Source organism: Cibotium barometz, chromosome 28 (genome assembly GCF_041138505.1).
Source record: "Cibotium barometz isolate CiBa-2024 chromosome 28, ASM4113850v1, whole genome shotgun sequence".
Lineage (NCBI taxonomy): Eukaryota > Viridiplantae > Streptophyta > Polypodiopsida > Cyatheales > Cibotiaceae > Cibotium > Cibotium barometz.
Genome location: NC_141073.1, coordinates 41,036,020 through 41,164,591, shown reverse-complemented (window position 1 = coordinate 41,164,591; position 128,572 = coordinate 41,036,020). Strand labels below are relative to the sequence as shown.

The window sequence follows — 128,572 nt, the reverse complement described above, 5'->3', positions numbered from 1 at the left end:
GAAGAAGGTGAGAAGCAAAAAGGCATCAAGAAGGAATAAAGAGCTTCATCAAGAGGAGATTACATCATCACATCACAATAAGTTCTTAAAGCTTTGAACCTGTGAAGAAGAGGTATGAGAGTCTTTTAAAGTTGCTAAGATATTGTTTCCTCAGCTACACAAACAAGAAGGTTAAAGACAAAGGAAAGAGGAGAGAAAAAAAATGCAACACGTCCATTTTTGCATTTTTTGTGTGTCATCGTCCAACATTTCTATCGTGTTGAAGTTCCGTCCAGTGTGGATGTCACTGTGTATGGTGGTTGTTGTTGCCTAAGCAACAGCTTTGTGAGCTACAACACAACCACCGTAACGGAAATAGCGCAACAGATCTACTGGTTCCATCGGTCGTCGTCGTCACCGTCCGTGCACTATAGTCCATTCTGTTGGTTCTCTCCGTCAACGTCCGTCGGCTGCCGCTTTGTGCACAGTAACAATAGTCGGTATAAGCAACAGCCGTGTTACTATGGTGAACAACACTGTGAGAAGTACCAACCTTGGCAAGCCTCAACAACAAGCCTTAACGTAGCACACTAAGCCAATAAACGCAGAGCCGGTGCATCACGAAAACAAACGCACGGTGCATTTTTCAAAGAAGGAAAAAAACACATTCTAAAGGTTAAAAACCTTTGCTTATTTTTATCCATCCATTAAAAAAACAAACAAACAAACCCAACTCTCTACTAAGCATCTTTGAAACGTTTCAAAGATCTCTTTCTTTAAACCTTTTACTTTAAGGTTTTTGAGCACTCAAAGGTTTTCGCCTTCATTTCTTTCAAGCTCGAGACAAGCGGAGGAAGAAATTATTTGTGCCATTCTTGCTTGGGAAGTGCAAGGTATGCACAATTTCTGAAACCAAGAAAATTCAATGCATCAAGCATGAAATCCGATCCTAAATTTTTTTGATGAACTTATAGCATGGAAGTCATCTATCGTATTGTAATGGAGTTAGACACTGCCCTTGTGTTGATAAACAAGTGGTAAGACCTCTCCTAAATTAGTGTTCACATTGGTGTATGCATTTATGCATCATGATGAAGTGGAGGGTGGAAGCAAGAAGCATATTGAAAACACATGCATAAGCTATTAAAACATGGGTGGCATCCTTATGTTAGTTTATGTGGTAGTTGGACTAAGGAAGCTAGCATGATTGGAAGGAGACATGTACACATGAAGCGTGTCTACCACGAGAAAGGATTGGAAAAGCACGAAGATGCAACCAATGAAGCCAATGTAATGAAGAATGGTACATCCAGATCTCACTTGAAGATTGTCTTTTGCAAGAAGATGGTTTCATCAAAGTGAAGGAGCAACAAGGGTGGTGCACGAAACCACTATGAAGAGATGGTACCAAAGATGTTACTAAGGTTGAGAGGAATTATTTAAATTTCTCAAATGTTCTATATAAGAAACTCCTCTAATCGAGGAGTAGAAGCTAAATTGGGAGTGAACCACATTACTCTATAACTCATCACTTTTGTAAAAGCCTAATTTATAAAGGCTACTTACCTTGTCATCTATCCTATGGTTGAGAGGGGGTCATTTTGTTCTTCTATGTCCAATGCTCATGTTGCTCCATGTTTGGCATTGTCCCATGGTGGTGGCATTGAGAGGGGATGCTGAAATATATGATGTACAAGTGATAAAGGGTGAGAGAAAGACATCATGTAGGTGTGAACACACCCCACATAAAGTGGGCATGTGTGTGGAAAAGGGATCTAGGGTTAGCCCAACCGTAGCCCTTGGGTGAACCCTATATAAAGAGCCGGAGGCTTCACTGTTTGTAACACAACACAACCAACACATGAAGGTGAAGGTTAAGCCAACTTTGGAGTGGCTGAAATAGAAGGTAATATAGAAGCTTTCTATACATCTTGTGTTCTTGCTCTCTCTCATATATGTTGCTCTATCTTGCCATCAACTATTGCTTCCGTTGTGCATACTCCCCATAAGAGGTCATGTAGGTGTGAACACACCCCAAATAAAGTGGGCATGTGGGTGGAAAAGGGATCTAGGGTTAGCCCCAACCCTAGCCTTTGGTGAACCCTATATAAAGGACAGGAGGCTTCACTTTTTGTAACACAACACAACCAACACATGATGCAGGTGAAGCCTAAGCCAGCTTTAGAGTGACTGAAATAGAAGGTAATATAGAAGCTTTCTATACATCTTGTGTTCTTGCTGTCTCTCATATATGTTGCTCTATCTTGCCATCAACTATTGCTTCCATTGTGCATACTCCCCATAATTTTGACATGGCATCCCTCCCACTGAAGCACTTACAGTGGTAAAAGCTTGCATTTTATCCTTTAACTCTTGAAGAAAGAGGAGTCCCTATCGTGCTTGGCCTCAATGTCCAAAGTACGGGACTCTAGAGCCTTAAACTATTTAGTGTGCTGACCAAATTATCATCAAAGAAGATCATCATCAGTCATCATGACATCAAGATCGGCTACTACTGCCTTTTCAGTGTCCGACAAACGACTAGGATATTTCCACTTACAGACTCATATAGGATTATTAGATTCCATATGGACCCTCTAAAAGCGATGCAAGAGGATAGAAACAAGCACCAACCTCAAGTCCAAGCTCTTGGAAATTAATCGAATTGTTAGCTCGAAGCGAAATCGTTGGTGCGATATAAAATTCTGAGAGTTGAAAAGAGGCTTCGTAAGAAAGCTCAAAATTTCCACTTGAATAGTCCACCGTGGGAACAGCCTCTTAGGTAACAAAGGTATTCACCTTTGGCTATTTAATTTTGTTTTTCTTTCTTTAATATGAAAATTTCTGAACTTCACGCTGCAACGACGACCTGCGGCTCGACGGTGATGGGGCAGCAGTCTGTTGCTGTGATGGCCGTACGGACGCGAGCCCTGTACGAGCGGACGTCCGGCACGAAACACCACGTCTTTGCCGCACGCGGCCCTTGATGGCTCATGACGGCTCCACCGGCCCGTCGAGCGCGTTGCGCGCGTTTGCCTTGCGGGTCTCACCGATCACTTGCCCTTCATGCCCGGCTCGGCCAGGGGCCTCACTCGGGACTTGCCTTCCATCCATGCCCTGCCGGCCTAGGGTCCATCGCGGCCCCGTCGGCCCGGCCCGGCCCGCCGGCCACGTCGGCGGCCGTTTTTCCACCATCCACCACCACGGTCCCGTCGGCTCATTCGGTCCCGACTCCATCAAGGTTGGGAGGGCATCCCCCGGGCACACGGCTCCCTAGCAACCCCGCTCGCAACCGGGAGGCCTAACGTGCCTACCCGATGCGTGAGTGAGCCTAGGTGCCTACCATGGGTCCATGCTTTTCCCCTCCAAGCACTTCCTCCCCATATAGATGCATTATATTCGGGGCGGTCTAGCATACCCCTCGGGCACCATGTCCCTCCGGATAGAAATCCCGCGATGCGTCACGGTAAACGGCCGTTTTGGCCGTTTTTAGCCAAAAACGGCCGAAACTGACGGAACGCGTCACATACACCCCCCCTTTATAGAATTGACGCCCTCGTCAATTACTTTGAAACGAAAGGTGGGATGCATGACATGATTATAACGCATCTGTGCAAAGTGTTAATATATAATGAAGGACAGGAGGTCCTTGCTTTATAGCCATGAGCAGAGTAGGTGTCTAACCCGTTTACAAAAGAAAAACTGTGCATATTTTTGTATTTTTGCCATTTTACAATTTTTTTTTGGCTTTTTTCCAATAATAAGGTTGGAACTTCAAGCCCCCGCTTGAGAGTTCCCCCGCTCCCCACAAAATTGGTGAGGTTACTGCGTGGTCTCGCCGGAGCTCCTGTCTGAGCTGAGTAAGAGTGATTACCTTCAGCAATGCAGCTTTGCCGAGAAAGTAAGAGTCTTCATTGGAGTCGAGATTTGTTCGCCGAGTTGACGCCAACTTGGTTTGCAAGATCTTTACTTCAAATCTGACTTCACCTTCCTTGTCGTTGGAGCTTTGTTTTGAGCCTTGTTGCTCTCCGATGCCCCGTGCGCTCTTTGTGCCGAATCTTTAATGGACAAGAGTTGCCCACCTCACTGACGCCAGCTTGGTTTGCCCTTCTTGTACCACTTCAAAATCCTGCACTTTGTTGACCTTGGACCTTTATGCCCTGCTTCAACCTGTTCGGTACATAAGTGCATCCATTCTCTGTGACAAAGTGCCTTGGCCCCACCTGACACCAAGTGAAAACCACTGCGAACCTTTGGCATTCGAACTTCTGCACTTCTTCGGCTTCGGTTCACCTGACTTGAGTGCTCTAGCTTGCCTTAACACCAAGACCTGCTTTGCCATGCTCTAGTCAAACTGTCCCTCCGCCTGTACAGGCGAACCAGACCTTTAAGCCGTGATCTGCCTGTTCCTATTCATTAAGGCGCAAAGTCCGTCCACTTCGTCTTGCTCAAGCCCCCATGACACCATGACGACTTTCACATGGCTCGGTTTCCTGACTCTGCACCATCACCTTGAGCCTTTCTGCTCTGCATGTGTCTTTCCGCACTACGAAGCCCCAGTCTTCTTTGACGTCATTGCCACAAGCTCTACTTGGACGGCTAGGAGCCAAGCTTCACCTGCTTTAACTTCGCCTCGGGCCGGTTCTTCTTCTTTTGCACTCGCTTTGCCCTTATGGCTGGATTTGAGTGCTTCCCACATCCAAGCTGCCATTAAACTTCAGTGAGCCAGCTGCCACCTTGACCCACCCAACTGAATGCACATTGCCACCTGCACACCCAGTTGTTTCCATCCTTTGGTAACCTGGTCCAAGAACACACCTTCGAACTTCAGTGAGCCAGTTGCCACCTTGACCCACCCAACTGCATGCACATTGCCACCTGCACATCCAGCTGTTTCCATCTTCAGGAGTGACCTTGGAGAGCCGCACAACTCAAGTCCACGGGAGGGAGTGAGTCCAGCTATACCCGTTTGCTCCTTCACGCAGAGTGCTATGTGCCCGGCACTACGGTTCCATGTCCTGTGCTCCAGAGCTCCCAAGTAGTCCCCTTCTTCAAACCTGCTTTCCCAAGCCACACAGCTCTTGTGCCTCTGCAGCCCTTTGACGGCTTGATATGGCACGTTCCTTCAACTTGGCCCTCCCCGGATTGCTCCAGTTCGGGCCGGGGTGTGCCCTCGGCACGATGAATCCTTGGACTTTGACGGGAGGCCCAGGGCTCTTGGCGCCGCGCGCGGACTTACCCTCACCCAGGCGAGACGTCGGAGGTGAATGTGACGCGTGCACCACGGCGGGCTACACGGCCATAGAGGGAGCCACGGGGTCTTGGTGCCTCTCCTAGGGCTTACCCTCACCCGGCTCGGTACATCGGAGGAGAGGGTGACGCGTGCGCGCTGGCCTCGGCGGGCGGCACGGCCACAAGAAGGTGAATGGGTCATGGGTGTTTTGGTGCCATCAAAGGGACTTACCCTCAACCGCATGCCCGGAAGCCCAGGGCTCTTGGTGCCTCTTCTTAGGACTTACCCTCACCCAGGCAGAACGTCGGAGAAGAGGATGAGAAGAAACCCAGGGCTCTTGGTGCCTCTCCATAGGGCTTACCCTCACCCCAGGCGGATCGCGAAGGTTCAATGTATGGCCCTTCATGTCCTGAAAGGGGTATTGACGCCTTCTGGTCTCACCCTGCTTTTGCACTGCGGAAGGAGTGCGGGCTCGGCCTTGCTGCCTCACCCTTGAAGATCCTGGGACGATCAGAAGAGGCTTCGGCTCCTTCCGGCCTAGACCTCGTTGTTCTCTCAGCACATGGAGATGATGGGGCTTCAGCTTTGCTGCATCCACCCAAGGCGCAATCCTGTTTGATCTGGAAGGGCGTCGGCTTCTCCTGCCTAGCCCGTTGCTTCGTTGGTGAGGTTTGGGTGGCTCCTTTGCCACGAGGCTCGCCATGGCCTCAGCGGGCACCTTTGCCGCTTGTCTTCTTCATGAGTTGGCTCGGCGGCTTCATTTTGCTCTTCATGGGCACCACACCGAGACGACGTCCCATTCCGCCGCCTCAAGTTTCTTAGCATAAGCGGACCCGGTCCCATTCCCGGCGCTGCCTCCGCATGCGTGGCCCCTTTGTCTTTGTCTTTGACCTGAGTGACCTCCAACCCGCGGTCCTCATCTGAGGTGCTGCTGGTCCGCGTGTCACCGTTGTCTTGCCAGCCTCGCTGTTTTCTTTAAGCTTTTCTCTTTGGCGTTGGTGGTAGCTCTTGAAAGATCCCGAAGCCTGACGGCCCCCACGAGGATCAGCTAGATGCTTTCCTTCGTTCAGCCCTGTGAAGTGGTAACTCTTAGAGATCCCCAAGCCCGCTAATCTTCCATTGCTGAAAGTGCTGACGGCCCCCACAAGGATCCAGTTTGATTCTTCCTCCGTTCAGCTCTTTGCCAACGTCGAAAGTTGGGTCTTTGCACCTGTGACCTCACCTCGGCTTGAACCCAACTATCCACATACCCCAAAACATGTCGGCCCACTTAGGAATTTGCTCAAAAGGACCACGCGATTGCGATCCCCTCGAAAAACTGATCATTTTTCATATATAGAACACCCCCAAATTCCTTCGTCTTGACCCCCAACGGGAACTGAATGGCTCGCCCCCAGGCGCCGTCAGCTCGGGGACCCGATGGGTCCAGCCGACCATGCCATCTTGTAGCCTTCACCCTGCTCCACGAGATCGGTAAAGGTCACGAGACGGGCAAATTCCGCTGTCTTGAGGCCCGAATCTCAGTTGGCAGTTTTGTGCCGTTTTCGGCTCGTGGGCCGCCACTTTGGCTCGACTCGCCGTTTCGCCGTTTTTCGGCCGTTTTTGCCATTTTCGACGTTTCCGCCGTTTCAGACGGTCCCGCCGTTTTTCTCTTCTGAAGCCCATGTTGGCTCTGATACCAAGTGTGATGGCCGTACGGACGCGAGCCCTGTACGAGCGGACGTCCGGCACGAAACACCACGTCTTTGCCGCACGCGGCCCTTGATGGCTCATGACGGCTCCACCGGCCCGTCGAGCGCGTTGCGCGCGTTTGCCTTGCGGGTCTCACCGATCACTTGCCCTTCATGCCCGGCTCGGCTCCAGGGGCCTCACTCGGGACTTGCCTTCCATCCATGCCCTGCCGACCTAGGGTCCATCGCGGCCCCGTCGGCACGGCCCGGCCCGCCGGCCACGTCGGCGGCCGTTTTTTCACCGTCCACGGTCCCGTCGGCTCATTCGGTCCCGACTCCGTCAAGGTTGGGAGGGCATCCCCCGGGCACACGGCTCCCTAGCAACCCCGCTCGCAACCGAGAGGCCTAACGTGCCTACCCGATGCGTGAGTGAGCCTAGGTGCCTACCATGGGTCCATGCTTTGCCCCTCCAAGCACTTCCTCCCCATATAGATGCATTATATTCGGGGCGGTCTAGCATACCCCTCGGGCACCATGTCCCTCCGGATAGAAATCCCGCGACGCGTCACGGTAAACGGCCGTTTTGGCCGTTTTTAGCCAAAAACGTCCGAAACTGACGGAACGCGTCACAGTTGCTGTGCTTCTTAGATGCACAAGGGCATAGGCGATGTCGTGTGATGGCTGCTTCGTCTACTACTGTGCGGTACTACTAGGCAGCAATAGCACGGAGCAAATGAATAGAAAGAAAAGAGTGGACGTCGTATGTGTGGGTGTCCTCTACTAGACCCATGTATGATGCTGGTGTTGGGCATTATTGTTGGCACACTTGGTCGACGTGGGCGCTGTGCGTGGTGTTGCACTGCGCGTGGCTCTGCTGGTGTGTGTGTGTGTGTGTGTGTATATATATATATATATATATATATATATCTCGCGGTTGCAAGCTATACCAAGTCCAAGTCCCAAAGGTCTTCTTGTGAGCGCAAGCGAGTTAGACTTCTAATCCATAGTTGATAAAGATGCGGACGCTGGAACGTTTGTGCTCTGATACCAGTGTTAGGCAGCCAAGACTGCACGTTCTTCTACCCCAAAGCAAGGGATGCTAAGGGCTCTTGTTCTTCTCCACACCCAACCTCAGCCAAAAACACACGGCCCTCTAAGATTGGACCCCAACTCTTTTATTAGATAGTTGCTCTTCACATGTGCCCGGCCACTCTCATTAGTGTCCGGTTCGCATCTGGTCATTTTGGCTCCCCTAAACCTCGCCCGTGCCTTGGCCGGATGGTCGAGCTCTCTAGGCTCCCACTAATTCCGTTGTCATGACAAGGGGACTATAGGAAAAACCCAAATCTTTTTGTCATAAAGTGCACTTGGTCCTTTTCAGTTTATAGATAATACTTATTATTGATCCCAAAAAGAAAAAAGAAAAGAAAGGTTATGAAAATGAGAATGAAAGAAAGGAAGACAAAGAAAAAAATTCTTGAGCATAAAAGAAAGAAGCTAAGATGTAGGAGAGTACTTTACCATCTAAAAAGGCTTGTAGGTATTAATAATTAATTAATAAAGCATGAAGCTTGATTAATTAATTAATACCAATGGAGTGAATATGTTTAGTATCCAAAGGAATATGTTTGTAGATGAATATCAATCATTCATTAATTGACTCCACTGGTATTAATTACTTAATTGGCACTTGGTCACCGGGTGAGGAATCTTAATTGCTTGTGGTCGATGGTAGATCATGGTACAGAAACATATTTACAGGATGATTTAAAGGGGTTGCGAGATCATAACCTTTGTACTACGTAGACAATAGAATATGAGTTTGATATGTGGGACTTTATTAGAAGTGTCCTTTGAGATGAGGGTGAACACATGTGATGAGTACTCGCTGCGTTACGGGCGGAATCCAGGTAGGCGTCAAGTTGTGCGGTGGCGAATATTAGAGCCAAAAGTTAGAACAAGCTGGCGCCTGGCGGTTCAAAAGGAGGGGCTAACGCCCAGTATGGTCAAAAGTTCCGACAGAAGGGACCGGAATCAAAGCTCCGTTGATGGGCCGGGCGGGCCGGGCCGGGCCGGGCCGGGGCGGGCGCTGGGCACTGGGCAGGTCTCTGAAAGAGTAAAGTGGACTTGCGGACCGTGCGCCAGTCTCGTCAGTGGACCCCAATGAACGTGTTAGGCTCTGAGGAGAGCGGCGGTCGCCATCACATCATGATCGTGACGGACGGATCTCCGCTTGCGACCTGCCATCGCTTTCTGGAAAGTGACATTGGCGTGGGCAGTACCGGCTCCGCAGCGTATGTGTCCTCGACCTCCTAAAAATAGGAAATTTCTACAATTTTAGTAGCGTTCTTTTAACATTGGGCTCCTTATCCCTCGATGATGATCGAGTTCCCCCCTTGCCTTGTCAGCATTCATGCCTTTCTTGCACCAAGCACGTTTCCGTTTCCGGCACAATGAGTCACCCTCGCTTGCTCAACGCCTTTACACCGCCCTCAGCACTATATATCACATGGAGTCTTTAAGACCCCGTTCAAGTGGGATCAACGATTGGGAGAGAGTCGCATCTCGTCATCATTTTAAAGCCATCGGATCTAAAAGTAAACTAGGAAAAGTAAAATAAGAGTGGATAACAAAGTTTTCATAAACTAAGAAAAGTAAACTAGGCAGGGGAGGGTAAAGTAAAGAAAACTAAGAAAAGTAAACTAGGCAGGGTAAAGTAAAGAAAACTAGGAAAGTCCACTAGGGAGAGGATAAATTACAAAAAATCATGAAAATAAACTAGGAAAACCAGGGGCTTGGGATTTAAACTAGGATTTATTAGTTTAAAAAAAAAGGGTTGATCATGTGGTGGTAATAGTGAATTGGTTAGAGCTTAACTCTTTAAGCTATAGGTCTCATATTTGATTCCTAACTATGCCTACCAAAAGTAAACCTTTTGTACTTTTTCTAATTTAGTTTTAGATCCGATAGCTTCAAAACAGCAATGGGATGACACGACTCGCCGAATCATTGATCCCACTTGAAAGAGGTTTTAAAAACCCTGTGTGAATAGTGCCAAGGCTAGACCGTAGCCTAGTAACAACGCAACCGCCCGCCACCGCCACCACTACAGTGTGCAAGACAATTGCACTAAATGGCCAGTATGAAACTAGGACAATTGTCAACTCTATTCTGCTTTCAGTGTGAAAGTTTGGCCATTAATATTAAAGTAGGAAGGAGCCTAATGAATTTTTCAACGCTATTCTGTTAGCCCTCCTTGTATAGCTTCGCAAGATCGGCAAGAGGCCCTATTGCCGCCGCCTGCCGCCGCCATGGCTCCTCCCCGCCGGCAGCTGCTAGTTCATCCCGCTCTGGAAAACGGGCAGTCATCGGGGCCGGTGTGTCGCGGCAGCATTCCCATCCGTCGGATCGAGAACCCTGCCAGCCGCCAGGTTACCTTCTATAAGCGCCGGAACGTATTACTGAAGAAGGCTTACGAGCTCTCCGTCCTCTGCGACGCGGAGGTGGGCGTCGTGATCTTCTCCGCCACTGGAAAGCTCTCCGAGTTCGCGAGCTCCAGGTAGGTCCGAGCTCCACTTCTTAATACTTTCTTAACCCACTAAAAAGTACAGTTCACAATTGCCAGTTGTTCCAATAAGACAAAAATATCGTTTGGATGCTGGAGTATAGACCCATAACGTTTTTTTTTGGATTTATTAATTCATCATGCTTAGGTTTGATTAATGATGTTATTTAGATTTGCAAAAGTTTGGATTGAGGTTTTTTTTAGTAACACGTTTATATGATTTCCCGTTTTTAGTATTGTTGAAACGTGTCGCCTCTTTCTCCGTATCTGTCTCTCCACCGCCCCCTTCTTTTGCAGGTAGATTAGGGCACGACCTCTCTCTTTGCTATAGCCTTGCGATGCATGCTGTGTTTTCCAATTTCAACCTGTGAATGTACAGGCATGGAGGCTCTCTTTTCAGCATAGTTTTAACGTGCCCCCTTTTTTGTGTTTTTTTATTTGAACCTCCAAAAGCGGGAGGGAAGTTGGCGTCAGCGCTGAGGGAGGTGGGCGAGAGGACAGTGAGGGGTAAGGTTGGTAGGGGTGTTAACTAATGCCCTCACATAGCAGGCATTAATTAATACGCCATCAATAAAAGGGTGAATATCGTTTGGATGCTGGAGTATAGACCTACCTACCAACATGCAACAGAATCATTTTTATTTGTTTCATTTCCTATCTCCTTCATTTCTTTTTATTAACCTGTCTATTTGCTACCTCTAGGTGTACCCAAGGTAGGCTCATGCTTATGCTTACATCCATCTTAAACAAGGGGTTTATGGTGGCCGACGGCGCGGGCGTGTAGTTCAACTGGTAGAACAGTCAGGCTCCACGATGAGGACTCGGCTTCGATGCCTAGGGACTACACGACGGACTGCATGCACAAATCCACCTTCCAAAAAAAAAAAAACAAGAGGTGTATGCTAGTATTTTGGGGTGCACATTAAAGACTATGGCTTACAATGGGGCCACAGCATACGACACAAAATCATATCCTAAAAGGGTTCCTACTGATATACAAGATGCACTGACGATGAGCCAACTTGTGAAGTAATTCTATTGATTTTCAATATGAGTCCACATTTGGACTCACCTAAGTTTCCCTTTCATATCTTGAGAAGCAACTAGTTCTTGTTAAATCTAGATGTTAGGAGTTGACAAGGGTGACACATGAAAAGATGTCATCAAGATCTACAACTTCCCCTTTTAATTATCTATATCTAACGACAAATTTCTTTAATCACAACCATCCATGATGTGTCATTTGTGAAAGGATGCTACTTCACTTGGTAGAAGTGGGTTGTGGCTTATAGCAAAAAGAAGGTTGCATCATATGCTAGGTGAAAAGCTACACCACAACAAGCTGCAAGGTTGCATCACTTGATGATGTAGGGCGTTCGTATAAATTACATATATCTTTCTTTATTATTAAGGTTTTTATATCTTTTGAATTAGCATTGTTTTTTTGTTTTTTACACTATTAATCAACTACTCTATTGTGAGTATTTCAAAATCAAACATATATTCAAATGAATTAACTTTATTTAATAAATGTAAATTAGTAGATAACAAATTTTTTCAATTCATTAGTTAATAGTTTTTTAATAAAATTAATAGTGAGGTTGATTGTTAATCAAATAAAAATACAATTATTTACCATACTATGTCCATTAATCGCTATAAAATCTACTGATGATTATTTACTTGTTGGATCAATTAAAATGGAAATTTATAAATTTTGTATATATATTTAAAAATAGTCTTATGTACTAACTCAAAAATTAGGTAATTAGGTCTAATTAATAGTTTCTATTAATTAAAAATTTAAGAATAGCCTAGTCATTAGTTAAAGTTTTTTATTACTCAATAATTAAAACTTGTGATCAATTTATAAAAAGGGTGGAATAATTTTTTTGTAGTTTAATGACTCTTTCATTTTTCTACAAAACTATTTTTATTAAAAATATAAAAATTAAACATAGTAGCTTAGGAATTAGATAATTAAAATTATTAAGTAGTTTTATGAAAAATAATATTAACTAGTTAGTACTTCAAGTTTTTATTTCTCTTACCAAAATTTTAATTATTATTAAATAACTAATTAATCATGGGAGTTAATACTAATCTTGTGATTGAGCCCTTATTTAATGAATTTTAAGCATGGTAATGAATACTACTCTTATAGTTGAGCCACAACATACCTTTTTTTCTATTTCATGATGACTCAAATGAGAAAAGGTATGAGAAATTGATATACATAATTGATAAATTAAAGGTAATAAATGTTTTGTTTTGGCGTGTATTGATCTTTTAATTAACATTCATATGGTTGTCCAAGGTTGAACCACCAAGGTATTCTCTTAGTATCAATGTTTCATGTATTTCTTTTACTTTGAACATAAATGTGTTTACACATTATTTTACCTACATGGTAGCATTTCTAATATTATGAGTTGATGTTGAATTGAAATAATCATTTTTTAAAAGAAGTATTACTTCAATAAGTAATCCTATAAATAATATATTATTAGTAAAATGCTATTTCTTTTACTTTGAACATAAATGTGTTTACACATTATTTTACCTACATGGTAGCATTTCTAATATTATGAGTTGATGTTGAATTGAAATAATCATTTTTTAAAAGAAGTATTACTTCAATAAGTAATCCTATAAATAATATATTATTAGTAAAATGCTATTTCTCTTTTCAAAAACATAAAAGATTTAGTTTGATACTTTGTTTTCTAAGAAACAAACAATTATTAGATTTTTCATGTTCGTCTATTTCTACAAAAGTGGCATAACTATGTCATATTTTAACATGTATCATGTCTTTGAAACCACAGAATGTCAAACATTATGGAGAGATACCAAGAGCATGCAATGGGGATACCATCTAAAAAAATTCTACTTCAAGGCATTGAGGTAGGTAAAGCTAAGGTCATACTTAAATGTGTATTTTCTATTGTATTCATTGGTTACAAATGATATTTTGATTTTTCATCCTTGCATTCATTTCTTATCTTTTTTGAATTTTGAATTTGTATGTTCGTTAGAAAATAAGTAGGTAGATGTATTTGTTTATGTGGATATGTGTGCTTACATACATATCTAAGCCAAATGTTTTTGGAGATGGTTTTTTTTGTGTACATGTTTTATTGATACTTTTGAAATTGTGAATCATGTTAATAAATACATACATATCTAAGCCTAATATTTTTTGGGATGGCTTTTTGTGTACATGTTTTATTGATACTTTTGAAATTGTGAATCATGTTAATAAATACAATAAAGTTATAACCATATTGTTTGCATATCTAACAATATGATCAAGCTTCATTAGAACAATGTTTAGCTGATTTCTCCTTTCATTCTTACTTTTAATCTTTATGTTTTGATAACAATGACCACCTCCATTCACTTGTAATATTTGATCTCATAGAATTTAAAGATGGTCCTTATTGAATTGATTACTACAAAATCACTAACTTATCAATGATGTCAAGTTTATTATACTCATGTACGAAATATTATGTCTACGTGATACATTCTAGCTAAAAACGACTCAAAAACGATTATAAAGTCACAAACCTACCTATAAACTTGTCACGTGCATCCCGCACTTGGATGCCACGTAGACATTTCTGTACAGAAGGTGCAGGACCTGGGATGGTGAACTGGTCCCATGTGAGCCCAGTCCGGGACGAGTCAGCCAGGGATCCATCTCAGTCGTCCGAGGTCAGGTGTGCATTGTCCTGCACATGAGTCCAAGGTCAGGTGTGCACTGTCCTGCACATGAAACAGTGCCAGTCCGCGCTGTGAGTCTCACTCTAGAATGATGTCAGTGGTTCTGTGTATCTGGTATGGTACCGGATTCCAGATCACTGAGTAGATTATGTTTAGGACAAGGGGCCAGCCCATCGGGCTACCCCGGATCTGAGTGTGGGCATGGGAATGGTGTAGAACCACCCCCATGAGGGCCAGGAAGGCCCAGGCTGAACCCACCAGCCATGGAGGGGCTGTAGGACAGCCCTAGGGCACAGATAAGGCAATCTCCAGGAGATTACAGCCTTTATATGGTTGTAGGGCATGTATGGGGCAGCCCATACAGGCTACCCACCCTTGGGATTGTGGACAAAAGTGGTGTCCAGCCAATCAGAAGCAGGCGCATCACTTTCAACGTGTTAGGAAAAAAAGGTAGTATTTTTTGGGATTTAATTCAGCATTTATTGCTGAATTTCACCGGACATAGCTTGTTTTTTCAGCTGGCCGACTGCTCCTCAGGAGGAGTATAAATAGTGGAGGCCATAATCCCATCATTCATCTCAGTTTTCACCAAGTGCTCAAGCCAATCAAGGGCCAGCCAAGCCAAGGAGATTGCCAAGCAAAGGGGTGGACTTCTGAAGGTCAAGGGCAGGATTTTCCAGCCAAGAAAAGGTCAAGTTTTCTATATTTGTTTTCAGATTTACATCATTCTAATAAAACAAATACACCATCCGTGGTGGGGGCCCTACAGAGGGTAATTGGGACCCAATACTGTGTCCTCTCCATCTCCCCCTTCTCTCTCTATTTTCTGCACATCTCCTTTCAGTTTGTGCGTTAATTTCGTCGCGAAAAGAGTGCTGATTTCTGAGTTTTGAAGTACCGATCCTTCTCCGAAGCTTCCGCATATTACAGTGGTATCAGAGCCTACTTCAAGGACAAAGATTCAGCAAAGAAAACCAGATTTTTTTTTCGCTCGTGTGGTTGGTTTTTAGACGCCGGTGGACTACCCCTTTCGGAGTGACTCCTGTCCCTCGAAGGACGGTTGGTTTTTAGCCTCCGGAAGCCTCCGGAAGTCTCCCACAGAGATAGTGGATGGTCAGATTGCGTTTCGGAAAGGAATTGCATTTTCCCGCTATGGCGAGTTTCGGCGACGAGAGAGAACCAGAACCATGGGACCAGAGTGCACTAGGCAGCCCAGCTAGGGCACCCGGCTTGAGTGTCACAAACATGTTCCAGCAGATGATGCGAGCAATCGCAGACCAGACAGCCAAGTTGGATGAGCAGAAGGCGCGGATCTTGGCTCTGGAGGAGCGTTCTCGCTCTCCAGCGTCGCGTTTTCCATCTCCTCCTCCCTCTCCTTCCGTATCCCAGATACCAGATCCTCGTCATCACAGGGACCCTCTCGCTGGGTCACAGCCGCAGCCAAGCTCCTTGCTTGAGATGCACATGCGTGCATTGGAGATCCGACAACGAGAAGACGATGCCATGCGACGCGTGGAACACGAGCGTTACCTCAGAGCTTTGGACGCCAGATTGACACCGGCGGCGCCCTTGAATCATTTTCCCGAGAAAATGAATTTCAGTAAGTATAATGGTAAACTCGATCCCACAACTCTGTATTCATGGTTACATCAATTTGAAGCTTACTTTGCCGCAGTTAGGAAAATAGATACTGACAAAGTGATCTTAGCTAGTTGGTACTTGGAAGGTGAGGCCATTCCTTGGTGGACTCAGTGGACTCATGCCCACACCAGAGCAGGTATGGCAGCTTATGTGTGGGATGAGTTCGTCCGCGACCTTAAGCAGCGGTTTCTACCGCCCCACTACCTTGAGCGACTCGAAGACGAGTTCAGGGGAGCGCGTCAGAACGCGCAACCAGTCCTTCAGTTTGCCAATTAAATTTCGACCTTGTGTCTGCAATTAGGCTTATCTGATACGGACAAGAAAGGGCAGTTTTTGTATGGCCTGGACACGCAAATCCAATGGGAGGTACGTATGTTTAGGCCAGCCACCTTTGAGGACGCACTCTCGCTTGCGCAGAGTGCAGAAATGAAACACAATGGTGGCAAGCCCAAGACTTCCCAGTCGGCTTCTCCCAGGGCTAACACCTCGGGGGGCAAAAGCCAGAACCAGACGGGGTCTTCCCCAAGACAGAGCCCGGGAGCCTCTGGCTCCAAGAACTCGAATAATGCGTCTAAGCTTACTCCAGACCAGAAAGCGGAGGCAGGCAAGACAGGTGGCAAGTTGAGTGCTGAGGAGCTTTCTCAGTACAAGAAGGAGGGTCGATGTTTCTTTTGTCACACAAAAGGACACACTTCTCGGGATTGTCCGAAGAAGCCTCCAAAGGCCGCCGCCGCCGCCTCCACAGCTTCCGTGGTGAGCACAGCTCCCACACAGACCCCAGCGGCTACTCCTAGTTCTTCAACCCCCGGTGCTTCAATTGGAGCAATTATTAGCCGGGAGCTCGAAGATAAGCAGAAGGGCGCCCATGACCAGGAGTATGAGCGCAACGAATTGCTCAAGTTCTTTGGCTACATAGGTGGCCAGAGAGTCGTTGTCTTGTTTGACAGCGGTAGCACGGAGGATGTGGTCACGGAACAGGCCGCTAGGCGTGCCCGTTTCGAGCTGACTCCGGTGGACAAACAGGTTGAGGGTTTTAGCACAGGTATGACAACGAGCGTCAAGTATGAAGCTCTAGGTGCTAAGTTAGTGATTCAAGGCATAGAGTTTGTGCGTGACTTTATGGTTGCCCCTCTTGTAGAAGCAGACATAATTTTGGGTATCCAGTGGTTTCACAAGTTTCTTCCTGATGTCAAGTGGGACAAGCACACGTTCCAGATCGATCGGAATGTGTCAAACACCCCGGTGACCATTAAGTGTGAGCCAGGTATTCCAAACTTTCCGCTCATAAGCCACTTGCAGGCTAAGCGAGCAGTCAGGAAAGGCGCACAGTGTGCGATGATTTACATCCAGACAGCCCAGACGGTGACTAGTGCTTCCGAGAAGTACTCGGGTCTCCATGAAAAGTTCCAGAACATTTTTCTTCGGGACAGTCTCCCTCCCCAGCTCCCCCCGTCCAAACCGAAGGATCACAAGATTGACCTCCTCCCAGGCTCGGAACCCCTGAGCAAGTTTTCGTATCGCCTTTCTAAGGCAATGGAATCGGAGTTGGACCGCCAACTCCAAGAATTGTTGCAAGCTGGCTTCATCCGCCCCAGCGTGTCGCCATTTGCAGCACCGATCTTGTTTGTCAAGAAGAAAGATGGGTCTTCTCGGTTGTGTGTCGATTATCGTGCACTCAACAAGCTGACTATCAAGAGCAGATTCCCGATGCCTCGAATTGACTATATTCTCGAGAGGCTGAATGGAGCTAAGGTGTTCTCTAAATTGGATTTAAAGAGTGGGTACCACCAGGTACGGATTGTAGAGGGGGACATCCCCAAAACAGCCTTTCGTACAGAACGGGCCCACTATGAATTTGTGGTCATGCCATTTGGTTTGACGAACGCCCAGCTACATTTAACCGCATGATGATGCGTGTTTTCCGGGAGTTGATTGGAGAGTGTGTGTTCATATTTCTGGATGACATACTCATATTTTCAGCTACAGTTGAGCAGCATGACATTGATGTGGAGAAAGTCCTTAAGTTGCTGGAAAGCAACGAGCTCTATGTCAATGAAAAGAAGTCAGAATTTTATCTGTTCCAGGTACATTACTTGGGATATATAATTAGTGCCGAAGGCATTCGACTTGATCCGGCTAAAGTGGTCGAGATTGTTAACTGGGAAGTACCTCAGACCGCTTATGACATTAGATCATTTGTGGGTATATGCCAGGCATATTCCACCCACATTAACAAGTTTTCTGATCTCTCGGTAGATCTCACCGATCTGCTAAAGGGAGTGAAAACCAGAAGAAGGCAAAAGATTCGAATAACTCCACGAGCGTTGGAGGCATTCCAGAACCTCAAGGTGGCTTTGTCAGAAGCGCCTTGTTTAGCCCTTGCCTCGTGGGACGAACCATTTCAAGTGATCACCGATGCGAGTAACATTGCAATTGGAGGTGTATTGCAATAGAATGGTCATCCAGTAGCTTACATGTCTCGTAAGTTACTGCCCGTCGAAAAGAACTACTCAGTCTATGATCGTGAACTCCTAGCAGTTATATCAGGCATTGCGCTGGATTCAGACGATGCCAAGTGCACAGTGGAGTGATCGACAACACCGCTGGAGTCAGATATTCCAGCAGTTCGGTGGTATGATTGAGTACCTTCCAGGAAAGGCCAATCCAGTGGCCGATGCTTTGAGCAGGAAGGGACAAGTATCTACGATTCAGACCACTAGACTAGACCTTGTTGGTACAGGACTAGAAGACATGAAGCACACGTACGCAGATTCCGAGGAATTCGGTACTCAGTGGGAACAGGCATTGGATGCCACAGGACCATGCCATTTTCTGATACGCGATGGTTGGCTTTTCTACAAAGGCCGACTATGTGTCATGAAATCATTCCGGGCAGCTCTTCTCCATGATGCCCATGACGCCATTACAGGTGGTCATAGGGGCATGAATTCGACTCTGGAGAAATTAGAACGGCAATACTATTGGCCAAAGATGAGGCGTGATGTGTTTACATATGTACAACGCTGTGACATTTGTCAAAAGGTGAAAGCTCCTCGTGGAAAGAAGATAGGGTTGTTACAGCCTTTGCCAATTCCTGAGGGTCCTTTCGAGGACATTTCGATGGACTTTGTCACAAATCTGCCTCCCAGTCCGAGTAAGCGTAATACGCAGTGTTTAACTATTGTTGATAGGTTCAGCAAATTTGTTATGCTTATTCCTTGCAGGGCCAATGTGACCGCCGAGGATGTTGCCCAGCTATTCATTCGGCATTGGTACCCGATTGGCGGGATTCCTAGAACCATAGTGTCAGACCGAGATGCCAAGTTTACCAGTCATTTTTGGAGGGCATTGTTTGATAATTTTGGTACTAAGTTGAATTTTTCCAGTGCATTCCACCCACAGACAGATGGTCAGACAGAGATATACAACCAGTTGGCCTTTGATGTGCTAAAGTGTTATGTCCACGATCAGCAAGGTAAGTGGGAATCGTTTTTGCCTTTAGTTCAAGCTGTTTTGAATGACTCTTTTTCTTCAGCTATTGGCAGGACTCCATATGAGGCAGCGTTTGGAAGGCCTTTCCAGTCGTTGTTAACTAGGACTTCGTCTTCAGTACCGGAGGTGAACCGAGTGACGGAGTCTTACCAGGAGATCCTAGAGTCCGTTAAAGACAGATTGGCTAAAGCGCAAGAGGCCTACACTCGACAGGCCAATAAAGACCGAAGGGACATGAAGTTTTCGGAAGGGGATTGGGTGTATCTTCGGATTATGAAGCAAAGATTGAAGCAGGTGGGCAAGCGATGCCCAAAGTTGTCTTTCAGGAGCTTTGGACCATTTCCCATCCGGAAAAAGATTAATGAGGTGTCTATGCAGTTAAAGCTACCTCCGAGTTGGACTATGCACGATGTATTTCATGTCAGTTGGTTAAAGCCATATGCAGGTCCACCCCCTTCAGAGGTCAAAGACGAAGCGGAACCAGACATTGTTGATGAAGCAGAAGTAATGGTTCCAGAACAGATCCTTCTGCACCGTTTCAAGCATGGCTCAGGCCGAAGACTACGACAGTTCCTCACAAAGTTTCAGGACCGAGGAACTCATGAAGCGGTATGGCTCGACAAAGAATTTTTCGAAGACTATCCAGCATTATTGACGGATTATTTGGAGGCTATGTAGCTTCCGTCAAGTTAAGCAGAAGGGGATGTCACGTGCATCCCGCACTTGGATGCCACGTAGACATTTCTGTACAGAAGGTGCAAGACCTGGGATGGTGAACTCGTCCCATGTGAGCCCAGTCCGGGACGAGTCAGCCAGGGATCCATCTCAGTCGTCCGAGGTCAGGTGTGCATTGTCCTGCACATGAGTCCAAGGTCAGGTGTGCACTGTCCTGCACATGAAACAGTGCCAGTCCGCGCTGTGAGTCTCCCTCTAGAATGATGTCAGTGGTTCTGTGTATCTGGTATGGTACCGGATGCCAGATCACTGAGTAGATTATGTTTAGGACAAGGGGCCAGCCCATCGGGCTACCCCGGATCTGAGTGTGGGCATGGGAATGGTGTAGAACCACCCCCATGAGGGCCAGGAAGGCCCAGGCTGAACCCACCAGCCATGGGGGGCTGTAGGACAGCCCTAGAGCACAGATAAGGCAATCTCCAGGAGATTACAGCCTTTATATGGCTGTAGGGCATGTATGGGGCAGCCCATACAGGCTGCCCACCCTTGGGATTGTGGACAAAAGTGGTGTCCAGCCAATCAGAAGCAGGCGCATCACTTTCAGCCTGTTAGGGAAAAAAGGTAGTATTTTTTGGGATTTAATTCAGCATTTATTGCTGAATTTCACCAGTCGTGGGACATAGCTTGTTTTTTCAGCTGGCCGACTGCTCCTCAGGAGGAGTATAAATAGTGGAGGCCATAATCCCATCATTCACTCAGTTTTCACCAAGTGCTCAAGCCAATCAAGGGCCAGCCAAGCCAAGGAGATTGCCAAGCAAAGGGGTGGACTTCTGAAGGTCAAGGGCAGGATTTTCCAGCCAAGAAAAGGTCAAGTTTTCTATATTTGTTTTCAGATTTACATCATTCTAATAAAGCAAATACACCATCCGTGGTGGGGGCCCTACAGAGGGTAATTGGGACCCAATACTGTGTCCTCTCCATCTCCCCCTTCTCTCTCTATTTTCTGCACATCTCCTTTCAGTTTGTGCGTTAATTCCGTCGCGAAAAGAGTGCTGATTTCTGAGTTTTGAAGTACCGATCCTTCTCCGAAGCTTCCGCATATTACAAAACTGGTCTATGTACAAAAAATTATTGAAATTGATTTTTTCCTATATTGTTATTATTTTGTAAAGATCTTTTATTATTATATTTAAAAACTCCCAGAAGTAAGAAACTTTTAATGCTTGTTTTAACTACTTTCTTTAATAAAGTGAGAAAATATATTTAAAGAATATTAGAAAACGACTACCACATATTATTTTCTATTCCATTATAACTTTCAATATATTATGCTCCACTCTAAGAGAGTATTGGGTAGGGCATATAAAAGTGAGGAGAAAAAAGCTACCATATTGCATATATACTAAAGTATTGGTTTGTAGTATTTCAAATAATGCTTTTCTTGAGTGACACATATGTTAAATTGGAAAGACAAATGTCTAAATATGTGGGGTTATTGTGTAGGAAATATGAGAATTAGGCTACTATAAAAAAATGTCTAGTGGATTAGAAGGCTAGCCATGCTAGATTGTGCCATCCATCAGAGCAAAGTTAAGAGGTTGCAACTTAGATGAAAGTTTAAAATTGCAAGTGGGGTAGTTAGTGGTAAGGCAAAAATAAATTTTGACTTAATCTAAGTATTTCACATGCCTAAACTACCTAATCTTGAATACACACATAATCTTGACAGTTACACTTTGTGAATATTTTCTATGAGTTTAATTTTATGTCTGCTAAAACATATGAGTAATGTTGATTGATATAGTCAACGCTATGCTATGAGGGCCCTATTCTTTCCATGTTGCCTCAAACAACAAGTTGTCTACCCAAAGCTTCCCACCACTTTGCCTTGCATCACAAAAGAGCCATCAGGAAGGACCATTTCTTCTTACCTCCATCTAGTCATTTAGAGCTAGATACCTTCACCCCATTGGCAAAGGAGCATTTTGGTGTGGAGGCTGCTGACAACGGACGAGCTATCACACCCACAATGGGAAGTTACATTTGTAGCTTGAAGATAAAGGAGAATTTTGGTGTGGAGGATGCTACGAACGAGCTAGTGCACCCATAATAGGAAGTTGTATTTGTAGCTTGAAGGCAAGACCCAATGCCACATGCTTCAACAAGGTTAAGGTAAGCTCTTAACTTGAACACTGCTCAACATAGGAGCTCATAACCCTCAAGCTCCTACTACAACATTCGTGTAGAGATGTGTAGCAAGGGTGTTTGTAAACAAACCCTTATGCATCACAATACCAATGAGTCCCAGAGTCCTCACTTAAGTCTCTCAATCACAGTGATAACTTCTCTCATCCTGGAAAGTTTAAAGCTTTCACAAAAGCGACGCAACTAACATGGCATCTTCTTATGCACCATAAATGCCAGTGAGTCCCAAAATCCTTACTCAATTCTCCCATTGCAATGGTAGCTTCTCTCACTTTGTAAAGTGGAGCTTTCGCAAAAGCATGGAGTCTACCATAACGTTAGTGAGTCCCGCAGTCCTAACTTAGGTCTCATGCTGCAATGGTAATTTGTCTCACTCCACAGAGTTAACCTTTGGCAAAAGCATAAAGTCTACTATAGGAGAGAGCCTATCAATTGACGTTACAGAGTATTTAATAAAACACTTCCAGATAAGTTTAAGTGCTCTTTAGAGACATGACAACTAGCTACCATATAGTGAGGTCTATCTTAACTTTGTAGATGTTTAAGGTTATGGGTAAATTTCTTAAGACACTTCCAGATAGGTTTAAGTGCTCTTTAGAGACATGACAACTAGCTACCATATAGTGAGGTCTATCTTAACTTTGTAGATGTTTAAGGTTATGGATAAATTTCTTAAGACGTATGAAAACTTTCATGAAGTAATTATCAAAACCTTAGTGTGTTTTTAAATCAAACATCATGATGTCGAGATGATGTTCACAATATCTCTATTCAAGATGTGACTCAAGATGCCTAAATGATTTCCTCTTTCTACTTCAAACATGACGTGGTCAGTGGAAAATAATGAGAAAAAGGCCCTTCATCACAAGCTACCTAAGAGTCTAGACACTTTTATCATATGCAACCCACTTCTTATTTGGGGCCCAAAACCCTCATTTCATACCATTTTATAGAGATTTTCAACCGATAAATATTTTTTTAGAACTTCTAAAAATATTCTTTTAGTACTTTTAGAACTTAAAAAGATGCTTTACTTAAAACTATGCATGTAAATCCCTCAAACTACACATATGTATGGGTTTTAGATGTCATTTTTAAGGTGCTTCTTGGGTCAATTTTGAAATATAAAAGTTTGTATTTTTTTAAAAACATTTTAGAGCCCCAAAATATTCTCTTGATGAACCAAAAATGTCCCTAAAATAAATTCGACAAAAAGGTTTGTCAAAAACTAATCCTTATATAATTCATATAGGAAAAATCAATCTAATATGAGATCTATTTAAACAATTATGAAATTCATGATAGTATTGTCTTCCAAAGTTTGCACTGTAGTAAATCAATCATAACGTAAACTATGGAACTTAGATTGCAATGATCTTTAGCTCTTTAGCTTGTTGGAAATCTTAGAAGTAGAAGCACAATTTAGACATTTTAAGCTAGGCTTGAATTCTCTTGAAAGAGCACAATGTGTGTTGCAAGGCCCCAAAAATTATAATCTTTTCTCCTTCTCACATTTGTGAATATGGTTTTCAAGCCTTCCAACACTTGTCCTCATTTTAGTTGCATTGTACATCCAACTTTTTCTTGTTGGAAGGCTCAAAATAAGATGCACAAGTTCGGTTTTGAGGTTAGGTCAAATTTTTTGTGAATATGGTTTCTCTTCTACTTTCAAGCCTTCCAACACTTTCTATAGTTTTAGCTTCATTATATATCCAAGTGTAAGGTGTCTTTTGTGTTAATTTTAGCTACTTAACTAATCTCAAATTAATCGTGCTTATCTTCAACCAAGAGGGGATTTCCATGTCAATCTTCACTTGATCATAACTTTAAAGTGTAAAATTCAATTTGGAATCAATTTGGATGGTGGAGTCCTAGCAAACCATTTTCATGGGTAAAGCTCTATATATAAAACACTAAAAACTTGATAATTGTAATTTAATCAAAATTCCTCGTGAAGCTTTCATCATTTACTCAATTTTATTTGTTACTATATTATGTTAGTTTTCTTTGGGGCCTTACCATAAAGTGATAATATTTGGGTAACCAAGTGAGATTAGCCATTTAGTATACAAAGTTATAGAAGTTATTACTTGCAAAATTGGACAAGGAATTGAAAGTTAGCTTTCAACCATCCAAAGGGGTGTACAAGAAGAAAGGAGACAAGGGTGTCGCAAAGAAATTCTTTATAAATATAAAAAACTTTCATTTTTCAGTGAGAAAACACACTTCTATACGTAAGATGGATAGATAATGTCTATTAATACCTACATACATAGAAGCATAAATATTAACGATGATGTTTATTGACTATTAAAATGAAACTCATGTACATAGATGTGTCTTGAGTGACCTACTAACATCTATATAAGAGAGACGTTGTAATAATTTGAGTTTATTTAGTTTTGATTTATAAACATTTTGGCTCAAATAGACTGTTATATATGATCTTTAGTATTCTTAATTTCACTTTCTCTTGCTTGTGTTGACTTTTTAAGTGTGTTTACAAGATTTATACTCTATCTTTGATAGCTCTTATAAGATAGAGAAATTTCTACTTATGAAATATTTTAATCTAGTAACGTATTTGTTTTCATAACTTTATGGCTTTAAGGAAAAATTATGGACATCTTTAAAGTATATAAAAAAATATCATCTTGATTTTGACTATTCAAGGGATATGAATATATGTACATGGTTTGGACTATTCAAGGGATATATATGATTTGTAGATAAATGTATGTACATGGTTTGGATAATATTTTATTTTTATTTTGTAGAAAATAGATGAATAATTTTTTAAATTGGAAGGATCAATCATTCATTAATTGACTTTATTTTTTGAATAATAACAAAATAGTTCAAAGATATTAAAAAATAGATAAGTAAAGTTATTAAATTATTATCAATTATTTAAGTAAGTATTTAATTGGTACTATAATGTTTATAAAATAGTATTGATTAGAAAATTAGAATAATATTTATAGTGTAAAATTTAAACTATATCAATATCAATTTAAATAAAAATTATAGTTTATCAATTTTAATTATTTGATTAATTTAATCTTTATCATTAAATTTATTATTAGCTTATATATTTTTATTAATTAATTAATGTTATTTTGTAATTTTTTTTTAAAATATCTCAAATATTAATTTTTAATCATTTTAAAAGTATTAAAAGATAGATAAATAAATTATTAAATTATTATCAATTATGTAAGTAAGCATTCAATTAGTAATATAATGTGTATGAAATACTATTGATTAGAAAACTAGTATAATATTTACATTATAAAAATTAAACTATATCAATATGAGTTAAAAAAATTAATTGTTAGATTAATTTAATTTTCATCACTAAATTAATTATTATGTTATATAATTTTATTTTTCTAAATGCTTTAATTTTACTTTGTTATGTTTTACTTATTTTGTTCCTATATCGATATGAGTTAAAAAATTATAGTTCATCAATTTTTAATTGTTAGATTAATTTAATTTTTATCACTAAATTAATTATTATATTATATAATTTTATTTTTCTAAATGCTTTAATTTTACTTTATTATATTTTACTTATTTTTTTCCTATTGATTAAGTTATGTGAGACAATCTTCTTTTATTAGCAATAAAATTCTTTTAAAATTAAATTTTCTTTTACATGTGGTACTGCTAATAATATATCTTATAGATAAACCTTGAATGAAGATGCTAAAAATACTTTTATATAGCAAAGAAATGCTTCTATATGTTACCACATGTCTATGTTGATACCAATTAATCATAGCAAAGGAACTTGTAAAGTTCAATGTAAGTATCTAGATTTTTCAAAGAGAGTTACATTGCATACCTAAAGTTTTAAAAATGACCAAAATGTGTATGTTCAATACAATTTTTATGTGTCTCATATCTATATAATATGACTTACAACAACCAGAATGAGAAATGTTTATGTAGTTATAGTATCATGATAAAATAGATATTTTTTACATTTAGTTAGCTAAGGAGTTTCTCTTTTAAAAAATCTTGAAATTAAACGTCACATTCTTGGTTAGGCATTAAAATAATGTTTGATTGAAAATATAGTTATATATAATATATGAGATAGATAGATAATGTCTATTAATACTTAGACATATATGTAAGCATAAATATTAAACCATCATCTTGTAGATAATATATAAGATAGATAGATAATGTGTATTAATACTTAGACATGCATATATGTATAAATATTTAACCACCTTGTAGTTGTTTATATAGTATTGATGTGTGGACGTAGGCTAATAATGGATTGGGTACTTTTTTCTCTTTAGAGAATTTGTATCCTCGAGTGTATGTACATATTATTATGAGTGTGTAAGTTATCATGTCATTTCACTTGTACTTCACTCATTCTTATCAATTTAATTTGATTGTTGTACTTCTCCCTATCTCTCCTTGCTTTGCTGCATCTGTGTGTGTGTTACTTCCTTCCTTTTCACTCCAATAATTGGTATCAGAGCAAGTTCTCTTGGCTCTCATCCCTTTGTCATCGTCTCCTTGAGCTTCTCTTTCGATTATCTCAGAGTGAGCTATCCTCTTAGGTAGAGAATGTATACTATATAGTGTGTTGTTAACAAATTTGTCAGTGCGTTTCAGGGAGTTTTGGGGGCCATGCGAATAAGTTTTTTATAGATATCTATAGGGGGAGTGTCAGTTCGAATTGCACTTGTTCAACTTTTGGTTTTCTACACTACAACAACATTTGGTGTGTAGATAGGGTCGCTATTGTAATCGACATTGCATCTTCGAGTTTATCATCAACAACCTTCGATAGTATTAGCATCATTCTCATCGATTTTTGCATTCTTGCTAGTAATATTTATATACTCTCTATCATTGGTTATTTGCTAGTATTTTGGTTATTTGCAAGTTAAAATGGTAGGTAGTGATGTATTTGAGATGCTTTCCATTGAGAATAAGCTTGATAAGACCAACTAACCATTGTGGTTATATATGATGCATCATGTATAGGTTGTTTGAGGACAAAGGAATTTGCAATGTTATCATTGGCATTAAGAAATACCTTACTCACTAACAGATGATAGTATAGGTACTTTGAATGGTGACACTAGTTCAGATGTATTTGTGTCATCTTTCTCTGGATATTTCATAATGGAATAAGCTAGGTGGGATGGTAGGGATGCACAGACACATGCATTGGTGACACTTTTTGTGAAAAGGAGCATTATTCCTCATATTTTCTCATGTAAAATTACCAAATAGGCTTGTGATGTGCTTTATCAAGTGCGTTAACGAGTGGCTTACTTGCGCAAGCAGTTAGAGTCTGAGCATATGAATGATGGATAGATTTTCTTATTACAAGGATTAAAGATCTCAAGGAGTACATGTATTGATGAGGCCTATCTAAAGAGTTCATTAGTATCTACTATTCTCATAGATTTATTGGATTCATATGAGGGTTTTGTATCCACACTTTGGCTCACAGTGAAGGGTATTCTCTTACATTTGATGAGTTGGTTGTAGTGCTCTTACAAGAAGAGTAATCTTAGTAAAATTAAACTAGTGTGCATGTGGGAGATCAAGCATTTGCTACTAGTCCAAAAGGTAAAGGCCTTGAAGGCCTTTACTTAGGGGCTATAAGCCAAAGGAAGAATCACCTAGTCTTTTGGCACAAGGATGTTGAGAAGGGGAGTGATAAGCTTAAGAAGAAAGGAAAATGCAACTATTATTGAAAGCCAAACCATTATATTAATGAATATAGAAAAAAGACTAGAGAAGGAGAAGAAGAAAGAGTCAGGTGTGGTTGAGCATCAGCAAGAAGTGTCAACAAACTATGCATAGGATGATTGGATATTTATTTTACACCCTTCTATCCATGATGTATGCATGTCAGTGACATATCAACATTTGTGGTATTTTGATAGTAGTGGTGCTAGTAAAAGCACATTACTTCTCACCATGATTTCTTTTCTTTCCTTGAGTCTGCTCCCTCAAGGAGGCATAGTCACGTGTAAACAACTCCTTATGTCTAGTGAAAGGAGTTTGTAAAGTTATTCTCACTTCTCCAAATGGTGGGACAATTACTATCTCCAGAGTCTTGTTTATGCTAGGCATTAAAAAGAACTTGTTGTAAGTCTCTGCCATTTCCAGGGTAGACCTAGTGGTCAGATTTATTGATGATAGGTGTACAATTCATGACTAAAGTGATAGAAACATCACTATGGTATTTGATACTCTAAGCCATGGACTTTCAGGTTGGATATGTATGAGATATTGGCACATAATGCTTGTTCAATTACTACCACATATGTTCTAAGTGACATAGAGCTATGGCATGCCCACTTTGGTCACTTGAATTTTGACAATCTTTTGTGCCTTGAAAGGCAAGAGATGGTGTCAGACTTTCCAAAGCTTAGGGTTCCTATCAAACATGTATGTGAGGGGGGTGTTTTTTGGGAAAGATACAATGGGTATTATTCTTGAAAGATGAATGTCTAAAAATTATAGCAGCCTTATACATAGTGATGTATGTGGTCCTATGAGGATACCATCAATTGGGAGATATCTCTACCTTGTGACTTTTATTGATGACTACTTCATGCATACCTAGGTGTATTATTTGAAAGAAAATTTAGATATTTTTACATGCTCTAGGTACTTTGTTTCTATGGGAAAAAATGTGTCTACATGTGTAACATTAGCATCCTTTGTATAGATTGCGTGCGGGGTGGAGGGGTGGGGGAGAGGGGAGTATTGTCAATGGAGTTTCATGTATATATCGCTCAATGCATAGTGCCTTACATACCTCAAATAGTATGGTTGAGAGGAAGAAAAAACCTCTCAATGAAGATGGCATGGTTAAAGGCTAGGATCTACCTTTTTTTTATAGTTGGAGGTAGTTATGTGTGTTACTTGTGGGTTAAACAGATTCCCTACCAAGGCCTTGTGGACAATTATTCCTTGTGAAGCTTGGAATGGTAGGAACTTCATTTATGCGTTTTTAGTTGTCTTAGTTTTTTTTTCTGGAATCAAGATCCTTCTATTAGTTAACAAACAATAGCCTTAAAAGGCTAAGTACAAATGCGCCGCTGAGTATGGGGCGAGGATCAAAGAATGAAGAAAAAAGGGGGGGAAGGATGCACTTCTCCTTCGGCTAGCCACTCTATGAGGAGAAGGCTATCTCATACAATGGGTGGGGGGGAATAACCACACAGGTGGTTGATAGTGCTAAGTGGGCTCACCACCACACTGTCTGTGAGAAAAGGACTAGGTCACGCGAGTCTCAAGAAGGCTTCCCGATGCTTCCACGTATGGTCAACATCACCTTGAAGCTTATCCCACTAATCGTAGAGGGTATGAATGATATCGAGCGCCAGATGTTCCTGATGGACTTTGTCAGGCAGAGTGTGGGTGCCTTTAATGGCTTCACTGTATCGAGCTCTCCAGATGTGTCATGCAACTATGCTGCTACAAATCTCCTATCTCTAGCTTGAACCAAGAGTCAATGGGGATGGAACTGGCACTACCGAGATGCGAAGGTGAGAGACTTGAAGGGCTAGTCCCTCACCTTCCTCCTCGTAAGCCATGAAAACCTCGGCCTCAATGGCCCAAGAAGAAACAGTGCCCCATGTAATAGTACGAGAAGAGGCCCTGTCCATAGTGAAGATGTGAAGAATCTGTTGTCGCCTGCCAAACCTCATGAATCTCTGGGCAATCCTAAATACAATGTCGTTGAGACTCCTAGGGCTAGCCACATCTCGGGATATGATGTTGGTCTACCTCCAATGGCCAACCACGTGTCCATTAAATTCCTATGTGCAAGAAGCCACAAAAAGAGTGATCTTTCAAGGCTGAAAATTGTCCCATATACTCTTCTAGAAATTTGGGAGAAATTGCAATGAAAGGCCTTGGGACTACCACTGTCCTGCTCTACTACTGTAGTGGCCGCATGTGGATCCTATGGCCAAGCTGTGTGGTGTACGGCCAAGCTGTGCGGTGTATGCAAAAAGTGGGGTACCCAGAGTCTCCTCTCTATCTGTCAGATCACACCAAGTCCACTCCCTTGGGTCCCACTAGAGGCCCGTGATGGTGCCAGAGTCTCTCCCTCGCCACCTTAGCTGGTGGTGGGTCAATGTGCCATTCGTGTGCATTGAAACCGATCACCCTCACACTTGTTGTAACGTTCACCCCCTAAAGTTCTCCATGGGGGCTCTGCTCTCACTGATCTTCCACAAGGTCCAATTGAAAAGGTAAGCATGATCGAGCTCTCATCTGTGCCATGAACTGCTAAGGGAGTATCATGTGAATACAAGATAGGGTCGGGGATTAGGGTTAGCCACTTTGGAGGAATGACAAAGTCGATGTCGAGGTTGAGGTTGTCCCTTCCCCGACAGGCCCCTCTCCTAGGACACTAGGGGTAGCTGTTTGAATGTGAGCCAATCTCTAAGGGACCAAGGAGGGCATGTGCTCAAAGCTCCCTAGGATAAGTGTGGGCAAGCCCCTAACATGTAGCCACTAGGTAGACGGATTATGGGGTTCAAGATCAAGGGTTGCCGAAGATGCTCCTTGGAGGCTATTGGGACAGACTATTGATCCCAAGCTCGTAATAATCTAGCTGCAAATTGGTTTTTAAAAGCTGGGTTGAAGTTGCGAGCTTGCATCTCTGTGAAGATCTCATCTATTGCTTTAGAGCCAAGGGCCCTCCAGACTTAGTGTACGGGCTGAAATCCTAACCAAGAGGAAGTCTTTCCAAGCTCATCACCTAGACAGCCCCCCTATGTGGCACGACTGTATAATCACTCTTTAGGTCGCCTTGGCCTGAGTAGGCCTCCCGTCTCACTAGCACAAAGTTGTAGATCAATTGTTGATGAACCTAACCAATTCAAGCCCATGAGAAGGCCTAGAAAGAAGTGATGTACCACATGGTCATAAGAAGGAGAACTTGGTTGCCACCACTACCCAGCCGACTAAGGAAAGCCTCGTTGAACTCCAATATAGTAGCTTATTCCGAATGCTTAGAAGAAGAGGGGATAACTTCTTCCTCGGGAAGATAACGATGCCCACTTGGCATCCAAGATAACAGATTATAGTGCCCCTCAAGATACACTACTCGAAAGTATTAACTGGATGCCAAGTTGGGGTGGGGAAAGAGCCAACCCAAAATCCACACGACTTGTGTGTCAGTTGATCTACACTCTGGATGCACGACAAAAGATCTATGATCGCCTTTGCAAATCTTTGAAGATTCCCCTCATCACTTGATAAGTATACTATTATATCATCTGCAAACTTGGAGTCTAGCATCTCCTCCTATGTATGGATGGGGAGACGCAATCCTTGAAGCCTAGTCTCCTAAGAGATGAGAGAAAGTTGTTTATGACCTCGGCTATAAATAGAAAAAGGTATGGTACTATAGCAGCCCTGCCAGACTAAATGTAAGAGAGGATGAATCTGTCACCTTTAGTTGTGGGAGTCTGAGTAAAGTCCAAAAACACCATGGATCCACTCCGTCGAAAATCCCATCTAGCGCATTGTTCCCTCCCCAATCAACTTTGTCTCCTAGACTTTCTCAAAATCCAGTAGGAGCATAATGAGATCTTGTTGACGCATCCTGGCCAAAGAAATTGCCTCCTAGAAAGTGAAGATGTTGTCCAGAATAATGCGCCGATCCTGAACAAAACCTATATGAGTATCATGAATCAAGTTGGGGAGGAAAGGATGTAGTCTCCTGTTGATGGCCTTGGCCAAAATCCTGTACCAAGGAGGGTGATGGGTCTCCACTGCTGAATCTTTGTAGTGTATCACCACCCTCTTTGGGAATCAAGTGGATCAAGCCCTCTGAAAGCATCTCTCGCATGACACCCATAGTCATAATCTCGTTGAAGGCTGCTCTAAGGCCGCTTTTCATGAGATCCTAGCGACGAAGAAAAAAAAAGACTAGAAGCCCGTCCACTCCTGGGTATTTGTCCCTAGGAAGTGCCGTCAAGGCCTTTGCTAGCTTAGCTATGAAGGGAGTTAGTAGGAAGGTCCAGAGAGAAGGGGGAACCACCTCTCTCATATGCCGCCAAACCTGCTCTCATGCATCAACCACCTGTGAGGATATGGGGACACCAGTGAGAAGGAACTTGAAGAAGTCTATGGCTATGGTTCTCACATGTGGGGGTTCTGATAATATAGATCCATCCTAGTCGCAACTTGCAAATACCATCTCTCCGCCTATGGGGGTGTGCAATCTCAAAGAAATCTCTTATAACCTTATCTCCCACCTGCATCCAAAAGGAAGCTTTGGCATGATATCTATACTCCACCCTCCACTCCTCTATGGATTTGTCGGGTGGCAGCCAATTGACCCTCAATCCATAGGCTCTTTGGGGTGCTCTCTTGAAGTTGCTGAAGAGAAGCAAGGCCTCTCTCCTGCTCACGGAATTCATCCAATTTTCTCTGTGATATCTCGTGTACTAAACAGCTAATCTCACCTAGGCCTACATCCAATGTGCCTGCGGGGTGATCCTCAGAGAAAATCCAGCCTCTCCCAAAGCTGCTCTATTCTTCTACATATCTCGAGTCCTAAATGAGGTTGTTAGGGATCTGTACTCAAGTGTATGTTCTGCCTCTAGGGATCTTCTAGACACAGAATAACCGGTGCATGATCGGAGAAAGTGGTGCTTTTGCCACGACCACAAGCCCACTCATACACATAGAACCTATCAAGTCTAGATAGGTTGGAGCCGGTGCTCCTCCTATCAGACCTTGAGAAGCACAAACTCGTAGGGCTATGCCCAAACTCTGGTAAATGCCAAGTGTCCTGTCTCGTAAGAGACAAGATTAACTCCTCCCAAGAAGATTACTTTGAGCCAAAAACTGTAGCAATGTCTCCCCCATCTATCCTCTACTGACTCTATCATGTTAAAGTCCCACCCATACACCAAAATTCAGCCTGTGGAAGAGATTGACCAACTGTAATCTAGAAGGTGGCTTTGCCTGCTACAACGTTTGGTGATATACACTTAGAAAGCCCACACGGTCCTCTCTAATCCTGCTGGTCAATCATTGTGCTTCACCATAATCAATGATTCTTGAGCCTACTACCACAGCAATAGCTCACTGATAGAAATGCATACTTCCCTTGCATTGCAGAGGGGCCAAAAGAGGGGGGACCAGAAAGTGTGACTTTGGTTTGGTACTATCTTCCTGCATCGGGTGGGTATGCCCCGCTAAAAAGATGGTGCTCTTGAAGGAAGAGGATATCAATGAGTCTCCCAACTGTTGCTCTATGAAGCTCTCCTCTAAGGACGCCATCTCTCTAAAAGCACCGAGGCCCCCCCAAACCCTAAATGTTCCATAATACAATCTGCATATCTAATCTCTGTAGGAAGTGGAACTATCAGAACTTCCCTCCACTCGAAGAGTCAAAGGTGAGTAGTCAAAGTTGATCCTGGGGGGCGAAGACGTGCCAAGGGCATGGATCCTACCCTCCATGTAATGCCACTCTATTTGAGCTTTGGAATAAGCATAATTTGAGCTCCATCTGTTGTAATGTAGGTATCTGTAGGAAGGGGAAAAGGGGTACTGCTTATTGAGATATGAAGGAACACAAAAAGCAACACCTCCAAGTTGGAGGACACCACCTCCCCATCCCAATCTTTGTGGCATGAGCCTCCTAACTCCATTGGAGATAAGGGAAAAAGATGGGTAAGCACATTGGTGATGCACAGATTATGTAAGTGATGCACATATTATGTAAGTGATGAGAGAGCTTGACTGCCTACTCGTGGATGGCACTGACTTTGTATCCCATTCCATCCTCAATGCTACACTTGGGTGCTACACTCAAGGGGAAGGAGAAGATCATTGTGCCACTCTCTAGCATGGAGGGCCTAGAGTGATGCAACACCACACAAATCCAAATGGGAGCCACATTCTCCTTAAACATACCAATTCCTTTGATGGGGAGACATAGGAAGCAACTGTAATCCATCGGTTGCCCTAGAACCTTGGGCAACTCTGGAGGGAGATCCCTCACCAGAGAGGCAGCGATGGTTATCTCTACCGGCTCTAAGAAATGATGAATCAAGCAGGGACTGAGCTCACTGGCTGCCTCCCTAGCACGGTGGAAGGGTGGAGGAAATGCTCTAGAGAGGTGGAAGCGGGGGAGAGAGGGCTTTGAAGGAGTTGGACTAGAGGAAGCTGTTGAGGGGAGAGCTAAAGACAAAGGTGGGGGAGGAGGGGCATGGGGATGGGGCAGTTGAGGGGAGGGAGAAGGAAGAGGAGAGGAGGAATCTTCCTGGGAGGTAGGGGGAGGCTGGGGTTGCAAGGAAGGGCCCATCGATGGCTCGAATTGGGAAATTGGAGAGAGATCTCGGTGAGGTAATGGCCTCCAAAAGGCAGGGCTGGAGATGGGTTCCTCGAGGTAAACTAGGAAGGTCCATCACCATCGTTGATGAGCTGCTGAGATAAATGCTTAAAATGATTCTCTGATGAAACTGTATCCACCTGTGCCCTACTAGCCTGTCATGCCCGATGATGCCACTCTACTCTTGAAGTCAGCTTCTATTGCTGTGTTGTTGGCTCCGTCTTGGTCCAACAGTCTACCACTATCTCGGATCATGGTGTTCTCCTGACTGAACGAGGGTCATCTTCCTTTCCATCTCCTAAAGAGGATCTCGGCTGGGACCGAGGGGACCACTAGAGGGAGTCTCCTAGACTAACGTCTCCTAGACAAGCTTTAGTGAGATGTCCCATTTGCCTGCAAGGCTAGAGTACTCCACTCTCTGAAGAATAGGGGCTCCCTGGTGGATGCAAGGAACATATATGGTGTGAGGCGTAATCTTTGGAGAGGATAAGCAGATAGGAAGGAATGGAATCTCGGCCTCCCGAGCAAGAACCAAAGTCGGGGTGGAGGGTTCTCTGTAATGCTCCTTGCATTATAAGCTTGAGGACTTGTAAGACTAGTACTTTGATTCTCCACTCAACCATATCCCAAATAGACCCTAAACTCATGGTTATATAGGCCAAAGTGGTGCATGACCTTCCAACTTCAGCCCCTTGACCTTTCATTGGCTAAACATTGCCTTTTCAATCTCACTAATGCCTCTTCAACTACCCCTAGAAGGGGGAACCCTCCTTTGTGTCCCTTGGGCTTCCATTGTGTACCATTTACTTCCCTTGTTTACTTCAACTTTAAATCCTATAAACCATTTCTTAGCAACTTTAAAGCCTATAAACCATTGCTTAGGTATTTCATATCCGAAATCCCTTGAACCTTATTTATATGCAAACCTTTTACATATAAAAAATCTTTCCTAGTCTTACCTTTTAGTATTTCCTGTTAGTCTCATAACATTTTCTCCCCCTTGAATGAAAAGTTTTTGTCCTTGAAAACAAACTTAGGAAACCTTTTCTTTAGTGTAACCACTCTTTCCCAAGTTGATCCTTCTTTTGACCTATCTTTCCGCTTTACTAAACATTCTTTAAACACAGAATGTCTAGTTTTCTTTTCTCGGTATTTGAGAATCTTTTTGGGATCATGTGGAAGAATAGGTGGTTCTATAAAATCAACTATTTCTTCTTTTCCAATGATGTTGTCATTGTTTTCCATCTTGTGTTTTAGTCACTCACATATGGAACACAAGATGTACTTTGGATCCTTCAGGTAAAGCTACCTTGTAAGCTACAATTCCAATTTTTTAAAGTATTGTATAAGGACCACAATACCTTGGACTTAACTTTGAAACTTTTCCACTTTAAGTTTCTAACTTTTCACAAACTTTTACATAAACTAAATCACCTTCCTCAAAATTAATTGGTCTTCTTTTACCTTTCTCATAACTAACTAATAGGATGATTACGCTCTTTCAACGTTGCTTCTTGCAACATTTAACATGTCTTGTATGCCTTTGAGAAAGTCTTTTACACTCTACAATTTTTGTTTTTGTACCCAACTGCTATGGGTGCTCTAGGTTGAAATCCATACATTAGCATGAATGGACTAAAATCGGTAGCAGAATGTATAGCACGATTATATAATAATGGAAGATACTCATCCCAATTGTTTTGATTATGATTAATAAATGCTCGAAGCATATCTTCTAGGACTTGATTAACCCTTTCTGTATGTTCCTCACTTTGTGGATGTTCAGACGTACTCATACGAAGTTTGGTGTCCAAATTTTTGAACACTTCTTTCCAAAAATGGTTTGTGAACTTTGTATCTCGGTCCCTTACCATATATGCTGGCAATCCATACAATTTGTATAGATGATGGATAAACATTCTAGCTAAGTATGGTGTTTTACTTCTTTTTTAGTTGGTATAAATTGTACCAACTTGGTTAACCTATCCACTACTACCCACATTGAATCATGCCCTCTACTTGTTTGGGGTAGTCCTACTATGAATGCATTTCCCAACCATTTGCTGCAGCCATAGCAATGCCTGCTCTCACTGTTTCCATCTTTGCAACTGGACTAAATGTTTCATCATAGTCCAAGCCTTGGGTTTGTGCATAATCCTTAGCTACGAGCCATGCTTTATGGTGCTCAATGGAACCTTCTGATTTGCATTTCACCTTATAAACCCATTTGCAACCAATGACATTCTTACCTTGTGGTAAGGCAACCAAATCCCAAGTTTCATTATGGACTAATGCATCCATCTCAACATCCATTGCCTTCTCCCATACATGCTTCCCAATAGCTCCTACATAGCATGTAGGTTCCACATGCTTCACCAAAGAGGTCATATATGCGTAATGCAAAGTCATGATATGTCAACGTGTCAACTGGATACCTGATCCTTTGGGATCTCCACAATGCATTGCGGATCACTCTGAACACCTGTCACTCTAGCATGTGGAGGCACATATCTATCCTGCCTTGCACCTGGTGTGCGTAAAACTGGTATGCCAAGTTCCTCATCCAAACTTTCTGAACTTGACGACTCATAATCTGTAATGCCGATTCCTTCACCCTTCTTTTTCCCTTTATCCATAGCACTACGCCCAGTGCTCACACTATCATGTCTCAAGTGTCCATGGACGTGTAGTGCTACTCTCAAACTCTGCTGGCCTAGACATAGAAATAAAACTTGTTTGTGGCAAGTTCACATGCACATCAGCATCAATGGAATCAATTACACCCTTATCCTTTGCCTTGTACCAACTAGCAAGTTCATCAAACACCACATCTTGTGAAATAAGCGCTTGCCTAGTATATGGATTGTAACATTTATATGCCTTGCGATCCTGTGCATACCCAACAAAAATGCACTTTTCTGCCTTAGGATCTAGCTTCTTCCTTCTCTCATCTGGCGCATGCACATAAGCTATGCTACCAAACACTTTGAGGTGTCCAATGTCTGGCCTAAAACTTGTAAGACGCATCTCTAGCGTACTTCCATGTATGGCAGCTGTGGGTGTCTTATTAAGTACATACACCGCTGTGGCACACGCTTCTGTCCAATAATAGTCTGGCATGCTCTTTTCATCATTGAGCATTGCCCTAGCCACATCACCAACAATGACTCTATTTTTCCTCTCAGCAACACCATTTTGCTGAGGTGTGTACCTGCAAGTTAGCCACCTTCTTATGCCATTCTTTCTCAAGAAGTTCTCACAAGCATGTGAGGTGTATTCACCACCTCCAAACATTTTATCCAACAACCATATTGCTTCTCAATTTGAAGTCCATAAACTTTCCCAACACTTCACTCTTCTCTTTGAGAAAGTAAATCCAAGTCATTCTGCTGAAATCATCAATGAATGTCACATAATACATGCTGCCTTTAATGGATGGGTTTTGTGTAGGACCCCATACATCACTATGAACAATCTCAAGTGGCCTGCTACTCATGTTGCCTTCTTTAGAAAATGGCAACCTTGCTTGCTTTCCAAACTGGCAAGCATCACATACATGCATACTCCCATCATACTTGAATCTAGGCAGCCCACCAATAATGCCTCTTTCTTGCATGTTGTGTATATAGCCACAAACGCGCCATCTTTAGAAACGCATTGTTTTTCCACATTTTTAGTATGCATGGACTCTAAATGTGTAAAAGTACTCTAAATATGACCTCTTATCACCTAAATTCGAAATTCTATTTTTGGGGATACTTATCTCTTAATAGAACTATTCTTATGTTCTTATTTCTTTTAGGATTTTTGGAGCTAATATTTTTATTCTAACACTTTCCTAATGTTTCTAGCCTTGTTGTCTCACTCTTCTCTAATTACACTCTCTTTCCTTATTGAAATCTATATTAAAAGAGACACATACATACATGGCTTGGGAGGGACCTTACAAATTGTTTGAGTGGTGCTTTAGTGGATGACGGCATTGATTCACACTTGATCCTACACGATGCTGACTTCGAGCTATGTTCTTTTGGCTCCTAACTACGGGTGTCGACACGAGTCTATGTTCTTTGGGGTTGGGACATTTTCCTATGGGTGCATTGTATGTCACTTGGGGCACATGGTTACCGACTATCTGGTATATCATTTTGATGCACCTATAGCACATCTCAGTCGTGGCATACATGATGGTTCTTTTGTGCCGCGACCATTCCACATTTTTGCTGGGAGTGTTGATTCCACTTGGTGGATACCTTAGGTTTCAAATTCACACCGTGTTCATGTAGACGAGCTTACGAGTTTTTCCTTCGACCATAGTTCTACCACGACATTGATATCGATGATCCCTAATGTGTACCTTACTTATTCATTTGATCTTGGAGGGTACACAACCAGGTTTGCCATCGATGGTGGTTTCTTAGCCTCTCCTTTCGCACCAAATCATCACGGGACCACTGTGTTTGATTGAGAGTGTCTTGGATTTCCTTTTGATCTAGGTGGAAGCTTATCTCGCCTCATCATCAACGAGAGCCCACTGACCTTTCTATTTGATCCGAGAATTGTTGGGAGATCACTTTTTGACGATAGGGCGGCATTACTTCACATTTAATCCAAGTGGCGGCACACTTGTGGTGAGGGGAGATACGACCTATACCCATTCAATCCAGGTGGCACAAGATCTATGTACTTGATCGTGTGATTTTATAGGCTTCTGTATATAGCCTCTTGTATGTGTATTTTCATGCACGACCACCCTTAGATTTTGAGAAAGGAATCATGTTAGGAGGGGATGGTTTGTAACAAAGTGCTTTTAGGATGCACATGCACATGAGATGGGCTTAGGTACATGGTCTTAGGATCATTTACATATGGGGTTAGGGAACATGGGCCTTGGGGACTATAAAAGGCATGTGCTCTAGGACTATTGTACTTTGAATGCTTGACCTTTGGATACATACTTTTTTAGCCATTCCTTAGTATTAATCTCTCAAGCTTTCCCTAATCTAGGCTAATTAGGCTAATTCAAGACTAACCTAGACATTACTTTCTTTCATTGGTATTAGATCCCTAGGCTTAGATCTTAATGATTTTATTAGGAGATTAATCATTTTTAGATTATTGTTAACTCAGTTTTCAAAATATATATATTTTTGATTAGGATTAGTATTAATTATTTTTAAATTTTTTAAACAGTTTCAGATTTGCTATTTTCTTGTTTTGAGAAGATTAGCAATGAAACTTGTATTAATCATTTTTTAATTTGTATTAATCACTATTTTTAGAACTAATCTGATTTATTGTTTGATTTCTTGAAGTTCTTGATCTTCTTGATTTCTTGAAATTTTCTTGATTTTTGAAATTAGGGTTTGCAGAATTTTAGTAACCAATATTGAGTAATTTTCTTGCACATCTTACTTAGAGAGCCTACAGTTTCAAATATCAATCCATAAAGCCCTTACTTCTTCAAGATCAAACCCTAGATTAGTAAATCTTTGAGTTCTTAGAGAAGCATTGCAAGAAGAAGATTGATGTGCAGAAAATCAAGGTTGTTGTGCAGAGTTTTCAGATTACTATGTAGAATATTCAGATTGTTGTGCAGAGTTCTTAGATTGCTGCTGCAAAGTTGCAGAGAGTGTTGTGCTGAGTGAAGATTCATTGTAGTTTTGAATAGATTTCAGCGCAGATTTTGGTGCAGTTCAATATTAATGAAGTTTTCAATAAATCTTGGAGTAAGTGCACAAACTTTAATTTCATTTCTTCTTTCTTGAATATTGTGCAACTATGGCTTGCTCAATAAGCAACAAATTGAAAGACAGTGATGCTTGATGAAAGATTAAGTGAATCTTGACAACTTTAAATAAAGACTGTATAACAATTGCAAAAAAAATGTAAAAGCTTCAAGAACAATGAATCACAGAAAATATCAATGAAATGATGTAGTTCTTGAGAGCAAGAAAGTGTGTAGAAACTATTAAATCTTTTCAAATTTATGCAAAAGCAAGGTGTCATCATAGATTAGTCCTAATCTTTCAAAGAGTAATGCTAAACACACTTCTACAATAAAGATTGATCAAGCTATACTAATTTTGATGCAAAGAGGACAAGATTATCAAGCAAAACAATTTCATGGTTTGTTGGAATACAAGTAAGATTGATAGTTTGATGCAAAAGTGTACAAGCTTCATAATTTCAAGTGCAAAAATTCAAAAACTTAGTTGGTTAATATTGTGTTTGCAAGAATGGCCCTGTTGAGAATTGACTCCAGTCCAAAGGTGTTAGCCAGTGTGCCCCATACACCACAGGGTTCTACTGACTTGCATACAAGGTTTCTTGAGTGTGAAAATCTCAAAGAAATAGTGCAGAGTTTGGATGAGAAGGCAAACAATTGGCAGCTTGGATCTTCGCATCATAGAGTCTTAAGTGGCCGATTCTGCAGAACATCATCGTGCACAAGACAATGTAAGATTCGTGTGCTAGTCATTTCAACAAATATAGATAAAGTGCAGGATGCAAATGATGAGATATAGAACTAACACTCAAGTAGGTGTTGCTCTATAAGAAGAGTTCCTTTGGGACATAAGAGATAATCTATTCTCTACAGAGTGCACATGTGATTTGGACCTTCATTACAAAGAAGTTTGGAATAGGCCACTCACATCACCGGTGATATGACCATCTTTGTTACAATTTAGGTCTCATATTCATGCAGATCAAGATTGCGATGTGTACTAACACCTCTATGTATGTTGCTGGAGTGTTGGACATATGTGTTGGTTGTAGTTGTTCAACATAATGAGCCAATAGGCAATGCATCATAGATAGCTCAGCAACTCAAGCAAGAGACAATAAAAGAAATAGACTAAAGGATCTAGTCCCAATAGATTGTTGTTGCCATGGATGTTTGTCCATACTCTCAAGCACCAAGACTGGTGTGGCTATGGTGCTAAGCCTCAGCATGACTTCTACATGTGACTAGTGTGGCTATGGTGCTAAGCCTCAGCATGTGACTTCTACATACAAACCAAGAAGAACTTTGAAGGCCATCATCGAGCTTCAACACGGCATCATCATAAAGCTCGCAACCTTCTTATGTGAGTAGTTGATCCATTGTGGAAAGCAGGTGTTGCGCATACAACTTAGTGCAACTTTTATACTTAAAACTGACCTCTCATGCAGCTATGGTTGGGGTAAATGTTGTGTTTCTGGTTGTTCTGACATTCGTGTAAATGATCCTAATCCCATATGCCTAGGCCCATCCCATGTGCATGTTCTAACATTCGTGTAAATGATCCTAATCCCATGTGCCTAGGCCCATCCCATGTGCATGTGCATCCTAAGAACACTTTGTTACAAAGGGCATTGAACTTAATTGATTGACTTATCTGAGTGTTGAGAGTTAAAGGAGAGGAAAAAACTACATGTAGATCACACCACTCCTCTAAAAGTAAAAACTCCTCAGTCCCTCTAGAAACATACTATGAAATGATACTCACTTCCACACTCATACAAAACATTCATGTACTCGTCTTTCTTGCCTCTTTAAGCCAAGGCCTACGTGAACTGTTTTGTAAGAAAAGAATTCTCTTATATTAGCAAGAAAACTTCATCACATATATAGCTGTGAAGACCAACTGTCTAATTTTCAATCCTAGAAACCTTTATATATTTTTTATGTTTCACATCTTGAGTCTATGACCACACTATTCACAACAGCCTATATACATGCACACTAGCCTTTATGAAATAGAGTATCAAACTATATATCATTTTTTAGGAAAAACACCTTGCACCTAAATACATTGGGCATTACTTCATGTTGCTTATAGACCATAGTCACCTTGTTGAGATGATTGCCAAGACCCACCACCCTAAAATTTATTCTTTATGGTAGCATTTTTTACGTTCTTTGACCATACATCATTGGCTCAATCCTTTCATAGTTCTTCCAGATTTCCGTCTCATGTGCTTGAACCAGATATCCAAATGATTATGAGAATCTACATCTACTACATAGGCATTCATCTGCTTCGCTCCATACATAATTTTCTCCATGGTAGCACATGTAGTTTGTACAAGGGCTTACTTTAAAAGATGCACAAATGCACCATTTTGTATGCTTAATAACCTATTCTCCAATGTTTCCCTTCTTTTTACTGATTCTTGAGTTAAGTGATGCATAATCCTTTCAATATTGTATGATCACTTTATATGCAAGCCATGCAAAATCTATAAGAAATAATTGATGAAAATGGCTCTCTCTCGTTGGTTATGGAAGCTACCACCTTTATTAATACATAACCAACTATGTACCCTTCGATAGTCTCCTAGTTGTGTAACCTTCGATAGTATGCATGTACTATGCCCATGCTTCTCTCGAAGGCTCCTCTATCCTAATCGCATGCAGTTATTGACAGCCTTGTTTTACATGAAATTGTCATGGTTGTGGACATCCCTACAAAAGTTGGTGATTCCTTCCATTTCCATTTGTCAAAAGAGTGCTCACACTTAACTCTTTAAAAACTTGCCTCTAATAGTCACAAAGGATGTTCACATGCTACCAAATTAAGATTTCATCTAACAAGTATGAAGCATTACCTAATGGGTTCAGAATTTCTTATCAAGATTGATCAACAAAGCATTAGGCATTTGCTTTCGCAACCCCTTTTTTCAGATAGGCACATCAAATGGGCATCTTTCATACAAAGTTTCCAACCCATGATTCAATACCAACTTGGAAAGGAAAATGTTGTTGCCGATGCTTTAAGTAGAAGACCACATATCAACAACATTTCCGCTATTGAAAGTGAACCATTTGTACTTATGAAAGAAACTTATGAAGTAGATCCAGATTTTTCTGAGATATGGATAAAATTGCGTGAAAACAATTGGACACCTCAATGAAATTATTCTCATAATGATGGCTATCTTTTCTTTGAGAAAAGATTATGTGTTACTCAACCCTATAGACAACTTGTCTTGGAAGAGATGCACCAACCACCATTCATGGGATGAAGACCTACTTAATATCCAACCCATTGATTTTATTGGGCCATGTGTCTCTTGACATTTTTCCTCCCTAGTGACACCCTGTGATTCTCGTGCACTAACAATTCTTACAAGAACACTTATGTAGCTCTCAAAAAACCTTGTGGGTATAGAAAATAAACCCTAGTATTAACATAATACTATCCAATAGTACAAAGGTATTAGAGAAGGAGGAGTTAAAAGACAATATACCATTAAACTTTAGGAGAACTAGTATCAAGTGTAATCTCCATTAACTACATTGAGTGAAAGTATCTCTAATATATTATCTTTGGAGAGACCAAAATTGCTATTATGCTAAATGTAATGATACCTTGTAACACTAACAGATGTCCAATGATACATCAAAGCCATTGAGGTACATCACTATTATAGGCGGGTCTATTTGCGACACCTTTTGCAACGAAAATGAACTTATAAAAAAAACCCAAAAGCATTGGAATTCATGTCAATAGAAGCGTCGATATCAATTCATTGTAATGCCCGCCAAAATAACCGTACAAATGAGCATCTCGTCGAAATAAGCATTACAATAACAGTCAAAATTATTCCTTGTTTATGATGGATTTTTTGATGGCTTTATTGATGCAAATACTGACAATTATTTAGACCATTTTTTCGACGACTATATCGAGACGGAGATGTAGGTTTTATTTTTTTTTGGCATAATGGTACATCCAGGTGCAGTCCTGCCTGAATGCACCCACTATGCTAGCATTGAAGAGTACTTACAACAATTGTACTCAAATTTTACAAAACAAGGATTTTTATTACTTAGAGAAAGTTACATAGTGTCTTTTATTTATGTTCACAATATACACTCAAACACATGGAGCTGATAAAAAATTACTTAAAGACATTGCTCCTGTACATAGTGCCTTATGAGAAAGGCCTAACCTAGTCATCGGTGGGGATACAGAGTTTGGCACTGGTCCTTGCCAAAAATATTCATAATGCAAAAACTCAGAAATGGCAAGTGATGCAAAACTTTATCATGGGTGTAAAATGTAGAGTACATTGACCACACATCTGTCCAATTGACATCGATGCCCTCTCTCTCAAGTTGCTTGAGGAGGGCATACATGTCGTGCTTAAAGCGTACCGCTTCTCCGTATCCTTCACTGCACAACCGACCACTCTTTGTTGGAAACCAACCTTAAAAGTAAGTGAAATGCTTAAAGAAACCATAAATACTTAACATAAATAAAAATGCCAAAAAAGTGAGTGAGTGTGTACTAGTAATACTTACAAAGTACGTATGGAATGTGTCCCAACCACTACTCCCAAGATGGGAGCTCACTACGCTCTCCATCCGCTTGGGTGTGGCCTCCTGCTCTGCTGCTCATTCCTGTAGGGATTTGCATTGTGCTTCCTGTACTTCTCATCCCAAATCTCTTGTATACAATACCAGGGCTTTTGTCCCCCTATCTTTATCCTACGTGTAATGTCACTGCACCAATGCTTCAATACATTCACCATCATGTGATCTTTAATCCATCTAGGGTGGACCTCTTGACTACCTAGAAACGGTCTAAACTCACTTCCGTTGACCATGTGGTCCTTCTTTCCTTGATCGAGTTTATACCATGTATTCATAAAGTCGTGGGCAAAGACTATACGGCATAACTCACAAATTGGAACCTTCATCTCATTGCCGACATGATTGAGGAGGACCACATTTTCCTCCACTACTTCGTATTGGGAATAAGCCGGATTGGGGGTAAAGGGGTTTGTGTTGAAGCAGCAGGATGAGTGTGAGTGTGAGTGTGGTGTGGCATTGCATGGAGGCGTAGAAGTGTCTATGGAGGCACCACCATAGCAATAACCCGATGAGTGATCCCGTCTTCTATGACTTGAATTACTCGAGTGAGCTAGGGGCGGGGTTTGTGTGATTTGCCACCGTGGAGTGTTTGTCGATGTGGCTTGTGTGGTGGTGGGCTGTGATGGTTGTGCAGAAGTGCCATTCCTTCCCCCAAATTAGGCTTCAGTCACATAGCTCTTTGCTCGGGGCTCATTTGGGAGATGAATTTGTAAAACCGACTGGGGGACATTGTGTGTGGAGGCACAATGGAGATGTTGGGCCTGTATGCGGGTGTGTCAGTAGGGATGGTGTGTGATCCATGGTCTCTACACAAACAATTAAAGGTGGTTATGCACATGATTATGCAAGGGCACCAGTGTTTAGGGTTTAGGGTTTGCATGTATGGCATAAGCATGGGGCATCATCATGCCCATGCTCATGCCACGACTCTAATAAGGAGAGGAGCATGGACTTGAAGGATCTTCCTACCCAAAGTCCAGATGCATGGACAACATCAAAAGAATGGTCTTGCATTAAAGAAAAAACCAAAGACAATGAGATTAGGGTACTTATCGGAGAGATTGCAAGTTAATTGGAGTCTCGAGGGAGGGCTTGAACAGGAGAGACCAAGAGAGAGCTTGAGCCTTGAGAGAAAATGAATGAAAACCCTACAAAACAAACACAAAAAAGACATATTAGTGAAGCAGTGAAATCACACACGTATACACACCCCACACCACACACACACACACACAATCAAAAGCAAGGGCAAACAAGAAGGGCTACCTAGTCTCAAGGGAGGGCTTGCCTTGTGAGAGACCAAGGGGAACTTGTGAGCCTGCAAAACAAACAAAACACGACATGTTAGCAATTTTGAAAGACCACACACACACACACACACACACACCACAGGCACACAAATAAAAAATCAGAAACAGGAGTTGAGGGAAGGGCTTAGATTCACTCCCAAGGGATTGGGGGAGGTGCAGAGAGAGGAGAGAATACCGTTAAAATAAGACTATGTTTTGCAACCTGTAAAAATGTGAAAATGCGATAAGTTACTGGACATAGTTTTGTTAAAAATCCCCAGAGTCAAAATAAGTGTTGATAAAACTGTCAAAAAAAGCATCAAAAATATATTGTTAATTATGACGCTTATTTCAACGTCTATTTCAACTCCTGCTACCTATCACTTCAACATGCAAATTCTCATTCAAAATTTAAACTTTTTGGTAACCGGACACCTTCCATTTAAAATTAGAATATACCGACTAGGCCGTGCATGATATATAAAAGAGGATCCACCTTCCCCTCATTTAAACCCACATTCACATGTGTATTCAATATACATGGAGCCCGTGTGTTATGAACATTTCAAATTTGGTAAATTTAGAGGAGAAAAGGACGTGCCCGTGCAATGGTTTTTTTGCAAGTACCAAGTTGCCCGATGTCAAATAATTTGCAATGTGCATTCCAAAAAATGGGACATATTTCTAGTGGAGAAACATCTACTTAGTGGCCGCAATGTGCGCCTAGACAATAATGAACTGGTCGATCACGTGAATATTCAACCTGAGTGGAGCAAACGAGCAAGGGCAGAGACAAGCTCATGGGATTGGAACAACCCGAACAAGCTTTGACAGACTCGGACAAGTTCTAGAGCTCACCTTGATGGTAATATAGCAATGGGATGGCTTGTTCAAGAATCTCTTGTATACATAACATAATTTCTTAGTACGTTAGACCCACATATGCCACAACTATGGACATAAGAAGAGGATGATCAACTTGTTGGCGAAGAGCCTCAAGGACAAGGCCTTCCAGAGAGCAATGGATATGGCATTTCAAGAGAAGATTAATAAATTTTGCATCCTGAACTTACATGCTATGGAGAAATGGATTGAGAGGTATAACCTAGCAAAGAGCAAAAGAGATAGAGATCGTTTGAATTTTAGAAAGAGTTGAACAATTGAGCATTGCCATACCCACATTTGCTCACTCAACTTCCATAATTTCCTTCTAGGAGATGGCTTCAACAAACCGTACTACATACAAAACACATTGGCGAGGTTATAAGCGAGACGAGAAGGAGGACCTTGCATATGGTTGGGATTAGCATGTAAGTGAGTTTTTGTATGTACACAAGAAACCATAAGACATAGTCTTGTATAAGTTTTCATTTTTTATACAATTTCATGATCTGCTTTTGCTACTTGTAGTATCGCAAATTTGGTGCACTTTGGTCATGCAGTCGTCACTTTCGAGTCGAGAAAATAGATAAAAAGAGAACAAAATTTAATTGCGGTGTGCTAATTTCATGCAAGAAAGTCGTTCAAGTGAAAGTGCCCTAATAATGAATTTGGCATGCTTGATTACTATGGAATGATATAAGACATTGTTAAGGTTGGGTTCAAAAAAAATTCTATGTTCATTTTTTATGTGAAGTGGATCATGGTGTGATGACTCAAGGACCACAAGAAACCATGTGTAGAGAAAAGAGCGGAGCTGTTCAAGTAGACTTCACAAAGATATGGACATACCGAAGAGACATTTGTGCTACTGGAGCATTATGAGCAAGTCATCTTCAAGGTAAACCTAAGAGATCGTAGGTGGTTGTTTGTAATCTAAATTGATCCATGCGGTAAATAAATATTTGAAGATATGGAAATATTAGATGAAGTAGGGGTTGAGAAACCCACTCAAGAAGCACGAGAAGCAGATATTGATGCACTTGAACAACTAGAAGAAGGATCAAATGAAGGTATAGTAATTGAACAACTAGAACTTGAACCAGAAGTAACACAATAGCTAATCCAAAATTTGAAGAAGAAATAGAAGAATAACTTTCAACACAACCACCTCTACTGCCAAAAATAGAAGAGGACGATACGGATGAAATACCTTCCACTTCTACAACAAACAAGGCTCTATCCATTGATGAAGATGTAGATGGAGAGGTCTTTCTAGAAATAGATGTATTTGAAGCCATGGATCTAGATGAGGATAAAAGAGTCGATGATGAGCTATAACATCTTATTACTTTTTTATTTGACAAGCAATACTTGGTTTTTGTCAGAGTTTTCTTGTTTGGGACCGATTCCTAATCTACAATCTCCGAAGAATTTTGATTTGATTTGCAAAAATTTAGCCATCATCCCATTTTTCTAAAAAAAGTAGTCATGGCATTTCTTAGAGGTCACTTTTTTTTTGTCTAAATTTTGCTTAATGATAGAATAAAATATTGATCTACCTTTTTCTTCTCTTTACATGATACCGACACATGTAATACCACGAGATGATGCATCTACATTTCTTGCATTTGTCCTCAACCTAACCATGGACTAACATTGGATATAGTATTGGAGGACTCTCTAGGTCCTGTGATTGTTGCTTCTCTATATATGGGACATCATCATTACTTATATCTACATCTTCAATTGCCTTCACTGGTGTATACTAGCTACTCATCTTATTAAAGGTAACATCTCTGCTTCCTTGCATATCATGAGCGGAGGGGTAGGTATATAGCATCAAAGACAACATCTCTGCTTACTCACATCTCATGTATCTACAACATATCTACTTACTCACATATTACAAACGGTAGGGATATAGTATCTATAACCTTTCTACTCTAAGCATAAACAATAATGATACATTTCTCTCCCTTTGGATCCAACTTGATTCTCACTTTATCAGGAATATGCACATATGTAATACATCCAAAAACTTTCAAGTGAGACACATCTAGCTTTATGCATGAAAACTTTTATTTAGGTATCATACCATGAACTTCTTGTGCCATGGGGATGTCCTGTTCATTATGTAAATAATAGTTTTGATATTTCTCTTCAGTCTAAAAATAATCTAGCATTTTCTTTTTACACATGAAGTCATAAGCATCATCTGTGATGTGCATGTTTTTTCTTTTTGCAATACCATTTGTTTGCAGAGTGTACCTACATTTGCAATACCATTTGTTTGCAGAGTGTACCTACATTTGAATTGTCTCTTGATTCTCTACTTTTTTCTCAAGAAATCATTGAACTCATTGGAGAAATATTCTCTCCATATACATTTTTCTTTCTCAACCAAGGCTCTCTGAAAGTGAGTAAACACCTTACCTTTATCTTCATGATGTCAACCCACACTTTCCTAGTGTGATCATTAATAAATGCAATATGGTACTTGCAACCTACAATTGTTGTAGTCTTTAAAAATCTCCATATAACAGAATGTATAACATTCGATAGCCTTCCATTGACATGCTTTTCATTCAAGAAAGCATGTTTGGCTTGCTTCACATACTTTGTGCATACCATCAAACTTAAACTTTGGCAAGGTTGCAATAACAATTTGGGCCTCCATAGATTTTAGTCGTCGTATATTCACATGATGTTCTTTTCATGTGAGAAAGCATGCTTAGCGTGCTTACCAAGCTGGCATGCTTTACATCTATAATAATATTTTGGGCCTGCATAGACTTCAACCATTGTATATTCCCATAACCAATACGCTTATGCCACATGCCAATATAATAATGAGACACTTGTCTTATGCGAAACATGGTTACCAAAGTAAACATTTCTATTACCCTTATAACCAACAGAGCATTGATTTTTAAAGTCTTTCACAAAGCACCCCCTCTCATGAATCTTCCTCAAGATTCATCTCCTCATGGATGAGGAGAGTAATTAGTTTCTGAAAATTAGGTAAGTTTTCTTGAACTCCAATGGAGGTCTAAAACAGATAATATTCCTTACCAAGACCAACAGATAATATTTCTATTACCCTTTATAACCAACAGAGCATTGATTTTTAAAGTCTTTCACAAAGCACCCCCTCTCATGAATCTTCCTCAAGATTCATCTCCTCATGGATGAGGAGAGTAATTAGTTTTTGAAAATTAGGTAAGTTTTCTCGAACTCCAATGGAGGTCTAAAACAGATAATATTCCTTACCAAGACCATTCAAGATCATGGATACCATATTATTGTCATTTATTAGTGATACAATAGAAGCAATGGCATCTTCAAGTCCTTTAACATTCATTGAATAATCATTTATACTCAACTTTCCTCTAGTCATACATCTCTTGCTTTAGCTGCATCTTTCGAGCTTGAGTGTTTGTGCCGTTGAGCTCCTTGCAAGCATATTCTTTCCCATCTATCTGATTCGCATTACATCTCAACACATCTATTCACCTCACATTCTCGTCACTCCTATTCTCATCGCATCCATCCATCCATTCATTCATTCCCATCTATCTGATTCGCATCACATATCATCACATCTATTTACCTTTCATTCTCATCACATATCATCACATCTATCTGATTTGCATCACATATCATCACTTCTATTCTCATCACATCCATCCATCCATTCTTTCCCATCTATCTGATTCGCATTACATCTCATCACATCTATTCACCTCACATTCTCGTCACTCCTATTCTCATCGCATCCCTCCATCCATCCATCCCCATCTATCTGATTCGCATCACATATCATTACATCTATTTATCTCTCATTCTCATCACTTCTATTCTCATCACATCCATCCATCCTTTCATTCCCATCTATCTGATTCGCATCCCATCCATCACATCTATTTACCTCTCATTCTCATCACTTCTATTCTCATCACATCTATCCATCCATTCATTCCCATCTATCTAATTCGCATCCTATCTCATCACATCTATTTACCTCTCATTCTCATCACTTCTATTCTCATCACATCCATCCATCCTTTCATTCCCATCTATCTGATTCGCATCCCATCTCATCACATCTATTTACCTCTCATTCTCATCACTTCTATTCTCATCACATCCATCCATCCTTTCATTCCCATCTATCTGATTCGCATCCCATCTCATCACATCTATTTACCTCTCATTCTCATCACATCTATTCTCATCACATCCATCCATCCATTCATTCCCATCTATCTGATTCGCATCCTATCTCATCACATCTATTTACCTCTCATTCTCATCACTTCTATTCTCATCACTTCTATTCTCATCACATCCATCCATCCATTCATTTTCATCTATCTGATTCACATCCCATCTCATCACATCTATTTACCTCTCATTCTCATCACTTCTATTCTCATCACATCCATCCATCCATTCATTCCCATCTATCTGATTCGCATCATATCTCATCACATCTATTTACCTCTCATTCTCATCACTTCTATTCTCATCACATCCATCCTCTATTCATTCTCATCTATTTGATTCATATCACATCTTATCACATCTATTTATAGAATGTAAGAGAATTCTTATTTTTGATATAAAGATTCTTTACGCATCTATTTGTGCATAAGAATAACTTCAGTGGAAAATAACACTTTTATAAAAATTTGTTCATGCATCTATTTATGCATAAATTCAATTTTAAGGAGAATAACACTTTCGAATTAAAAATCTTTTATGCATCTTTCTATGCATAAATTCAATTTTAATGAGAATTACTCTTTTGAAATAAAAATAATTTTCTTTATGCATCTTTCTATGCATAAAATCAAAATTGATGAGAATAACTCTTTTGAAATAAAAATAATTTTTTTTATGCATCTTTCTATGCATAAAATCAAAATTGATGAGAATAACTCTTTTGAAATAAAAATAAATTTCTTTATGCATCTTTCTATGCATAAAATCAAAATTCGATGAAAGTAATGCTTTTATAAAAAATTCTTTTATGCATCTATTTATGCATAAATTTAATTTTAATGAAAGTAACACTTTTATAATAAAAAAATTCTTTTATGCATCTATTTATGCATAAAAAAATAATTTGGATGAAAGTAACACTTTTATAATTAAAAAAATCTTTTATGCATAAAAAATAATTTTGATGAAAGTAACACTTTTATAATCAAAATATTCCCAATATGCATCTTTCTATGCATAGAAATTAATTCTAATGAAAATAACACTTTTATTATAAAAATATTTCTAATATACATTTTTCTATGCATAGAATAAAAATAACACTTTTAGAATACACAAGCGGTGGGGATTACTCTTTTTGAATAATAAAAGATAAAACTTATTTCACAAAATTTAAGAAAATTTTACCATAACCTCCTTTGTATGGCTGACCATTTTTTAATTTTTTTCATTCTCAAGTTACTTAGAAATTATCCCAAATGGTTTAAAGCATTCTAAACTAATCAAATTTCACTTTTTATAAAGAGAAACAATATGAAAAGTTTAATTTTAACAAATTGATTACACATCTAGGATAAAGAAAGGCTGAATTCAAGAATGAAGAGAGGGGAAAAGCCTTTCCAACAAGGCATAGCATCATTTTTTATTTTAAAGAAAATAAAAATTAAAAAACCATTAAATGGAATAAAGAAAAAGTAGGATTTCTAGCTTACATGAATTTTTGTGAGCTTTCCTTTGGCTTGATGGTTTGAGGGATCTACTCTTGTTTGCAACAACAAGAGTGGCCACCAATTCTTTTGAAGAGGAAATGGTCAAAAACTAATGAATTATCAATAAATTCACTATTTTTGGCTCTGGGAGGAGTAGAGTAACAGTGCATAAAACACTATTAACCATTTACAAAGGGGGAGGCTTCATTTATAGGAAAAAGTGAGCCTTTAACCAAGCAAACTGATTCTATAATTTTTCAGACCAGTTTGGTCAATTTTGACCATTTTTAGGTCAGTTTAGCTTACTTTTTGGATCTAGTTCAAGCAGGAGAGAGGAGAGATGAAAATATCTCATTATTTGTGATTTTAAAACTCAACCACACATGTGAAATAGGCGCCTCCTTCATGAGAGGAATTTTCCCACACTGAGGTGTCAAAAATGCATCATTTCTTCTAAATATCTCTTCTTTTTTAACTAATAACCTTGTCCTTAGTCAACACTTCATCTTATGTGAGTATTTACTCATTTTTGGAAGGATTTTTTTTTATTCTTCAATTTATCTCCTCCCTACATTCGGATTAATCTAATTGGTCCATAGGAACCTTAATTCAAAAATTTCAGAAAATCTGGACCCTTAGGCTAAGGTCCTTTTTACATGATTTTCATTTTTTTTCAATTGCACATTGGAAATTTCTTTTTGAATATCTGTTTCAGGGGAAACCATTTTAGACACTAGGAGGATTTTTATATCCAAAAATATCTCAATTTTGAATTACCTCCCTCTAGACATTTTCTCTCTCTAGGCCAAAACAGGGTAAAACAGGATCTTTCTTTTATTTCAGAGAGGGGAATAATTATAAGATCAGAAGGGGAGGTTTTTACACCTGCACACCTCAAAAGCTGGAGGGAGGAATCTTACATTCACTCTAATGGACTAGTAGCCCTCCACTCATAAATACACATGTGACTAATGAGTAGTCGGCCCATCACCACTCAAAGTATTTTCACACACATATAAAAGATTATGTCCACATTCTCGAGTTTTACCAGTGCACACAAGAATAAAAGCCCCCTATCTAGAAAACACACTATACATAGATGATTAGATCATCTCTTACCTTCTCTTAAGGGAGCTAATAACATGGATATGCTTGTCAACATATATATGCACACTAAATCTAACACCCCCTCTCATCATCATGGTTGTGAATCTGTGTAGATATGTCAATGCAGATACTCCTTGTGTGGATCTCTGTAGTATCTCTAGAGGATATCTTCATGTACGCATCAAAATCCATAACTTGCTTCAAACCTTTCCATGATGTCCTACAACCTTCTGGTACCATGTATATATCTTGGAATTTGTAGAGGAAGGAACAAAACCATGTGAGAAAAAACATGCTCTAGGAGTGTCACTAATCATGTGCTAACTCAAACTTTGAGCTTTCGACATACGACTAATCTAAATACCATTGCCATGTGGACTTCCACCAAGGACAAACATGTTTTGCTTAGTATAGTAAGCTAAACCATGATCGATCAATGCACAACCACATAGCAAACTGGGTTCATATCCGTGTAGGTGCTTCAGTAATAGAGATGTCACCATCTTTCATCTCTTCCAAACTCTAGGTTGTAGCTCTATCTTGCCCAGAGAAGAAAATGTAAAAGGACCTCATGAAAAATTATGTCTAGATCTATACCAAGGACTCACATTGGTGCTCTCAATCTTAGCATTGTGTTTGGACTACCATAAAGCCACAACCGCCTCTGTTTGAGAAAAATTGAGCAATCCCAATCCATTTTCATTAATCTTGCATTGTCTTGTCTTGTCACCTTTGGCTAGTTCCCCATACACAACATTCAACATTCCTAAGATACTTCTTGCATCATGAACACCCTCTAAGCATAAAGATCCTAATGCCCAAAATGGTCTCTCAACTTCTCCTAAAAGTGAAGAAGTGCCAACAAGTGTGAATCATCCACATATTACCCCATTCTCACCTCCAAGCAAGTGTGAATCATCCACATCTTACTCCACCCTCACCTCCAAGCCACGGACAGTCATCGTCCTAGTGGTGTGAAAAGCCACCAGTGTGTGAAAGATAAGCCACCATGAATAGCAAGAAATCAACCTAGCCAATGGTCATGGAATAGCCCAGAAACAAGCCAATGTTAGCCCTACCATGCTCTCTGTGTAGTTTGGCTACCTTGCCTTTGTTGCCATCGATGTGCTGCCATGGCCTACAACCACACCCCCATGTATAGCTCTTGCTGCCGGGTTCCACCCACCAAAAAGAAACGCAAGAGTCAAGCTCATCAAAGCTTAGGCTATGATACCATGTATGAATATATGACAATGGATTATGCAACAACATCAAGACCAAAAATACAAACTAGCGCTTACAAAGATCTAGATCCTACTCTCACATGACTCTCATGGGTGATATGTGAATACAAAATCTAAGGGTCCTATTTATAGTGGTTTGGGATGGCCAACCTTAGTCAACTTGACCACTGAACCAAACTAGAACCATGTCCACACATGAATCACGAGCTTATGTCCATGTGCTCAAGTTGTAGGCGTGCCAACACACAACACACATATACAAGCTTATGTCCATGTGCTCAAGTTGTATGCATGCCAACACAACACACATATACAAGCTTATGTCCACGTGATCAAGTTGTAGGCATGCCAACACACAATGCACATATATAAGCTTATGTCCACGTGCTCAAGTTGTAGGCGTGCCAACACACTAGACACAAATCATTATGTCTTCCAAGGGAGCTCACAATATGGAGATGCCCATCAACACATGTCTATTCAAACTAAATCTAATAATATCCTCATGTGTGAGTTCCTATTTCTTTCTTGATTTGATGACCTTAGCACACTATTATCGTATAATATATATGATGAATATAGACATAAAAACTTTAAAAAATGTTGTACTTCCAAACACCATTCTTGGTGAAAGAAAAAAAAACACTGAAACTAGAAAAGCTTGTGATTTTGTCTTGGAAGCTTGCTAAAAAGCCCAAAAAATACACCCCTATTTATTTAGTAATATGAATGAATAATATGTTTACATATATAAAATAAAACACATGTAATATGTTAAACGTTATTACATAAATGCATGCATACATACAACACAAAATGTTTTGCATTTATATTTCAAATCTTGCCTAAAAAGCCCCCTAATTCAAGTAGCAATATCATGAAATTTTATTTTTGTCTAAGAAAACACACTTGTGATTATGTTCGACTTTCTAGTTTAAATAAATTTGAAGTCATTTGTTTTTGTGTGTTTGAAATAGTATTGGAGACGTGAAGTATTCCTTCTAAGGCAACAGATATGCTACCTAGAGAGACTACAAAGGTACCCACATAACCTTCATAGACTTGAAAGTCACCACAAATAAACTAAATTTTTACTCTAAGGAATTATGACACTTGTTTTTAAAAATTTCTTAGCTACATGCAAGGTGAGAATCTCATGTCCTTGAGTCTCAATGAGATACAAAAGATTGAAAGTAGACTTGACATTGCACTAAACAAGACAAGAGGCAAGAAGGCAAGCATATATTTTATTTTAGTAAAGTTTTATGTGAAAGAAATGGTGTTCATTATATTAAAGGATCTTTTTACTTCATATGAAATAATTTTTATATTTGCTGATGCAGGCACAACTATTACAAAAAGAATCTCATGAAATGCAAGAAAGGGTAAGCTTCGTGGGACAAAATATTTTTTTCTAATATACACAAATTGGTAAATATTATTACTAGTCTCTCATATGTTTTTTATCACATGAGAGATAAAGCTTGCATAATTAAGGAAAATAGAACAATAAAAGAACTCTATGAGAGACACATTAGGTAGTGTGTAGGAACATTATTCTATCAAGTGTTATAATATTTTTATAAGAGAAAATTTAAGACTAGTTTTTTTTAAGTACCAAAAATCTTTTTAATGCATATTGTCTTATCTATGTTATCTTTTTCCAATGTAGCCTCCTAAGTTGCCTATTAGAAAGCCAACCTTTGACTTCGAAGTCCAAGAAATTATAATCAATGATTTTTGGAGTACTCTTGGAATGAGATAGACTTCAAGTTCATAACATGATGGACTCTTCTAAATATGGGTCCCAAATTTCTTTTCTCTATTAATTTCTTTTTTGACAAGGGATCCAACCTTTGAGATGGAAGCTTGAAAAAAAAAAAACTGTCTACTTTGTCTCTCTCTCTCTCTCTCTCTCTCTCTCTCTCTCTCTGTCTACTCTGTCTACTCTCTCTCTCTCTCTCTCTCTCTCTCTCTCTCTCTCTCTCTCTCTCTCTCTCTCTCTCTCTCTCTCTCTCTCTCTCTCTCTCTACTCTGTCTACTCTCTCTCTCTCTCTCTCTCTCTCTCTCTCTCTCTATCCTCGAGAGAGAAGGCTCTCACTGTCTCTCTTGTGCGCACTGTATCACAGAGAGAGCATGCTTTGTCTCTCTCTTGGACAGAGTAGGCACTCTCTCTCTCTAGCGTGCGACATGTCCTTGACCACATAGCAGGCCCCCTCTCTCTCTGTCTCTCGCGGGGCTGAGAGGCATTCTAGCTCCACCTATCATGGAGCGGGAACACGCTAAGGTTCAAACATTGGGGTTGAACCTTAGCATATCCATTAATTAGTGCCCCACCTATCATGGAGAGGGAACACGCTAAGGTTCAAACATTGGGGTTGAACCTTAGCATATCCATTAATTAGTGCCTGCTTGTGGGCCCTAATTAATGGATATATCACTACCCTGAATAATATATCAATAGAAAGAAATAGGAGCAATTGACGAGTTATGCATGACTAGGAAAGAAAGAGCAAAGAGAATACAAATGTTGTAATAGTGCTTGTTGATATGGTTGATAAATCAAATCATGGATGTCCATAGCATGAGTTTTACAGGGATTCAAGGTAGAAAAGCTTTGGAGTAGTAGTCATTTAAATTTATGTTTAAATCTCCTCCTTTCCTTGTTTTCTTCATCTTTACGAATTATTTGTTCTTCCTTCTTGCTACCCTTTCTGTCTGTTCTTTCTTTAATTCTTGCTTCTCATTCTTTTCTTTTTCCCAATCTTGATCAGGACTCTTCTCCTTTCCTTTTTTTTTCTTCATCTTTGCAAATGTCTTCCTCACACTTCTCGCTTGTTTTCTTACTTGGCATGATTCTTTCTGATTCCTTATCTCGATCATTGCTTTGGTGTCCACACTTCTGTTCTCAATTTCTCAGCTTTTCTTTGACTACCTTGTTGTCTTGAAGACTCTTAAGCTTTCTTTGACTACCTCACACTTTCTTGTTATCTCATTGGCCTCTTGAGCTTTGCTTTTGTTCTTCCTTATGAATCTCATCTTCCCTAGGAATTTCAGCTTTTGATTTTATTTTTTCTAAGAGTTTTCCAACTTTCAAGCATTATTCCTTGAGTATAGGTGATTTGTTCATAGTGTTCTTCTTTTCCTTAGCATTTTCATTATCTTTTCATTTATTGGTGCACAGTCCATTGTAGTGGATCTCCTGGTTATCCTTGTCTTTTTATTGGATTCTTTTTGAGATTTTGCCAACTTTTGAGCTTTATTATCTCGAGTATAGGTGATTTTTTCATTGCCACCTTGGCCTCACAGTGTGCTTTGTTTCTTGGCATATTCATTGTCTTTTCATTTCTTGGTACACAGTCCATCATCACCCGATGTTGCAATGGATGTTTCGTTTAGGCATCTCCATGTCCTCTTTTATCTTTTGTAGTTGTTTTATGATTTTTTACGCCTCTTTCTTTTTTTGTAGACCATCTTGGCAATCCATTTTCCTTGATTGGTCCTGTTTGTTTTTACATTGCATGATTGACATTTGCTTTTATAATGCATGATTGATACTATTAAGGTTATTTTGGGCTCTTACACATTTGGCTAAACAGCTTCTCTAATTGGGTAATGCTTGAACTCACAACATACTCCCCCATCCCTCTAATAAATGGACCTATTTTGATACATAGATTTTCACCATTTAATAATCGATGATCTTTTTACACAAATAGGGTTTGAATGCCCTAAAGGGTTTTTAATGTTTTAGAATGTCCAATCTTCTTGGGCAAGGTTTTCTTGAGGAAAGTTCTCCTTCTTCTTCATTGCATGTAAAGTCTTCTTTTTCAAGAAGAAATCCTTCTCTAAGTGATTGCTTGTGCCACAATAGTTGCACTTAACCTTGCCCTTTATAAAAAAATGAGCACAAACAGAGTAGACACATGTGGGTAGGTGGCCTTGACCCAGCCAGCCCCCCCAATCCCTCCTCAAACCCATGCACAATACCATAAAAGTGGAGCATTAACGGGGGACAAGGGCTTTGATTAGCCCTTTACACTAAGGGTATTTTTACCCTTTATAGTAGGGTAAGTTGCTCAGTACACTAAGTGATGGGCTCTCTCGCTGGGTGGACAATATGTCCGGAATCCTCCCTACTCACTACAAATACAAAAGATAAACAGAATGAAACACAACACAAAGGAGACAAGACTGCAAAGAGGAACAAGACACTTGTACTATTATGAGAACACTGATACAAGTTGTCATTGTACCATGCACACTTAGTAGTGGTCATAGTAGTGAAGAGAGAGACGATGTGTAGCTCAGCCTAATACAAGTGATTGTAGAATAGACTACAAGGTGTGAGAAGAGGTGTGCAACAGGAATGTCTGAGAGACAGAAAGCCAGAGACGAGGCCATGCACAGGCTTGGTCCTGTGATCATATAGGCTTGCCGTGGAGTAGGCAGCATCTACTATCTCTGGAGATGCCCTTGGCATGGCGTAACTAGAGTGTTAGTGTGGCATCACACGGAATCTACTATATCTGGAAGACGTCGTTAATGAGTGGCAATGCACCAACAGTGTGGTGGTGACACCTTCAATGATGATGCTGCACTATGGCTTTGGTTGAATCTATTGAGTTGTCCCACTGTGGGCACCCTTGTTGGTGGCTATAGGTTGCCCACCACTAGAGTTCTCACAGTCCTTGATGAGGAAAGAAAAAAAAACCACAAGGAATTCGAGCATGCTGATGTAAAAAGATGATTTTTTTTTGTGGGGTAGGATTCCACAGTATTGACTCCACATCAGGAATTATGTCCCCTTTGCGTCAAACTTCGGAGGCCAGAATCAAGGGCATAGGTCAGAAAGAATTCTATGAGATAGCTACTTTAGTAAACCAGTCCGAAAAAGTAAACCTGGCCAAAAAAGTAAGCTCGACCAAGAAAGTAAACGTGGCCATTTGTTGCCTTCCTAACATAGTCATGCCTGTAGCTAATGCACTGTCGCCCCCCCCCCCCAGCGTGGTGTTTAATTGCTGTTCATGCTAATAAGTTTGTCAGGCTCGAAGATGCAATCGAAATGCATTCCGCATGTGTGTGGATAGTATGAATGAATGGAGAGTTTGTCTTTCGACCATGGAAAGGGGTTGCCGGAGGAATTTGGGAAGGCATGGAATTAGAGGAATCGGAGGAGGTAAAGAGAGGATGCAGAATGTTCATATAGAAATAAGATTAGGTGGGGATAAGGATTCATATTTTTTTAAGGATTCCGGTAGAAGTGATTGTGCAAGGAATCAGTAATGAGGAGTCAGGTGGAAGAAATTTAGGGGAAAGGAATCATGCGAGAGTAACTAGAGGGGAGCAATGAATTGAGAGGAAGTAGAGCCGAGGGAGGAGAAGGAAGGAGTCAGCAAGAGGAATCATGAGAGAGGAGTAAGGGGAGCACGGAGGAATCAGAGAAGAGGAGTCAGTTGGGAGGAAGTAGAGAAAGCAAGGTCAGAGGAGGAAGATGCAACAGAGTCAAAAGGTTTAAAGGGGCCAGAGGAGAGGAGTCAGGAGGAGAAGGAAGGAGTCAACAAGAGGAATCATGAGAGAGGAGTAAGGGAAGCACGCAGGAATCAGAGAAGAGGAGTCAGTTGGGAGGAAGTAGAGAAAGCAAGGTCAGAGGAGGAAGATGCTACAGAGTCAAAAGGTTTAAAGGGGCCAGAGGAGAGGAGTCAGGAGGTTCAGAGGAGTCAAGAAGAAGGATAGAGATTGAGAGGAGTTAGGAGGTTTGAAAGGAGTGAAGAAGAAGGAGGTTTAGAGGAGTTAGAGGGGAGGATTCAAGAGGTTTAGAGGCACCAAGAAGAAGGATAGAGATTACATTGTGGTAGGGAGGGAGGAGAGAGATATACCATAGAATCTAAAAGAGATGTACCATAGAGGCAGGGAGTGAGTAGGTGAGGATGAAGCCATATGGCAAAAGTGGATTATCCCACGTGGTGTTGAGAAGTGTGGTGCCATAGAGCACATGTAGAGGCAGAGAGTGAGTAGGTGAGAATGAAGCCATATGGCAAAAGTGGATTATCCCACATATGCATGGACCAAGAAAAGATGTACTCTACCCATATAAAAGGGGTAATTTTCAAGCAATGGAAGTATGAAGCACTTGCACACATCTCAAGCCTCTTTATGAGTACAAGTCTTAAGCTTGTGACCTAATTGTGCCTGAGTCTAATGCGTACACTCATCATTATGAGTGCACTTAGGCACCATCCATCATAGGTTTAAATAAATCATGTGTCGTTAGTGTGCGGTTAGTGTGTCATTAGAGTAATTAGCTTCTTGTAGGAGGTACCATAAATCTTAACAAAGCTTACCAACCTTTGAGAGCCAAGTTACATAGGCCTTTGAGCCATGCTAGTGTTAAGACTCTGAACCTATTGATGCCAAGCTCACCAACCTCTGAGCCAATCTTACCAGCCTCTTAGCCAAGTTACATGAGCCTCTGAGCCTATAGCTAGAACATGCCAAGTTTAGACCAACATTGGAGCATGTGTATGCTTGCCTAGTGAAATTTCCTTATCACACTTCCACCTTTGCTTCGAAGGGGGGTTTTTTTGTATTTCAAAGTCTCATGTGTGAGTTTCCATCTTGTGTTTATACATGTCCTACCATACATGTTTGTACCCATGTTTGTATGTCCATCTTGTCTAGTTTGTATCCACTTATGTGTATGTGTGTGTAAAAACCACGGGTCATAATAATATCTAGATATTTGCGTGGGTGATGACATAAGCAATGATGTCAAGTCAAAGAGAATCTTTATACTAGACCTGTACATGTACTTCATTGAAAAATCAACTAAGATAATCATCTATCTCACCACGTCAATTAGTCATGTACTCTTTCTCTCTCTATCCTTGTATTTCTCTCTCTTCTCTCTCTCTCACCACTGACTGCTTCAACACAGTTAACCATGGTTACATCTTTGAGCCTCCATAGCTATGCTAACCCTAACCCTAATTATTCCTACACTTATTAGCTACTATTAGAGCCACCTCCTTCAATCTTTTAGAGAACAAATAGTAACCTTCTTTCCTTTCTCAAATAAAGAGCTTCAATGGAAGCTTGAAAAACACTAAAGACTTGATGATGACTTTGATACCAATGTTAGTTCACATAATGGAGCTGAACTCACACATACAATACTCAATGCTTCAATAGAAACTTGAAAAGCACTAAAGACTTGATGATGGCTTTGATAAAATGTTAGCTCACATAATGGAGCTGAAATAACACACATACAATGCTCAATGAGAAGAACATAGATAAGTTTATAATTTATATTTGTCATGTGAGTTGTAGAGTGCTTGGATTTTCCAAAAGGCTATTGATAAAAAAGCACTAAAACTCAAGTCTCCCAAAAGTCTATGCCAATTGAATGGTGACACAGAGTTGACAACATAGTTTCTAGAGACTTCCCTTGTTATAGTTATGTGAGGACTTATATATAAGAGAGATGACTGGTTCTTCTATTGTTGCTAATGATGTGCTAACTTACCCTATTGCTAATGACTTGCTTCTAACCTACCCTATTATGTTCCACAGGTAGCCTTTTCTATTCTATTTCTTTTGTTTAACCTTGTCATTTCAAATTTGCTTACTTTTCCCACATGTGCTAGTCCTTCTACTACTTTACTCCACCTTCTCTACTGCTTTGCTAACTTCTTCTTCTACTTGGTTATCTCCTTTTTCTTTTGCCACCTAAAGTTGCCAATTCTTCCACATTCCTTACACCTTCAAAGCCTATTACCAAGACTATATAGGCTTATTGTGTCTTTAACATTAGTTTGCTACCTTTACATGAAATAAAAGTGTCCTTTAAGGGGTTTTTCAAATGCTCCTATAAATAGGAAAAAATATTCATTGTTAAATTAGGCATTTTCATGTCACGTAAATATGTAGATAAAATGACAACCATCTCACTCAATACCCACTTTTCTAGAGAATTCAATAAAATGACCAAGGTATCAAAACATCTCACTCAACACCCACTTTTCTAAAGAATTTAATAAAACTTGAAGGAAAAAAGCTCCATCATCACAAGTGTAGTAAATTGTTTATGACGGGGAATCATTCAAGTCATGTGTATGTATAGGAGAGTCATTTTCATTAATAAAACTAAAATAATCAAAATGCCATGTTTTTCTGTGATATCTCAACCAATTCATAGAGTTATTTGAGTGGCATGGAAATGTCTAACTTGATAACAAATATATTTTTTCCTAGATTCTTTTCTAATATATATGAAATTCCAATAAGAAAAGCCTCATAAAATATACTAGAAACTTTCTAAAAGATTTTTAGAACATAAAAGTGTCTTAAGACACTTGAATGTCTAAGTAACAAACTAGTGTTAAGATAAATAAAGCATATTTCATTAATTTGGAGGCTCTTTGAGGATAAAATTAAACCTTTAATTATCCAATAAAACAAAATTATTCTCTATAGACACACCACATACAAATTTATAATCCCGAAATTTCTTTAGCAGTTATCATTTCATTACAAATTACTAGTTTTTCTTTTAATGTTTCTTTTAAAAACCTCTATATTCAAGGTAAAGTAAAAGCTCAATGAAAATTAGATTTTTTTTAATTTAAAAAATTGAACTTACAACCACATCACCTTATCAATTCCCTAGCCCCTTATCACTTAAAGTGTCACAAATTAACACTTCAAGTGCAAAAGACTAGTGCCACAAATAAAAGGTTTTGTCTTTTGTTTTTCCCTTTTAACTTGTAAAAGATTATAGAAAAAACAATGTTAATATATTTAAAAACAATTTAAGCTCTTTATTATGAGGATTTATTGCCTACAACATGGCAAGGACATTTGAGTTGAAATGAGGGAGTTATAAATATTTAACTTAGATCATTTAATTTCCTTGTTTAAATTTGGAAGAGACCCTACACATAAAAATCATTCATCGAGAAATGAGGCCTTATACATAGAAATCATTCATAGAAAAATGATGCCTTAATAATATATAGTTTTTTTATCAAACTACATTTGAGCATGCATGTGACATTTTCATGAGAACACAAAGTGATTTTCTTTGGGTAATTAGTGAGATTATCCATTTAGTGTGTAAAATTGCATTGTAAATTCTCTATCAAGGAACTGGTATAAACACTCCTTCAATTTACCTTTTTGTGTATCCCTAAAGATTTTCTATTTTTGTACCTTATATGAGGCAATGGAACTTAATCAAAGAGTTGACCATTTTTGCAAACTTGATATGCCCTTAAACATGAGTGCAAAAACAATATTTTGGACATTTTAAGGTGTTGTTGGACATGCTTCTAAAGGCATGTGAATAGTGGCATGAGTTAAGACTCACACACACACACACACAAACACACACACACACACACACACATATTAGAGCTACAACATTGGACTAGCATTATTGAGCAAGATTTCCAGTAGTGTTGGAAAAAGAATATAGATAATTGATAACACACGCATGCATAATAATTCTTCGTGTATAAAGAACTAGTTGGGGACCCGCTGAACTGCAAAATAGCAGTATGCTCCCCTCCTCCTTATACACTCCTGTTTCATGGCTACAAAGTAACACGTATGTATAAAGAACTAGTGGGGACCCGCTAAACTGCAAAATAGCAGTATGCTCCCCTCCTTATACACTCCTGTCTCATGGCTACAAAGTAACAAGTGTGTGAATGCTATGACAAAGGTAAGAATAGTGAGAATAATAGTATAAGACTTGTCTCATGGCTACAAAGTAACAAGTGTGTGAATGATATGACAAAGGTAAGAATAGTGAGAATAATAGTGCAAGACTCTACACAGAGAGAATGACTTTAATACATTTTTTTTGGGGGGCTCTCATGGCTACAAAGTAACACGTATGTATAAAGAACTAGTGGGGACCCGCTAAACTGCAAAATAGCAGTATGCTCCCCTCCTTATACACTCCTGTCTCATGGCTACAAAGTAACAAGTGTGTGAATGCTATGACAAAGGTAAGAATAGTGAGAATAATAGTGCAAGACTCTACACAGAGGGAATAACTTTAATACATTTTTTTTTGGGGGGTTTTTAGGCTAATGTATGAAATTGCAAAAAAAAGAAAAGAAAAAAAAAAGAAGAAGAAAAAAAAGAGAGATTGAATATTGCTCTCCTCTTTGCTTGGGCAGGAAGCAACTCTTTGGGAAGAGAACAATCTGCTAAAGCTCAAGGTAAGGTTCTTAATTATTTGTAGTTGTATGGAACGCATGTGACGCTATGGTTGGATGGGCGGCTGCAGCTTGCTGAGGCGACTGCATTAAAGGCGGGAAGTCTTCCCTCGCAAGCTTTGTGCACTGATGAGAGCATCCAAGCGTGTCCGGCCAGCACCGGCTCATCTTCCACAGGACGCTGCTCTCATGGAGGGGGAGCTCCCAGATCATCAACCCAAGAAGACTGTGCGGCCGTTTCTTTACAGCTGGGGTACATCTTGTGATTACAGCATGTTTTCAAGCTTCAAAAGCAGCTAAATGTGAATCTCAAACCGCTTGTCATGCTCCCAGGCTCGGGCTCTTTCCAAGAAATGCACAGTAACACCATATTGGTGCATGAATATGGCACACTCATCTCAGAAGGCAGAGATCAAGACGGTGTTTGCTGGCAACAAAATATATGCTTTCCACCTTGTTACTGTATTATATATATAGGATATGGTGATCGCCTCCTTGAACAAGTTATGTAAGATAGCAGTAGCTTTTGACATACACGGACACTTTAGAGTTTTTTTTTTCTTATTTTCCAAACTTTTTTTGTTTTCCTTGAAAAAACATACCACTGCGCGCGGTGTCATAGAAGTTTTCGACATCACTTAGTAGACTTTGTCCTCGGAAGATGTGGTTGAAGAAGATTTGAGGTCACAGGAAGAAAAGAATGCAAGGCTTGGGATGATCTGCATGGCAACATTAATAATGAGTAACATGTTCTTGAGCAACAAGCAAAAGTTAACAAGGAAATAGCTGAACAAGAAATTATGAAATCAGGGATAAGACTGGTTAACCTTCCCAAAGATGCTACAAAGTTGAAGATTAATATGCGGATCAAACTTAGAAATAGGTACAAGTCTACTATTCAATAGGTACAAGTTTACTATTCATGAACTGAGTTAAAAAAATATGCCTATGGTTATGACCACGGTCTTAAGCACAATGACGCGCATACAAACCATCTAAAGCTATATGTTGGCTCTGGAAGTAAAATTGCATGTGATTAGACAGTTACTTACATAACAAAAGTATTATTATTATTTCTTCTTCTTTTTTGTTTCTTTTGTGAAATGAAGAGTGATAAGCTACCATCCCGTAGAGACCAGAGCAATGGCCTAGTGACTCCCGCCAAGGATATCAAGAATTGCTAAGGGCCTTTGACGACAATGGTTTTATAGTGACGCAAAGACACAAGGTTCCACCCTATGAGAAATCAAGGCATCGGTCTTATGGTACCATTGCTAGTTTTCCAAATACCTACCAGGATTTCACATGGTGATGGCTATCTTCTTGGTCATGTTTTTTTAAAATTGTTTTCTTTTGTTTTATTTTTATATTTTTTTAATATTTTAACAACCATCTTTTTCACTCACACATTACCTAGAGAGCTAAAATATAGCTAAAGATGGTTTGATAAATATAAAGTGGAGTACTTGGCATACTCCTTTGGCATTCTTTATCTTTAGATACATAATCATAAGACTAGGTTGATTTAAAAGAAAAGATGCTAGCATTAATATTTATCTTAGAAGCTACTAAGAGAAAGGCAAACTAGTCCAGTGTAATGAAATTATGCTCTTTAAGGGAACAATTGAAGTATAGAATGCAAAAAAGAGATGTATGAAGAGCGAGTTTCGAATAGACCTGTTCAACTTGAAGCTCATGAAGTCATTGCTTATCCTTTTTCTCTTGATGTTAGTGAAGGACTTTGTAGCTATTTGTCAAAAATGAAGATTTTTGTGTAGGTGTCTGCTTGTAGAAGACTTTGTTGTCGCATCATGATAGACCTGAAAGAAAAATCCTCTAGGAAAGCTCTATACATGTTGATTAGCCAAGACTATGAAAGTATGTGCTTGCTTGTCATTTGATTATTACTCTCTTCTCTTACTCTTTTTTTTTGTTTTTTATTTTTTTTGGGTATTTTTGTGATATGAAAGAAATAAATAATGTTTAAGCTATGTACAAAGTATTAATGCTATACATACTGGGCCAATACCACTTTTTATGGTTTTAAATTTTCCAACAAGCTCCCTCTTGATGTGAACGTGGTGAATGTCTGGGTGTATGGTGCCTTAGAGGGTTTTAAGAAAGATGTGACTATTTCCTTGGGTCACCACCTCAAGTTTTTTCTTTACTCACTTTTGGTGTAAGCTTGATTATGTAACCATCCTTTCCAAATGCTATGTTGAGAAGGCCTAGGTGATGGTGCACATGTGAGTTCTTGAGAAGTGCTTACATCCACCTAAAGAGGTGACAATGTGCTTTCATAAGAGTGAATTTGGCTTAGGTACTCTTCATGATGTATTGGTATGTCTATTTCCTTTTGAGGGGGTGTTCAACCAATTTGAAAGATTTGGAGTTCAGTAGCCTTTTTTTGACTCCCACTCCCCTGAGCTTTGTTGTACCCTCAAAATATTTTTAGGTAGCCAAGTTTAGAGAGGTGGAGATGTTGTAGACACATCCATAAGTGCCTTGGCCTTGGCTAGTCTCAATGAAGCAATTGCTACTTGGTGTGATGGTTGTTGAGATTACAAGCTTGATGACAACTAGAGCTAGGCACGATATGTGCTGGCATGGTAGATAGCAGCATGTGTGTGACAATAAATGGCCGCGTCCAGCTGGCCACAGTCTGTGGACATTAGATAGGGTTATTTAGTGTGTGAACACAACACATTTAGTGTGTGGTGTGTAGTTCTCTTCTATTATGCATTGTGTGAAAGTGGATATGGCTTCGCTCTTTGGTTAGGGTTATACTAATGGATTAGGGTTTGCTCTCTTGTGTGTGTGCTCTCTCTTTATCAGTCTTTTATCATGGTATCAGAACCTGGTGCTCTCTATTAGGGTTTTGTGAGTGAGTAAAGAAGAGGGAAAAATTCTGTTTTGGAGCTATCCATTGGAACTTGGAGATTGGAGCAAAGAGAAGCTAGGAGCACACCCCTACTCCACAGATCTGAAAGCTAAGGACCACGGGTAAGCAAAGCTAAACACCCTTGAGCGGATTGCAGGTGATGATTTGACACAAGCAAAGCAGGATTTGAGTTGCCCAAAGCAAGTGAAAATTCTGGTTTTTTGCAAGCTTTAATGGAAGCTTGAGAGCTTGATTGGAAAGAGGTAAATGCATGTATTAGGTGAAGGACACATGTATAAGTGGAATTGTGATATGTAATAGCAACTCACAGGAGCAAGCACAACAATCGATTTGAAGCTATTTGATGCATTGCAAAAGAGGATAAATCACTGTTTTGGAACCCTCACAAAACAGAGGATACATGCTATGACATCACAAAGGGAGAGTGATCATATTTGGTATATGGATCTTGGAGTGTCAAACCACATGACATGCCATTGTGAGTTGTTTAACAAGATGACGCCTACACATCATGGCTATGTTGCTACTGGGGATGATACTCAACATCCTATTACACGTTGGTAGAGTAAAAACCATGTCAGATGTGTTGTATGTGCCAACAATTACAAAGAGACTTACATCAGTTGGTCACGCATGATGGTAGAGTAAAAACCATGTCAGATGTGTTGTATGTGCCAACAATTACAAAGAGTCTTACATCTGTTGGTCAAATGGTGGATCAAGGAATGCAATTCAGGTTCAATCAACATGGCCATTTTGTTGAGGACTTCAAAATTTGTTGCAAGTTAATTGCAAAGGAGAAGAAAGAAGGTAGATTGTTTAAATTGAGTGCGGGCATTCCAGAGTTGAAGTCTGCCATGTTTTCAAAAAGTCAAGGGGTTGTGCCAGACATTGATATTTGGCATAAGAAAGTTGGGCATGTGAATATCCAAAAGTGGGGCCTTGAGTTTGTAGGAACCATTAGTCCAATGGATTGACACACAGGCACAATACATCATAGCAGCCCCACGAACTATTTCATGAAATGGGTCAAAGCTAGAGCCACCCGTAAGGCTGATGCAAGAACCATTGCAAAACTCCTTTACGATTGTGTGACAAAGTCACACACTTCATCAATGAAGTTACACAATTCTTGCAACAATCATTCTTGGTCACTCACATGAAATCCTTCCCCTACTACCCCCAAGCCAATGGCCAAGCCGAAACCATGAATAAAACCCTATGTACTATCTTGACCAAGACAATCGAGGCCAAACCAAAACGATTGGGAATAAAAGTCGCAAAAGAAGCACTTTGGGCATATCGTATTAGCATACAAAGTAGCACTTAATTCCAATTGCACATTAGAAAGTTCTTTTTGAATTTCTATTTCAGCGAAAATCGTTTTACACACTAGGAGGATTTTTATATCCAAAAATATCTCAATTTTGAATTACCTCCCTCTAGATATTTTCTCTCTCTAGGCCTAAACAAGGTAAAATAGGATCTTTCTTTTATTTCAAAGAGGGGAATAATTATAAGATCAAAAGGGGAGGTTCTTACACCTGTACACCTTAAAGGCTGGAGGGAGAAATCTTACATCCTACCCCACTTAAAAAATGCAAGATGTCCTCATCTCACAAAATTAGAGGATAACTCTTTTCCTTAAGATCCAACTGATTTTGGGGTTCCTTATAGTCTGGTGAACCCAATAGAATCCTAGGATAAACATCCATTATATAGAACTCATCATTAGATAACAATTCACTCAGATTATAACATTCAAATCCTTATCACAATAATGGTCCATTAGACCGAACTTTCTATCTTGAACAGTCCTCCATGGGAATTTTCAATTATACAAATTTTTAATTTGACATCCCTTAACTTGATCTAGTGGGTCAAGTGTTAACAGTAGCAATCTATCAGCACAATCCACTAATCTCATAGTGGTTTGCTGAAGTTATTAATGTCATTCCAGTTATGAACATCATCACAGGGACTCGTCCCATTCATCCTCATTATGGTTTTGCTCAGCTTATTACATTTCAATCAAAATTCAAGAATCATTATTTTTCAATCAGAATCCAAATCAACTCATCAGTTCTTAACAACTAGAATTCAAAAATCATATCAACCACATTTGAATTCATCATCTGGATAGCATTTATGCTTATAATTTCAAGTCTTAGATTTACTCTTATATACTGCCAGTAAAGAGCTGCAGTTATACCCTCGATATATACGGGTAGTCATACGATCCTTGGAATTATAAGGTAAATACCATCATGTCTAGACCTCAAGCAAGTCAGGGATTCCATGCAATTGTGATACTTCCATTTGAAGACCCAATTACTAATTTATGAATTTCAGTCTCAATAACAATTTGAATGAATTTTATCACGCAATTACAATCTTTTACTGCTTCTTCATAAATTTTTGACATTTTTGGCTTCTCGGTTGATCCTCATTAGCCAATTTGCTCTGATACCAGCTGTAAGATCCCTGTCCCCACTGCGCAACGAATTCAAGGGTGCTAGCAGTGGAAGTAGCACTTCTTGCGCGGGGCACGATCCCACACCGGGGCCTCATCCACGGATATCCGTACTACAAGATACTAATCCATTGGTTCTTCCAAAACCAAACTCGGAAAAACTTCCCTTGTCCGGAAAGCACGGGCGATTCCTCCAAGATAAATGTTTCTCTAACATAGTCAAAAGCCTTAACTAACTGAACTGATCTGACCGAACCCGTAAGTCCCATAGGCAGACTAGGAAAAAGATTGCACTTGGATCATAGAGACCAGCGCTTTTTTTCTCATTGAGAGGCACAGCCGTTGATTCTTTTCCATAGAATAATTTTTATCAGGGATTTTATTCATCTATCGTACCATAACAGAATTGAGTCTCAATTTAGGGATCCATCAGTCCAGCCTAACCCCATCCAGTCCCGTGGGTTAGCCAACCGCTCAACCAATGTAGTGATGGGATCCAATTCAGAATTTGGTTAGGTTTTGTCCCGGGTACCAGGGAAAAGAGTTCCCAGGCCCCCTATCTGGATATTCATGCAAACTTAAAACTAGTCACACCACTTACACACCCAATAGGAAATTGTCTTTTTCACAGAATCAGTTATCTTTAAAAAACAATCTTTTAATGAAACCATTGTGTCAGTGATCATAATCCTCAAAATCTCCAATTGAATCCTTATTTCCAATCATTCCTTCATGGATGTACCTATAGAATCATTGGCAACCAGAATGCTCACCACCTATCCACTTAGGAGCCTTTTCGATAGTTCCTAGCTCAAAGTAACCGGCAATATATTCACATATCAAAAATGGAATCTCCGTTGAAGATCAGCAAGATCAATCAACGGATCCATGTAAAAGAGCCATGGACTCATTCGTTTTGAGGACCAGCAAGGTCAATCAACCAGATCCATGTCCGAATTCAGAAAATAACTAAGACTTACTCTTGTTCCAATAGCACGTGTGGGTATCGTCGTTGACCCAGAGCAGCCCGAGCACCGTATGGTCAGCACCCTCTAGGATCCTTCGCAGGTGACCTAGTGCTTCACTCATAGGCCCCTTCCGTGGTCCCTCATCCACCGTACCTGAAGCTCACCATTTTAATCGAACCGAGGCTGGTCAAGACCTCGACCGACTTTGCTATGCGAGACGTCCTCCAATGACTCTCCGTCAGTTGTTGCAACTTTATCAGATTAGGTCTCCACAACCTCATTCACAAGACGGTCAAAATGCTTCTTCACCATTCTTGACATAAAACAGTCATTTAAAAACAGTTCAAAAATACAGTTTCTATAATAAACTCTCGTCTTTCCACATTGCTCCACATCAAACCACATTAATTAATTCCACAACCATTTCATAAGTATTCGTATTCTCATCCAATCACATTATTTTCATCTCATAAGTATTCCTATTCTCATCCAATCACATCATTTTCATCTCATCACATCTTTCCTCAATTTATCCTCATCGGATCTCATCCACTCGCATCTACCCATATCCACATCTCATCACATCACATTCATTCACATCTCATCCATTCAGACCACATCACATCCATTCATTCACATCTCATCCATTCAGACCACATCACATTCACATCTCATCCATTCAGACCACATCACATTCACTCACATCACATCTTATTCATTTTACCTCACATCTCATTCATTCACATCTATCCCGATTTATATCCCATCACATCACATTCATTCATATCCATCACATTCACTTTCATTCATATCCATCACATTCATTCTCATCACCATTATATCACATCACTTCTATCCACATCATATCTCATTCATATGGCATCTCATCTCATTCATCCACATCCATTCAGACCACATCACATTCACTCACATCTCATCCATTTAGACCACATCACATTCACTCATCACATCACATCTCATTTACCTCACATCTCATTCATTCACATCTATCCCGATTTACATCCCATCACATCACATTCATTCATATCCATCACATTCACTTTCATTCATATCCATCACATTCATTCTCATCACCATTATATCACATCACTTCTATCCACATCATATCTCATTCATATGGCATCTCATCTCATTCATCCACATCCATCCTCATCAGATCTCATCCACTCGCGTCTACCCATATCCACATCTCATCACATCATATTCACTCACATCTCATCCATTCAGACCACATCACATTCAGACCACATCTCATCCATTTAGACCACATCACATTCACTCACATCACATCTCATTCATTTTACCTCACATGTCATTCATTCACATCTATCCCGATTCACATCCCATCACATCACATTCATTCATATCCATCACATTCACTTTCATTCATATCCATCACATTCATTCTCATCACCATTATATCACATCACTTCTATCCACATCATATCTCATTCATACACATCTCATTCATACACATCTCATCTCATTCATCCACATCCATCCAATTGTTCACATGTACGACTACTCGCATCTATCCATACATTAATATCTATCACTTTACATCCACATCACATTCTTATTCTTTCATCTCATCTCTTTACATCACATCACATTCTTTCACATACACATCTATATCCATTCCTTCACATACATCCACATCCATTCTTTCACATACTCATTCACATCCATTCTTCTTATACACATTCACATACACATCTATATCCATTCTTTCACATACATCCACATCCATTCTTTCACATACTTATTCACATCCATTCTTCTCATACACATTCACATCCATTCTTCACATACACATCCTTATCCATTCTTTCACATACTCATTCACATCCATTCTTCACATACACATTCACTCACATCTCTTATCATTCATTTACACTCTGATTCACATGACATCACATCTCATCCATTCATTCACATTTATCTGATTCACATCACATCTCATTACATCTATTCACCTCACATCTCATCACCTCTATTCACATCACATCAATCCATCCATTCATTCCCATCTATCTGATTCACATCACATCTCATCACATCTATTCACCTCACATTCTCATCAATCCATCCATTCATTCCCATCTATCTGATTCACATCACATCTCATCACATCTATTCACCTCACATTCTCATCATCTCTATTCACATCACATCCATCCATTCATTCATTCCCATCTATCTGATTCACATCACATCTCACATCTATTCACCTCACATCTCATTACCTCTATTCACATCACATCTATCTAATTCACATCACATCTATTTACCTCTCATCTCATCACCTGTATTCACATCACACCCATCCATCCAATCATCATCTATCTGATTCACATCTTATCTCATCACATCTATTCACCTCATATTCTTATCACCTCCATTCACACCACATCCATCCATCCATTCTTCTCATCTATCTAATTCCCATCACATCTCATCACATCTATTCACCTCATATTCTCATCACTTCTATTCACATCACATCCATCCATCCATTCGCATCTACCTAGTTCACATCCATCCATCCATCCAATCATCATCTACCTAGTTCACATCGCATCTACCTAGTTCACATCACATCCATCCATCCAATCATCATCTATCTAATTCACATCTTATCTCATCACATCCATCCATCCAATCATCATCTATCTAATTCACATCTTATCTCATCACATCTATTCACCTCATATCACTTCTATTCACCTCATATTCTCATCACTTCTATTCACATCAAATCTATCCAATCATCTATCTAATTCACATCTATTCACCTCACATCTCATCACTCTATTCACATCACACCCATCCATCCAATCATCTATTCACCTCATATTCTCATCACTTCTATTCACATCAAATCTATCCAATCATCTATCTGATTCACATCTTATCTCATCACATCTATTCACCTCACATCTCATCACTCTATTCACATCACACCCATCCATCCAATCATCTATTTGATTCACATCTTATCTCATCACATCTATTCGCCTCACATCTCATCACCTCTATTCACATCACATCACATCACACCACACCCATCTCATCGCCTCTATTCTCATCACATCTATTCACATCACATCACATCACACCCATCCATCCAATCATCTATCTAATTCACATCTTATCTCATCACATCTATTCTCCTCATATCTCATCACATCTATTCTCCTCATATCTCATCACCTCTATTCACATCACACCCATCCATCCAATCATCTATCTGATTCACATCTTATCTCATCACATCTATTCGCCTCATATTCTCATCACTTCTATTCACATCACATCTATCCAGTCATCTATCTGATTCACATCTTATCTCATCACATCTATTCACCTCACATTCTCATCACTTCTATTCACATAATTAAAACATAGAATTTAAGAGGATTTTAATTTTTGATATAAAGATTCTTTACGCATCTATTTATGCATAATTCAATTTTAAGAAAAATAACACTTTTGAAATAAAATTAAATCCTTTATGCATCTTTCTATGCATAAATTCAATTTTAATGAGAATGACACTTTTCAAATAAAAATAAATCTTTTATGCATCTTTCTATGCATAAATTCAATTTTAATGAGAATGCACTTCAAATAAAAATAAATCTTTTATGCATCTTTCTATGCATAAATTCAATTTGAATGAGAATGACACTTTTGAAATAAAAACAAATCCTTTATGCATCTTTCTATGCATAAATTCAATTTTAATGAGAATGACACTTTTGAAATAAAAAATAAATCTTTTATGCATCTGTCTATGCATAAATTCAATTTTAATGAGAATGACACTTTTGAAATAAAAATAAATTTTTTATGCATCCTTCCTATGCATAAATTCAATTTAAATCTTTTAGAATAAACAAACGAAGGGAATTACTCTTTTAGAATAACCTAATGATAAACTTTAGTTCCACTAAAATTTAAGAAAATTTTTCCATAGCCTCCTTTGTATGGCTGACCATTTCTCAGTTTTATCATTCAATTTATGACTTGAATTAATCCAATTTGATTTCTAATATCTCCATTTTCTAAAAATCAAGAGAGTAAATAATGAAAAGAGTTTAATCAATCTTTTAATTAAACTTTCAAGGATTGAGAAGGGCTGAATTGTAAGGAAGAGAAGGGGGTGGCCTTTCCATTCATGGCATAGCATCAGATTTTAATTCAACATTTACAAAGCATAAAATTTGAGAAAACCATAGATTTAAAAATTCACCAATAAGTAAGAATTAAACTTACATGAAGCTTGTAAGATTTTCTTTGGCTTGAGGGATTGAGGGTTCTACTCTTGTTTGCAGAGCAAGAGTGGCCCCACCAAATTCACTTGGAGAGGATAAGGCCAAAAAACAATTGAATTATCAAGAAATTCAATGTTAAATGGCTCAGGACAGAAGCAGAGTAACACTGCATAAACACCATTAAGCTTTTAAAAAGGGGGAGGCTTCTATTTATAGAAAAAAGTGAGCCTTTAACCAAGCAAACTGATTCTAGAGATTTCCCCATCAGTTTGGTCACTTTTTGACCATTTTTAGGTCAGTTTAGCTTACTTTTTGGATCTAGTTGAAACAGGAGAGAGGAGAGATGAAAATATCTCATTATTTGTGAGTTTAAAACTCATCCACACATGTGAAATAGGCGCCTTCTTCATGAGGGGACCCACACTGAGGTGTCAAAAATGCATCATTTCCTCTAAATATCTCTTCTTTTTCAACTAATAAACCTTGTCCCTAGGCAACTCTTCATCTTATGTGAGTATTTACTCATTTGTGGAAAAATTTCTTTTATTCTTTAATTTACCTCCTGCCTACATTTGGATTAATCTTATTGGTCCATAGAAACCTAAATCCAAATTTTTTTAAAAATGTGGACCCTCAGGATAAGGTCCTTTTTACCTACTTTCGCTTAATTCCAGTCGCACATTGGAAATTTCTTTTTGAATTTCTGTTTCAAGGAAAATCATTTTAAACACTAGGAGATTTTTATATCCAAAAATATCTCAATTTTGAACTACCTCCCTATTCACCTCATATTCTCATCACCTCTATTCACACCACATCCATCCATCCATTCTTCTCATCTATCTAATTCCATCACATCTCATCACATCTATTCACCTCATATTCTCATCACTTCTATTCACATCACATCACATCCATCCATCCATCCATTTGCATCTATCTAATTCACATCACATCCATCCATCTAATCATCATCTATCTAATTCACATCTTATCTCATCACATCTATTCACCTCATATTCTCATCACTTCTATTCACATCAAATCTATCCAATCATCTATCTGATTCACATCTTATCTCATCACATCTATTCACCTCACATCTCATCAGCTCTATTCACATCACACCCATCCATCCAATCATCTATCCGATTCACATCTTATCTCATCACATCTATTCGCCTCAAATCACATCACACCCATCCATCCAATCATCTATCTGATTCACATCTTATCTCATCACATCTATTCGCCTCATATCTCATCATCTCTATTCACATCACACCCATCCATCCAATCATCTATCTGATTCACATCTTATCTCATCACATCTATTCGCCTCATATTCTCATCACTTCTATTCACATCACATCTATCCAACCATCTATCTGATTCACATCTTATCTCATCACATCTATTCACCTCACATTCTCATCACTTCTATTCACAGAAATAAAACATAGAATTTAAGAGGATTCTAATTTTTGATATAAAGATTCTTTACACATCTATTTATGCATAATTCAATTTTAAGAAAAATAACACTTTTGAAAAAATAATTAAATCCTTTATGCATCTTTCTATGCATAAATACAATTTTAATGAGAATAACTCTTTTGAAATAAAAATAAATCTTTTTATGCATCTTTCTATGCATAAATTCAATTTTAATGAGAATGACACTTTTGAAATAAAAATAAATCTTTTATGCATCCTTAATGAGAATAGAACGTTTGATATAAAAATAAATCTTTTAGAATGCACAAACGAAGGGAATTACTCTTTTAGAATAACCTAATGATAAACTTTAGTTCCACTAAAATTTAAGAAAATTTTGCCATAACCTCCTTTGTATGGCTGACCATTTCTCAATTTTATCATTCAATTTATGACTTGAATTAATCCAATTTGAATTTTAATATCTCTAATCTATTCCATTTTCTAAAAATCAAGAGAGTAAATAATGAAAAGAGTTTAATCAATCTTTTAATTAAACTTTCAAGGATTGAGAAGGGTTGAATTGTAAAGAAGAGAAGGGGGTGGCCTTTCCATCAAGGCATAGCATCACATTTTAATTCAACATTTACAAAGCATAAAATTTGAGAAAACCATAGATTTAAAAATTCATAATAAGTAAGAATTAAGCTTACATGGAGCTTGTAAGCTTTCCTTTGGCTTGAGGGATTGAGGGTTCTACTCTTGTTTGCAGCAAGAGTGGCCAGAGGATTAGGCCGAAAAACAATTGAATTATCAAGAAATTCAATGTTAAATGGCTCAGGACGGAAGCAGAGTAACAGTTCATAAACACCATTAAGCTTTTACAAAGGGGGAGGCTTCTAATTATAGGAAAAAATGAGCCTCTAACCAAGCAAACTGATTCTAGAATTTTTCAGATCAGTTTGGTCTTTTTTTTTACCATTTTTAGGTCAGTTTAGCTTACTTTTTGGATCTAGTTGCAATAGGAGAGAGGAGAGATGAAATTATCTCATTGTTTGTGAGTTTAAAACTCATCCACACATGTGAAATAGGTGCCTCCTTCATGAGGGAAATTCCCCACACTGAGGTGTCAAAAATGCATCATTTCCTCTAAATATCTCTTCTTTTTTAACTAATAAACCTTGTCCCTAGTCAACTCTTCATCTTATGTGAGTATTTACTCAGTTTTGGGGGATTTTCTTTTATTCTTCAATTTATATCCTCCCTACATTTGGATTTATCTTATTGGTCCATAGGAACCTTAATCCAAAATTTCAGAAAATCTAGACCCTCACCTATTTTCACTTAATTCCAATTGCACATTGAAAAGTTCTTTTTGAATTTCTATTTCAGGAAAAATCATTTTAAACACTAGGAGGATTTTTATATCAAAAAATATCTCAATTTTAAATTATCTCCCTCTAGATATTTTCTCTCTCTAGGCATAAACAGGGTAAAATAGGATCTTTCTTTTATTTCAGAGAGGGGAATAATTATAAGATCAAAAGGGGAGGTTCTTACACCTGTACACCTCAAAAGGGGAGGGAGGAATCTTACATATTGGTTGTAAGTAGGTGTATAAGGTGAAACATAACAGTGATGGTAGCATAAGTAGGTAGAAGGCTAGATTGGCAAAGGATATGCGCAGGCACATGGGATTGATTATGAGGAGACATTTGCCCCAGTTCTAGAGATGGCAACTGTGAGAGTTGTGATTGTGCTGGCTATAGCTGAAGGCTGGTTTTCACATCAGATGAATGTAAAAAATGTGTTCTTGCATGGTGACTTGCAAGAAGAGGTGTATATGGATCATCCACCAGGTTTTGAGAATACAAGTCACCTAGAGTATGTATGTAAGCTTCGTAAGGCCTTGTATGGGCTGAAGCAAGCCCCACGAGCATGGCATGACAAGATTGTTGAGTATCTTGTCACTATTGATTTTTATATGGCAGATGTAGATCACTCTTTATATGTGCGCAAGAGTGATAGGGGAATTGCGATCATCACCATTTATGTAGATGATCTTATTGTAGACCATCACCATTTATGTAGATGGGTGACAACTTGGATGAGATTGAGCATGTGAAAAGTCTTCTCAAAATGAAGTTTGAGATGGAGGATTTGGGAGATCTGCGGCGCTGCTTTTTGGGAATTGAGGTCATTCGCACACATGAGGGTATTTGGCTGTCACAGAGACAGTATGCATTGGACATGTTGTCCAAGTATGGGATGGCTGATTGTAAGCCAATCTTGGTGCCATTAGATCAAAATGGTAAGCTTAGTGCGGATGTAGGTTATGTGTTGGAGGATTCCACTATGTAGAGGAAGATTGTGGGGAGTTTGATCTATGTCACGATCAGCACGCCAGATTTGAGTTACACTATTGGCTTAAAGAGCCAGTTTATGCAGGTTCTACGCAAACCACATCTTGATAGTATGCGACACATGCTTTGGTATTTGAGAGCCACTGTTGATTATGCATTGGTATTTGAAAGCCACTGTTGATTATGCATTGTTTTATGACGTAGGTGTACAATTGGAGCTATATAGGTACACATGCTTTGGTATTTGAGAGCCACTGTTGATTATGCATTGTTTTATGACGTAGGTGTACAATTGGAGCTATATAGGTACACAGATGCAGAGTGGGCATGTAGCATCTCAGACAAGAGAACTACTAGTGGATTTATGTTTTCATTGGGGAGTGTTGTTGTGACATGGAGCAGTAAGAAGCAGCCCATAGTTGCCTTGTTGAGTACAGAGGTAGAGTACAGAGGAGCTGCAGTGGCAGCATGTTAGGTAGCTTGGTTACGCAAGCTACTTGTTGATTTAGGGTTGCATGTGGAGAGCAAGGTTGTCATATATTTTGAAAATCTTAGCAATATATAGTTGGCTAGGAACCCATTTTTCCATGCGCAGACAAAACACATTGAGGTACATTACCACTTCATTAGGAAGAGAGTCTTGGCACAAGCGACATCGACTGGGCCTATGTCAGCACACACAAGATCAGGTCGCTGACATCTTCACGAAGGCCTTGGGAGCTGAGAAGCTCTGTAGATTTTGAGATATGCTTGGAGTTCATAAGCTGGAGTTGAGCTTGAGGGGGAGTGTTGAGATGTCAAGCTCAACATGAGCTGACACTCACGAGGCACCTACATGACCGTTCAACATTTATATCACTGGCGGTTTTGGTAGCTGGCACTGACATATCTTTGCCAGAGATTCTACAACTGGACTACACCGACTAGTCCACATTTACTCACTCCTCTTAACATGTTCACATTATGGACCGCTTGTATATACTCTATTATGTGTGTTAATCACTTTATCTTCTTTGTAGACTTCTTTTGTTGTGTGAAGAAGAAGAAGAATTTTCAAGCTCTCACCTTGTGTGTTCTCTTCTAGGGTTTGTGTGTGTGTGTGTGTGTGTGTGTGTGTGTGTGCTTGCAAGAGCTCAATCTCTCTTCTCCCCTGCATCTTTTCAAAAGAGAAGAAAGCTGCAAGTGGACAGGAACATAAGGTTCAAGATCATTAAGGAAGGAGATACAGTACTACTGTTTACATCAAGAATCGGACCCCACTCGAGAAAATTAAAAATGAGATGGACGGGCCTATACAAGATCGTCAAGAAGATAGGGACAAGAACTTTTGAGCTGGCAAGTCTGGATGGTGAAAAACACAGGAAGTTGGTAAATGGATACAAGGTGAAGCCCTACTATGGAAAGATGCCAGATGAAGGGAGAAAGCGTCTAGAAGAGAATCAAAATCCTTATCCAGAATTGATTTGAGGAACCAAAATTTGTGTCTGCTTAGGATTAAGAAGAACGAAAGGATTCAAGATATTTTAAAAATGCTAAAGAGAATTGCCTAAAATTAAATTCACCATGTGTAAAAATGATAACAGTGTGTACAGATCTTGAGGAGCCAAATGGTAACAGCGTGGCGTAAACGGGAAAGTCAAGGTTGTTGCCACAAACAGGGGATCATGGATGTGTAAAGGCCATTAATGACCTCGAAAAGAGCGCAGAAAGGATTGATGGTCGTTGAAAAATGGAGGAGATCTGGGGTAATCATGGAAAGATGACACCAATTATGGTCGCCCTTGGGAAGGGTGCACCTCACAGCAACGACGACTGAATGCCTCTCCATCGAATGCATAGTTTGAAAAATGAGGGATTGATGGTGGTTGAAAAATGGTGGAGATATAGGGTAATCATGGAAAGATAACACCAATTATGGCCGCTCTTGGGAAGGGTGCACCTCACGGGGCAACATTTGAATGCCTCTCCATGGAATGCATAGTTTCCAAATCAGCTTTCAAAAAGCTACCTCGCGTGCTCATCTCTCTTCCTGCTTAACCCTTCTCACTTCCTTGCCTTCTTCCAAGCCAGCGTAGTTTTCCTAAAGAAGGAGACATGGTGTTGAAGCTTGAGCCCCTATTGTCCACAGTGTACAAGGAGGTGGACAAACATGCACAATGGTTGGAAAGGATGGGGCTCAAGGAAATCGCGGAGCTACCATGGGAGGAGATTCAACAGAACTATAAAGTATCGGAGTAGCTAGAGTAGCTACAGAGGACAAATACAATTACGTTTCCATTTGGGGAGAAGACAGCCTTTAATCCCCTCTACGTGGCCGAGGTGTTCAAGTTGCCAATAGAAGGTGAGGGTGAGATCAAGGCAGCAGGCAAAGATGACCTTGTGGAATTAAAAAAGCATTGCTCTATGATCCAAATGCAAGTCTCTTCCTTGATCTGACCATGTGACTTACTGGTTCAGTCGGATCAGTTTGGTTAGTTAAGTCTCTTGACTACCTTAGAATAAAAATATCCTGGAGGAATCGCCCGTGCTTTCTAGGCGAGGGACGTTTTTCTGGGTTCGATTTTAGAATAAACCAAGGGATTAGTATCTTGTCCGGATATCCGTGGTGGGTGAGGCCCCGAGTGAGAGGCTTTGCCCTGTGCAAGAAGTGCTACTTCCGCTGCTAGCACCCCCGAATTGGTTACGTAGAGGGGGCAGGGATCTTTCAACTGTTGAGAGTGGTGGGGCACATGTGAAGACCAACTAGATAATAAAAGAGTTGGGGTCTAATCTTAGAGGGCCGTGTATTTTTTGCTGAGGTTGGGTGGAGAAGAACAAGAGCTCTCAGCATCCCTTGCTTTGGGGTAGAAGAACATGCAGTCTTGGTTGCCTAACATTGATATCAGAGCACAAATGTTCTAGCATCCCCACGTCTTTATCAACTCTAGATTAGAAGCCTAACTCACTTGCGCTCATGAGAAGACCTTTGGGACTTGGACTTAGTATAGCTTACAACCACGATATATATATATACAAGAGTAGAGCCACGTGCACCATAGCATCACGCGCAACGCCCATGTCGGCCAAGTGTGCCAGCAATAACGCCCAACACACTAGCATCATACATGGGTCCAGTAGAGGGAGCCCACGAATAGGACATCCACTCTTTTCTTTCTGTTCATTTGCTTCGTGCTATTGCTGATGGAGCAGCCATCACACGCCACAGCCTAGGCCCTTGTGCATCTAAGAAGCACAGCAACAGACCGCTGCCGCCATCACCGTTGCAACATAAAGTTCAGAAATTTACATATTAAAGAAAAAAAAAGAAAGTAAATCAAATAGCCAAAGGTTTATACCTTTGTTGTTACCTAAGAGACTCTTCCCACGGTGGACTATTCAAGTGGAAATTTAGAGTTCTCTTTACGAAGCCTGTTTTCAACTCTCACAATTTTATATCGCACCAACGATTTCGCTTCGAGCTAACAATTCGATTAATTTCCAAGAGCTTGGACTTGAGGTTGGTGCTTGTGTTAATTCTCTTGCATCGCTTTTAGAGGGTCCATATGGAATCTAATAATCCTAATGAGTCTGTAAGTGGAAATATCCTAGTCATTTGTCGGACATTGAATAGGCAGTAGCTGATCTTGATGTCACGATGACCGATAATGATCTTCTTGATGATAATTTGGTAAGCACTAAACAGTTTAAGGCTTTAGAGTCCCATACTTTGGACATTGAGACCAAGTACGATAGGATAATATGCAAGCTTCTACCATTGTAAGTGCTTCAATGGGAGGGATGCCAGTGACTCCCACCCAAGGGAGGAACGTGAATGTAAGTACATCTCACTCAAGAGATGCTGCTGCTATTCTAAAATATCTGAAACCTATGACTTTTAATGTGGGGAGGAGAAGGAACACAATAAGGATGGTCAACACTTTTTTATAACAGTGGAAAAATTTGCATTGATTGCATCACACTCCAGAGGAGATACGAGAGTCCGAAAATCGACCTACTACATGGGCTGAGATTGAAAGTGCATTTATGAAAGAATTTTTTCTAGAGAATGAGATGGATTGTAATTGGGAAGCATGGGACAATTGTGAGATGAGAAATCTCACATTGACTTAGTATATCTCCAATTATCGAGAAATCATTCTCAAGTTGAAAGGATGGACGACTTTCAGAAAACTCGTGGATTTATTCGTGGATTAGACTTAGACTATGAGAATCAAGTTAAGAAAAATGATCTGAAAACTTTAGAAGAAGCAATTAAGTTTGCTCAGATTTTCTACGATACTCTCGGAAAGAAAAAGCGTGCGCAGAATGCACAATGGACATCTAGTGCGTCCGAGGGTTCCAAGCATCAAGGTCAAAATAAAAGAAAGGAACCTAACCAAAAGAATGACCAATCTAAGAAGTCTAAAGGACCACAAAAGTTTCTAAAACATGAGGATTTTGAATGAGCTAAAAAAGGAAATTTATGTCTTCACTACATGGAAAAGGGTCATAGTAAACTACAGTGTCCTAAGCTAGAAGGAAATGTGAAGAACCAACATGATTAAAGTAAGGAAACGCAAGTGCACACTATTCAAGTACTCCCTCTAGAGACTTCTCGTAAGTTTAAATAGGTTCAAGCTTATCATGCTGATTCTACTCATGCGTGTTGTGTCACGTCATCGATGTGGGTGCCAACATTTGGACCACATGAGTTGGTTTGAATGCATGGTCACGTTAAAGGTTACAAGGTGCGAGTTATGATTGATGATAGTGCACAATTTCTTGAACTATACTTTAGTCAAGAAATTAAAGTTACCGTGCAAAGTCCAAGTGATCATAAGTATGTGGTTTATTTGATTATTAGCTATGATAAAGATGTTTGGGATACAGTAGTTCATGATGTTCCATTACTCATTCAAGGTCATGAGATGCATTTGGATTTTCAAGTTATGCAGATCACTCAAGCAGATGTTATTCTAGGTCATGAGTGGTTATATAACATTGGTCCATCTTTGTCTAGAAGTTCTTTGCATAATTCTTTTGAGTTTGAAGTATATGGTAAGAAAATGCGCTTGTAAGGTGAACATGATGTACCCTCCTCACCTCTTATATGCTCTATGGAACTCAATTTCCTTGTACATGCTAATGAAGTGAAGACATCTTTTTGTGCTACATGAATCTTGATGATGTCATTTCTTTTTTCGCACATGTAAAAACATAAGTGGTTTGAGTTAGCGTAGTGTTTACATGATTTCTTTTCAATCAAAGCATGTCAACAATAAAAAACTTAATGAATCCTTAAAGAAATTGTTACAACAATTTAAAGATGTGTTTCCAAATGAATTAGTGAAAGGATTACCTCTTGTCCGCCGCGACGTTGAGCATCCAATTGGAGTAATACCTAGCTCAAATCCAATAAGTAAGCCTCCTTATCCGCTTAGTTTTAAGGAAGCACAAGAAGTAGAACGACAACTAAAGGAATACCTTAAAATTGGATTCATTCAACCAAGCGCTTCACCTTGGGCTTCACCAATTCTATTGGTGAAGAAAAAAGATGCGTGTATGCGACTATGCGTAGACTATCGTGGTTTGAATCAAATTACAATTAAGAATAAGTACCCTTTGCCAACGAATAGATGAGTTGTTTGATCAAATCCAAGGGGCAAAGTACTTTACAAAAATTGATTTACAATCTGGATATCATCAAGTGAGAATTCTGGAAGAGGATGTCCAAAACACTACTTTTTGAACTAAGTTTGACTAATTCTCCGGCCACATTTATTACACTCATGGATAGTGTCTTGAAACCCTATTTAGAAAATTTGTTATGCTTTTCCTAGATGACAGTCGTACCAAGAAAGAGCATCTTGAACACTTACGACAAGTATTTGAGTTACTCAGGAAGCATTCACTTCATGCCAAAGAGAGTAAATGTGAATTCTTTGTAAAATAAATCCAATACTTAGGCCACAATCTCTCGGAAGATGGTATTCATATGGATCTAGAAAACGTTGAAGCCATATTGAAATGGCCACATCCCACAAACTTAGAAGAATTACAAATTTTTCTTAGTTTGTCTGGATTTTATAGAAAGTATATTTGAGATTATGCTAAGATAGCTATTCCCATGACGGATCAGCTTAAAGGAAATGGAAATACCTTTGTTTGGAGGGATTCCCAGCAAAGAAGTTTTGAAAAACTTAAGGTAGTTATAGCTATAGCTCCTCGGGGGGTTCACTATGTACAAATCCCCTATAGCGGGTGCGTTCACCAAAATGGATTTTAAAGACCCCTTATACCGCTTTTGTAAGTGTATTTCTATAACTCCACAAGGAAATAAAACCCCTTCTGTTGAACTCACGTGCTATCTTCCATATACTTTGGTGAACCCCCTCGGTACAGCTCCCATTCTCCAAGTTGTCGATTCGAATCAACCCTTTGTGGTAGAGACGGATGCTAGTAATGACGCAGTAGGAGCAGTCCTCTCTTACAAGGGAGGAAACCTATTGCATTTGAAAGTAAAAAGTTAGACAGAGCAGCTCAACAAAATCATTTAGCTTATGAAAGAGAGTTATATGCTATAATCCATGCCTTAAAGAAGTGGAGGTATTTGAAGAAATGGGAAGGCATCAAAGTCCCATTTCATGATACAGTGTCCTTATGCAACACAGTGTTGAATGCTTACATTGTGTTCTATGCCCTATGGCACAGTTTGGCAAAGGTTAGGCAGAAAAAAATTAAACCCACAAGAGAATTCCTATGGAGGAATAGCACTTCGAATAAGAAGGCCTTAGCTTGGCTGGCATGGGATAGGTTGTCTCTTCCTAAGGAAGAGGGGGGTATTGGTATATTGTGTCTTCCCTCTCACACTAAGGCCACGGTGGTACTGTTGTTTCTTAGATTTCTTCATCAGGAGGAGGTATGGACAAAAATGTAGAGCGAACTAATTGAAGGTGCTTGTGTATGCTTTGAAGGAACATGGCATAACCTGGGATGGAAAGATAAGATATTCTCTTTTGCCCCAATGAAGGTTACAGGGTCATCTTTGGGAAGAATGTTGTGTAGTAGTTGGAAAGAGGCTTTGGGGTTGATGCTTTTGGAGGGGTGCACTAGAGTCTCAGGGATTTTCTTACTTTGCTTAGGAATCTAGTGGTCACATAAATTTAATCCTCCCTTGGCCTTGCAGGACCCCATAACTGCTAAAATCTGAATGATAAATATTTTAAGAACTAGCTAACTTTTGGGATAGGGCTTTACTGGGGTGGAAGGATCCTCAAAAACTTGATGAGGAGTTCAGTTTGAATTTTAGGGAGAGACAAGTGGTTAGGGTTGTGTTGGAAGAGGTTCAAAAGGTTGGTATTCCGTTGCATATGATGAATCTTGCTAGGTAAAAGATTGGGTTTGGTATAATGGGGCTAAGCTAGGCAGGGGGTCTACTGAGGAGCTATTTAGGGAACTAAGAAGGATTGAGGAGAATGTGACCTATTGCAACAGGATTTGGAGGACAAACTGGGGGCTAATACTGGGAGGATGAGATGGAAGAGCATCTGGAAACTGGAAATTCCTACCAAGTCTTAAGTATTTCTTTGGAGAATATGTATGGGTGCTCTTTCCTTAGGGAGAAAATTAGTGCAGAGGAACTTTACTAATAGGTGTTGCCCCTGATGCAAAACAACTCTAGAAGATGGAAACCATGCTTTTTTGGGACTGCCCTGCTACTATCAGAAGCACTGGGTCCAGAATTTGCAGATGGGTACATAGGTGTACTAGTGTGCAGGGTTATTGGGAGGACTGGTTGCTAGGGAAATGGACATTCATGGGGAGAATGTAGATTTTATCTTTAACATGGTTAGATTCTTTTGTCTTTGGGAAATATGGACTACGAGAAATTGTATTCTATTCCAAAAAGCAGTGGATACAGGGTTGGATGCTACAGGACTGATTTATAAATGTGTACATATGTGTTGGTCTATATATCTAGTTAATATATTGAATAAAGATGGGATGATACAAATGATTCAGACATTGCAGGCAACCATCTCTTGATTTTCTATTCGGAAGGGGATACTTTCAGGCATACTAGGTTGAGCCTAGCTATTTTTTTGATGTGTATTCAGGTAGCTTCAGAGCTTAAATCAAGGAGCAGACGAGTGAAGTTTGGTCTAAGGACCAAAAGATGGTATAAGAAATTAAACAAGTGGACCACACTTTTGTGGCATTTATTGAAAACACATTTGACACTAGACCAGTGGTTAAAGTGTGGTAAAAAAAAGGGGCAGATGGCTTGGAGAAGCAGTCACCTAAAGGATGCACATCTGAGGTCCTAATTGAAGCATGTATTCAGTTGGGATTTCAGATTTCATGAGAAAATCTCTCTTTTGCATTTGAAGAAGATGAGAGGTAGACTCTGATATGTAACTTGTTGAATGAGGTTTGATGGTTGTCAAGCTAGGATTTGAGATGTAATTGTTTTTTGGTATTTAAAAATATATATATTGGTTTAAAAAAAAAGAATTTGGTATACTAACATTTTTTTGTAGGGTACTTTTATTTTGCAAGTGTCACATGAAAGACAATAATATTTTTTTTTTTTAAACCAAATACGCAGTGAATTAATAAGAAAGCCAAAAAAAATACATCAGATCACCCAAGGGAAAGGTGATAAGCTAGGTGGGTAGTCATGGTATAACCGGTCATGTGAATTTTACATACCTACCCCTCAAAATCAAGCCTGCCAGTCAGACACACTGGTGACCGTAGTATGTACACAGTGCTCTCTCTCTCTCTCTCTCTTGTATAGTCATTTCATCCCATGCCCCTCTCTCTCACACATGGTGATAGTACACAACACACACACACACACACACACACAAGGACACACCGTCTCTCCTCGTGTCCACTCCGGCCGCATTGGTTGAACTTGTGCTGTATGGCGTGGGCGGGCTGATCATACACAGTGCTCTCTCTCTCTCTCTCTCTCTCTCTCGTATAGTCATTTCATCCCATGCCCCTCTCTCTCTCACACATGGTGATAGTACACACCACACACACAGAAGGACACACTGTCTCACCTCGTGTCCACTCCGGCCGCATTGGTTGAACTTGTGCTGTATGGCGTGGGCGGGCTGATCATTCTACGGCGACATGAATTTCGAGCCAATTTGGGCCAGACACACAGTTTTCAAGCCGTCCAGGTCAGGCATGCTGCAGGCAGTGGTGTGCAGAAAGAGCGTACACAATTCGACATTCTGGCGTTCGGGGGTCTCCAAGGGCCAAACTTGGAAAACGGGGAAGCGCGGTCACGTCTCGTGTCGCAGGCCAGCTGGGGGCAGGAGTCGCCATCATAAGAGACGGGCTTGCGCATTACAGCTATGGCAACCTTATCCTCTCGGGTTTGCATAGCCTTTGTCTTATTAGACTTTGAAGGGCGAGCGAGCTCGCTTGCTGCTGCTGTGCTACGTTATGCGATTTCATTTTCGAAATGCTCCAGCATGAGCAGCTAGCTACACCTAGCCCGTCTCCCTGCCATTGTCCATGCTCCTCGTCGAAGAGGGCGTCGCCCAGCAAGGTGGAGCGCGGCTGGCCTCCCAAGCTGCTGAAGCTGCAGCTGGAGCGTGCTGGGGAAGAAGACTGCAGTAGTCGAAGACCTCCAGCACGTTGACGAGGATCGCCATTCGAAGCATTCAGAACCACCAGCACGCAGCCCACCTTCCTCATCAAGCTGGTTCTCCGTCTGCTCAGACGCACTCGCGAGTCTCGCCACCGGTTTCGCAAGCTCCAGGTCCTCTCACCTTCTCTTCTTTTGCAGCTTCGTCTTTTTTTTTTTCCTCTTCCTTTTGACTTTAGCCTCTACTCTTTAAAAAAAATCATCTCTCAATTTAGAAAGAGGAAAACAAAAATAAAACCACAGATAATGCCTTTACTCTTCGAAAAAAAATCATCTCTCAATTTAGAAAGATCTCTCAATTTAGAAAGAGGAAAACAAAAATAAAACCACATTTTTTTATGATGACAGAAATTCTTATAGATTCAAAATTGAAAAAAAATATGATAGGTCAAGTGCCTTGATAAAAATACACTAAAGGGTGATTTTTTGTGAGCACTGGCAATGAAGAACTTTCGTATATTTTTTATTGAAGAAGCATTTATAGTAAATTGTTTTCATTAAAGTCATGAAGATTATATTATTGCTTATAAATTGGACAATGGCGGGATATGAAAAGACTTATTTGAGATACTTACAAGCTTTTACAAAGAGCATTGGCATTTGATAACATTGTTAAAAGTAATAATCTAATATGATATGGAATCCTTTCAAAACCTCATACGAGACATGAATTTTAAATAAAGATTGAATTTATACAATTGAAAATAAATTTTAAAGGAAAAAATAATAAACATATAATTTGTAAAAAGAGTTAACTTTTATTAGAGTTATAATTACACGGTCAATGTAAAATAAGATTGATAATGATGCATTATGTGGCAAGTCAAATAAGATCGATAATGATGCGTTATGTGTCAAATCAAGAGTTAACAAGCAAAGGAGGTCAATAAAAAGTATGCAATAAGGTCAATGAAAAATATGCACATGGGAAGAGTTGAGTGAGAGGACTAATGTGATTTATGTTATTGGGATGTTATTGGGAGGTTGGTGAATTGTACATAGGAAGAGATGAAAGAAAGAACAACAATGATGGAAAAATGAAAGAATAATATTTTAGCATGTACAACGGTGGTTGGCTAAACCCCTCGTTTATATATACGAAGTTCTCTCATCCTCCCAACTATGAAGGCTATCTTTAACTTCCAGTGAAAATTTCCTACATCTACTTTGGAATAATGAATGTACTATAAAAAAGTCATTCGATCCTCTAATTGTGAAGTTCCTCTTTAACTTGAAATGAAAATTCTCTACATTTATAGAATGGAATGCAACTTTTTCTCACAATGATGTAAATGCTTTATCGTTTTAGCATTATGTATTACATCTATTCTAATGTTTTTAAGATGAGTAAAGTTCTTCTATTTTGTATATCTATGGGATGGGATGCAATGAATATTCTATTAAATCAAAGGATAAGAACGTGAAAACACTTCACAATATAGAAATTACTTTATATTTTTAGCAGCATACACTGCATCCATCCTAATGGTTTCAAGACGTTGTAGAAAGTTTCATTACCTTTTTACTATCATGTATTACATCTATCTTGATGTTTTCAAGGTCTTGTAGAAAGTATCATTAGCATCTTTAATTCCATATATATTACATGTTAGTAAGACAATGTACCTTATCTTTTGTAATTAAAAGAATCATCAATGTAGCCAACACTTTTAACTTTTCTTATGCTCAATAATATATCTTATAGTTCTTCTTACTATTTTATCTCTATTGCTTTAAAGTCAAACACCATACCATTTGATTATAATAATTTGGATTATATTTTTTGTTGTATATAATCTTTAAAAAAAAGGATGATCCATTTTTTAGATTCAAAATGTTATGTTCACTTTATTGAGCAAATATAAATCCCATAGTTTTTTGCATGGAGTAAGAGTGGCATTCAAGATGGTTTATTTTTTTCTAGTAGCAAAGTCTATCCACTAGATCAAGTCAGGAGAACATAATTTTATTTGTCTTAGAAAAAATTAGTTTTGTGGCTTTTAAATACTTTTGTAAAAATAGTCTTAGCTTAAGTAAATTTAATCTAAGAAATATTCTAAACATAGGGCAGTAGTTCAAAGAAAATATAGTGTATCAAATGAGACTTTATTTTTTTATTATCTTAATTTATAATAATTTAATAGATGTGTATAAGTTTATGAGTAACACTCATTGGAGAAGCTCAAGGGGTGCAGGCGCACTACTAAGAAATCCTATATATCACCTGTGCTTAGGGGCATTTAAAATCTCTTATTCGAGTGGAGAAATTATTGGTATGTGTTTTTTTAAAATAAAAGATATATAATGTTTTAAATTTTTTAAATGTTTTATTATTATAGTGTTTTAAAGATATTAAAAAAATTAAATTATAAAATTTTTAGGTACATAAATTTGTTTTTGTATATCTTATCATAGTATGCTAGTTAAACAAGCTTAACTAATTTCATTTTCATTTTTAGTTTATTTGTCTTCTTGTTAGTTCATTTTTTGTTGAAGCTAGGTTTTCGGCTCAATTATAAGACTAATGTTAGATGTTCTTTTTTAGTTTATTTGTCTTCTTGTTAGTTCATTTTTTGTTGAAGTTATGTTTTCGGCACAATTACAAGACTAGTGTTAGATGCGAACAATATCTATGTGAAAAATAATTGAATATAGTTTTAAAGTTATAAAAAGATCATAGAACATAAGAGGCACAAAATTAGAGATACTTAATTAAAGGCTCATTAAAGGTCTCTGTAAAGTAGAAACACCTTTTACGATTATGTATAAGGGAGGTTAATCAAATTGGAAGAATCTTGACCAAAGGTCTTTCAACCAAGGACTTACTCTCCTAAATATTCAAGATGAGACAAAAAGAGGATACAAAATCTCTTCATTGGATAGTAAAATTGAGAAAGAGGAAGGAGAATACTTGGAAACTAGGACTAGCATTATTAGTGATGGGCTAGCCTTAGTGCTTTTAATATTAACATCATATAAGAGTTATATTATGCAAAAAAAGTATCAATATATCGGTCATGAAAATATTGGCACTTAGCATAGTGTAAAATTGAAAAATTAATTTTTGAATTATACTTCTTAAAAGGTAGTGCAAAGGCAAAGACATAATGATCTATTGGCTCAAATTTAAAAGTTTATGGTGTAGAATTTTTTTATAATCGAACGTTTTTTTTAATGAATAAAAAGAATATTTTCAAAAAAAGATGAAAGGTAAAGCTCAACCACTAGAAAGAATATTTCTTTTCATCATCGTCTAAATTTTTTTTTTCCATCGTCGTCTAAAATTAATAGTCGTCCTCAATGAAATCATCATTTAAACTATATATAATCAGTTTATTATAGGTACTAAGATAGAAAAGTACTTATACATCAGGTCATATGCAAAAGAATTATTTACAACTCCTTATGTATTTTGCGTAATGTATAAGGGTCTATGTAAGTCCAAAGTAAAATTTCTTATTTATGTGACTTATTTATAATCTCTTATTCATTACGTCTATGAGAGTTTATGTATAATTTCAATGTAATTTTTTTAATTTATTTGGCCTTATGAAAAGTCTTTTAAGCATTATAGGTGAAATATAAAATGGAATATGGACATTGTCTACTAGTCCAATTTAAAGAAGTTTACTTACTTATCTATATATGTATAGATCATTCATGTGACCTTGTATGTCCATTGTCATGGTAAAAATAAATGAAACATCTAAATATAGACAATGTTTGATCAAATGAAATGGTCACTTTGTGGTGGGTTAAGAAAAAGAAGTTAACTTATATTTTTTTCATATAAGTATTAATTTATGCATATGTTAATAGGTTGTTTAGTATATTGTACATCTACGTTTAGCAAGATTTGAAACTGAGTATTTGTCTCCATAATAAGAACATTCATCTAATGGACTAAACAATTGTGGCTAATTGTGGACTAAGAAGTAACTTCTAGAAAGAAAGAAATAAATAAGTAATAGATAAATTTAATAGTTTCAAATGTATTGTCTCTATCAAGTGTACTATTTCTCCTAAGTTATATTTCTTCCATGTCTTCTCTTGCCTTTAGGGAGTCCATTTTAGCTTTTCTAACTAGAGGATTCTAAGATTCATCTTCTTTGTATCTTGAATCTTATGTTATATCAACACCTTCCAAGCAGGGACTTCATATGCAAAGACATGATTGCTTTAGTTTCATACTTTTTTTTAAAATGTCAGAGGATATCATTAGTTTTCTTGATATGTCCGCCATTGGTTGTGGGTAGTATAGACTTCTCCTTTTATGTTTTACCAAGAGTTTCTTCAAGAGTTTTGTGGCCATCTCTCCAAGAGTTTCTTCAAAGGTTTTGTGGTCATCTCTCTTGTGAAATGTATACAATGATCTCTAATTGGGTACTAGCTCTAAGAGACATCTAAATCAGACATATATGTTGATGATGATGTTTGCTACTATAATAGCACTACAATTTGTAATCTCTCTAAAGCTTTGGTCCATTTGGTGAAGTAATTCATTGTCACGAAGATGTAGATCTTTTTTCTTGCAGTTATTAATATTAGGCTTACAAAAACTATCCCATCTTTGAAAATCTCCCATCTTTGAAAATCCATGGAGAAAAGTATGGTGCAAACGATTTACCTTGTGAGATTGGAGTTTTTTTCTTCCTCATACTTGGCTTTTGTAATTAACATTAATTGTGAGATAAATAAAATTATAAAAGTTATATTATCATTTTCTTTTTATAAAAGAGATGTTGCAAGTGCATGGAGTGTATAACCTACATTTTGGATTTCTCAAGATTGGTGTACTAGTTAATGCTTCCTTTAAAGCTTAAAAGATACTTCTTTTTTTAAGAAAACTCAGAGTTTTTATAAAGCAGTTAAGAGATCTAGAGATTTGTGTAAAGTTATACAATTTGTGATAGTAACCTGTTAATCCAAGAAATACTCTTACAAGTCGCACATTATGTGGTGGACTCCATTCTTTGATTTTAATAATCTTTTTTGGATTAGCATTTATGTGAAATTTTGAGAAAATATGACTAATCGCTATGTCTTCCTCTAGTATTCTTACATTTTCTTGGATTTAGACATTCCCTTACAAGGTAGCCTTTATATTTTTTAAGTTTTCCTTCCGAGAACTAAAAATTATAAAGTTATCCATATAAACTTGCATAAAAATATCGAAGTATTTTATAAAGAAATGGTCCATAGAACATTTTTGCTTCCTTGTATTTGGGATAAAAACTTTACTGAAGAACTTGTAATTGGTTGGTATAGCATTTCGATGCATTGGGTTTTTTTCTTGTAAATATTTTTTACAACACTTGGTTGCAAGTGTTTACATATCTACTAGTATATAGATTTTAACATTATGGTTGGAAATACAACCGATATATTTGAGGTTTTATTCTAAGAGGACAAACTAGATAGTAGTAGTTACTCTCTTGGAGTGTTAAATAATGGTTGAATCTTGGAATAACTTGAGAGAGTTTCTCTAGAAGCCTTATATCTCTCTAGAATAGGATTTTAATTAAAATGTTAAATTTTTAAGTTATATATTTCTTTTGAAATTAGTTTTAGAGGACTCTTTAAGTCTAAAACAAGGATCAAAGATTATGGAGAGATCTCCGTCTAAATCTAGAGAGAAAATCTTAATGTAATTAAATTAGGAGAGAAAGTGAGGTAATCAAACTTAAGCATTTAGTCAAATTAGTTGAGTAATAAAGACCAAGGGACTTTATCAAAGAAGTGAATTGATGATTAATATATTTAGGACATTTATAAGTGCTTAAAGGATTGCTAAGTACATTCAATTGTGTATATAGAAAGTTACACACTCACACTTAGTATCATAAACAATGATGTGTTGCCATGGGTTGTAACATTCTCTCTCCCTTATCCTTGATGACAAACTCTCTAATGTTCCAATGTCAAACAATTAAAAATCTTGAAGGTTACAATATCATAATTATCTTTCTTTTCATTTAAAAGTGAAACATAGTTCATGATTAGCTTGATCTATTCCATGTCTTTACGATTTGTACTTCATGGTATATCAACTTGACTAATCGTCAAATAGTACTTAATTGTGATAAAGTACGAGACATGATTAATATCCAAGGAATATGCACAAACTTATATTATTGATTATGTGGAGGCTTTTAATACATTTGCGAGGATGTGGTCAACTAGAGAAGTCATTACTATGGTGGAAACTAAGGGATGATCTTTACATTAAATGGATATAAAGAATGAAGGTATTTTTAAATCAAAATTTATCATTATTGTATTTCATATAATTCAATAAATATAAACAGTGTTGATTGGTTAACTTGTTCATTCAGTATCGTTGGTCGTGTCATATTTTCTTGTTTTCATAATTTTAACATAGTATTAGAGTCTTGTTTACGGCCATTGTGTAGTAGAGTTTATCTAGATGTCACCTAGCCTTTGAGATCAAACACACCAGCATTTGTATCAGATTCATTCACATGTTATCTTAGGTCTGTCCTACCTTAGATATGCATCGTCTGAGATCTCTAACCATTTTTCTCCACGTTGACATTGCACAACTTCTAAGTCAATCTTCTATATTTTAACATTTAGTATTTTGCTCTTGGATTATAAGTTTAGTATCAATCACTTTCAATGATATGTAGAATTTGCATCAGCTTCTGACTTGTTGATTCCACATCAGCTTTTGATATGTTAATGCCACATCATCCTTCGGTCATCTAAATGCATGTCATTCCTTGATATATTGAAGCTATATCATCTTTCGACTATCTAAAGCACATACTGATGTCATTATCTTTCGATCGTTTGAGCTCGGTATTTGAACCATCTTTACAGGAGTCAGTTGCCTAAATCAGCATCATCGAAATCAGCTTCTTGAATTGGCTGAAAGAATTAGTCGTCTAAAATAGTTGTCAGAGTTAGCCATTTGAGTCGACGTGCTACGATTGAAGGTCGTCGATCTATTGCTGTCAAACCAACCAACGATTTGTTGTTGACACTTACTTCTTGTTGCTATACAATCTTTCTCTTTGCAGATTTAGCATGAAACTTTAGTTGAGTTTACTCATTTGGTCGGGTGTCATTCTTCACACTATGGATGTTATCCTTCACACTATGCTTTATCATGTGGACAACAAACATGGCCTTATTGTCCTAGAAAAATGGGACAATAAGGCCATGTTTATTGTCCACATGATAAAGTGTAGTGTGAAGGATGACATCCGTAACCTTTTTAGAGAGGTGTTGACTCCCAAAGAAGCTTGGGATAATCTGAAGGTTTATGAGTCTAAAAGCACTTCAAGATAGATTTTGTTGAGAGCTAAACTCACCAATGACTACATTAAGTGGATGAAAGGCGTGCAATTGATAGATGTGGGAGACAAGATGTGAGCTTGTTACAATCATTATCCATGGGCTAAAAGTAGGCTATGACGGTCTTGTTCAAGGTCTCATCATTTTGAAGGAAAAATTCTCACTTGACGAAATGGAGTAGATTCTTAGGGACAAGGATCAACAAGTAGCCATGAAGAACATCCATGCTAGTAGCATCACTTCAAAACAAGTAACAATGACAAATCTCTCTTAATAACAAGAGGTAGATAAAGATCAAATAATCAAAGAGTGAGGAAAACATAAGTAAAATTATCAATCCAATAATGATTAAGGTACTCATGAAGTTACGTATTCTTCTAATGGTAGAGTTGGCTATTCCTCTAGAGGTACAGGAAGATGTAGAACGTCGCTCAACTTTATTCAATGTTATTACTATAAAAAATATAGACATTTTGAGAAAGATTACATGGAAAAGTAGGATGATCTAAAGGAAAAATCAATCAACTATGTTGAAGATGGAAGCTCTTAAAACTTTATAAATGTCAACACTTTTCTCTTTATTGAAGATATCAAAGAGACCAACCATGTAGACCATGGTAGCAAGTAGGAACCATGTTGGATACATAGTGGGATAAGCTTTTACATGACTTAACGCTAAATAATTTTCTAAATTGGATTCTATCCATGATGGTTTGATTTACATTGCACACAACACTCTTAATTCTATCTTAGGTAAAGGAGAAGGTTTCCTTGAGCTAAACACAAGGAAAAGGGAGCAGCGTGGAGTTGTCCTCTTGGTGCCTTCACTCACCAAGAACTTACTCTAAGTTTAAGACATGGTGGATCAAAGTGGGATTTAAAGGTTAGTAATGTTTGATCATAGATCCTCAACATAGCTAAAAAGTCGTTGAAAGAGGTCAGAAGCATGAAAAACTTTTTGAGTTGAGTGGATTAGTAGCAAAATTGTTAGACGTGCAAGTTGATAGGTTAGCCTCCTTACCTTCATTGTAATTATGTCATAAAAGGTATCGTCACCTAAATTTCAATAGCGCGTGTCTATTGAAATCAAAAGACATGGTTTTGGATATATCATCTTTGTAAAAAGTTGATAAAGTCTGTGAAGCTTGTTGCATTGGTAAGTAGTCTAGCGCACCATTTTGTAGAAGCACAAGTAGAGCACGAGGAGTCCTTGATCTCATTTACATATATGTTTGTGAATCAGTCCTCTCTCCTTCACTTGGTGGTAATATATACTATGTTTAATATACTGTCTGTGAATCAGTCCTCTCCTTCACTTGGTGGTAATATACTATGTTTAATATATACTATGTTTCATTCATAGATGATTACTCCAAATATAATAGGATTTTCTTCATGAAATCTAAGACTAGAGTATTTAGAATTCTCAAAGAGTTTCATGTTATGGTTCAGAACATGAAAGGTAGAAGAAATAAGGTTCTCATGTCAGACAATGGTGGATAATACCTCTCAAAAGACTTAAGTAAATACCTTCGTGAGTATGGCATAAGAAAACAACTCACATGGAGCTATACATCTCAGTAAAATGGAGTTGTTGAGAGAAGAACAGAGTTCTGTTTGAGTTAGCCAAGTGTACGGTTAAGGAAAAGAACTGTTGGGAAAAGTAGAATGAGTGATAATACAAGCTTAATGAGAGCATGGAGTGATGAAAGAGCTATGGTGGTTCAAGATAAGCCATGGTGGTCACATGAACAAAAGTATAATTAACTAGTACTTAATCAAAGATTAAGAGAACATAATGACAGCACAATAAGGAGCATCACATAGCATATAAATTCGTGTTTTTCTCATTAGGAGGGTCACCATTTTATAGCCAAAGTGTACATGATTGAATGACATCATTGCTTACATCTCAGCAAGAGCATCCAAGGCCATCTCCCTCCACATGGCTCCCTAGAATATAGCCTCCAGGGAATCTTCTGAAACTCGCCTACTTCAAGTGGGGTTTGACCCTTTCATTCACCTGGATTCTCTTCACATTACATGGTCCTTTTACATTTTATTGTGTGCTTTAACCTTAGACCATGACATTGATCATAAATTCCAACATATTTCAACATCCTCCCTTGATCATGGCATGGTATATTGTCCTCCCTTGATCCAAACATTACATGAAAGAAAAAGCTTAACTCATAAGGAGTATAGCTCTACAGTATATAAAAGAAATTAGCATCGCTCATAGGGAGCATAGCTTCTACATTGCGAAAAGAAAATAGCATGACATGAAAACATTCCTACATGAAAACATTCCTCTCCCATATCCCATCATCATCATAGCATCATCATCATTATATCCATGGACATCATCATCATCATTTGTTGGTCATGGAGACCCAACTTCCCATCAATCCCTCCTTGAGGGCTACATGGCCTACTGAGAGATATCGTGGGCATCATAACAACACATAACCTACATCATCGGTGGTTAGAGGTGTCCATACATAAATATTTGGGTAAGAGAGGGCATAAACATTGTTGGTTTTAGAAAGCCCATTCTGCATCTACCGCTTCATCAAAAGAGGTAGTAACATTGTTGCATGCTTGAATTGCTTCTTCGGAATCATTCGAAATGCTTGCCATATTTGTTTGGTTGGTGTAACATTTGTCGGCGAGGTGACTTGGCTTTCCACATTTGGTGCATATTCGCTTTGGCTTGTCTTTGTGGTAGCAATTCTTGGCAAGATGTCCTGTCCTTCCACAATGTGTACATTGGAGTGATTTGTCGGTTTGATTTTGAACAAGGTATGCCTGGTTTGAGACAAGATCAATGGCTCTACCTTTCAACTTCTTCTCTTCTTCCAAGAGAACACTCTCTATTCCCTCCAAAGTGGGATCTTGCATGTACTTTAAGGTCGGCATGAGTGTATCATATTCGGATGGCATTGACTTTAGGAGGATGGCTATGGCATCACTCTCCTTGACTGGTTCATTGATGGCTTCGAGCTGGGCCATCAAGCTCTTCATGGTGTTGATGTGAGATGCAAGTGTCTCATCAATCTTGTACTCTAGACTGTAAAAGTCTACCTTGAGATTGATTTTGCTGTGGAGGCCTTGAGCACCAAAAGATTTATCCAGTGAATTCCAAGCAATTTGTGAAGATGTTCCATTACCAATGTAATGTATATAACTATCTTCAACTCCAAGGACAATGAGAGCTAATGCTTTCTCATCCTTGGTTTGCCAAGAGATTTCTCCTTCTCGTGTGGCAGGTTTAGGTATAGTACCATTGACTATGTCCCAAACTCCTTCTTTTATTAGTAAAAATCTCATTTTGACTTGCCAAGTGTGGAAGTCATGACCGTTGAATTTCTTGATGAAAGAGGATGATATGTAAGTTGACTCCATGATTGGAACTGAACAATGCAATAGATTAAAAGCTAGAATCTCCCATCACCATATAGATGCATGAAATTACTCAAGAATTTTTCAAACCCATAAGCCTTTGCATAGTGATAATAACTGGGCCTAGACTTGATTTTCATCCTAGGTTTTCTAGTTTTGCTTTTGGGTCTCAATGATTTCTTGATATAATCTTCATTAGATGATTCAGCATCCGAATGCATGACTACAAAGAGATATTCAACTCAATATGCATATTAGAACGTCATCTTAATAGATAATTACTATTAATTATATGATGATTAGTGGAGATGATTAATTCAAAGAGGAAAAACTGTCCCCAAAAATAGAGTGAGCTTTGAGCAATTGAATGAAGCTCTTTCCAAATGAGAAACATAAAATGCTTTAAACCAAGTGAAAACCAAGGTATTGGCTCTAAGCTCAGCACTGAAACATGTCAAGATGTTGCTTCAATCTCTGTAAATCTTCTCTGCAACACAGCATGTACTGTCACTGATAAATTAGTTCAAACAGCAGCTACAGTGGACCATTGCTCATGAAAATCAACACGTGGGAGATTCATAGCATCAATGTTATGCTCACAAAAGGAATTAGCAAACCATTCTTCGTACGACGTCAATTTGAGGAATTTCGCAGCGCAGAGGCGGGCTGTTGCAGAGCTGATTTCGCCGTGTGCTTCGTGGGAGCTCAAATGGAGCTAGGTGTAGATTGCGCTGGCTATTAGCTCTCTTTTGAATAAAAAAGCTTGAGATTTGATGTAGTATAGAGCTCATATGAAGCAAAAGACCAACAGGGGGTGCATTGAAGCTTTAATGGAAAGCTTGAAAAAAATAAAAACTAATCAATGTGGTTAATTACTATGCCTAGGGATAATCATGGCTCTGATACCATGTTGGGAAAAGTAGAATGAGTGATAATACAAGCTTAATGAGAGCATGGAGTGATGAAAGAGCTATGGTGGTTCAAGATAAGTCATGGTGGTCACATGAACAAAAGTGTAATTAACTAGTACTTAATCAAAGATTAAGAGAACATAATGACAGTACAATAAGGAGCATCACATAGCATATAAATTCGTGTTTTTCTCATTAGGAGGGCCACCATTTTATAGCCAAAGTGTACATGATTGAATGACATCATTGCTTACATCTCATCAAGAGCATCCAAGGCCATCTCTCTCCACATGGCTCCCTAGAATATAGCCTCCAGGGAATCTTTTGAAACTGGCCTACTTTAAGTGGGGTTTGATCTTTTCATTCACCTGGATTCTCTTCACATTACATGGTCCTTTTACATTTTATTGTGTGCTTTAACCTTAGACCATGACATTGATCATAAATTCCAACATATTCCAACAAGAACCTCACCAACACTTATTGAAATGAAGTTATCCGCATAACATGATACGCGATGAAAAGATTTTCAATTGAAGCACTCCAAGGCATCACCCCATATGAAGTCTCTTATGGACTCAAGCCTCAAGTACATCTTAGAATATTTGGTTGTTTTGCTTTTTCTCAATCTAGATGCAAATAGGAAGAAGCTTAATGATAAGTTAATAAAATGCGTTTTTTTTGCCATTAATTTCTTTAAGGCCACAATATCTAAATCTACTAGTAATTTCCCATCACAAATTTTCTCTATCAACTAGAGAGTGATTCATGGATTAATCCTTCTTTCTCTTTAATTTGTAATTTTTCATAATAAATTGTCTCTATCACGATAAAGTTCTTCATGATTAAACTCTTATTTCTCTTTAATCTATATTTGTATCCACTCTTTCTAATAGTTGTGTTTCTTCCAACCACCTTTGTAGCATATCAAATGTATTTGATGTAGAGAAAAGTGCACAATCCTGTCTCGTAATGTTTACTAAAGAGCTCAAAACATCCCCACTACAAACAAATAACTAAAATTTTGTATAAAAGGATTCTATTGTAAAAACCAAAACTAATAGTTTTAAGAATTGATAATCCAATTTTGCTTTTGGTCTCCGTAATCCTCTTTTCTTGACTCATCTTTTTCACTCAGCTCTTCATCATCTTTACTGTAGATCAGATCAAGCTTGAGCTTTTTCTTAATGTAGAGCTTCATTGTATTTTGTACAAATAAATGAGGAACCACAACTTCATGGGACTCTTGTTGAATTTGCAGTAATGTGATAAGATGTGGTGGATCAAATGCAAGAATTAACATGATTAGTAAGTAATTGGAAAGTGATTAAAACAAGATTAGTGTATAATTAATCTAACAATATAATGTAGGCATGGATACTCAAAAACCAATAAATTCTCATTAGGCCAATGTCTCAATTTATAGCTTCTACATTCACAAGGTGCCAAGTATTCACTCCATTGATTTCTCTTTGATTTGTGCCACCTTCCTTGCATTTGGGGACACCTTTTTCTAGAATCTTTTCACACTTCTATGTTCACTCATGCTATCCTTGATTCTCTCACTAAATAGATTCTTCTTACCTTTTCACTGTTACTCACTCAATTACGGACTTCCTTTTACAATCTCTAGCTAAAGGCTTGTTCTCGCACATACCTATTCACTTGCATGTTTCAACAACTCTCTTGTGAGGTGTTTATGTTTAGCCCTTTGTTCGTCTTTCTTGTGGCTTCTCCATTCCAACATATATTCTTTGTCACAAAGTTAGAATGTACCTTGAAATGTATTAATAAGGTGTGGCCTACCAAAATAATGTTATTCAAAAAATAACAAGACGGCATATGATCCATTGAGTTTAAAGCTTTTAGAAAAGCTATGAAAATTTGGTCATCCCACGAGAAGTTCTTATCTTCTTCCTAATAGTGTTTAAGAGCACAACATCCAATTTACCTCTTTTGTGTGGGAGCAGTTAAAAGTTCTCCCCCACCTTTTGAGGTATATAAATTGACTTATTTATTTTATGAAGCTTAGTTTTGCAGTCAACACACATTATACATTTTATTCAAGGTTACTTCTCCTTGGTATGTGCATAATCTACACTTGAGTCAAATTTTTCAAATGGTCTTTATAAAATCCCTTCTCTTATTCTAGTGGTGTAGCTGAGAAATTGATTTTTGTTGTATATGTCAAGCGAGAGAATATGGTATTTTTTGATAAGATGATTATTTTTAATGGAAATTTGAAAGATTCAAAAATCGAGAAATTAAATAATGTGCAAAATGTATGTGGAAAAATATTTCTATGTGCACGTGCATTCCCTACACATTAAGATTGAAAATAGAGGAAGAAATAATAAAAGTAGGATTTTTTCTAAAAATAAAAAGTAACCTTTAGAGAAATTAATTAATGACAAAACATGAAAGAGAATATTTGTGCATTAGCCTTAGCAAAGAATGTGAATAGTGTGCACATTTAATTAAATGCAAGGGTGAAAATGTAAATGTTTGATGTCTAAGGTTGAAAGGTGAGTGAAAATGTAAATGTTTGATGTCTAAGGTTGAAAGGTTGAAAGGTGAGTGTTGATTTTTTGAAAGGATAATATCAATTAATGTGGAGATAAAGTGGAGTTACATAAAGATATAATTGGATACCAACTTGAGATATGACTAATGGTGCATGCATGAGTTTTTTCATCAAGCTAGAAGAGTACATTTTGCCTAGTTTCAGCTCAATACTTGCCAAATTACTCATAGGTCACATTACCAAGGGTCAAAATAGTCATTTGAGGTGTTAAGAGGTGGAATTTTAGAGTTTTTATCACCTTGGAAATTGAAAAAGAAAAACCAATGGAGTTGCTTGAAGGAGGGAGGCCAAATCTTTTGTTCATTGGTCAATATAGGGTACCCCACGATCAAGTGTACAACTTACAATATTCTAATGTTCATAAATTTATAGTTTTCTTATCCTTGTACATAAAAAATAACAAATTTTAATCTTAAATAAAATTAAAAATTCAATGAAATGAAATGAAATTTGCAGATTGTTTAAGACTAGAAACCTCTAAGTTCTAGCCTTTATGCTTTTTGCCTTTAAATTAATTTCTAGACCTTAGTAATTATGAAATCCTTTTAATTAAATGCCTAGATCGTAGTAGAACCTTAGTAAATTATGAAATCTTTTTATTCTCTTGAATCATAGAAAATTAGATATTAGGATAGCCTATTCCTAAGCATAGGATAGTTTTATCATTTAAGTAAATTAAGGGGGAACAAATTTTAGAAAGAAAAAATTGATCTAAATGCTCTAAATTAAGATGATCTTAACTCTACATTAGTTCTTAGGGTAAATTGCGAGTGATGGGATTTAATTAGAATAATCAAATTTTTAAATAAATTTAAGGTTACTCCTAGGCTTAGAGAGAGAAAATAAGATTAGGGTTATAGAGGAAAAAGTATTAAATTAAGATGGAAAAACATACTAGCTTTATTAGAAATTGTTAGGATTAATATTTAGAATTATTTTTGAGAATTGGTATAAGTACAACCAAAGAATTGTAGAGAGAAATAGAGGAATTCTAGAGAAAGAAAGAGAAGTGACCTTCAATGCATGTAGGATTAAGGTGAAGAATAGGTCAAAGTCCTAGAAGTGATTCTAGAACACCAATTTGTATAAAGCATGGTTAGATTAGATCAGTCTCTCTTAAAAAAAATCTATTTTTAGAGAAATAAAGTCTTAATTAGTTCTTAAATCATGGAAAATCAAAATAGTTCAATCAAGTGTAGAAATATCTCAAAACAAAAGTCTTGAGTTCCCTAGAGGTCAAATTAAATGAATTTCAATGGTGAATAAGACTTATGATCAAATTCAAAAACATCTAAAGTAAGGATTTATGGGCTTAATTGAAAGAGGCCAAACCGTTAAGATTGCTGAAGATTATATAAAGGACTCGTGTATATATGTTTTCTTCCAAGGATATAGATGCTTCTAGCATCTAAATATATGCTTCTAGCATTTATATAGATTGTTTAATCACGTGACATTAATTCAATATCAGAATCTAGATATTGGATCATGTAACATTAATTTAAGGCTAGTACTTTACAAAAATTCTCTTGAAGCCTTGTCTCTTGAGCGGCAAGAAAACTGGTCATGGCCTCAACAATACAAAAATAGATAAGGTGTTAGTGGAACAACCTTATTAGACCAGATGATCCTTTTGTTTAGAATAAGGGCCTTAAGATCTTCTATATTTGATTTTCTTTGTGGAAACAAAGATTAAAATTTTTCACTAACATTCAAAGATGGCTAAGACCATGCAATAATAACAGAGAACTTAGTATCAAGGATTTCATGCTAAATCAAAAACAAATTAAGACAATCAAATATAAAGAATATCATTTACATTTTGCCAAACTAACAAGAAAATATAAGAATTTTTCTTTACATTGGAAAATAGTAAGAGTACAATACCTTGATGCTTCTAGCATACATATAAGGTGTTTAACCATGTAACATTAATTTAATATTAGGAGCTGGTACTTCTTATTGGATCATGTAACATTATTTCAAGTCTAGTACTTCTTATTGGCCGAGGTGAACCTTTTGTCTAGAAGAAGGGCCTTACCTTTATCTTTTATATTTGATTTTCTTTGTGAAAATAGAGAGTATCCATATACATCGAAACTGGACAACGTTGGTAATGATGAAGTCCATGAAAGTAGGCTTTGATCATGTATTCATGAGGAGATTGTTGGTGTGGCTCTAATAGCAATAGTCTCTGCAACACTCATCAACCACACGAAGGATTTTTCTAAAGATGGAAGGGAGTTGGCAAGAATGTGGCCATCGCTAGAATCATCAGGATGTAGAGCTAGGGAAGGCAACATCGAAGAAGACATAATCGAGCTGTGAAAAGGTTGGTTGGAAAATCTATAAAAGGAGCAGAAGCGATCAGGAAAAGGACAAAGAGAGGTGGTGAGAGCAGGAAAAAGAAGAAGCTCTCGGGCTCTTGGCGTTCTTGCGCATCTACAAGGAATTAGCGAGGGTGAGAGGCTTGGGGAAGTATCTTGTAAAGGTGTGTTGCTCATACTAAAGGTGGTTTCCAAGATTCAGTATAGTAAAGGCAGTTTCTCGTGTTAAAACTTTTGCAAGTTGAGAAAAGCAGTAAAAAATAAATTTGCACAAAGGTAGCTGAAAGAGATCCACTACTTCAACTGAAAGGAGGGAAGTGTTATGTCTGACGAATTTCATTTAGCTAAATTATTGGGGTATCATTTCAAGCATCTTAACTCACTCGTCTACTACGAGTCTTGCCTACTTTGTGTTGTTTTGGTTTTTTTTATAAATTTTGTCAAACCTAGGTGAGAAGATTTCTTTAGCCTTTAATTTATTCTCTTTAGTGTGGGTTTTGACTCAGGTAATAAACCCTTTACTCACTGAAGTGTAAGTTTTGTAGCTAAGCCTTCGCATTGTTGAGACTACACTAAATGTAGGGCATTTGAGAAAAGGCGAAAAGAAAGTTGTGAGTATCTCACGAAAGGGAGCAAGAAATTGATCATATTCTTAGAGTCTACGCTCTTAATTGGTTTTTTTTGAAGACAAGATATCCAAAGATTTAAAAGCTCTCTCAAAAAGGCTTAGAATTCTAGAGGAAGGTAGAATGATCTCAAGGTGTTAACTTGTACTTCTTATATATGAGAGGGGTTCATCTTTGATAGTTAGCAGCTGGTCCTTATTGCCATGTGTGTTGTTCTTCTAGAAGAAGAGGGTGTCTACATCGTTGGAATGTGCTAAGGTCACCATGCCTAGGAACAAAGTAGAGGGTTGGCAAGAGGGAATATTGATGGTAGTTGTAGTTGAAAGGTTGATGCTTGAGTGAGAAAAGGTTCTGCATGCAAATAGAGAGACACAATAAATAACTAGAGTGTGCATGGATTTAAATAAACTTACCTGGTTTGATTGACACAGTGCGGTTGAAAAGTCTTGATGGGGTGCATCACATCGCTCGGCACTCGAGATCAATCTTTCATGATGGTTTGGAGAGGTGCCATTGCATCAATGTGATGAATAGCCAGGTAGTAGGTTAGTGGTGCTATTGCATTGATGAAGGGATTCGTTGGCATTGGCACGTGGTAGGGTTGTACGTGGTAGCCATTGACGAGCTTCTAGAACTCTTTGCTGTTGAGCGTGCTAAGACAAATAGTGCCATCCGTAGAATTTCTCCATTATCTAGAACGGTTCCATCCATCGGAGCTTCAGTTTTTTGGGATGCGGACCCATGTGCGAGATTGAATAACAGAACCGCATTATCTTCCTTGAACATGAGGAACTTAGAGTGGTGTTGATCCACTTCTTTCTTCTTTTCTGGACGGCTATGGTGACGACGAAACTTTTGAGGCTTCATCTACCTCAAGGAGCTGATCTATAGGCTTTTGAGACGTTCTTTATCTACCTCAAGGAGCTCATCTATAGGCTATGCTACAAGGACTCCTCCGGGCTTAATTTTTTTGCAAATGATAATTTTGAGGCTCGGCACTAGGAATTCCATCGGTATGACTGTCTCTCTGTCATATACTAGTTTGAATGGGGTCATTCCGATTGAGACCTTGTATGTTGTGTGGAATGCCTACTAAGATGAATATAACTTTTCATCCCAGTCAGTGCGATTTTTATTGACTTTGTAATTATCTGCTTGAGGATTTTTTTGGTCGACTTTGTTTGACCATTGGCTTGTGGGTAATATAATGTGGAGTGTTTATGGATGATGAGATGTTGGGTGACTAGTTCTTGGATGACATCATTGACATTGTTTTCCTTGGTTACTAATCAGCTCGATCGGTCATCTAAAACGAGTGATTATCATCTCATGTAAAGGAATTTGACAGTTGACTTTGCTATCTTAATATGGAGAGCATGGGATTCTACCCATTTGGTGTTGTAATCTGTGGCTACTAGGATATACTTGTGACCGATGAAGCAATGTGGGGGCTTAAACGGGCCTATAAAGTATAGTCTCCATTTTTGGAATCGTTTGAGAGGTAGGATTGGGTTATGTGGCATCCTGTCTCTATCGATTGGCTGGTCGAGAAGTTGGCATATGCCACACTGCTTGGTCCATTTGTAGGCATCATGGAGCATGATTGGCCACTAGAGACCTTCTTGTAGGATTTTTTCTCTCGGTTACTTCTCCAGTGAAGTGTCCTCCAGTAATTCCTTAATGAGATTTCCTAAGGACGGCTTCTTGTTCATGTGGTGGAATACACTATCGAAGGATCTGGTCAATCTCCTTCTTGTATAATTATTTGGATATGACTTGGAAGTGCCGGCTATGCGAAACATGATCCGTTTCTTCTAGTCTTTGGGAATATTATCCTCTAGGAGAACTGTGGCAACAAATGTTAGCATTTGATCATTCCAAGTATTAGGAGTTGGGATGATTGTTGTTGCCATGAACAGCTCGGCATCTGGTACATTATCTGCTACTCCACTCGAGGCTTCTCCGGACTCCAGTCAAGATAGATAATCCACTATTGTATGACTTACGTCCGGTGTGTGCATTATTGTGAACTTGAACTCCTAGAGTATTAGCATCCATCGTGCTAGTTTTCTTGATAAACTTTTATTATCCACTAGATATAGCAAGATGAAGTGATCCACATGAAAGGTGAGCGTATTACCCAGTAAATAGTGCCAAAACTTTGTGACAGAGTAAATCATGCCAAGGGCTTCCTTGTGTGTGGTTGAGTAGTTTCACTCAACATCGGAGAGCCTTCAAGTGGCATGGCATACTGGTCGAAACCGTTTCCTCTCGGCTTCTTGCATCAGAACATTGCCAATGGCCACATCAAAGGCTCCGACTACGTGAGCTAGATACCAGAGCGTGCGGTTGTGCCATCTGACCTGTCTCAAAAATCTTCTGAGTTTCTTTTTCCTTTGTCGAAATTAGAGCTTTCTGGATGACCTCTACCTTAGCTGGGTTGATTGCAATTCCTTCCTTGGAGACTATGTGGCCTAGAAGCATACCGCTTTGGAAATGGCAAAGGCACACTTAATCAGATTCAGGCTTAATTTGGAGACTCGACACTTGGCTAGGCACAACTTCAGTTTCATCAAATGTTGGATGATTTGCCGAAAACACTGAAGTTATCAACCATGAAGGTTATCAAAAAATCATCAAAAATTTTCTAGACCATGCGTTGAAATGTTGCGGGAGTGTTCTTGAGCCCAAAGGTGATGACATTGGATGCAAAGACTTTCCATTCTGTGATGTAAATAGTTATCTTCCAATCTTCCAGGGCCATTTGAACTTGATTATATCAACTGAACCTATCTAGGAAGGAGTACATCTTATGGCCGGCTATAGCTAAACCAAGGAATCTGTGAATGGTAAAGGAAAAGGATTTGAGATGGTTGCGACATTTAATTTCTAGTAATCCATACAAAATTGTAACTTGTCATTTTTCTTTGGGACAATCACTATCGGGGACAACTAGGTTGCCTGATCAATTGGATATATGAATCCAACTTGAAGCAGCTTGTCCAATTCTTGTTTCACCTATTTGGCATATTTGGGATTCATATGGTACCTCTGCTATTGGATAGGGATGGCATTCTCCTTCAGATTGGTCTAATGTTGGTAGAAACTTGGATCAATACCTTTCATTTCAGTGTAGTTTGCAAACCCATTCTTAAAGGATGTGAAAAACATCTCGACATCCTTCCAAAATTGAGCATCCAGTCTTGCACTGACCCGGATCATCTTGGAGTCATTATCAGTTATTAGATTCATTTCCATCAACTCATCCTCCTTGACCCGCTTAGAGTGCTTTAGGTCCCTGTCAAAACATTTTTCTCCCATAATGATTTATTCAGGCTTGGTGTATTGGCATCATCGATCAGAGCCTCGTAAAAATCTTCAGCTTATTCTGGGATTTGTCCTATGGTTTCTAGATTAAAATGATCCTTGGTGACTTCATCCTTGTGTGGAGGGCTTGGGCGGTATCTATGCATTATCTAGACAACATCAACCTCAAACAGGCTGACCAGGTTTGCATTTTGCTAGAGATTGTTCCTCCTCATTGAGGTCTAATCCTTCCAGCATGTTGACTCCCTTGGATACTTTTGACCAGGATGGTTTCTCCACCTTCTGCCTAATGGAGACAGATATCCTTAATTTCTTCTTTCTGTGCGCCGGATAGTGATCATATCCAGTACCAATCTTACTTTATCCATGCTTGCCAGAGACAGGGTTTGTCGAGAAGCATCCAGTAAGCACCGTTGATATCTTCTATCCGGAGTACCACTATTGTTATCTAGAAACTAAATCCAAATACTTATAGTGTGAGCTCGCAGATTAATCCGAGTGACTGCACTCGTCATTGATCTGCCATCTTGAGAGCGAACGGTGCGGGTTTCCATCTTCTCAACCCAAGCATGAGGCATGTTTCATCCGATAGGATATTGACTTCGGAACCGCTATCTAGTAGAACTTTTGCTATATCCACTCTTGTCAACTTGACTTGGATCATTGGGATGGCTTCATCATAGATAGGGTTCTGTCTCTAGAGGCTTGGGTTCCTTTGATCTTGTCATCGCCATGGTTGATGATTCGGCCTATTGTGTTGTCCGCCGTTGTACTGCTTGCTCATCTAGAGCTTTAATTTCCATGGCATTTGCGGTTGGTGGGATAGATACTAAAGTTTGGGCTCCTTCTATCTCCGCTTTATGCTTCATCCACCAGATGTCATAGTTGGACTTTTAATGGCCTTGTCCATGGCAACAAAAGCATGTGAAGGCAGTTCTTGGAGCACCGGCACCTTCCCAGAGAGGAAAATTTTTGCATGGGCGAATCTGGGGTCCAACGGGAGCTGGGATCAATGGTTGTGGAGGGGCTCTCCTGGAATTATAGCGGCAAGCTTCAGTGGTATGAGTGGTCGTATTGCAAATGGTGCACTAGAGTTCATTTAAGCTACACCCTTTGGCTCCGTGTCCATGATTGCGACACCTTGCACACTAAGTTTCTGACTGGATGGTAGAAGTGGACTTTGACCCTTCCATATTTATTTGATTCACAATTACAACCATTTCCTTGGCTGTCTTTCTTACCTTCTTGCTCTTCGACCAGGCCTTGCAATCTTCGTGCTCCTCCTTCGATTCCTCACATGTGGAATAATTGGAATCCTCCTCCTCATCTAAAGATCCGGATGAGTACTCTTTGGACTTCTTTTTACTCCTGGACTTGCCTTTTCCTTTGACATATCCTACTATAGCACACACTTGGCTCTGAGGGTTCAGTCAATAAGCTATGCCATGGTAATAGTAGAGAGGTTGGCACCAGCAAGACAAAGCGTTTGCAGAGGTTTACCTATGACGGTTATGTGGCACATCACTATGCATACATGGAAAAAGTTGTGCTGCATGTTGTAGAGCCCACATGCATTGATGAGGCTGTTGGAAATGTGTGTTGGGAGAAAGCTATGGATGAGGAGACGGATGTACTATATGGAAATGAGACTTGGGATTTAGTGCAATTGTCTAAAGACAAGAAAGCCATTGGGTGCAAGTGGGTGTACAAAGTAAAACATAACAGTGATGGAAGCATAAGCAAGTACAAGGCTAGATTGGTGGTCAAAGGATATGCGTAGACATGTGGCATTGATTATGAGGAAACTTTCAGTTCAGTTGCCAAGATGGCAACAGTGAGTTGTGATAGCAGTGGCTACGTCAAAGCAATGGTCTTTACATCAGATGGATGTAAAGAATGCATTCTTGCATGGGGATTTGCAAGAAGAGGTGTATATGTTGCAGTCACCTGGTTATGAGGATGTGAGTCACCTCGAGCATGTTTGCAGGTTGAAGAAAGCCTTGTATGGCTTAAAATAAGCACCAAGAGCATGGTCTGACAAGATTTTTGAATATCTTATCACTATTGGCTTTCATGTAGCCAATGCAGATTTCTTGTTGTATATAAGACACAGTGATAGAGGGGTTGTGCTTGTTGTCATCTATGTAGATAACCTGATCATTATGGGGGAACATGATGAAGAGATCTTTGATGTAAAGATCTTGCTTAGACAGAAGTTTGAGATGAAGGATTTGGGGAAGCTCAGATATTTCTTGGGCATTGAGGTGATTAGGTCATCACATGGTATTGGAATACTGCAGAGACAGTATGGCTTGGACATGTTGTCCAAGTATGGTATGACAGGCTATAAGCCTATCTCAGTGCCGTTGGATCAGAATGGCAAGTTATGTACACATTAAGGAGAGATTTTGGAGGATCCTACTATGTATAGGCGCATAGTAGGTATAGGCGCATAGTAGGAAGCTTGATCTACATGTAACGATCACCAGGCCAGATTTGAGCTATGCTGTTGGATTAGTGAGTTAGTTTATGCAGGTTCCTCGGAAGGCGCATCTGGATGCATTGAGACGCATACTGAGGTATGTGAGGTTTACTTTGCATTGTGGACTATTTTATGAAACTGGGACAGAGATATGTGTACATGGGTACACAAATGCTGATTGGGCTGGCAGTATCTCAGATAGAAGATCCACTAGTGGCTTCATGTTTTCTTTGGGGAGTGTTGCTGTGACTTGGAGCAGCAAGAAGCGACCTACGGTTGCTTTATCGACGAGTACAGAGGCCGAGTAGAGAGGTGCTGCTATGGCAGTATGTGAGATAGCTTGGTTGAGAAAGCTACTTGCAGATTTGGGTCTATCAGTGGTGGATAGACAAGTCATTTTCTGTGATCATTAGCAGTATACAGTAGGCCAGGAATCCAATTTTTCATGCTCGTACGTTCATGCTCATACGAAGCATATAGAGGTCCACTATCATTTTGTCAGAGAGAAGGTTTTGGCAGGAGACGTTGACCTTGTTTATGTCAGCACACAAGATCAAGTCTCTGACATCTTTACCAAAGCATTGGGTACAGAGAAGCTCCGCAGATTTAGGGCTTTGCTTGGTTGTACATGAGATGGAGTTGAGATCGAGGGAGGAGTGTTGAGATATCGAGCTCATCTAGTGAGGCGGTGGACACTGATGACCCGCCTGGGAGATAGGCTCCACACTTACACCACTGGCATGGTTGGTGAGATCATGGGTGATATATGGCCAGTGGGATTACAGGCTGTGTGACAGCCACCATTCTAGAGACTGGCATAGTTATAGCGCCATCTCATTTAGTTGGGTTCACAGTATAGAGATCCCTAGTATGTATTTGGTTGAATACCTTTCATATTGTGTGTACTCTTATCTTTGTATATGGTGTGTTGAGTGTTGTGTGAAGAAGAAGAAGCCTTTTTCAGCCTCTCACCTTGTGTGTTCTCTATTAGGGTTTTTAAGTGTGTGTGCTTGCAAGAGCTCAAGCTCTCTTCTCTCCCTTGTATCTTTTCAAGATATATATTCTTGATAAAAAAAAGGACTATGAGTCAATTGCTAAAGATTATGGAGAGTCTAAGTCAAAAATCACTTCTTTGTCAACCTGGATCAAAGATTTATAGACATGGATCAATTATTCCAACTAATTAGTGACACTTTGCATGATGGGATTGTTGAGATTACAGAGAGGGTTCTCTAGCTTAAGATAAGACTTGAAAAAGGAAAAGGAAGTTCCCAATGATCTAATGGTATCTCAAGAATTGAGTCCCCAACCTCTTGGATATACCATGGGAACTTCAAATACTAATGCTATGCATCTACCTCAAGCTAGTGTTTCACAAGACATTATGACTATTGAGGATGCAAGCAAGTACAAAGAAGTAAGAATGATTTTGATGTATGAAGTTGTGCACCCTACTTTACCGACACCAATGAGAATTAAAGACTTTGTGCAATATATGGTTACCAATCAACCTATAAGATTTTGGTTTGATGGTGAAATGTCATTTGAACATGATATACATTTACCTGAATCTAGTGTTTAACAAGACATTATGACTATTGAGGATGCAAGCAAGTGCAAGGAAGCAAGACTGGTTTTGATGTATGAAGTTGTTCACCCTGCTTTACGGACACGAATGAGAATTGAAGACTCCGTGGCATATATGGTTACCAATCAAGCCATAAGATTTTGGTTGGACGGTGAAATGTCATTTGAACATGCTATACATCTACCTCAATCTAGTGTTTCACAAGACATTATGATTATTGAGGATGCAATCAAGTGCAAGGAAGTAAGAATTGTTTTGATGTATGAAGTTGTGCACCCTACTTTACCAACACCAATGAGAATTGAAGACTTCGTGGCATATATGGTTACCAATCAATCGATAAGATTTTCATTTGACGATGGAATGTCATTTGAACATGCCAAGTTTACATTTGATGTCAATTGCTCATATCTCATAGACTGGATATGGAGTTAGGAATTCTATTTCTTTGCTTTCCCATGTGTTGAGAGAAATCAAGTTGAAATGGTAACTTCTTATTTTTATAGCAAAGCTAAGAAGTGGTGGTTACAAATGAGGTAAAATTTTAAATGTTGTTAGGAAAGTTTAGCCTATGGTGTTGTGCAAATGTTTTTGGATGTTCAGGAACAAATGAGCTTTACAAAGGGTTGTATGCCATTTCTTCATGATGATTCCTTGCCTTATTATGCAAAACATTATTGGTATCTATCCTTCTTTAAGCTGGATCTCACGGAAAAGGAAAGCATTGAAGGATTTGTAAAAAGATTAGATGAAGAATTAAGAAAAGGGTTTGTTGCATTATGGAGAAAGATAATCTCATTACTCTTGGTGAATTTTTGGTATTGTGTGGACTTTTCCACATACACACTTCGTCACTTTGTGGGAATCCCATATGTAGCTCACTTTAGTCCATAGCTCCTTTGGAATATTATCATTATTATGATGAGGTTTCAAAAGAAGATTATGACATCAATGTGGTGTGCAAAGGATATTCTATGCATGCCTTTGTGGTTGAAAATGATCTTGTGGACAAACATGACTCCTCAAGTGAAGATAAAGTCGAAGAGGAGAAAGTGGAGGTCTCTCTTGTGGGGATTGAGGGCATGGAAAATGATTCAAGGAATAATGGATCTATTTCCCACAAAGAGAATAGCCAAGTAGATCATGTGGATGGGTCACACATGTATGGAATGCTTATGCAACAAATTAGGTGCAAAAGGTCTTTGATTATCTTTAGGGGATTTGTGTTTAGTGATGATCGTGCTTGTGTTGGACCAAGTGGTTCAATTGAGATCATCCATTCTCACAAGTCTTTGAAAAGATGCAAGGAAGGTGGCATACAAAATGAACTGATTTATGTGTTTGAGCAACCTGGTATCCTTCTACAAGAAGATGATGATACTTTTGTGCCAGTTCTCTCTCAAAGATTGAGGAGGGGAAGGAATGCTAAAGAAGGGTTGTATGAAGAAGAGTTGCATACAACCAATGCTGAAATGGCCAATGTGGTAACAAAGGGGATCACAATTTGCAATGTTTCTATGATTAGAGAAAATGAGAGAATTGCAATGAAATTCTCTACTTTGGTACCAGTGAGTTAAAGGTTAAGGACACCACATGCATTTTATGCATCCATGGTTAAAGGAAAAAAGAAAGATGAAAGTGGGAATGTTTGGACAATTATTGTAAATTCTTCTATGAATTTATTTTCATCTTTTTCTACGTTGCCACAAAGGAGGCTTTATCATGAGGATTGCATTGAAAAAATGTTGGGGTGACACATTGATTTAGGTGTTATGTGTCGAGGATGCAATATTAGATGCCAACCCATGCACATGGAAGATCTATTGCAATGCATTGTTTGAGCAATCCTTCACACAAAGGATTGAAAAATTTATGATTGTGATCTTTACGAGGATGTTCCATATGGTGCATTGGCTGCTCATGTGGACAATATGTTGGTGGTTGATGTTGATGATAATGGTATTACCGTTGATCATGAGGAGGAGGATGTCTCTGAAGATGTGGATGATGGTAGCCTTGACAATGAAGATATTCATTATGAGGATGCATTTTCTATGATTTGTAGTGGAGATCTTTAAGGGGTTGTTGAGGATGCCACTAAAGTTCATACGGACATGGATTTTGAAATGTGAACTTTTATATTTTGTGGATGCCAAAGTGATTCTATGATTTATGGTATTGGGACATTCACTTTTAGATACATCACTTGTCATGTGGGATGCATGGTGCAAGACTATGTGGCATGCCATGGTTTTGGTGTATTTCCCTTAGATGATGGAGATACACCTACACATGGGATATTGGATTTATGTTTTGTGTTCATGGATGCACGGATATGCTTTTCTTAGCCAAAATCTATGGGTTGGAGATTATGGCAGATATCCTTTTGATCTGAGTGGCTACTTGTGTTTGAGGAGGCTAGGTTGTTGATCTGTCGGTTTGTTTTTTGATCCTGGATGCCAAAGTTGAGGAGTCAATTAGTGCATAAAAATAGTGATTACGGTGTTAAGTGGTTTTTGTGAATCCTAATAGTGCATAAAATAACACTAGGATGGAATATAGGGAGACTTAAAATGAGCTTAAAATATACACAAATCCATGTTTTTATGATAGGCAAATCAGTTGATGTAAGATTTTAGTTGGGATGCATTCTTTAGTTGTGTGATCATGTATTTTTGTATATATAGCATGAGGTAATTGCATTGTTAACAGAATAAGGGAATAAGATGATAGTTTTTTCTTAACCCATGTATATCGAGGAAGGTTCAATTATAATAATCCAATGCACACAAATAATATTGATGATTCTTATTGTGGTGGCACATAGTATGATGAGGGTTTTCGATGAGCATGACATTCATTTCAATTGGACAAGGTGTTAAATTAATAGGGGCTCATCTCCCTCTACAACTATTGGAAGCATGTACAAAGTATAGGTGTGAACCCTTGTGTATTTCAAAAGGTTTGGGAAAGAACCTTGATTTTTTGGACACAAGCTTTAGATTGTAATTTTTTAATATAATGTTTGTGAAGCAAGACTCATGCGCATCAATGACGTGGGAAAAGAAGGGAAATAAGGAAAAGGATGAAGGGAATGGTGGAGGGAAAAGTAGCTTCCGTCCATCAATTAAAAGCAGGGGGCGTTTTCGGCTATATGGTACAGTTTGGAAAGAGATAATGGTGGCCAGCACAAACTGCACAACGACAAGTTGGAAAAGCACGCATGAATTAGTGAGAAAAGGTGCAGGATAGACACGAGGCTATAAAAACCTACCTTGGACATGGTTACCTTCATACCATGTGGGTGAGAATAAAAATTACAAAGCCTTTTGGCCAAAGCCAGGCAGTGAACCCAAGTGTGTGTAAACATCTTCTTAAAAAACTCTCAAAATTTGGTTGTGTGTGAATACACCCTTATGTTGACTAATGGTATTAGATTAATTTTTTATGTCCAATCCACAAAATGTGATCTGCTCATCTCGCACACCACCTACATGTCTGCAGCATGCGACATTCTTTGTCATTTTATAAGCTTACTTCATGTGGTCATTTTGTTGGTGAGTGGAATGCGTTGTAGTTGGTCCCCTTCTTCTTCAAGGTTGCTGACCTTTTCTCGCCAAGCTTCCATGGCAACGTTACACTCAGCTCTACTTACTAAGTGCTTTCAATGCCAACCCTTCTCTTACCTCGTAGAGCCGTCTTTTTGCTATGCCAGCGTTGTGGCTTGCCTCTTTGGCATGCATAGCACAACCTTGCTTTGGCTGTCTCCTTTGCACTTTGCCAACCTTGTAGTGTGGTCCATTGGCTAGCCCCTTTGCTATGTGCAGAGAACAACCTCTTTTTTCCATGGCTATGCTCCTTTCTTTGTTGAGAATTTTGCTTCTTGTTGTCCTTCAACACAACGTGTCAACGCTAGAGCTGCCTCCTTTCTCATTACACACACTACTGTTCGTCTGTTGCTACAGTTACTCATGCCATAGCTACTCCAATGGCTTCTTTTCTTTCCAGCACTTTACTGCCATCATTGCTGCTCAACGTGTAACTTCTTAAATTGTTGCAATTTTTTTTGTCATGTACTTGGTGGTGCGGGCTGTTTGTCGGCTCGCATACAAGTCCCTTGCCTTAACCAAACCTTCCTCTGATGTTTCCATAGCCATGTGCATGGCTATCACAAGCTCCCAATCCAAATTCTAACTTGTAGGCTTCTCATAGAGGCCCCTATGGAGCTTCTCCATGTTACAATCATGTCTTCAATTTGCCTCAACAAACCTCCCATTTGAGGTTTATACATAGCCATCAATTTGGCTATAGTAAGCTTCTCATTGAGCGTAAAAAAACTGCATGCTTCTTCCTTGCATGCACCACTCAAAAGTGCTTCTCCATTTTGTTTTCTCTCAAGAAACCAAGCCGCAAACCAATGTGAAAGCTCCAAAGGCTTCCACCAAACATTTCCCATCTTCCATGAGCAAAACCATAAGCATTACTCTTTCCGATGTGCTCAACTATGAACTTTTTCCAAAACCATAACCGCTTGTCCCTTCTTAGACAAGCATTGCACCTCTTACACTCTTTGCCCAAATGCAAAGAACCATGGGATCCTCTCATCCCGGCATAACCCTATAACAGAAACAATCCCATGGTGTGATAAAAGTTGTCTTCTCTTGATCTTTAGGTGCAATGGCTATCTGGAAATAATAATTTTATTAATTGGTTAGTTAGCCTATGGGTGGAGCCGTCTTATCGTATAAGAAGGCTTGCAAATCAGATATTGAAGCTTGATTTGGGAAGCAATTGGTGATTCTTATTGTGGTGCTGCTGGTCATTTTTTTGGCACATATTTCCCAGCCCTACCAGTTCTTTGAAGGGAAAACCCAACTAATCTGTCATGAATTTTGTGCCACACTATTTATATGGGAAGTGCTATGATCACACCATGATTCTTTTCCTAGTATTGGGTATTGAGATCACTGAAGTTGAATGTGTTGGGTTTCTTGCTTCTGTATTTTTTTCTTTCAAAACTGAATACAAATGGTTTCTTCTTCTACAAGTACCAGGTACTTTACAAATTATTGAGGTGGAGTCTCATAAAATGTTCACAACCTTGTCTTTAGTCTTCAAATACTTTAAATCCATTGTACCATCCAACACTTTCTCCCTGACAAAGTGATAGTGTACCTCTATATGTTTGGTCCACCCATGAAGCCAATTGTATGCTGCTCATGTTGTCACAATGTATGACAACATTTTCCTCAATAAGCTCACCTAAATCAGCCAGGAGTTTCTTTAACCATACTCCTTCACATGCAGTTATGGCTGCTCTTCATGTACTCAACCTCTGTACTGGATAATCAATAGTGGGTTGCTTCTTGCTACTCCAACTCACAATGGCACTCTCAAATGTAAAGGCATAACCATTGGTAGATCTCCTGTCATCATAAGAGCTACTTGCCCAATCTGCATCTATGTAGCCATATACATCTAAGTCTTTACCATGCATCTTGTCATAAGAGCTACCTACCCAATATGCATTTGTGTAGCCATATACATCTAAGCCTTTACTATTCTCATAAAGAAGACCATAATGTGGAGTGGTCTTGACATAACACATGATCCATCTCAGTGCGTCCAAATGAGGCTTCCTAGGGCTTTGCATAAATTGACTCACTAGGCCCACAACATAACTTAAGTTTGGTCGTGGAATAGTCAGCCATCTTCATGTACATAGATGGATATTCTAACTCCACCAAAATCAACCCCAACTTCATATTTTGGTTCAAGGGTGTACTCATGGTCATTCCATATTTAGCCAACATATCCAATGCATATTGATGCTGGATTAGCCATATTCCTCCATGATCTTTGACCACTTCAATGCCAAGAAAGTACACCCAAGTCTTTCATATCAAACTACCCACTCAATGCCTTCTTGACATGCATAATATCTATAGCATGATTACCTGAATCAAGTCATCCACATAGATGATAACCACAACAATCCCAAGATCTGTCTTCTTCACATATAGTAAAGAATCTACCATAGAAACTTGAAAACCAATAGAGATAAGATATTGGCTTATCTTATCACTCCAAGCAAGAGGTGCTTGGTTTAGCCCATAAAGTGCTTTCTTCAACTTGCATACATGAGTGGGGTACCTTGGGTGTACATAACCCTCTCGTTGCTCCAAAAAGAATTTCTCTTGCAAATCACCATTTAGAAATGCATTCTTGAAATCCATTTGATGCATTTCCCAACCATTTGTTGCAACCATGGCAATACTGACTCACCTCACAGTTTCCATCTTTGCAACATGACAAAATGTCTTATCATAATCCAAGCCTTGGGTTTGTATATAACCCTTATAAACCAGCCGTGCTTTATGATGCTCAATCAAACCATCTGACTTGCATTTCACCTTATAATCCCATTTACAGCCAATCACATTCTTGCCTTGTGGTAAGGCAACCAAATCCCAAGTATCATTATATGAACCAATGCATCCATCTTCTCGTTCATTGTCTTTTCCCATACATGCTTTTCAATAGTTTTTGCATAGCATGTAGGTTCCACATGCTTTACCAAAGAGGTCATATATGCATAGTGCATAGCAAAACCACAGTATGTCAACATGTCAACTGAATACCCGACTCTCTCTGATCTTTGTAAATCCTGTGGATCACTTTGTACACCTATCACTCTAGCATGTGGAGGTACATATCTCTCTTGCTTAGGTGTGCGTAAGACTAGTATGTCAAGTTCCTCATCCAAACTCTCCAAACTAGATGACTCATATCTTGTAATTCTAATACCTTCAACTTTCTTCTTTCCTTTGTCCATAGCACTACTGCTAGTGCTTCCACTATCATGCCTCAAACACCCTGCTAGTGCTTCCACTATCAAACACTCTGACCATGGACATTCCACTATCAAACACTCTGACCATGGACATACATTCCTACCACTTGACTCTTGTGGCCCAAACATAGAAGTAGACCTTGCTTGTGGCAAGTCCACATGCACATCATCACTTGAATCACTGGCATTCTCATCTTTTGCTTTGTACCAATATCAAGTCTATCAAACACATCTTATGAAATAAGCATTTGCTTAGTATCTGGATTGTAACATTTATATGCTTTGCGATCATGTGCATACCCAACAAAGATGCACTTTTTTACCTTTGGATTAAGTTTTTTTCTCTTCTCATTTGGCACATGCACATAAGTAATGCTACTGAACACTTTTAGATGCCCATTGTCTGGTCTATATCAGTAAGGCGCATCTCTGGCATACTTTCATGTATGGTAGCTGTAGATGTCTTGTTAAGCAAATACACCATTGTGGCGCATGCTTCTGTCCAATAAACGTTTGGCATGCTCTTCTTATTTAGCATCTCCCTAGCCACATCACCAATGATCCAGTTTTTTCTCTCAGCAACACCATTTTGCTGAGGTGTGTACTTGCATGAAACCTACCTTCTAATGCCATTCTTCCTCAAGAAGTTCTCAAATACATGTGAGGTGTATTCACCACACCTCCATTTATACTCAAGCATTTGATCCAACAACCATATTTCTTTTCTAAAAATGCTTTGAAATCCATGAACTTTGCTAACACTTCACTCTTCTCTTTGAGAAAATAGACAATTCATCTTGCTATAATCATCAATGAAGACTACATAGTACCTGCTATCACTAATAGATGGGCTTTGTGCAAGCCCACATACATCACTGTGAACAATCTCAAGTGGCCTGCTGCTCATGTTGCCTTCTCTACGGAATGGAAACCTTGCTTGCTTTCGAAACTGGCAAGCATCACATACATTCATACTCCCATCATATTTGAATCTGGGCAGCCCACCAACTATGCCTCTTGATTGCATATTCTTGAAAATTTGTATGTTCACATGTCCAATACATTTGTGCCATATATCAATATCTTGGACCACATTACGACTTTTAGAAAACATAGCTGACTTCAACTATGGAATAATACCTCCATCCAATTTGAATAACCTGCATTCCTTCTTGCCCTTGGTAAATAACTCTATAGCCATTTTTAAAGTCTCCAATGAAGTAACCATGCTCGTTTAATCATTCATTCAAAACCTTGAAAAAGTAGTAAATTAAAAATGATATTTATTATCACATTTTCACATTTGGATACACTTAGTTTTCACCACATTCAAATACCATGTGTTGTCACGTATTTACACCAAAATGTGTATCCTCCTTCCACTAGGTAGTCCAAACTCTTTTTTTTGTATGACTCGTGAATGAAGAAATCTCTTCCATCATGTGTTGTAGCCTCCGTCATCCTAGTGTCATCTCTCTTCTCATAGTAAATTTCAAATCCTTCATTTTTCAAGTGGCACACCTTCCTTCTAGCAAATAAGATTCTTAAACAATTTTAACAATAAGAAATACAAATATATTATTGTTTTTTATATTTCTTAATAACTACATGATTAATTAACGACTTACTTGAAATAAATCAAAGATTAGTTAACATATATAATTACCCAATTTTAGACCTTCAATAAATGTGATTTGAATATTTAAATAAACTATCCACCCAATAATATGCCATGCTAAGCATTAATCAATTAAAGAAACCATTGCTAAGGTATTTCTTGATTAAAAACACCATTTCTAAGCTATTTCTTTATTTAACTACGAAAAAGCTCAATTAGTGAATGATTAGTCCTTGGATCAAAAGAGACCTTTGTACACTCTCTTCATCATTTTCACATTTTTAATATTTTTCTTTTCCTAATTAATAAAGTTAACATGTACTCACTTCAAATAATAGTTTTGGCTTTAATAGCTACATAATAAGTACTAACTACTAGTTTTATATGAACTTTATATTCAATGGTGAAGAATAAATTTTAACTATTTTTTTTAAAGTTTTTACTACTCATTTTAGTTTTTTTTTCACAATGATCAAGAAATCTTTTAGTATATTAGTAAAATTGAAAATTCAATGGAGTTTTATGTGCTATTAGTTACATAAGAATCAATGTAAGTCAAATTAGAGAGCTTACGTTGTAATTTATGCAACTTTTGGCATAAAAAACACTACTAAAGTCCTCATTTAACTAAATTCAAAAGGATTTCTTGACTTTTAGAGTGATCAAGGACTGGTTATTGAAAGTAATGAATATTTTTCATTAGTGATTAATTAGATCTGAGTTCTTATATCCAGTTGGAAATATAAAGTTATGTGAAAATCTCAGTTGTTTTGAATTTTGTAATTATGAAGCTAGTAGAAAACATTTTGAGTGAGTTTTATTTAACTTTCTTGTTTTTAGAAAGAAAAATGTTTTTGAGAAGTGATAAAGAAAGTGTGCTAAGGTTCCTTTTAATACAACGACTAATTACTCACTAATTGGGCTTTTTGTAGTCTACTAAAGGAATAGTCCAACAACAATTTGCTAGTTTATTGGTAGTTATCTTATCAATTAGAGAGTAATTACTCTATCTAGGTTTTGGGGTAAAAACAAATCACTAAGATAAGGTAATTGGGGTTTTCCTTTGAAAACATTATAAAGTAGCTTATAAAGTATCAATAAATCAAGAAGAATATCAATTATCACATGTCCACCTTTAGATATACTTAATTTTTACCATTTAAATACGATTTGGTGTTATCTGTTTTCACTAAGTTGTGCATCTTCATCCCACTTTCTTAAAAGTGATGACACTATTGTTAAACGTGATGACACACTATTCTTCTACCATGTGAGTGTGTCAACGATCAACTCCAATAAAGCATCTACTTCTTCAACCCCATTCTCACCAATGAAAGGTTGATGCTAAAACTTATCCTTTCATGCTAAGTGATGTAACCTCATTCTAGCAACAATTGGCATCACATTTTTTTCCAAGTTATGAAATATATATTTTTATTTAGCACATAATTGAACACACTAATTAAAAAATCATGATGGAAGGAACATTTTTATAATAATTATTTAAGAAGACATTGGAGGGAGGTTTCATTGTAAAAAACTGTAGACCTTAATAAGTTCATTTCATCCACCACTAGAGTAACACATGTTATGTTCTTATATAGTCTTTCTTTACTTTTTATAATGAGAGAAGGTTATTCTTGAAGATGGATTTGTATTCTTTATCTAATGCTTTTTTCTATTGTTAACTTTGACGTGCTTGTGCATAAGATGTTTGTGCAAAATGTTTTCATAGATTTTTTATCAATCAAAATTTTTCTACATCTTTGTTTATCTTTTCCTATAAATGTGCTTTGAAACTTGCTCACTAGATTCGTTTTGATATTCAATCTTGGTATCTTAAATTTTCTTTAAGTACCACTTTGGAGGCCCACTTTAAAGGCTTCTTCACTACTTTTGGAGGTGAGAGGGAGGTGACTACACTTTTAAAGATTTCCTCTTCCATTGGGCTATTTTTGAACTAAATTTTTAAGTGATAACACATCTTAATCATGTGCTAAACCATACCATTCACATTATCACCAAGCTAAATGACTTCATATTTCACATCATCATCACCAGTAGACTAAGATAAAGAGTTTATGTCCTGTTTTCTTGTGTTCATTGAAATTGACATAACAACTAACTATAAGCTTTATCTCATGAGGATCAAAAAACCCTTGAACCAACTAATATGCACTTATTCTTGCACTTTTCATCAATATTTGTTTCCATTTTGTCCCCTACTATATACACATATGCATCACATTCAAAAAAGTTATATTAGTCTTTCTACTCCTTTGATTTACTATATGTAAATATGCATCACATTCAAAAACTCTCAAATGTGAAATGCATGCTTTGATACCTAAGAAGGCTTTGAGAGGATTCATACCTTCTAGTAGTTTTTTTTTTGGATGATCTAGTCTAGAAATAAATTTCTTTTTGGATGGATTCATCCCAAAAACCTATATCACTAAACTGAATTGCTTTTAAAATGCTTCTTGCCATTCAAGTAAAGTATGATTCTTTCTTTTAGCGACACTATTTTTTTGTGGAGTATAGGTAGTTGTTGTGAGCTGATGGTGAGTTCATGCTCTTTGGAAATTAAAACCTTTCAATCATGCTCAAGGATTAATGGTTAATTACATAGTGCTCTTTGCACAAGTCATTTAAAACCCTTGAGTTATATTCAAGGGTTGATTCTGAATCCATGCACTTTTAAAAAATCATTTAAATGGGTAATTCCATGCACTTTGCAAAAGTAATTAAAATTCCATAAACTACAATCATCTCCTCTGTGTGTTCTCAAAGCCTTGATCTTCTTTCAAATTTTATACTCACATATAGAGGAGATGAGTGATACTCACCTCCTCTATATGTTCTCAAAGCCTTGATTCGCTTTAAAATTCATTTTCTTAACATTGCTTTGATCTCTTGAAAAAATTCACAAAATGTTGTCAAGAAATATAGTAATCTTCAATATATGTAGCATACATTAATGAACCTTCGTAAGATTGTGTTGGTGATGTTCCCCAAATATCACTATGAACCATGCCAAGTTGTTATTTATGCATCCTGGTTTGGAAATGCATCTCTTGATTAGTTCTACATGCACATCTCATTAAAAAACTCTTAAATGTGAAATGCATGGTTTGATACCTCAAAAGTGTTTGAGGAGGGGTCATACAATCTAATAGTTTTGTTCGAGATCTAGTTTATAAATACACTTCTATCTACTTCATCCCAAAACTCACCATCACTAGCTTACTTGCTCCTTAACCATTCAAGTAAAGTATGATTATTTCTTTTTGCTACATCGGTTTGTTGTGTAGCATAGGTAATTGTGAGTTCATGGGAAATTCCATTTTATTGTGTAGTATAATTAGTTGTGAGTTGATGGGAAATTCCATTTTGTTGTGCATTATCGGTAGTTCTGAGTATTTACTTGATCCTTGAGCATTCAAGTGAAATATGATTCTTTATTTTTGCTACACAATTTTGTTATTTAGTAAGGTAGTTGTGAGTTGATGGTGAATTGCATGCTCTTTATAAAAATCTTAAGAAACTCTTCAGGCATACTCAAGGATTGATGGGGAATTGCATGGTGCTCTTTGTAAAAATTAATAAAATCCCTTAATCTATATTCTATGGTCTCTATAAAAATAATTGAAAACCCATGAGTTATACTAACTTCCTTTGATTTTAAGAAGTATGTTCTAGATATGAGTCATATATTGTGAAAGAAAGTTACATCTAGACTAAGCTAAATTAGTAGCCTGGCTTAGAAAGGATTAGTCTTGGATTATCATAGCTTAGAGATATTAGCCTAACATTAGAGAGAAATGGTAATTTTTCATCAGTAAAGTGATTAGTGCCAAAGTAGGATTATTTGACATATATACATGACCACCCTTTCACATTACAGTTTAATGTGTCCATGGGAATGGTCCTTTTTCCATTCACTAATCTCTTGGTGGACTTGGGCCCAAATCACATGATACCTTTTAAACTTTGTTATAAACCACCTCCACCCAAGAGGTTTCTTTATTGAAATCATAGATGTGTACAAATATAATCCATGTATGGATGGAATATATCACCAAGGGCTCATATCAACATCTGTCTCACACTCATGCCATTTATGTGGTGCCAAAAACACATCTATATGGTTGTAAACTATCCCAAAATCCATAAAAACAAGACATAACATCTACTCTATAATGGCATGAGAGCCTCGTGTATAGTCTAAGAACTATGCATTCAAAACCCAAGGGTATAGGGTTGTCCACAATGATTTTACATGTAATTCCAATAGGTTAACTAATAAAACCTTGCCAATGTACAATAGAGCTGCAAAGAAGCTTCTTTTATGGGTAAGCCTTGCCATTTGACAAAGTAGTCTGCCAAGGTACAAGAAAAGGACCCTTTCTCTTGTACCCAAAACCGATTCCGGCACATCTCTCCTTATTAAATGGAGATAGCTTATCTTGCATAGGAAATTCCCTTAAGAGCATCATATCTAGTCTTTGAAATGCTCAAGAAGACCCAATCTCCCTCCTTGAACTATAATGTCCTTCTATGAGCATTTGCATGGTGTCTCTTCCTTTCTTCAGCTTGCTTCTTATTAGCCGTGAATGTTGTAAGAGTGCATCTGACTTTTCCACCTCATATTTTACATCAGGATTCATTCCCTCTTGCTTTTGAACCATCATTGGGATATTCACTTTGTATCCATAGAGTGCCTCAAAAGGTAACATGCCTATGCTTTGTTGATGCCTACTATTATGAGTAAATTGGGCAAGCGGCAAACCACTCATGCCAAACACCTTTCATATCATGGTAATAATGCCTCAAGTAAGTGGTGTAAGTGGGACCAGCCCTAGATTTTTTTAATTAATAAAAGGTATTGTCTAATGCATTTAACACGAAAAGTTTCTTTACGAAAATAGAAAACATTATCTCTCTCATGTGAGAATGTCTGTTGCATGGATTTCTACATGAAATGTGGATGCAATATTATGACAAGATCGATAATATATTCTAAAATTGTTGTAAAATAAACCAAGTGGCATGTCATCTTGAGGAAAACCATTCCAAAGTGATTGATCTAGTGCAATTGGGTATTCCGTGAGTGAGGGCAACCAACTCTTAAGTATTTACGAAGTTGGGGTAACTACTTATGATGGTTAACCCACCACAAATTAGGGTAAGGGTTTCTTCTAGAATTGTAAACCCAAGCTTGATAGGTTTCATGTTAGTGTAGGTGAGTGAGGGGATAGTTCACCTTACCAATATGTGATAATTTTTCACCAGGAGGTTGCAATGGCTAGATTTTATGTAACTTAGGGTGCTAAGGGATGTTTTTCTAGATTATGTTGCAATTCAAGTTTATGATTATAAATGTGTTGTTTCTAAATGATTTTTTGGAATTAAGGGATAAAGAACCCATGAAGGAAACTAAATTAAGTAATTTCTTTATGTGATGCATCTATAACCAACAATGTGCTTAGTAATTAAAAAACTCATAATTGATGGTATCCCAATATGGAAAGTGGGTGGTAGGGTGGACCTTCTTAGTCGGGTACTTTCCAAAGTAAAAATGTACATAAATATTAGGTGAGACCTCCAAGATCATGATTGTATTCATATAGATTGGATATCCATTAGGTAACCTTCATAGAAAGTTGGGCATTTGCTAAAAACAGTGTGTGAAGAAGTTTTTTTGTGCAAGGAGCTTAATCTCACCCTCTCCCTCGTATTGTTTTCAGTTATTACAGCTAACCTTCTCTCGAGTCTCTTCTTCGTTAAAGTTCTTATATCTATATACGTAGCACCATCAAATTGATCCATTAACTGGTTTTAAACCCTAGGATACATAATTGTAGTCACTAACATTAAATTTTTATACTATACAAAAAATATAGCTAGAGGACCTTCCCATTTGATTTTTGTCACAAAAATTGGTGTTGTAAGCTGAGATAGAGGAGACACTTATTCAAGGTCTCATTAATATTAGTAGGTGACATTTCTATATTCATTTAGCAAGATGTATAGAGGCTATATCAATGAATTTCATGATTATAAAAT

At 38.6% G+C, this 128,572-nt stretch overlaps 1 protein-coding gene across 2 annotated transcripts; it reads left to right on the top strand.

Annotated features, from left to right (window-relative positions):
- The first annotated feature begins 10,034 nt into the window (after positions 1 to 10,034).
- On the top strand, positions 10,035 to 65,942 carry LOC147622825 (agamous-like MADS-box protein AGL11). Of its 2 annotated transcripts, XM_086822706.1 has the most exons (8): positions 10,036 to 10,441; positions 13,276 to 13,354; positions 56,127 to 56,188; positions 56,284 to 56,383; positions 56,493 to 56,534; positions 65,340 to 65,381; positions 65,450 to 65,631; positions 65,712 to 65,942. In XM_086822706.1, the coding sequence occupies exons 1-8, from the start codon at positions 10,194 to 10,196 to the stop codon at positions 65,740 to 65,742; spliced, it is 786 nt and encodes a 261-aa protein (XP_086678832.1). In that variant the 5' UTR covers positions 10,036 to 10,193; the 3' UTR covers positions 65,743 to 65,942. The 2 variants fall into 2 exon arrangements, with proteins under 2 accessions (XP_086678833.1, XP_086678832.1); XM_086822707.1 differs by lacking the exons at positions 56,127 to 56,188; positions 56,284 to 56,383 and having other exon boundaries at positions 10,035 to 10,441.
- Positions 65,943 to 128,572: the final 62,630 nt, after the last annotated feature.

What these genes read in the sequence shown, in the direction of transcription:
- LOC147622825 (XM_086822706.1), top strand. Translation starts at nt 10,194, where the DNA reads ATGGCTCCTCCCCGCCGGCAGCTGCTAGTTCATCCCGCTCTGGAAAAC. An exon ending in TTCTACTTCAAGGCATTGAG is followed by an intron (nt 13,355 to 56,126) that starts GTAGGTAAAGCT and finishes TGTTTGAAATAG; the next exon opens with TATTGGAGACGTGAAGTATT. An exon ending in ACAAGACAAGAGGCAAGAAG is followed by an intron (nt 56,384 to 56,492) that starts GCAAGCATATAT and finishes TTGCTGATGCAG; the next exon opens with GCACAACTATTACAAAAAGA.